Below are 103328 nucleotides of genomic sequence, written 5' to 3'. Positions count from 1 at the left end.
TTGTCCCAAAGGCCAAGCCTGCTCCCAGGGTCTGCACAGTCCTCTTCCCAAATTCTGTCCTCTTGAGGAACAGCCAAGGGTGACTACATTCAGGGAGTGCAAACATAGAATTTGGACAAAAGGTTAGGGTATCCTATTTGTGTACATGAGAGCTGTCAAAGTGCAGGACACAGCTGAAGTGTGAGAGAGAAGGCAGGCTAAGGACTTCAAGGGCCAAAGGGAGAAGGTGGAATTCTGGAGTTCAAGAATTCTAGATTTGAATCGAGCTTCCAGACCATATGAATATATATTTCTCAAGGTATGCCAAAGGTAGGAAAAGAAAATAATTTTTATTTAATAGATTGATTTAAAAAATTATATCTTCAGACATATAGTATGCTGCCGCTGCTGCTGCTAAGTCGCTTCAGTCGTGTCCTACTCTGTGCGACCCATAGACGGCAGCCCTCAGGCTCCCCCATCCCTGGGATTCTCCAGGCAAGAACACTGGAGTGGCTTGCCATTTCCTTCTCCAATGCATGAAAGTGAAAAGTGAAAGTGAAGTCGCTCAGTCGTGTCCGACTCTTAGCGACCCCATGGACTGCAGCCTACGAGGCTCCTCTGTCCATGGGATTTTCCAGGCAAGAGTACTGGAGCGGGGTGCCATTGCCTTCTCCGGACATATAGTATACGTTCCTCCATTTGTATGCTTGTCCTGGATCTTACCAATCTTAGAGGTAGGCCCGTTGCAGAAGAGAGACAGAACCCCTGTGACCTAGAACAAGAAAGAAACAGAACCTGGGCCAGAGGATCCAGCAAGGGTCAGAGATGAGTCCTGAGGATTTAACTCTGTTCCCTATTTCTCTATTTCCTTATTTCAGATCTTGGGGAGTATAGCAGAAAAGGGATACTATAGGGAAGATGGAAGCGATGCTCTGAAACACTGCTGAGATCATTTCATTTCTTAGTTCAAAACTCCCCAGTGAATTTGCAACTCATTCAAAGTAAAATCCGAGGCCCCAAAAACGGCCTCTCTCCCACTCCCAACTTTACTTCCCACCATTTCCTCCCAACTTTACTTCCCACCATTTCCTCCCTTTCTCACTCCACTCCAATCAAACTGGTTTCCTTGCTATCCCTCTCACTCAGCATGCTACAGCCTCAAGGCTTTGTACTTGCAGTTGCTGTTTTCTGGCTCTCTCTGCCCCCAGGGAAATGCATAGCAGACTGCCTCCCCTCAGAAGCCTCCCTCAGTGAACATTACTACCCTTCCCAAACTCACTCTCTGTCTGCTAATCTATTTTTTTTTCCTTTGGTCATAACATTTACCAGTATCTAGCATAGATTTGTTTATTGTCTTCCTACACTAGAATATGGGCCTCCCTTGTAGCTCAGTGGTGAAGAATCCACCTGTAATGCAGAGGACAAGGGTTTGATCCCTGGTTCGGTACCTTCTCCTGGTGAAGGAAATGGCGTCCTACTCCAGCATTCTTGCCTGGGAAATCCCATGGTCAGAGGAACCTGGCAGGCTACAGTTGATGGAGTTGCAAAGAGTTGGACACAACTGAGGGACTAAACAACACTAGAATGGAAGCGCCATGAAAAGAGGAATTTTTTTCTATTTATTCACTGAATGGAACAGTGTCTAGCACATAGTATACATTCAATGAGTGTTTGCGGAATACTGAATAAATACAGGAAATGACTCCTGTGATTTTAATTTTTTCCAGTTAGATCTTCTTTATAGGATATTAAGCTCTTAACATATGGTGTCAAAGTGACTTCTATATAGTTCTCATTCTCAATACATAACTTGCTCATAAATTCTTTTAGGCCAGTAACACATTACGACTTTGTTCACCTGGTCCTCGCAGCCTTAAACACCTTTCAAGCCAAACTTCCACTCAGGGATCCTCTAACATCAGGTCCAAAAGTTACCCGTGTGAAGCCTTCTCTGACCTGAGATAGAGATGTTATTTTCTCCGGGCTCAAAATGCATTTTGTATTTTGTGCACATTAGTCACAGCAATTAATGTGCTCTTTTGCTACATATATTGCACGCATCTGTGCTCAGTCACTAAGTCATTTCAGACTCTTCTGTGAACCCATGGACTGTAGCCAACCAGGCTTCTCTGTTCCTGGAGTTTTCCCGTGCAAGAATACTAGAGTGGGTTGCCATTTCCTTCGCCACAGGATCTTCCCCACCCAGGAATCGAACCTGCATCTGGTCTCCTGCAATTCTTTACCCCTGCGCCACCTAGGAAATCCCCAACATATCTAACTACTTAAATTCAAGTGTATTTTCTTAGGTTCTCTTTAGATTAAAAGAAATCCCTATGTAGCCAGATTTTGAAATGAGAATTTATTTTTCATCAGGAGCTTACTCTGTGTATGCATGTCACATGTCAGTTCGTATGCTGGGTTTACGCACAAGATTTGGTAAAAAGAGAAGCACGTTTTGACAACACCATTGGTAAGGAATGACTACAACTCCCAAGATGCGCCGCAGGGTAAAACCTGTCGATCTCGCTCGATTTTCACCCTTCAGACTAAAAGGCTGTTAAGAGCTGGCGGCAGAACAAGCTGGAACTGTCTTTAAAAACAAACAAAAATAATCTACCAAGAACGAAGAGCGACTGACAATACAGCGCACGGCTCATATCTACCGCGCAGTGTCTGACAATGTGATGTGTGACAACCCACGCGAACGCCCAGAGAATTGCTCCCTCGCTTATTCAGCGCGGAAGACCTCCCGAGAGAGAACGCTAGAAATGCCAGCAGGAGACACTCAAAGATATGGAAACAGTGCTCTTAGATGTGTTAGGAAGGTAGTTCCCCGCCACTTGCCTAAACTTATCTGAAGACTTATGTTCCGAGGTTACCGACGCAGGAAGGACACTGTTTTCAAGAAGCGGAAAGTATGCCAGCCACCAAAAGCTTGACGGTAAAACGCCTGAACGAGAAATAAATTGTCAATGCACTTTTGTACGATGTTATAATCTCCTGGAGATCCACAGAACACTTCCTGAGGAGATGCTTAACTGTAGCAGACTCCTTAGCGAGTTTTAGTGGGTGTCGAGTCCCATTAAAGGGCTAACGTCTTCACAGAAAGAAGTTTACACTATTTTTCTCTCACAGGCTGAAAGGGCGAGCTTCCATTATGGAGTGCGAGCATATTTCCTTCCCTCCTGCTCAGGGTGAGTCCCGTCCAAGGATGCGTACCTCCCAGACTTGCTTAGTTTTTTCCACAGAGCTGGATCCCAAGGCTCCTCACACGCCGGGCGCAGCCCCAACAAACCGCCCGAAGCCGAAACCACAACTCCGCTCTCGCCGCCAGTTCAGAGAAGAGTCTCGCGGGACTAGCGGAGACCCGAAGCTCGCGAGAACCGCCCACCTGGCGAGAGCCCACGCCTGCAGGCGGAGCCGAGAGAGGAGGAAGTCGCACTTAGACCCGCCCACCTCACTCCACTACCCCTCCTCGCGAGAATACTGAGCACGGCCGACCGGGGTAGCGCGTGCAGAAACGGAGGCGTCACACGTTGGACTCGTCGGCCGCCGTAGCCCCTGCTAGGACAGCCCGTGCGAACCTGCTGGAGGAGGAAGAGAAAGGCAGAGAGAATCGGGTTACAAGATGGCGGGTCTTTAGTAGTTACCGCGACGGCGGCGGCGGCGGCGGCGGGAGAGCGAGCGAGCTCTGGGGGGTAAAGGGTGGGGAGGGTGGGTGCGTTCGGGGGTGAAGTGAGAGGTAACTGGGAATCTGGGCGGCAAGGTCTCAGTGGCTCCTGTTGCCCTTTCCCGCGGCTGAACCTGGGAGCCATGGTGAACTCGGGCCTCTCCGGAGCCGCCGCCGCCGCTGCCGCCACCGCCGCTACCGTCTCTCAAGAGTGAGGGGCGTAAAGGAGGTGAGCAAGGAGGCGGCGGCTGGAACAGTGGGGACAGCAGTCACCATGTCGGATACGCGGCGGCGAGTGAAGGTCTATACCCTGAACGAAGACCGGCAATGGGACGACCGAGGCACCGGGCACGTCTCCTCTACCTATGTGGAGGAGCTCAAGGGAATGTCGCTGCTGGTTCGGGCAGAGTCCGACGGTAAGGTTATTGGAACCGTAGGATAGGGGACAATGCCTACGGTTTGGGCACAGCCTGGGGTTTAGGCCCTGAGCCGAGTACTGTTACTGCCAGCCACTTGGAACGGCGCATTGGTTTTGTGTCTTCACTTCAGTAAGGTAAAAACAAACTACTTTGTCGGGGTTTACCCTCAGTCGGACGCGGAGTCTCTGTTCCTCCTCTTGCTAGCCTTATTAAGACACTTGAGCCCTTTCTCTGCAGTCGGGCTTCTTAAAGAAGCGGGGAGAGTGTGGGAGGGAAGGGAGGAAGTAATGAAAAACAATTTAGTGCTCTCCTTCTGACCCTCCCCGCCCCCCTTTATTTTCTTACACATTATATCTCTGGTACAAAAAATTTAGTGAAACTTCACTCTTTTTTAAAAAACTGATTTTATTAACAAGCTCCAGTTGTCACAGTAGACAGGTGCTGGGGAAAACCAAAAGACGCCTTTTTCCTGGAGTTATTGCAGATTGTTGCCACGATACATGCACTTACAAGCACATACATCTTCAGACTGGGATCCCTCCAGGCTATCTTTGTAGAGGGTGCTGTGAACAAGTGAATACTTTACAACTTAAACAAGTTAGGACAGCAGACCAGACTGTAAGCTTGTATTCCTTGATTTATTGTACGAGTCTAATGTGAAGTATTTTTAAATGATAAAATGTACAGCCTTAATGAAAACACCTTCCTCACTGTAATCTGATCGCTGGATTTGAGCAGCTGATAATGTGCAGATAAAAGAATAATAGTCTTCGGTTTATTTTCGACACATCTTGTACTCTTGCACCTTTTTAAAAAAGTAATCATAGACATTTATTTTTACATGAGATGGCCTTTTGTTCTTAAAGAGAAAAGGATAAATGCAGTTCTGTAATCTGTGTGCAAGTATTTAGATCCCTGTTATGGTACTTTGTAATTTGTTTTATTTGTTAAACTGGAAATGCAATAAAAATAACTTTGTTAAAAAGAATTTGGTTTCAGGTGGTCATTTAGACCTTAAAAATTTTCCTTTCAATAAAACTGTAAGTCATCTAGTCTCTGTATATTCTTGGTCTGAATGTTGGTCTTAGATGGAGTTTTTTCCCTTAAGAGTATTATGGGGATAGAATGATATGTTCTAATGCAAAGTCCAGATCTTGAGAGAAAAATATAAACTGGAGTAAATTTGATGACTTCAGATGTCTTGCCGCGGGAAGAAAAAAGTTGTGTTTTTAATGTGTATTCTGATGTTTTATTCAGGGTTTTATAAGTTGAAACTTATAAATATTATTTTTTTAACTTTCAGGATCACTACTCTTGGAATCAAAGATAAATCCAAACACTGCATATCAAAAACAGCAGGCAAGTAGTTGTTTATCTTTAATTTGAAAGACTTCATCTGTGATCAAGGAAGTATTAATCAGACAAAGAATGAGAAAGCTTTCCTGACAAGAAAAAAAAATTTGGTAAACAAAGTTACATACTCTGTGTATTTTCCTTGCAGATTATAAGTTTCAAACTGAAAAGTGAAAGCTTTTGTACTGGCAGTAATTTATTATCTTTAAATTGTTAGTTTTTAGTAGAATACGATGTATTCATTAGTCTTACTTACCCGGTATCTTCTATACACTGTACACTAAGCCTTTTATTCTCAATCACAGTTAAAGGAAATGGCATAAAAGAAAATTCATAGGAGTGCTCTTTAAAGCAAGGAAAGCCTGTTTGTGGTGTGAAAGTAGATCCTTTGACTCAAACTTTTGAAGTAGAACCTCTTAACATCCTGTTCTTTAATTGTTGTATATTTTTAATATAATAACCAATGAATATTTTATGAAAGTGTACACTGCTTATTATGTAATGTTTTCTGTTAATATTTATTGTCTTATCTGGGAAAAGAAAATCTGTGTTGTGTATTAGTGTGCCTAATTATCTAATCTGGAAATGGCAGTAGTGATTCAACCTTTCCTTTATTCTGTGAATGTTTTCTTTTTTATTATGAAAAATTTCAAAATTGAAAAGTATAGAGAATAATATAATGAACGTCTGTGTAACACCTCCAAATTTAACAATGTTAACATTTTACCATATCTGTTTCAAATCTTTTTGTAGTGTTGAACATTGTGGATAGAATTAAAACTCTCTTTGTACCCATTTCATTCTATCCATTCTCCATCCTCCCTGTAGGTAACCACTATTCTGAAATTGATGTGTATTATTTCTGTACATGCTTTTATACCTTTTCTGCATATGTATGTATCCATAAATAATATGTAGTCTTTTGTTTGTTTTAAACTTTGCACAATTGATCTCCTATTCTTACATGTACTCTGCAGCTTTCATTTTTCACTCAGTGCTATTTTGAAGATTTGTTCATGTTAACAATGCAAATCTAGTTGGGCTTTTTTAAAAAACACTGTATGATACATTATATACACCTGTTAGAAATTTGGATTATTACTGATTTTTAGTGTGATGTGTAAAGTGAATATGGCAGAGATTTTTGGAGGAAAAGATAATTTTCCAGTGTATTTTGTGTGTGTGTGTGCAGTGTGTAAAGTGAATATGGCAGAGATTTTTAAAGGAAAAAATAAATAATTTGAAGGAAAAGATCATTATATTTATATCATCAGTGCCTACTCTCTTCAAGATAAGTGAAAATTTTGATGCTCAGAAACAAATACTTTACAGTTGGAGAAATGAAATTATATGTCTATTACACAGTGCATTGTTAGTAAAAGTCTTACTGTTAAAACAATTATTTTGTGTATACAATACATTCTTAATCAGTAATTTGAAATATTTTTAAATTTTTAATATTCAAGTAATAGGTTTTTTTCTGCTTATAAAATACTGTTTGTTTGTGTTTTTTTTTTTTTTTGATAGAGAATCAAACATTTGTTCTGTGTTGAACCCTGAAGATATTTCTTTTAAGTCAGCTAGTCAGATGGTTATTCTCTGTCTGTATACTGACTTACACCAGATAGCCACTTTCAGTTTATTTTTTTGTTTGTTTGCTTGCTTGCTTCATGCGGAAATACATACTAATATTTTGTAATCATTTTCTTTTCCATTTGCATAAATATAAAATTCTCAGGAACTGTTTTCTTAAGTATGACTCCCTACAAATTAGTTATATTATGGAGTCTTTTCAAATTGTATATAAAATCCTTTAGTTGTTTTAACTGGAAAGATCCCCTTATGGTGGAGGTTTGTGTATAAAATAATCCATCATCATTAGTTCAGAATTACGCAATGGTTCTGTGAGTATTTTTAGAAACTTTGGGACATAATTTTGTGTGTCTTGTTACTCTGCTAGAAAACTTAAATAATGCAGGAGAGAGATCTTTACTTAAAAAAAAATTTTTTAATGCCATTAGGGGAGTAGTTTTTGTAATTAATCACACTTAAATAATATACCATTAGGACTTTTTAAAAAATATTTTCCCTCATTGAAAATTTAATAATTTTACTAAATAACATTAAAGTACTAATAATTTAGTACTTTTACTAATAAAGCTTAAGAACTCTTAAGCAGTAAGGATATTCTGAAAAAGCTTTGTTTATAAGAATGAAAAACCTATGTAGATGGGGTCAGTTGTTTAATTATCTTTATATTTGTTTAAATTAACTACTTTTCTAATAGAAATCAAAGAACTATATAAGAGTTATGTTACGTTTGTTTGTTTCACCAGATCTTGTTTCATTCGCCTTTTTACCAAGTTACACAAATTGGGATTTCCAAGCACATTAATATTTTTCTATGTTCATTAGAATTATCTTTTTTTTAATGTTATCATTTGCATATTCAATAAATTAGCCTAGAAAATTGTGTGCTTGCTAAGTTGCTTCAGTCGTGTCCGACTCTTTGCAACCCCGTGGACTGTAGCCTGCCCGGCTTCTCTGTCCATTGGATTCTCCAGGCAAGAATACTGGAGTGGGTTGCTGTGCCCTCCTCCAGGAGATCTTCCCAACCCAGGGATGGAACCCATGTCTCTTAATATCTCCTGCATTGGCAGGCGGGCTCTTTACATCTAGCGCCATGTGGGAAGCCCCTTATTTCCAAAATTTATATGAAATATATTAATCGTTAGTGGGAGTTTTTGGTATTTTTATGTTTTGGGCTATGCTTTGTGGCATGTGGGATCTTAGTTCTCTGTGACCAGGGATCAAACCCATGCTCCCTGTGTTAGAAGTGTAGAATTTTAACCATGAGACTACCAGGGAAGTCCTCCATTAGTGGATTTTTAATTAAAAAAGAAATACTTTCAGTGAGTTAATGAGACATTCATAGTTACAGGATATTTTGCTACATTAAAGTACATTGATTAAATACAGAGAGGAATATTTAGCATTCTTTTAACATTACAGTTCTAAAATGAGCTAAGTACTGAATTATGGGCTCAAAATGAGTTAGAATGAGTTGAGTTTAATGTCAGATGACTCAATAAGAAATCACTGATTCATGTCACTTTCTTTGCTTACTATGGGCAATATTGAAGTAGTTAATGGGAAGAAGATATACTTAACCTTAAGTAGCACATAAACTTGTGAAGTGTTTAAATACATTAGAAGGAAAGACAATGATTATACAGCGTGACACAAAATAGAGTACCTGATACCTGTGTCAAAATTATGTTATTTAGAATCAGTTTCACTTGATCTTGACTAAATCAGAAGCAGACTTACAGGGTGTATACTTTGTATATTGAACATAATTTTGTGTTAATTGGGTTTGGGAGAGATGTATAAAGAAGTCTTTGTCCTGGGTCTTATTGGGAGACAAGACACAACAAGTGAAACAATTACAGAATTATAATACAATAGCTAATAAAATGCTTTAACCCAGTCCTTCTTGAGAGCCCATGAAAGCATTTCACAGATAGGGCAACTAAGGCACAGAAAGTTTTAAGTTTTTTAACTGAGGTTGTATAGCTGGTATGCACCAACACAAAATACTATGAAAAGTAACTTTATTCCAGAGACTTGAGCGGTAGAAAATAAGCGGAAGGAGAGACTGATTTGAGCCAGAATCATTGAGGAAATCTTCACTCCTCCTTGGTGGTGTCTGCTGAAGGAGCTGTGATAGGGAAGGAAATAGTACACCTGACACAAAAGGTATTTATTAAGCCTCTTTGCAGCAGAGGTTTCTTATTTGAGAGCTTGGTTTGCAGAACAAAAGGGATCCATTATAGATTCTTGAGTAGGAGCCTAACGTGAAAGTAATACTCTCTTTAGGAACCCAGTGTGGCAATGTTATGAATATTGAATTGAGGGTAGGGAGGGAAACAGAAGAGCTTTAAGTAGCAAGACCTTTGCAGTAATTAAGATCAAGAAAATGAAAGTCTGTTCAAGTGTAGTAAGTGGAATTAGAAAAGAAAAAACAGAACTTCAGTATATTTTCAAGAAAATGCTGGAAAATTTGAGTAATGATTAAATATGGAAGAGAACTGACTGATTCACATTTTTGTACAGCAGAAATCAACACAACATTATAAAGTAATTATCCTCCAATTAAAATATTTTTACCACACAAATTTTTTTTTTTTTTTAAGGGAATCAAAGGTTACTAGTGTTGAGTTTTGGGAACATGAAAATGATGGTTCTCTCCAGAAACTGGGAAGTTGAGAAGAAAGCAGGTTTACATTTATCATATGGTTATGTGCTTATTTTTTTTTTTTTTTAATGTTTTTTATTTTGAATAGGTAATACATTCATGTTGTTAAAAATAAGAAAGTATCTTTGAAGCCTCTTCGACTCTGGATTCTGTCCATACAGTTTCCTTTACTAGAGGCCACCAGTGTTACCAGTTTCTTGTATATCTTGCTAGGGGTTTTACGCATATGTAAACAAAGAAAGGCAATGCCAAAGAATGCTCAAACTACCGCAGAATTGCACTCATCTCACACTCTAGTAAAGTAATGCTCAAAATTCTCCAAGCCAGGCTTCAGCAATATGTGAACCGTGAACTTCCAGATGTTCAAGCTGGTTTTAGAAAAGGAAGAGGAACCAGAGATCAAATTGCCAACATCCGCTGGATCATAGAAAAAACAGAGTTCCAGAAAAGCATCTATTTCTGCTTTATTGACTATGCCAAAGCCTTTGTCTGTGTAGATCACAATAAACTGTGGAAAATTCTGAAAGAGATGGGAATACCAGACCACCTACCTGCCTCTTGAGAAACCTGTATGCAGGTCAGGAAGCAGCAGTTAGAACTGGACATGGAACAACAGACTGGTTCCAAATAGGAAGTGGAGTACGTAAAGGGTATATATACCCTAACCCTGCTTATATATATGCAGAGTACATCATGAGAAACGCTGAGCTGGAAGAAGCACAAGCTGGAATCAAGATTGCTGGGAGAAATATCAAAAACCTCAGATATGCAGATGACACCACCCTTATGGCAGAAAGTGAAGAGGAACTAAATAGCCTCTTGATGAAAGTGAAAGAGGAGAGTGAAAAAGTTGGCTTAAAGCTCAACATTCAGAAAACTGAGATCATGGCATCTGGTCCCATCACTTCATGGGAAATAGATGGGGAAACAGTGTCAGACTTTATTTTTGGGGGCTCCAAAATCACTGCGAGATCATGGCATCTGGTCCCATCACTTCATGGGAAATAGATGGGGAAACAGTGTCAGACTTTATTTTTTGGGGCTCCAAAATCACTGCAGATGGTGACTGCAGCCATGAAATTAAAGGACGCTTACTCCTTGGAAAAAAAGTCATGATCAACCTAGATAGCATATTGAAAAGCAGAGACATTACTTTGCCAACAAAGGTCCGTCTGGTGAAGGCTATAGTTTTTCCAGTAGTCCTGTATGGATGTGAGAGTTGGACTGTGAAGAAAGCTGAGTGCCGAAGAATTGATGCTTTTGAACTGTGGTGTTGGAGAAGACTCTTGAGAGTCTCGTGGACTGCAAGGAGATCCAACCAGTCAATCCTAAAGGAGATCAGCCCTGGGTGTTCTTTGGAAGGAATGATGCCAAAGCTGAAACTCCAGTACTTTGGCCACCTCATGCGAAGAGTTAACTCATTGGAAAAGACTCTGATGCTGGGAGGGATTGGGGGCAGGAGGAGAAAGGGACGACAGAGGATGAGATGGCTGGGGGGCATCACCGATTTGATGCACATGAGTTTGAGTGAACTCCAGGAGTTGGTGATGGACAGGGAGGCCTGGCCTGCTGCAATTCATGGGGTCGCAAAGAGTCGGACACGACTGAGCGACTGAACTGAACTGAAACAAATATGCATGCAATCATCTACATAAAATTCTCCCTTTTATTGGCATGAGTGGTAGCAAACTGCATTTTGTTCTGTGCCTTATTTTCATTTAAGCTTTGATGTGAGTAAAATGAATAGGTCTGAAAATTGGACACTCTGGGATTAGAGTAAGAGTTTGGTGTAGGAGATTCTGATTTGAGAATCATTGAATGTTATTTTTATCTATAAGAAATTACCTTTGAGAGAGTAGGTATAGAGAAAAGAACAGAGCTTAAGGCTGAGTCTTGTTAAACTGTCAACATTTACTCATTCATCCAATAATACTTGTTTGAGAGCTATTTGTGGTTTGGTTACTATCATTAATTTGGATTTTTAAAGTGCGGTTGAAAGCTCTTGAATTTTCAGCATAGAAATGACATGATGCAAAATAGTAACATCAGTCTGTATAATTGAAGACAAGCAATAAATGGGAGACTGGTTGAGAGAGTGCAGCAGAGTCTAGTAAGCTAGAGAGAATGTTGAATCCAGTTAGGGTAATGGCAGTAGAGATGGAAAGAGGAGGGGTGGTTAGATTTGAGATATATGTGAAGATAGAATTGACAGGGCATACTGCAGGATTAGATGTTTGGTAATCAGGAATAAGGAAGATACAGTGAAGAAGAAAGAATAAGCAATTGGAAAGAATAGAGCATCAGGAAAATATGTTGTCTTCAAACCAAGGGAAAATATAATTGGTAAGGAAAGAAGGGCCAGTCAGGCAGCAAATGCTGTTTCTTATCCTTTAAAGAGAAGGACTGAGAATATTCTACATTTTGGTTAGAAGAATGTCCACTGAAATGAAGGTAGAAATGAAAATAATCTTATTGTATCTATCTGAATTGGCAAAATAATCCAATAAAATTGAGGATGTTGAGGTTTAGCCTAAGAACCATTATGAGGAATGAACTAATGAATATGTGAGAGGGAAAGAGGTTGATAAAATTTTTAATGCTGCATTAAAATAGCTGCATGAATTTGTAATGAGTAGAATCTAGTCTGCACTTTGAAATGTAAATCAAGTGCATAAGTAGAGAACATGAATGATTCGGTACGAAACATGAGGCACAGTGATTGGGTAGTGGTCTGGAATGGAACCAAGGAGGAATCTGGATATCATATGGAAAGGTCTTTATTATTTAGGGTCCTTTTTATTTATTTTATTTCCTTTCTTCACTGGTGGCTCAAAGAAACTGCTGGCAATGCAGGTTCAGTCCCTGGTTTGGGAAGATCCTCTGGAGAAGGAAATGGCAACCTACTCCAGAATTCTTTCCTGGAGAGTTCCGTGGACAGAGGAGCCTGGCAGGCGCAACTCACTGGGGTCAGAGAGAGTCAGACAACTGAGCAACTGACACTTTCACTTCACTTATTTCTTACAATGCCACAGGAGAGACGCTTGGGAAGCAAGTTTATTTTGCCGTCTTTTAGAATTTGTTCACATTTCTTGTGGGGCATAGTGATAGAAACATGGGTTTAGAGTTTCATGGATACTCTTTAACTGTTTTTAATTCCATTATTTCTATCTTTATGATTTTGAACAAATTTTCTCTGAACCTCACTTTTTAAGTGGGGATACTACCTGACTCATGTAATTGTTTTGAATTAATATATGAAAATTGCTTTAGCACAGTACCTGACATAAGCACAGTAAGATAACTGTATTCATGGTCATCTTATAATAATCCTTCTGTAGGCAGCATTTTCCTCTTTTCCAGTAAAAAATGACAATCAAAGAAGTTAAATACTCAGCTGAAGGTCATCGAAATAGTGGACAGGGAAACTGTGGGTGGTGCCGCCAGGTCCTCAATCTAGTTCAGGGTTACTCCCATTATACCAAATATGTCAGATTTTCAGACGATAAGACACTACTACTGCAAGTGGCGGCGTCATGTCTGTCTTGGACTATATGTTATACCATACTGTATGTAATACTATGCATAGCTTTAAAAATCTATCTCAGAAAGCATTTAGGCCAACTATTGTTACAAACTGCAGGGGCTTCCCGGGTGACTCATTGATAAAGAATCCAGCCATTGCAAGGATGCAGGTTCAATCCCTGGGTCAGGAAGATCCCCTGGAGAAGGAAATGGCAACCCATTCCAGTATTTTTGCCTGGAAATCCTGCACAGAGGAGCCAGGCTAAGTCCATGGGGTCACAAAAGAGTCAGACAGGAATTAGTGACTAGACAACAACAGAGAGTTACGTGCTGCATTTTCTGGTTAATCTCACTGATTCCAGGCGTCACGTTGATTTTGAACCTGAAAATTGAATTCGTAAATCTAATCATCTGTTTTCCTTTTTTAGAAAAAATTAGTATTCCTTTGGAAAAACTTGAGCTCTTCCTGTATCAGTTTTGTCAAAGTCATTGGGAGCAAAGATAGGCTTAGTCTGGCAAGCAGTAGGATCTCAAAAATTTTATGAGTAGATTTTATTCATGTTAATGAAGTGGATCATTACCAAGGAAGAGAACTGAAACATAATTCATTGGTTTGTTAGACCCTTTAAAAATGTGTCACAGATTTCTTTGCAAATATATAAAAATTGGAGACCCTTTCCCCAAAAAAGATGTTATGTATCAGGTTTTAGATAAAATTTTAAGGTGTCTGTAGACTCTGGATTAAGAACATTTGATTTAAACAGTAGTTGGCTCAAGAATGTGTTTCTAATACATAAAACTGAAAATAACTATTTCTCATAATAAAACTACATTGTGAAAACCTGTTAGTAGAGGCTAAATTGTCAGGTTTCTCTAGCTCATGTCTTACTCCCATGCTGGGCTTGAACATAATCACCTTTATTTTTTCTTCTTCTTTCTTTTTACACAATCAAACCAAATATAATTTTAAAGCTCATTTTAAATCTGACTTCATAGGGATATAGTGGTGATTAAGTGTTTTAGTTAATAGAGGAAAACTGTGCTTTCCTTGGAGAAGGCAATGGCACCCCATTCCAGTACTCTTGCCTGGAAAATCCCATGGACAGAGGAGCCTGATGCTGCAGTCCCTGGGGTCGCTGTGAGTTGGACACAACTGAGCGGCTTCGCTTTCACTTTTTACTTTGATCATTGGAGAAGGAAATGGCAACCCACTCCAGTGTTCTTGCCTGGAGAATCCCAGGGACTGGGGAGCCTGGTGGGCTGCTGTCTATAGGGTTGCACAGAGTTGGACATGACTAAAGTGACTTAGCAGCAGCAGCATGCTTTCCTTGGTTTAAACCAAGACATTAATAACATCGCAAGGATAACATGTGCCACATACTGATTAGGAAAAAAATGGAAGATCACAACATACAGTGATTGAACACAGACTTTACTATGAAAAATTGGGCTTGACTCAATTTAGGCTTTTTGGTACGTAAGAAACTGGCATTTGACACTTCATTCTGGTATAAATATTCTTGGGCCAGCTCTCTATATATTTTCCTTTACCCAGCAATTTGACCGTTGGAATAAGCAGTTCTAAACAGTCCTTCTTAACGGGTACTTTTTTACCAAGACAGTAAGATACGGAGAAGAAAGGGAAGGAAAGATGGATTTTGTCATCATTTGACTGAATAACAACAACATAGAGATGAAAGGTGTCTACTCTGACAGCATTTTCCTTTTCTCTATTAACCAACTGGTGGTGTACTTAGATCATGTTCTCAAATTTGACTTATCCAAAGAATTACCTGAGATCCTTGTTAAAAATAAGGATTCTTAGACTTACTCCAGACCTGTATCCAGGGGAGAAGCATGGGAATCTATATTTTTTTTTACCACCTCCTGAGGTCAGTCCAAAATCACTGCAGATGGTGACTGCAGCCATGAAATTAAAAGACACTTACTCCTTGGAAGGAAAGTTATGACCAACCTAGATAGCACATTCAAAAGCAGAGACGTTACTTTGCCAACAAAGGTCCATCTAGTGAAGGCTATGGTTTTTCCAGTAGTCATGTATGGATGTGAGAGTTGGACTGTGAAGAAAGCTGATGCTTTTGAACTGTGGTGTTGGAGAAGACTCTTGAGAGTCTCTTGGACTGCAAGGAGATCCAACCAGTCAATCCTAAAGGAGATCAGCCCTGGGTATTCTTTGGAAGGAATGATGCTAAAGCTGACACTCCAGTACTTTGGCCACCTCACGCGAAGAGTTGACTCATTGGAAAAGACTCTGATGCTGGGAGGGATTGGGGGCAGGAGGAGAAGGGGACGACAGAGGATGAGATGGCTGGATGGCATCACCGACTCGATGGACGTGAGTTTGAGTGAACTCCTGAAGTTAGTGATGGACAGGGAGGCCTGGCATGCTGCAATTCATGGGGTCGCAAAGAGTCGGACACGACTGAGCGACTGAACTGAGGTCAGTCCCCTTTGCATTGAAAACAATCCTGAATATAAATCCTGTTTAGTTTCTGGGATTTTGATTGGCTTGTGGATAAAGAGTTTACTGTTAAGGATGGGAAAGAAAAAAGAAAATGGTTAAGAAGAAAGATACTGGGTCATTTTAATTCAGACTTTGTTGCTTACTTGGACTTTTCTCAGAAGATAGGTTGGAACCAAAATGGAAGGGGCATAGAATACCTGGATAAAGAAAGGGTTTTGAATTTCATTCATTCTGCTATACTAGTGATCTCCAAAATGGAATGCACAGTATGAATCATTGGAGAAGAAACCTGTTTATCAAAAATTGAATTTTGCTAATATTTAATGAAGTCACATGGTGAAGAATCAAAAATAAGCACGGTATTCTGAGAGAAGGGGATTCCCTGGTAGCTCAAGAATCCACCTGCAGTGCAGGAGACCTCGGTTCAATTCCTGGGTCAGGAACATCCACTGGAGAAGGGATAGGCTACCGACTCCAGTATTCTTGGGCTTCCCTGGTGGCTCAGCTGGTAGAGAATCTGCCTGCAATGCAGGAAACCTGGGTTCGAGCCCTGGGCCGAGAAGATCTCCTGGAGAAGGGAAAGGCTACCCACTCCAGTATTCTGGCCTGGAGAATGGGGTTGCAGAGTTAGACATGATTGAGCAATTTTCACTTTTCTGAGAGAAGAGTAACATTTCCATGAAGACTGTTCCCTACCTATTATGAGTTGTTACAGCCTGTATATGCAGATAAATATTTAGATATTTTCCAACTAAAATAACATAACCCTAACAAAAATGTGCGTGTGCCTTAAAATGGGTTGAAGACAGTAACGAAAGTGCAAGTGAACAAGATAGTTGTCAAATTGATTTACACTCTCAGTGTAATCTGTCTGTTGGCCAAGTGACAAAGCCAAAACGATTAAAATAGATAGTATAAAAAGTAGTCCCTCCCTCCCAAATTCAGAATTTCTAAAAGGATGGCATTAAATATGAATTTGTATCTCCCGTCATTTATGTATATACTATGCCCTAACTATATTGGCTCTTAAAATTCTTAGTAATAATAATATGGAGCCATTACAGTTGAAACATTTTTAAAATATGCTTATCTTTTTAAGCTTTATATAAGCCTTTTAATTTCTGTTTTAGTATGAAATTAATGTTTTATAAAGTATGTATAACTCTACTAATATTATATTCCTTAAATAATATGTAAGTAATTTGAGGCACACAGTTTTTAAAAGTTTGGAGATCACTATTTCTGCAGCTGCTTATCTGTTGAGCTCTAAGAAGCTCAGGAACTGAGGAAAAAACATGGACCCTCTGCAGGTGCCCTAGTGCTTTAACCAGAATAGCTTTGTTTTTATCATTTTTTTTTTTAATGGAGATTCTTAGTAAAATTTTGATTATAAAAAGAGCTCTCTTGATTTTTAAAAAAGATTTCAGAACCTCTTCTGTACATAATGGGAGCAACTAAAGGTTTTTAAAGAGTGGCTTGCTCAAATAAAGGGGCTTTCCAGGTGGTGCTAACAGTAAAGAAGGCTTGTGCCAGTGCAAGAGACAAAAGAGAAGGGTTCAGTCCCTGGGTCAGGAACATCCTTTGGAGGAGGCATGGCAACCCACTCCAGTATTCTTGCCTGGAGAATCCCATGGGCAGAGGAGCCTGGTGGGCAAAGAGTCGGACATGGCTGAAGCAATTGAGCATACAAGCACGATGGCAAATAATCCCTTCCAAGAAGCATGGCCAATAAGAAGCCAGAACACAGATTTTCAGTGTTCTTTTTACCTGGTTAAACAACAAATAAGTGTTAATCTGAGTCCTAGATTAATTAAAAGATATTTTTTACTTTCTTGTTAGAGCTACCAAAGTACTGAAATGTTTTCATTTTGAAATTTTTGTCTTTATTAATTTGGGGCTCACTTTTAGTTTTATATTTTTTAATATGAGGCTATAATATTTATAAATACTGGTTAACTGAACAATTAATATGTTTTCATAAATTATAGTTTTGATAATTGGAATAAGCTCAAATTGCATTTTTTTGAATTTCAAAGTTTTAGCCATATTAAACTTCCATTATTATGTGTCCTTCAAAAGTCCATTTCATTTAGGTTCTCATAGTGATTTTAGTGTTTATATTTGTGCTTTAATTTAAAACCAAACTTTAGTTTTTAATAAGGGAGTTGACAGTTTTTCCCCAAAAGCATAACCTTTGGGAGAGAGATAATTAAAGACATCTGAATGTGTATACTATACTTTGGCCAAGAGTGCTAGTCAAACGTTTTGATTAAACGTTATCTTGGTAACATGAGCCTGTTAACATGTCTTAATGTTTTTTGTGTCAGAAGATTGCTCACTGACACTTTCAGTGTCAAAGCTATGATTTCTTTGCCAGTATAATACTAAAGTACAAAGGATAACAAAATTCAATTATATGGTGTCAGTTGAGTGCACATTAATTGCACTTATCTGAGGGCATTGCTTTGCTGTTTCCTGTCCGCTTGATTTTTATTTATACTTTGTAGTTATTTCTTCTGGTGTGATGACACAAATCTTTATTTTTAAACAGGATACATTAATTGTTTGGTCAGAAGCTGAAAACTATGATCTGGCACTAAGTTTCCAGGAAAAAGCTGGCTGTGATGAGATCTGGGAAAAAATTTGTCAGGTAAGGTTATTTTAATAATATTTAACTTGCATGCATTCTTGATTTTTTTTTTTTCCATTTTATCTAAAAGAGGTATGTTAAAATGTGGAGAGATAAAACAGAAAACAAGCATATAAGAAGGCTGACTGCCCATGTGGCTGACTCTAGTTTCCAGCACTCCCAGATGTTCAGCTGATACTGTGTGGTCCAGGATCTCCACCATAAACCATACAGTTAGCCACACACGTATGTGCATGATATATCTGGCATAGCACAAGGCCCCCAGGTAAACAAAACCACTCCTAATAGACAGGATATTCAGAGTGCTAGGGGTTACCTCTCAGGAATTAGACAAGGACCAAACCTTTCTTAGGTCTTCCCTGGTGGCTCAGAGGATAAAGCGTCTGCCTGCAATGCAGGAGACCCCCGTTCAATCCCTGGGTTGGGAAGATGCCCTGGAGAAGGAAATGGCAATCCACTCCAATATTCTTGCCTGGAGAATCCCATGGAGAGAGGAGCCTGGCGGGCTGTAGTCCATGGGGTCGCAAAGAGTTGGACACGACTGAGTGACTTCACACACACAAACCTTTCTTGGGGCGAGAGTAGTCCTTTACTGCAAAGATCACCCTTTGGCCCTTGGCTGAGACCCTTACACCAAAATGATCATATTTGCCTTAGCATCTACATTTAGTGTAGCATATATGCGACAGAACAGTAGTATCAGTATGAATATGCCTAACATTTGGAGGAGCCACTCTGGGCTAGGGATAGATTTAAAGAAAAAACTATTATGTCTTATAAAGCCATGGTTTACTTTTTTGCACTATTTTGACTGATCATTTCCCTCCTTCATTTACTATAATTTGTTTTAATACCTTATGGTCGACTCTTAAGAGAACTCTTTAGTATAGAAATTAGCTGATGTTAATAGCTAGTAAGTCCATTTATTCTTCATGTCAGTCATTTTCTATTGACATTACATGCTCCTTAGTACATTTGATCATGAATATCAATATTATCATAAGGCTTATGTACTTAAGGTAGTTGGATCAACAGTAGCAATGTTATACCATGTTTGGTAGTATATATAATCTGAAAAGTAAGAGTCAAAGTGGATACTGGCACATTACTGTTGGGTTGGCCAAGTTACTTCTGGCTTTTCCAGAAGATGTTACAGAAAGAACAAGCTTCTTTGGCCAAACCAGTAGAATCCCACTCAGTCATTAATAGTTAGTCCATCAGTTCATCATATTGTATGGCAGTGTCTCCCAGAGTGGTGTCAGGTCTGTCTGGTTGACCTACAGACTTCCATTCAACTTTTTTGAGTCCCAGGAGCAGTGGTAGACTTGGTAAATATATAGCTTCAGCCTCCAGGCATCTGTTATAATTGAACTAAGAGAATACCATCTCTTACTCTGAGCTTTTTTAAGGCACCCATGTTAATACTTGATTTCTCTCATTATGTTACCTACTTATTCATTACTTTGCCCTCTGTTATCATTTCTCCTCCCTGTCATTGATTTTTACCCAAACTTCCACCTTTGAAAGGAATGTTATGTTTGGCCACTCTGCTGGTCTCCCAAGGTTAATTTTTTACTATACAACTCAGTACTACACTTTTAAGATCTATCCATGTTTCTGAGTATAGATGGTATTCTGTGTGGTATTCTACAGAACCATACATTATGTTTTAGTTCTGGGAGGTCATTCCTAACTTTGAAAGAACAATTTCAATAAAAAACATATTTCCTGGTCATTTCTTAACTCCTTATAATGATAGAATAGAATTCCTCTCTGAAAAAGATTGATAGCTCAAGGAACACTAAGTATCTTAAGGGTAATGGTGAATGATAGAACAGAAAGAATCATTGGGAAGAAAGAAATTATAAAAACCTGGAGCTCAGATAATTGATAATATATGGAGCTCTTAGAAAGCACAGTCAGAATTACATATGGAACTTTTAACCTTAGAAAATGGTAGGGACATTTTCTTTGAAACAGATGAAGGAAGTGACTGAAGACGTAAGTTGTGAGATGGAAAAGAAGAATGTTGGAGGAAGTTGAATACTCAGTGGCCTCTTGGAGAAAAAGATCTCTTTTGTGAAACTTAAAGGAGAAATAGTGTTTGACAGTTGAAAAGGAAAAAAATTTAAAGCAGTAACTATAAGGCACTAATGACTATGATTGGTGTGTGGGAAATACAAATTTTCATTGAGAATCCTATTGATAGTGGACTCGCCATGAACCTTTTCAGCATAAAGTTGACTGACTTTAAGAATGTTAAGGACAGTTTATGTTGTAATAACAAAATCTTGAAATTTCAGTGGCTTATCACAACAAAAGCTTGGTTTTTTTCCCTTAATGCTGTTTGACCAATATTGGAGAGGAAGGAACTTTGCTTAGCAGAGTCACTCGGGGGCCCAAGTTGATAAGAGAATTCATTTCAATATTTCCAAGGTTATTGCAAAGTGGGAAAGAAAAGTGATGAATCAGGGGCACTGGTCTTTAAAATCTCTTTCCAGAAGTTACACATGGCACTTTTGTTCACATTTTATTGGCCAAAGCAAGTCACACAGCTCCGTGTAACTTCATTGAATCAATGAACTCACGTGCCACAAGAGACAGAACCAGAAATAATTGGTGTACAGCACTGTCGTGTGTTAGTAGCTCAGTCATGTCTGACTCTGCAACCCCATGGATTGTAGCCCACCAGGCTCTTCTGTGCATGGGATTCTCCAGGCAAGAATACTGGAGTTGCCATTTCCTTTTCCAGGGGATCTTCCTGACCCAGGGATTGAACCCAGGTCTCCTGCATTGCAAGCAGATGCTTTACCACCTGTGCTACTAGGGAAGCCCAGTGGACAACACTGTTGACATCCAAATAGACACTTGGGTTTGTGTGCAATTGACAGATCAGAGTTACGTTTAGGAGAGAATTGAGGAAGCTTGTAAGGGTTAATACCAGATAACAAAGAAATAAACATGCTATAACCAAAATAATGGTTCCAGAGCTATGCTTTTATTCTTAAACTTATGCAAACCATGTTCATTTGAAGTGTAAGTTAACTCCTCTGGTTTCCTTTTTTTTTGTTCTTTGTAACCTCTGATTCTTCTTCCTTCCCCTCAGGCTTCCATTTCTCTTTTCTCTGGTTTCTGTTAGAGTCTTCTGGGCTTAACCGTTACCCTAATACCAAATATCTATCTTCTGTCATACTTTTCCAGAGTAGTAGGCCCATGGGCTTCCCACGTGGTTCAATTATTAAGAATCTGCTTGCCAACCAGGAGACGCAGGTTCAGTCCCTGGGTCGGGAAGATCCCCTGAAGAAGGAAATGGCAACCCACTCCAATATTGTTGCCTGGAAAATCGCATGGACAGAGGAGCCTGGCAGACTACAGTCCATGGGGTCAAAAAGGACATGACTTAGTAACTAAACAACAACAGTAGCCCCACGGGTTTAGTTGTCAGCTGGATATTCAAACACCTCAAACTCTCATCAGTTGGTTAAAGAAGCCATGATCTTCCTAATGACAAGTTTAAAACTGTAGGGTCATTGCGATTCCTTTTCTCTTTTATAGCTATTCCTCACTTGCCCCAACATCACAATCCAAATTCAGTTGTTCATTTAGCCTTTGTAATAACAACCTATTACCTATATTTTCAAGTTTATCTCATGCAGCTGATGCCAGGTCAACTTTCCCAAGTGCTATACATTCACTTCCCTGAACCATCCAGATGTTTTAGCTTGACTTTCCATGATCTGGTTTCATTCACTCTGCATTTCCAACTTTGCTGTTTGCCATGTGCGTGTCCTATGCTTTCATTTCTCTGGCTCTGTGCCCTTTCCCCTTGCACTTTGAATACCTTTTTCTCCCTCTGAATCTTACCATTTAAGATTTCTTAAAATTTCAAATGCCGTCCGTGGCTTTTATGATCCCAAGACATTTTATCTGAACTGTTCTTATGACCTTGCTTATAGTGTATCTTAAATTTATGTGTCATCCTCCCTAGGCCCAGATATTCTGTTGAAAACTCAGAAGTAAAGAAAATACTGTCATTCCTCTAAAAAAAATACAGATGCATTAGTATATCCGTCTACTTTTTACTCTTAAGTTCTTAGATCTTTTTTCATGTGTTGCTTTGGTGAATTTGGAAATTTGTGGAACTTTGTCTATTTAGGATATTCAAGGTGTTTTAAGGTGGAGAATAGAAGATTATTACACGATTGGATTAGGAATTAGAAAAATTTATGAAAAGTCAAATTCTAAACTTTTTCTTTTAGAGTAATTCATTAGAAAATTTGTTAGCCTTATTTTCTTCAATCATAAAACAGTCAACCTGAATCATATAGCAGTTCTTTATTCATTATAGTGTAATTTTTATCTAGATGTTAGAACCTTTGGAGGCTTTATCACAGATGTTAAATGAATGCCAGTTTTTAAAATAATATTTTTTTATTAGTCTGTTTATCAGTTTCAGACTCAGAGCAAAAACAAATATTTTTTCAAAAATATTTTGAGGAAATCTTATTTTCTTAGTCTTGAATAGACAAGGAGTTGGGTTTTAATTTGGTTTGAACTCAATAGTGTCCTTGTTAAGCCAGCATGGTGGTGCTTTGTTATACATAATAATTTGGGGGACTGAGAGAAGAGTTAATTTCTGCAAAGTTCACTCCACATTATCTGAAATACTCAGGTTATTAGGTATCAGAATTAACCTCAAGTTATAAGTTGGGAAATTTAGAAGTGAAATCATCTGCAGTCAGTAACTGAAGACTCAAATAATTTTAATTCCTTAAAAGGTATGTTTACTTAAATTCAGTGGTGAGTGGTTTGGTTTCCGAAATTTTGAATTCTTTTGTTTTTTAAGGTAACCAGCTGTACCTGTATATTTTTAGGTTCAAGGTAAGGATCCATCAGTGGAAGTCACACAGGACCTTATTGATGAATCAGAAGAAGAACGATTTGAAGAAATGCCTGAAACCAGTCATCTGATTGACCTACCCACATGTGAACTCAATAAACTTGAAGAGATTGCTGACTTAGTTACCTCAGTTCTCTCCTCACCTATCCGTAGGGAAAAGCTGGCTCTGGCCTTGGAAAATGAAGGCTATATTAAAAAACTACTGCAGCTATTCCAAGCTTGTGAGAACCTGGAAAACACTGAAGGCTTACACCATTTGTATGAAATTATTAGAGGAATCTTATTCCTAAATAAGGCAACTCTGTTTGAGGTTATGTTTTCTGATGAGTGTATCATGGATGTCGTGGGATGTCTTGAATATGACCCTGCTTTGGCTCAGCCAAAAAGGCACCGAGAATTCTTGACCAAAACTGCAAAGTTTAAGGAAGTTATACCAATAACAGACTCTGAACTAAGGCAAAAAATACATCAGACTTACAGGGTACAATACATTCAGGACATCATTTTGCCTACACCATCAGTTTTTGAAGAGAATTTTCTTTCTACTCTTACATCTTTTATTTTCTTCAACAAAGTTGAAATAGTCAGCATGTTGCAGGTAAGTAAACTAAAGTGTTCTTCACAATTCTGTTTTCAAATATGTAGTCACCCTAATAGTTAAGCTGGTGTTTGTTCCTTCTTTTTGAAATATTTATTTTGTTTACTTTAAATGTACTATCAAACACAGAAAACAGGGCTTTATCTCATAGTTTTCTGAAGAGTCATTTCTTAATGTGATCTTTTATATTTCTAAATTTCCTGTCGTGCAGCTGGGTTGTGTTTTTTTTTTTTTAACTTTTCATTTTTTGCATTTAAAACATTGTGGTACAGTATATGTGACATAAAATTCAGAATTTTAATAATTTTAAGTGGACAAGTTCATAGCAGTGAGTACATTGACAGTGCTATGCAGCCATCACTACTGTCCATTCCCGAACTTTTTCCATCTTAAACAGAAGCAGCTTATTTTTTAAAATACCTTTTATGCCATTTTGTGAGACCTAATTATTATTGTGGATATGTGAGAGTGTGTGTGCTTAAAGCTTCCCAGATAATTCAAATATGCAGCCAGGACTAAGACTGACTGATTTTATTCTGTTTCCTTGAATTGTATAACGGAAGTTTTGTACCTCTAATGGTGAATGAGTCCTGGGTTTGGCATTTTGGTTTTGTGCATGTGCCCATTTTTACATCATTGCAGAGAAAAAAGTTTGATTTCAGACTTTATAGGAGCAGCTCCTCTTTTCCCCTTAAGGTTTTGTTACCTAAAGTAGTAGACATGCACAATTTAACTTAGAATAATTATGATTTACTAAAAAGCTCTTAAAGTGAAATGGTAAAGAAAAACTGAAATGATCTAAGGAAACTAGTTTAATTATTAATACTTAGAGAAGCAGGGATGTAGGGGGAGATTTCCCAGCTGTATTTATGATAGGCTTTAAGCTGTCATTCAGTAGCTCCCTTAATACATATATCAGAACAGAGTGCTTTTGTAGAATATTAACAAGAATAACAGGGGCTTCCCTGGTGGTCCAGTGGATAAAACTCTGTACTCCCAATGTAAGGGACCCAGATTCATCCCTGGTCGGGGAGCTAGATCCTACAAGTCACAATTAAGAGTGCTTATGCCACAACTAAGACCCAGCACAGCCAAATTAAAAAAAAAATTTTTTTTTCATAATAGAGATCAGGGAAAAAAAATACTAGGAATCAGAAAGCATTCTCCTAGCAGACTGTAGAACTTGAAATTGCTTCTCTAATCCTTTATGGAGTTTTAGCTGTCAGCACACAAATAATGAATCCTATAAGAAGAATTTAAATGGGAAATTGCATTTATCAAAGAACTGGAACTATTTTCCAATGAAAACATTCTGAAAATAGTTTAAAATCTTTAGACAGGAAAGAAGGATTTAATCTGGGAGCAATGCAGGAAAAGAAAAATTTATAAAAGGTGTTAAGTTGCGATAATTGTGTATTTATTCACTAAAATCTAAAGTATTGAGACAGATAAATGATTTGAAGGATAAGTGATGTATACAGTTGAACTCTCTCAGAAGGTGAATGATTCAGACCTCCATACATAAGGTCCAAAGGGAATCAACAGATTAACAAAAGGAACACTTCTGCGTCAGTGAAAGGGGTTATTTATCAATGATGTGTCTTTGAGTAGCACCAAAGGATATTTATTGGGAGACCATATTATATTTTCCATAGTCATACCTAGTGCTTTTCACTCATTTTTTCATATGTGCTCTATCTTGTTTCAGAAAGGCTTTAAGGGATTGATACCTCTTCATGGGGGATTCACAGTAAGAAAAGGAGCAGGTTTATTAGCTAGTGGTAAAGAACCTGCCAGCAAGTGCCGGAGACATAAAAGACCTGAGTTCAATCCCTGAGTCTGAAGATCCCCTGGAGGAGGGCATGGCAGACCACTTTAGTATTGTTGCCTGGAGAATTCAATGGACAGAAGTGTCTGGCAGACCCCAGTTCATGCAGTCACAAAGAGTCAGACACAACTGAAGTGATTTGTATGCAACATACTAGCTATATCCTTAATATGTCATGGTTTGATTTTTATTGCCAACCATGCAGTTACCACTATTACAAATATTTTTAGGTTATGTTCTTTTAATTAATTTAAATTATTAGAGTTCTATTTCATAAAAGTGAATTTTGAAGATTACTAAAGCTTAAAGCATGACTTTGGAGAAGGCAATGGCACCCCACTCCAGTACTCTTGCCTGGAAAAATCCCATGGATGGAGGAGCCTGGTAGGCTGCAGTCCATGGGGTCGCTAAGAGTCGGACACGACTGAGCGACTTCACTTTCACTTTTCATTTTCATGCATTGGAGAAGGAAATGGCAACCCACTCCAGTGTTCTTGCCTGGAGAATCACAGGGACAGGGGAGCCTGGTGGGCTGCCATCTATGGGGTCGCACAGAGTCGGACACTACTGAAGTGACTTAGCGGCAGTAAAGCATGACTTTCAGCAGGTTTTGATGAAAATCTTCTCTAAAGTGAATTTCAATATTCATGTCAATTTTTTCCTTTGTAATTTAATTGTTCATACTTATTCTAGAAAATTTGAAAATACAGATGAGCAAAGAAGAAAATCACTCAGAATGTATTACCAAAAGATAATCACTGTTAGCATTTATAATGTTACCACTATCAGACTTCAGTATTCTTTACTGCCGAATTTGTAACTCCCATTATTCTGATCCACTATGGACTAATAATGAAATCTTCAAATTTGTTTGAATTATGTTTAAATTAAGCATAAATAAATAGACCCTGAACAGGATCTAGAGAGGCACTCAGTTAAGGTAAATAGAGTTTTCATGCATGCTCTTTAGAACATCAAATTTTTGTTTTTCAAATAGTTCTTTAGGGGTTTCTGATTAAATGTAAATGAAGTAGTAATATATGTCTAGCTAATATTGAAAGGTATTGTCAAATTTTGAACCTTATAACATGAATATACTAGAATTTTAAGTTTGTAATGAAACTGCTAGTAGGTTTTCATCTACTTTTATTGTAATTTGTAAAATCAGATAAGTGAGTATAACTTTATACTTTTGTTAATATTTCATAGTAATATTTCTTCTCATGTAGGAAGATGAGAAATTTTTGTCTGAAGTTTTTGCACAATTAACAGATGAGGCCACGGATGATGATAAACGACGTGAATTGGTAAGTTGTTATTGAAATTCACATGCTTAAAGAGCTCTTACTCTTTTGGCATACATAGCTTTTAATATTGAGCTTGTTAATTTAAGAGGAAAATTTTTATAATTGGTATGAAAGTAACAGATGACCCTTGAGCAACATACATTTGAACTATATAAGTCCATCTAGACACAGTTTTTTTGTTTTTTTCAGTAGTAAATACCACAGTACTGCATGGTCCAAGGTTGGATATGGAACAGTAGATATGGAGGGCCTGCTATAAAGTTTCATGCAGGTGTTTGACTTAGTGGAGGGTGGGTTCCCCAACCCCTGTATTGTCAAGAGTCAACTGTATTTAAATTATACTATAAAATGATTATCCTTAAAATTTCTAAAACTTATTTTATATATCTTAGAAGTTTTTAGAGATATTTAATTTCCCCCCCCAGTGAGGGAATATGTGCCTTATAAATTATAAAATCAGACATGTGGATTATATTAGGACAGAACTACAAACTCATATATTTTTGTGGTTGTAGAAACATTATTGAGATGCTTTTTTTTTTTTTAAATAGGTAGGGAGAATCCTGGCAGAAACCAACACAATATTGTAAAGCACTTATCAATTAAAAATAAATAAATTTTAAAAAATGGGAGAATCCTTCTTGAATAAATGAATGATAAATAATTTGGCTCTTAGAGATGCTTTTATTTCAAATGTGTTGATAGTTAGGTTTTTGAGATATAAACCATGCTTAGGGGAAAAAGAATGGTGACTACTGTTTATCAACAGTTTACCATATTTTTAAACTTTGTAGTCAGATGCTAAAGAAATACTGAAAGAGAATTAGAGGTTTCCTGGTGTAAAGGGATAATTTTATAAATGAAAAAAGTAATATGCCATTAATAAAGAACTATACCAAAGATGAATTGGCTGATTTGAAGTCAGGGTACCCTGGCTCCTCATAACCTAAAGAACATAGAAACCATGCTATAATAAATGGTAGCTGGGTTTTCAGGTCTTTGATGTTTAATTCCACACTGGTAGTTCACATTACAGTTTGCCCCAAGGCTTCTTTGAATGTGTGTCAGTTTCTCACTATACTTTCTAACGTTACAGGTTAATTTTTTCAAGGAATTTTGTGCGTTTTCTCAGACATTACAACCTCAAAACAGAGACGCATTTTTCAAAACTCTGGCAAAGTTGGGGATTCTTCCTGCTCTTGAAATCGTAATGGTAATTATATAGCTTCATTTCATGTTTTTGAAATTGAAAATTTGTAATAGTTTTATATTGTGGATGGGAAGTAATTTATTATAGTAATGCATGCTAAATGTTTTAAGTTGTAATTCACTTGGTACTACTGCGGGCAGGAATCCCTCAGAAGAAATGGAGTAGCCATCATGGTCAACAAAAGAGTTCAAAATGCAGTACTTGGATGCAATCTCAAAAACAACAGAATGATCTCTGTTCGTTTCCAAGGCAAACCATTCATTATCACAGTAATCTAAGTCTATGCCCCAACCAGTAAAGCTGAAGAAGCTGAAGTTGATCGGTTCTATGAAGACCTACAAGACCTTTTAGAACTAATACCCAAAAAAGATGTCCTTTTCATTATAGGGGACTGGAATGCAAAAGTAGGAAGTCAGGAAACACCTGGAGTAACAGGCAAATTTGGCCTTGGAGTACCGAATGAAGAAGGGCAAAGACTAATAGAGTTTTGCCAAGAAGATGCACTGGTCATAACAAGCACCCTCCCCCAACAACACAAGAGAAGACTCTACACATGGACATCACCAGATGGTCAACACCGAAATCAGATTGATTATATTCTTTGCAGCCAAAGATAGAGAAGCTCTATACAGTCAGCAAAAACAAGACCAGGAGCTGACTGTGGCTCAGACCATGAACTCCTTATTGCCAAATTCAGACTTAAATTGAAGAAAGTAGGGAAAACCACTACACCATTCAGGTATGACCTAAATCAAATCTCTTATGATTATACAGTGGAAGTGAGAAATAGATTTAAGGGCCTAGATCTGATAGAGTGCCTGATGAACTATGGACTGAGGTTCGTGACATTGTACAGGAGACAGGGCTCAAGACCATCCCCATGGAAAAGAAATGCAAAAAAGCAAAATGGCTGTCTGGGGAGGCCTTACAAATAGCTGTGAAAAGAAGAGAAGTGAAAAGCAAAGGAGAAAAGGAAAGATATAAGCATCTGAATGCAGAGTTCCAAAGAATAGCAAGAAGAGATAAGAAAGCCTTCCTCAGCAATCAGTGCAAAGAAATAGAGGAAAACAACAGAATGGCAAAGACTAGAGATCTCTTCAAGAAAATTAGAGATAGCAAGGGAACATTTGAAATAAAAGCATTTAGTATTTGTAAAAGAAAATGATGAGAGAGGTATGTATTTTGATTCTAGTACCATGTCTAAATCCAAAAATATGTTTGACATAGATCTGGGAGAAAAGAGGGGGTCAACATTCTCCAAGTAATCTGATTCTCCTTTTATCAGGGCATGGACGATTTGCAAGTCAGGTCAGCTGCAACAGATATATTTTCTTATCTAGTAGAGTTTAGTCCATCCATGGTCCGAGAATTTGTAATGCAAGAAGCCCAGCAGAGTGATGACGTAAGTGGTACTGTTTTGGTTCCGTGTGAATTACCTGTAGAATAATGTTTGCAGACTGTTGAGAGAAAAGGGATATAACCGTAATTTTAATCTTTTATAAAGAATAATTGGATTTCTAATCAGTTGTGACTTTGGCAAGCCCAGAATATTATAGCAGTTGATGTGTTTTTTGTTAAAAAAAAAAAAAAACATTCAAACTAGTATTGAGATAGATTTAGTGAATCTAATGAAATGTAACTCTAAACCCTTAGGTCAAGCACTTTTCTAGTATAACTTAGAAGTTGCTCTTGCATGTTCAGATGTGTCTGTTATTTTAGTGGGGATGGACATTTAAATATGAAACCAATGTTGTGTTTTCCACTACAAAAATGCTAAACTTTCCCCTTAAACTATTTTAAAGACAAAATGAACATATGTTCATAATGAAGTACCTTTATGTTAAATATATGTTAGTGTTAAGTAGAAAATAACTAAAATTTAAAAATGTTCCTTCTTAAAGAAGGTCTAGATTCCCAATGCTAATTTGATTCTTTTATGTTTTTGTTACTGTTGAATTAATGTCTGTTTAGATTTTTGCATTCTATTTTTGTTAGATATTTCCAGTTTTTTTTAAGGCAGTTTTTAGAATGAGGACTAATGCTATTGTTCAGGTAGTAGGAAAGAAATAGAAGAAATATTTTGTATTAAGTATATTTTAAAGTTTAAATGATGCTAAATCTGACTAAAGAAATACTCAGTTTGTTAATCAATTTACCATGTCGCTGTTCTTATCATCTTAGTGTCATTTTTACAAAAGGTAACTTAGAAACAAACACATCTTCATCCTCAGTGATGCGTGGGATTATGAGCATTCATCATAAAATCTCTCAAACCTAGTAACTTAGAATTCTTAACTTTTAAATCTTTTATTTATGTTTTCATTAGAAATATTTCCTTGTTTACATTTAACTGATGCATGAGGCATGGGGAAGCAGTTACTCATTTTTAACATTGAAAAATCCCTTTTTAATTTCTCTTTTTCTTGTAGTCACAGTCTCCAGTCTTTGATTTCCCTGAATTTTCTGAGGTCTAACAATTTTCCAATTTAAAATTTCTGTTTACATCAAAATAAGTTAGCCCACAAATGAAGCTAAATTATTTTTTCTTTAATTTCCAGAATTAAGAAGTCTACATGCTGAATTCTATATTAAATTGGTGGTAACATTGAAGAAATAACTTAGCTGTGTATTCAGTGTGCAGTTAATGTTTTGATGCTCTCTCAAAATAAACGCACAACATTCAAACTTTTCTTTCTAGTACTATAGAGCAGATTTGGTTTTAGCAACATGGATTACAGGATTAAAATGTGTTAAGATACAAGGAAATGTTAACATTTTTACTATAGTCATTATATCTATACACAGATTCTGCAGATTCTAATATTTTCTTGATCTTATCAGAAAGTGTCAGTGCAAATCTGTCATGTAACTTTGTCCTGGTTGCCACTTGACTAACAGTGACTGTATAAAGCTGTAGATGATAAAATATATCTCAGCATCTAGAAGTTAAAAAGTTTTTAAGAAACCTTGGAAGCAATGGAATAAAGTATGTTCTTTGTTTCCCAATCAGAAAATAGGGAGGCCAGCCGATTATCTGGATAAAGTTAATTCCATATGTAGATACCCAGAACTTTCCTTCTGTTTCTAATTATTTTCCTCTGTGGCTAATTATTTAAGAATTGAAAAATTCTTAAACCCACTTAAATGTACTTTAAAAACAAAAGTATGTATTTCTAAGAATACTGTGACGTTGGAATGTGATAAAACCATCAGAAGTATTGTTTCTCTAAAACTTGATTTAGAAACTATTATACCAAGGCTTTGAAGCATCTCCCAGAAGCTGTAACTAATCTCACTCATGCTATTTAGATGAAGGATGGCAGACTTTTCTTAAAGGGCCAAAAGGTAAATAGGACTTGGTGGGTCCTTTAGTCTCTGTCGCAGCTACTCAACTCTTTCTCTTCAGTATGAACCATCTATAGATGGTTTGAAAATGAATAGGTGTGGCTGTGTTCCAGTAAATGTTTTATTGTAAAGCTATTTACAAAGTGAACAACCAGTCAGGTAGTTTGGTAGTTTAATGACTCCTGGCTTAGACTCCAGAATATTGCAAGTAAATAGTGGTGGCATTTGGAAGCTGGTTCTGAATTGAAGTTTCTAATTGCAAAGCTTCTCTGATAATATAAAGAGAAGTAAAACTCAGAGGTCATGGTAGTAAAGCAACATTAATGGGATAGGAGTTACTAGGCTTCTCCTAAGACTACAAATTTAAGAGAGTGTTCTCAAGAGTAGATTTTGGTGACTTAGCGCTGGAATAATGTCACTGTGGTTGCTCTTTAATGGCCTATTTTCAGATCAAGTCATAGTGTGACATCCGAAGAAGTAATTTTCCTGTTGTTTGTCTTAAATCTCCATTATTTTGCTGTAAGTTGCTTGATAGTGAGTTTTCTAGTGTGATGAATGCCATTGTTGAAGAAGCAGATTAAGGAAAATTAGATTTGTTTTAACCAGAAAAGAACTATACCATGCAGTTAGAAATGCTGGCTTGAATTTTGAGAGTGGTCTGACTTTAATGACTGCTGAATTTTAGTTCCATTGGAGAAAACAGCATGGAAGAGTTAAAATAAGGCTGCTTACCTAGCTAGTTATTAGCTGTACTGCCATTAGAGGCTTGGTCCTTTAATTTAGCTGTTCCTCCTGTTCATCAAGTTTGTTAAGAAAATGAAGCCTGTTTTACAGACAGTGAAAGTGAAAGTCACTCAGTCGTATCCAACTCTTTGTAACCCTGTGGACTGACTATACAGTCCATGGAATTCTGTAGGCCAGAATACTGGAGTGGGTAGCCTTTCCCTTCTCCAGGGTATCTTCCCAACTCAGGGATGGAACCCAGATCTTCCACATTGCAGGTGGATTCTTCACCAGCTGAGCCACAAGGGAAGCCCGTTTTACAAACGACTAGCTTATAGTGCTGGTAATGCTTTTAGCTCATTGATGAATGTTAAATCATTATATTAGGAATTATTTGTTCATTGTCTCAGCACACTGTTACTTTGAAGTGGGTTTAGTCATGCATTATAGGTAGATTAATTTTAATTGTTTGCTGAGGTGAGTGTACTTCTGGGATAAGACCATTTTGCTATTCCATACTACTCTCCGCAACATAATCTCTAGCCACATGGTTAATGCCAGTTTTTTAGAAGTCAATTTTTACTTAGTTTGCAGAATCCAGTAATTAATACTAATAATAATACCTAACATATATCATAGGGCTCATCTCATTTGTTACCCATCTCCTAGTGTCTTTCATTGTCTGGTGTCACCAGTTGTAGTTTCATATATTTTGTCAGTGTTTTTTTTTGTTGCCGAGATTGAGAATACGTTAGCGAATAAGAATTGCTGGTAAATGACTTTGCTTTCCGTTGCCTATATTGATGATATTGTAAGCTATTGTGTGCTCTGATTTTTGTTTGGTTTTGAGTGGGTTTCTTTTTACTCTAGTATGTTTATAGAACTTTGAAGACATGAGGATTAAAAAGTTTAGATAACTTCATCCATGCTTTTTTTTTTCTTCCTGTATGATTCTGATTTTGTTCTTTCAGCTGGTGTGTTTGTCTTATATCAAAACAAGGTCTCATAGAAACCTGTTTTCTTCCAGGATATCCTTCTTATTAATGTAGTAATTGAACAAATGATCTGTGACACTGATCCTGAGCTAGGAGGTGCTGTTCAGTTAATGGGACTTCTTCGTACTCTAATTGATCCAGAGAACATGTTGGCTACAACTAATGTAAGAAATTACTCTGCAATAGAAACATTTTGGTCTAGTCAGTTTTAGATGATTTTATTTATACTAAGTTATGTATACATACATAAATTATATGTAAATATTTAAATTTTGAAAATTTGTACAATTTTGAAAAGCATTCAAGCATTTGTACACTCAGTATTCGAGTAGCGGTAATACTCCTCTAGCAGTTATTTTTCGGAGAAGGCAATGGCACCCCACTCCAGTACTCTTGCCCGGAAAATCCCATGGACAGAGGAGCCTGGTAGGCTGCAGTCCATGGGGTCACTAAGAGTTGGACATGACTGAGCGACTTCACTTTCTCTTTTCACTTTCATGCATTGGAGAAGGAAATGGCAACCCACTCCAGTGTTCTTGCCTGGAGAATCCCAGGGACGGGGAATCCTGGTGGGCTGCCATCTATGGGGTCACACACAGTCGGACACGACTGAAGTGACTTAGCATAGCATAGCATAGCAGTTATTTTTGCAGCAAAATACAAGATTGTAATCTGCTAAAATCTTGGTAAAATGCTAGCACTTCTATTTTTGTTTCTTGGCCTCTGTATGTTAGCATCTTAAAAATTAAAACAGCAATGTGAATATAATTAACACTACTGAACTATATATAAACTTAAAAATGGGTAAGATGGTAAATTCTATATGTTTATCACAGTAAAAAAGAAACAGTATGTATCAGATTATGTTAATTGCATGGTGAAAGGAGTCATTACCAAAAAAGGACTTAAGGAAATATCACAAAATATTATTAGTGGTTATCTCAAAATGCTTGAATATTTCTCCTTTATAGAATTCCCTCAAATTTAGAGAAAAAGTATGTTTTCAAATCATTACAAGTTTATAGAGCCAATTAGGTAAAAAATAATGGTCAAAAAACCAAAAGGCACTATTTTCCAAATTTCCAAGTAACAAATTCTTAAAACTATTTTAAAAATATCTAAAATCTATACCATTTCTAGTGGCCTGGTAAATAAACTTGGTGTTTGTTCAAATTTGGATACGTTTTGAAATGTGGGCTTTCAGATTTTAAGCGGTTAAGTTGTTCTTGCTGCTGTTAAGTCGCTTCAGTCGTGTCCGACTCTGTGCGACCCCATAGACGGCAGCCCACCAGGCTCCGCCGTCCCTGGAATTCTCCAGGCAAGAACACTGGAGTGGGTTGCCATTTCCTTTTCCAATGGATGAAAGTGAAAAGTGAAAGTGAAGTTGCTCAGTCGTGTCCAACTCTTTGCGACCCCATAGACTGCAGCCTACCAGGCTCCTCCATCCATGGGATTTCCCAGGCAAGAGTACTGGAGTGGGTTGCCGTTGCCTTCTCCGTTGATAGATTTTTCATTGCATTTCAAATCATACTCGTGAAAAAAATTATTTTGAATAATTTCCCCTGGAAAAACCTTTTATAATGCTTTTTTCATTTCATATGTAATATAAATAGGTTTGTCAGTTCTTCAGAAATAAGATTAAGGTGAATATAATTTTGTTGAGTCTTTCACAGTATCCTAAAGTATCTCTTATTTGTGTATGACTTGCACTGTTAATTCTTGAAGATGTTCTATTATAAAGATAATAAAGTTTTTATTTTAATTCTGTATATTTCAGAAAACTGAAAAAAGTGAATTTCTAAATTTCTTCTACAACCATTGTATGCATGTCCTCACAGCACCACTTTTGACCAATACTTCAGAAGACAGACGTGAAAAGGGTAGGGCCTCTTACTTACCTGCTTATGATTTCTGTTTTAAAAGATCAAGATAAGTATTAAAGCTAACAGTCTCTTTACTTGATGCTTTTTATGACAGGGAAATTATTACTTAAAATTTTAACCTACAATTCAAAATCATGGTTTTTGTAGAGAAGTGTGTACAAAATGTGACAGAAAGTATTACACCTTGAGGAAGAGAAATGTGAACACTTAGCAAAAGAAGATTGTTCCCAAAGTTCTTAAGAGTTAATATCAGAGTGAGTAAGTGTAGAAAGTATATTGCATACATTAGAAAATCCAAGGGAACCATCATTTTAGAGTTGGCAATACAGTAAAAAATGCTTTAATTTCAGAACATAAGGATCAGAAGTTTTAAAAGTTGGTTAAAGCAGAGAATAATAATTTTTAAAAATAAACTGAACGTTTACTTTACATGCTGACTGTTACTGATAGTTCGAATAGGGTCAAGTCCTTTTTTGTTTTTGTTTTTTTCTTTTTGTGTGTGTGTGTGTGTGTGTGCATGCGTGTGTGTGTTAGTCACTCAATCATGTCCAGCTCTTTGCTACCCCACAGACTGTAGTCCACCAGGTTTCTCTGTCCATGGAATTCTCCAGACAAGAATACTGGAGTGGATTGCCATTCCCTTCTCCAAAGGAACTTCCCAACCCAGGGATCGAACTCTGGGCTCCTGTATTGCAAGCAGATTCTTTACCAGTTGAGCTCCTGGAAAGTTTTTTTTGTATATGGGTTTTCTTTAATTGTGGTGGCTCAGATGGTAAAGAATCTGCCTGCAATGCAGGAGAACTGGATTCAGTCCCTAGTTTGGGAAGATCCCTTGGAGAAAGGAGTGGCTACCTATTCCAGTATTCTTGCTTGGAGAATTCTGTGGACAGAGGAGCCTGGCAGGCTACAGTCCATGGGGTTGCAAAGAGTTGGACACGACTGAGCAACTAACATTGTCACTTTCACTTTCTTTCTTTTAATTGTATTTCCATATTGCATTCTTACATAAACAGCACCATAATTTATCAGCTATAATTTCTGGTTTCAGTTTATTAAAGTGGAGTAAAAACTGAAACATATTTTTTAAGCAATCTGTAGAATTCTGCTGTGGTTTTAAGTACTTTACCTTTAAGTGTTTAAGTATTCATAATTTTGTGCAACTAAGTTGAGTTCTGCTGTATTTAACTTAGCCATAGGTATTACAGTTCTGTGACATTTAATTAATCTGCAGTATTTAAATTATGTGGTCATGTGCCAAATATAACTAGCTAAAGAACTGACTCTTGGAGAAGTATACAGCTCAACTGGTGAAGTGAGAAATGTTGGGGGGCATAAGCTCAGAAAATGATGGTTTATCTGTTAAATCAGTTAAGAGGAAGTCAATTAAAATGTTTGTTAAACTAATAAAAATTGTACACCCTAGATAATACTATCAGCTCCATTTTTTAATTTATATCTTAGGAAGCATTTATGTATATGCATGACAGATATAAGAATGTTGATGCATTGTTCACTGTAGGAAATGAAAATGTAGTATATTTGTACGGTGGAATACTAATTAGCAGTCAAAATAATTGAATTTTGGTCTGTCAACTGATTAGTTCTCCAAAATATAAAATTGAATGGATAAAAAAAGCATGTCACAATGTTTTCTTTCAGAAAGTTTCCATTTATATAAATTGAATGCATTTTTAGCTTTCATTTTTAAGTAAAACGTTTCCAGCATACAGAAATATTTAGATAATAGCATCACAGATATATATTTCCCATTGGCTTTGTCAGTACTGACTTGTGCTTTTTCAGTTTTTAAAAAATAAATTATACATAGTTTCTTATGCATGCTCATTTTACCCCATCCCCATCCTTCAAGAAATGCTAAATTAGGAGTTTTTCACCCCTGTTTTTTATATTACTGTGACATGTATAATGTGGTGTTATTTTTCACAGTAACTTATTTCTAGCTTTCTGTTACAGACAATGCTCTGGTATGCATTATTATGTTTCCTTACATAAATATGCTCTAAGATGTGAGTCTAGGAATCGAAACTTTTAATATTCTTAATTTGTTTTAATTCAAAGCATAAGTGACTAATTGTTAAAATCTGTGTTATCTTATCAGAATATTTGATACCATCCTTTAATAATTGTTCATCTGCACCCAAGCCTCTAAAAAAATTGCAGATAGAGGTATAATATTTGACTGAAGCTCCTAATTCTTAATGGTTATTTTGCTGGTAAAATGGGGTTATGATCAAAGATGTGCTTTGTATGTTGTAAAGTGCTAAGGAAGTGTGAGGTATTATTACTAAAGTCACTGATTTTAATTTTTTTTATTAGATAATGTAGTTGGATCTAACAAAAGCAGCACGATTTGCCCTGGTAAGTATAAATTCTTATTTTATGAACTAATGCAAATTATAAGTTTTTTCTTATTCAGAATATAATGTACTTACACAAAACTAGGAAAGGTTTGTTTTCACCCAAAAAATCCAAAACTAGGTTTTTAAAAGAAAAAAAATTCAACTCTAATATCAAAGATGGAAAATCCATTTGAAACTTTGTTGGTTTTTTTTCTGTAAATTTAGAGCTTATGTCTTGCATTTTTTTTTTTTTTTTTAGAAGATTGAGTTGAGGATTAGTTCCTTCTTATTTTTTAAATAAGTAAACTAAGGCAAATCAGTTAGGAAGTAGTCTTCATAACAGTCTTTCATACATAGATGTCTCATGAATCTGAGTATAAGCACTGTTATTTCTACTTGGAACATATGTATCAGGTATTGACCTGGTAATATGGAAAATATGCTGTGTGTACCTAAGCGTCCTGTCTTTTCTACAAGGCTCATCAGAGTTCTAGGGAAGCCAGTTTCAAATAAGGAAGCAATTCAGAGATTGAATTATTAGATACATAGTGAGTGATTTCACGTCCTAATTTGGGAAAGTGAAAACAAGACATTTAATTTGTTGAAAAATCTTTTGTAAATAAAATTTGGGAATTGAGAAATTAAAGAGAATTGTTTTTAATGGTAAGAAACTAGTTCAAATATTGGCTGTGGTATTGGCTGTTACACTAATTAGTCTGGAGCAGGTAAAACTCTTTTTAGATTTTTAGTAGAAAAGATCTTTGAGTATCACAATTGTATTTTCTGTACTTGATGGTCATTCTTTTATTAAAAAGAATGGTGAAATTTCTTCCTGATAATATCATGTGATGTTCCACAAAATATTTATGTGAAAAATAAAATAGTTGGACTAGATGATGTCAGTTTTTTCCTATTCTCTAAGGCTTTGATTCCATAATTTCTTCACAGCTTAATGTTTTCTTGCTTAAAATATTTGTAGTAGGTATGGATAATTATCTATATATTCAGTCTTGATATTCAAGAAGCAATTGTAAATCATTCCATGAGTATGTAAACAAAAGACTCTTCAGGAAGAAAAAACTGGAATATTTTAGTAGGCCTTTCATTGATATCATGATTTGATGTTAAAAAGATTATTGTCTTAAAATCTTGATATAATATTTTTCACTTGATATTCAAACCGCCAGAAATGTCCTTTTCTTAAAGATGTCTTTAAAGAAAGCATATTAATTTTTCTTGAGAAATTTGTGTTGCACCACTTTAGGCAAAACGTTTAAGATATTTCCTCTTTACTATGGGGTAGATCCTTTTATAGACCCATTAATGTTAATAATGATAGCACATATTACAAAATCATTACTAAGAAAATCTCAGTGCAATGAAGGTCTTATTATCATGTTTGTAGATTATTATGTAACATACTTAAGTATTTTATATTAGAGCCTTAGAAAGTATTTGGTAGGTAAAACTACTAATACTTCTGGAGAGTCTACCTAATGAAAAATTAAAAATCTGTAGTTTCTTTAATTGATAGAAAAATTAGAAAACAGTTTTACTTTTCTTCTAAAATAAAGGATTTATACTTAGTATTCTCTTTGTCTAGATGTGTTGCAGTGTGTATTTTCATAGAATGATTTTCTTTGCAGATAATTATCAAACAGCACAGCTGCTTGCCTTAATTTTAGAACTACTCACATTTTGTGTGGAACATCACACGTATCACATAAAAAACTATATTATGAACAAGGACTTGCTAAGAAGAGTCTTGGTCTTGATGAATTCAAAGCACACTTTCCTGGCCTTGTGTAAGTAACAGTTTTAATGAACATTCTTGTAAAATGTCTTATGGAACAACATTTTTAATAGTTTTATTTAATATTTATTTAATAGTCTTTTATTTAAAGGACAAGAGAAATAGGTCATAGTGCTTCTCCCACCTACATATTGCTCACATTTAGATTCAGTTGTGATATAATACCATGTGCAATGATGTCACTAACAGAACCTCTCCTGCCATCTTTTACATCTGTTTCATCAAACTGTCATTTAGTAGTGACTCTTATTTTTGAGATATGGGCCTTGATATATATTTGTGTAAGTCAGGTTATTTAAACTTGTAAAATTAAGTTACGGGTAGCCCTTAAGTAGACCTTTTGGACCAATAAAAATCAAACTTTAATGCTGATGTTTGCTCAAATGTGGATTTTTGGCACATTCCTTCTTTTCTTCCTCATAATTTCACCTGTAGATAGAGGTAAAGAAACCTTCTCTTTCAAAATAAGAGCTTTGTGGATTTTTTTCTGAGCATGAAAATCATAGTTAAACATAAAAATCATAGTTAAAATGTAAACATTTAATGTATAGAGAAGAGGTTAATTTCCCTACTACAACCTTAATTTTTAAGGCCTTAATAAAGCCAGTGTTAACTGCCTGCACTACTTCTTTACCATTCCTTTTTCCATACCTGTGCAAATTTACATAAACATTCACACATGTATAGGTTTTCATGTTTTATTTTTATAGAAACATCATGCTAACATACATCTCAGCCCCTTCATGTTACCCTAGCTCACTAGATATCAGTTCAGTTCAGTCACTCAGTTGTGTCCGACTCTTTGCGACCCCACGAATCGCAGCACGCCAGTCCTCCCTGTCCATCACCAACTCCCGGAGTTCACTCAGACTCACGTCCTTAAAGCTCAACATTCAGACAATGAAGATCATGGCATCTGGTCCCATCACTTCATGGGAAATAGATGGGGAAACGGTGGAAACAGTGTCAGACTTTATTTTTGGGGGGCTCCAAAATCACTGCAGATGGTGACTGCAGCCATGAAATTAAAAGACGCTTACTCCTTGGAAGAAAAGTTATGACCAACCTAGATAGCATATTCGGAGAAGGCAATGGCACCCCACTCCAGTACTCATGCCTGGAAAATCCCATGGATGGAGGAGCCTGGTAGGCTGCAGTCCATGCTAAGGGTCGGACACGACTAAGCGACTTCACTTTCACTTTTCACTTTCATGTGTTGAAGAAGGAAATGGCAACCCACTCCAGTGTTCTTGCCTGGAGAATCCCAGGGACAGGGGAGCCTGGTGAGCTGCCGTCTATGGGGTCGCACAGAGTCGGACATGACTGAAGTGACTTAGCAGCAGCAGATAGCATATTGAAAAGCAGAGACATTGGATATGGCGTGAACTAATATTTTTCCTAAACATAGCTGAGTAACAGTTCATAAAGTGGCTCTTCCACAAGTTAGTCTACCATTCTCAGCTACATGGATTACAAGATTGTTTGTGTATTTTGCCATTCCAAATAATAATGTAGTAATTAGCCTAGTACATAAATCTTTACTGGTTTATTTCCAGTGTAGATCCCCAGTATTGGTATTGCCAGGGCAAAAGTTACTATATTTTTAATATATCCTTTTTCAATTTTAATTTAACATAATAGCCTCCAGATTACTTTCTCCAAAGGTTGAGGCACCTGACGTGAAAAATGCATTCATTGAACAGCACTCAATGTGACTGCTTTTTTAAATGTTATCCAGCTGATGATGGAAAATGTATTCTGTTTGTGTTTTAATTTGTATTTTCCTTGATACCATCTTTTCACATTTTAGTGTTTTTGTATTTTATCTGCTCTGAATTGCCTATTATCTTTTTCTTAGAGCTCTTATATATTAGAGATATTGGCAATTTATCACATTTTGGGGAACAAAATGTCCCGTCTCATTTGTCTTTACCTTGACTTGTGGCATTGTTTTCCATATAATTGCTGTAAAATTCTTGATGATGACAAATATGTCTTTATGGGTTTTTTGTCTTGCTTAAAGTCTTCTATGTCCTGCTGCTGCTAAGTCACTTCAGTCGTGTCCAACTCTGTGCAACCCCATAGACGGCAGCCCACCAGGCTTCCCCGTCCCTGGGATTCTCCAGGCAAGAACACTGGAGTGGGTTGCCATTTCCTTCTCCAATGCATGAGAGTGAAAAGTGAAAGTGAAGTCGCTCAGTCGTGTCTGACCCTCAGCGACCCCATGGACTGCAGCCTACCAGGCTCCTCCGTCCATGGGATTTTCCAGGCAAAAGTACTGGAGTGGGGTGCCATTGCCTTCTCCGCTTCTATGTCCTAAGTTTATACAAATATACTCCTTGATTTTCTTCTAATATGTTTGTTTTTTTCTTTTTTTTTTTTTTTTTTTTTGCCACGCCTCTTTAGTATGTGGGATCTTAGTTCCCTGGACAGGCAGGGATAGTCCCCTGTATTGGGAGTGTGGAGTTTTATTTTGTTTTTTAATAATTTGATTTTTTATTTTTTATTTTTTTTTTTTGGCTGTGCTGGGTCTTCACTGTTGCAGGGGCTTTTCTCTAATTGCAGGGAGTGGCAGCTACTCTCTAGTTGCCTTGTTCAGGCTTCTCATTGCAATGGCTTCTCTTATTGTGGAACATGGGCTCTAGGACCCACAGACTTCAGTAGTTGTGACATATGGGCTCAGTAGTTTCAGTTCCGGGGCTGTGGAGCATAGGCTCCATAGTTGTGGCACACAGGCTTAGTTGCTCCAGGGCACATGGAATCTTCCCCATCAGGGATCAAATCAGAGTCTCCTGCACATGTGCTCAGTTGTGTCCAACTCTTTGCAACCCCTGGATGGTAGTCCACCAGGCTTCTCTATTCATGGGGTTTTCCAGGCAAAAATACCTGAATGGGTTGCCATTTCCTTCTCCAGGAAATCTCTCCAATCCAGGGATCGAACCCATGTCTCCTGCCTTGAAGGCAGATCCTTTACCATCTGAGCCACCAGGGAAGCCCAGGAGTATGGAGTCTTAAGCACTAAACCACTAGGGAATTCCCCTAGCTTTTTCTAACACCTTATTAAATAAACTATATTTTCCTTACTGAATTAAAATACTTTTGATACATAATGTTACCGTATACATTTGTCTTATGTCTGAATCATCTGTCCTTTTATTTCACAAGATAAAATGAATGAGAATGTTTATTTTGTCATTATAGTATCTCTGGTATAAAGTTTAATATCTGCTTAGCACCTCTTCTGTTTTCTTTTTCATAATTTTCTTGGTTCTTAGACATTTGTTCTTCCACAGCAACTTAAAAATAACTTTATCCAGTTCATCCTGATTAGAGTTACATTAAACCTTTATATTTTGAAAGAATTGATGTTCTCATGCTAGATTTTCCTGTATGGCTTTCTATAAATAGTCCCTTCTGAAATGACTGCTTATTGGTCCTATTTAAATGGATATATCATAATTGAATGAATATCCAGTATTTAAATGTTTATATTGCATTAACATTTCAGTTATTATAAACATGCTGTTTTAATAGCTTTGTGTGCGTGTTCATTCACCAGCAACATATGAAATTGCCTGTTTCCTCAGGTCTTTGCCAGTACTTCAATCTTTTTAATCCTGAATAAACTAGTTCTTACCCTTCTATAAAAAAGAGGTGATGTTTTAAGTCTAGCACTTCTGTCCACACCTGTTTTAAGTGTTACAGTGATCACACATTCATACCTTATGTGGCCTATTTCTGTTTTATTTTCAGATAATATTTAGAACCTCTTTCGATAGACACAACTTCTTCTTTTAGTAACTTCCATCTGTGAATGAGGGTTTGTAATGAGACTAACTTAGAAAATCAGAAGCTTTGTGTTTTAAAGGATGTGGCTTAGTGGTATCTATAGAATAAATTAAGCTACCTAGGAGAGAGGTTATAAGTTAAAAGATAAACAAACATAAAAATAAGGGATTGAAATCAGTTGTGTTTCATCAAAGTTTTAGTAATATTGCTAAATTTGTTTAGCTTTATTTAACCAGGGAAAAGACTAGTTAAAGGGAAATTTTCATTTCAATATTCTAAAATGTGAAAAGCCAAATTATACTGCTTATTTATTACTCTGTCACTCTTTTACAAATACAGTCTGATCTGCCATAGTACATGTTTACCAAAGGTTAAACAGCTTATTATAATCTAGAGGTAGTGTTGATTCACAGATGATTTTCCCAAGGCAAAGAAAACTGGAATAGCCTTCACCAGAAAAGTAAAGCAACCCCTTAGCTCTCCTGTATACAGTTAACAGGAGCACCTTTGGCTGTATTTTCAGAAAATTTAAAAGAAGCACCTACTTCCAAAGCTTCCCTGACTCCCTTCTCCCCCCTGTCCCACAAAGAGTTAAGGAAGTCTTGGCTTTTGGCAGGTTGCACCATTCTTGTGCCCTTCCTAATGACAGCCCTTGCTGATTCTAAGCTGCCTTCACTGTATTGTCTCATGTCTACCAGCACTGCTCTAAATAGTGCCAGCATTTGTATTGTGTGGGTTTTGTGTATTTTCTAATCTCTCTGCCTTGTAGCTCTCTGCCTACCAGTTGTTGGCATTTTGTTAGCTCCCTACGTAAGTTTTACAAGTTTTGAGTGGTCTTTCCTTAATTCTGTTTTTCTCAAAACCCAATTATTTTTAATGTAGTTTTGCTTTTTACCTTAGATGAACATACACATTTCTTTATGTAGAAATACTGTACAATAATTAACATTAGATTATCCACTTATTCCCTGTATTTTTTTTAATTAGGTGCTCTCCGTTTTATGAGGCGAATAATTGGCCTTAAAGATGAATTTTACAATCGTTACATCACCAAGGGAAATCTTTTTGAGCCAGTTGTAAATGCTCTTCTGGATAATGGAACTCGGTACAATCTATTGAATTCAGCTGTTATTGAGTTATTTGAATTTATAAGAGTGGTAAGTTTATATTAAAAGATTCTTAGTAAAAATATATGTTTAGTGATGTTAATATTTTATATTGTGAAATTCATCATAGTATTTTAAATCATGTTTACTCTATATTCTTCTCAGTTCCTTTTTTGGGGGGAGGGGTGCAGCTAAATGGCTCGGGATATTTAGCATATGTGGATGTTTCACTCTGGCATGCCATTCATATGATCTCTGTGATCTATTGTAAGGGTAGTGATAAAAATGAATAGAAAAGTTGAAAATAATTCCCTTGGTAGACATTAATACAAGATGCATAAAAGGTAGGATGTTATGATGGAATTTTAAGTTGAAGAGACTGTTACGTGAACTATTCCAACTGCCTTATTTTATTGATGAGGGCTTGAGACACCCAAGTGATTAGCTGACCTATTCAAATGCATTCATTTGTTTAGGAGCACAGTCAGGGCTTGAAGATACGGTGCAGCTCAGTCTCGGGCAACGAAAGAATTGTCATAAAAGATCTAGAGAAAGCTCTATGTGAATAGCAGAGATAAGATGAAAACTGAAGAACTGGTACAGTAGATTTACCCTGTCCCACACAGTGAAATGATTCCACTGGCAGACATGGCCACATGATCAGAAAGAACTTGAAAAAAGAAAATCAAAGCTAGAAATTACTTTTGCTTCTTGCAGGTCAAATTTGAACTGATGACACACTATTCTCATGTCAACATTATTTGGCAGACTTTTTCTTAGAGTAGTCATTTGCTATGAGTATAGTTTGCAAAAAGGATGAAGAAGATAGAAGTACTAGCCTTAGAAAAAAGGGAAAATAGTTAATTAGCTCACCAACTTTCTGAACCCAGGTTCACAGTGCACTGTTCTGTGAGTTAGAGATTAATTTTTATATTTTTTCCTTTAAAATTTTTGTTGAGATACAGATCAAATGAAGTGTAGGGTTCATAATGCCATCCCTATTCCTATGATTGAATTTGTTTTTCTGAAAATAATTTTGAGTGGTTGATAAATACACTTTGAATCCCAAGACTTAGCTTTTTTTCCTGCAATATATTTTTTGATTCAGATATTCAGGGGAACTAGTTTAAAGACTTAAAGTCAGATTATGGTTTATTTTTAAAGAAACCGCATGTATACTTTAGTCCTGGATCACAGCCTGTTTTTAATAATGAGCCTGCTTTTCACCATGGCATCTGCATTGATCGCTTAAAATCATTCATTAAGAATTTAGAATTTATTACTGTTGGTCTAGAGAACTGGAAATACACAGGAGGAAGTCAAGTTGTTTTATCAGATATGTGTATGTGATATAGTTGGAGGAATCTGTTTATTTTTTAGTAAGACTTATCTTGCTTTGATAGTTAAGCAAGGAGTCATTAAATAACATTTTTCAGTGTTTTTTGAAAATATAATTTCAAAATCTGCTTTCTAACTAGGTATGCACTCTTGATCAGGCCATCTAGTCTCTCATAGCCTCAATTTTCCCTTTCTGTAAAATAGGGATAATAAAGCCTATTTCATAGAATTGTTATGAGAGTCAAGTGAAATTGTATGTGAAAGTGCTTATTTTAAGTTGTAAAGTACTATTATGTAAATGCAAAAAATAAATAGGTGATATAAAGTAAATACATTTATGTTTCAAATGTTCTATATAGTCTCCCAGAAGGGCTTCAGGGAATTGCTTCTTTTTTTCCCAAGTTTTCTTTGGAATCCTGGCTCATGTATAAAGAAACTAGGACATTTATTTTTGGAAGGTGATTTGAAAAACCTTTTTTTCAATCAGTTTTGGAACTATAAAAGAAATTTTTTTAAGTTTTTCTTCTAGCAAGTATTGTATTATATTTGAAATATAAATTTTGTGCTTATACAGGAAGATATCAAGTCTCTTACTGCACATATAGTTGAAAACTTTTACAAAGCACTTGAATCGATTGAATATGTTCAGACATTCAAAGGATTGAAGACTAAATATGAGCAAGAAAAAGACAGACAAAATCAGAAACTGAACAGGTATTTTTTAAGTATATTACATTTATAACCTATAAAATTATGTCCAAAGCCATATGTAGTTTGATCTTACATATGAAATTTACCCAGGAATTTCCTATCATTAGAAAATACAGGGTTGTTTAGGAGGGTAGGCTGTTCTCCCTGCCCTGAATCCTTTATATAAAAAATTACTGCTCCATATCTTAACTCAAGATAAATTTTTAGGTTAGTATACAAATATCCTTGGAGTGTTCTCTGGTTACATATTCTTTCACAACTGGTTATAAGTTATACTCAGTTAAAATTATTTCATCTCCTCTTGGTTATACGTATTTATTCTCATTTAAACTGGTCAGGAATTTTAAGTCGTTACTCAATACTTGTGATATATTTCTTACAGTGTACCATCTATATTACGTAGTAACAGATTTCGCAGAGATGCAAAGGCGTTGGAAGAGGATGAAGAAATGTGGTTTAATGAAGATGATGAGGAGGAAGGAAAAACAGTTGTTGCACCAGTGGAAAAATCTAAGGCAGAAGATGATTTTCCAGATAGTTATGAAAAATTCATGGAGACTAAAAAAGGTATTAAAGTGTTGAATTTTTGATTCGCTCATTCTCTTATTTAGTATAGAAATTATATAGTTGCTTGTGAGGTTGTGATCACAGTTTATAAAGCATGAAAGGCATGAATTTTATGCTAAATAAAAACCTTTTAAATAAAATTATCACTTTTTTTAAATCTGATGTTTCAAAACATTTCTCATGTTTAAAATATTTTTCTTGAAACTTGCTCTTTTGTGATTGCTCTTCATTTGCTATTTAGAAATTGCATTGTCTGTTTATACTTTGCCTTCTGTGAACAGTTATGGCTTTATGTTTATACTGAAGTCTCCAATAATGATAGAGATCCAAAGAAACTTTCCAGTGCACTCTGTCATTTACAGCTGAGGAAACTAAGCTTAAAGAGAGAAGTACTTTGCTCTTTGAAATTTTTTAATTGTTAGTAAAACTTTCATAAAGATAAAATGTCGAGAGGGAAAGTAATAGTAAAATTTCCTGTCTTTCAAATATGCTTGTCTGTAAAACTAAGATCTTACTAGTGTTTTTCAAAAGAAGCAATCACTTTTAATTCTATGACTTGAGAAATTATCACTGTTAGATAGTACCACACTGCATATATCATTTAAATGTTTCAAAAAAGTTATATCTTGAAGGGCAAAAGCACTTCCTAGGCTTTAGTAAGTTTGTGATTTTGAATGTTAGATTTTTCTTAAGGCATTTCTCATGAGTTAGTGTTTCATTAATTTCTTACTACATTTTCCTTGAAATTCTTCTTACCAGCCTCACTCATTTTCTACTCACTGCTAAGTTCTGTTTACTTCAGCCTGGGGGAGCAAATAACCTGTGAAAATGTCCTAAGAAACAGGTACCTTTTGGTAGCCAAATTCTTTCTTTACTCATTACACCCACTGCCCTGACTACTGTCAAAAGAGGCAGTGAGGCAATACCTGAAGTACTACATAAGAATCATATATAAAAATAGTAGCAGCCAGATGTTAAAAGATAGTAGACACCCTTGTCATAAAGGAAACAGTTATAAAGGAATCTGGAATATTCAGAAAATAAATAAGCATGATCATAATCATTTTCTTTAGGCATTTTTGACTTGTGAGAGAGATTATTAGGTTTTCATGAGTATGGAAGTATAGATTCAGTGAGTGGATGCTTTAGAGAGACAAAAAAAAGAGACAGCAAGTGAGACCTTGGGAGGGTCCTAGTTAGAGCAGTGGAGAATTCCAGGGTAGGGTGGTTAATCAGTTACCTGATTCTTAAGGTCTTTTCTAACCCTGGGATTTCTAAGATGACAGCTAATGAAGACGTATCACTGTACTCATCATGCTCTGCCCTCTTAGTTCTTACAAAAAAGCAAAAGTTTTAAATTATTGTTCTTTTCAGATGCTTTGACTTAGCAATATTTACCAACAAAGATTCAAATATTTATGTTTGCTTTAGCAAAGGAAAGTGAAGATAAGGAAAACCTTCCAAAAAGGACATCTTCTGGTGGCTTCAAATTTACTTTCTCCCACTCCACCAGTGCTGCTAATGGAACAAACAGTACAAGCAGCAAATCTGTAGTGGCTCAGACACCACCAGCAAGTTCTAATGGATCCTCTTCCAAAACTACAAACTTGGCCACATCCGTAACAGCCACCAAGGTATGTGAAACTGCTCTACACACAAACAAACTTTGCTGTTTTCATCTGTAAAATTATTTCATGTTTCCTGAAGAAAAATTGGAATTAAAATAATTTCAAAGAAGAAAAAAAGTTGCACACATTGTCATAAGAAAATGACTGTTAACATCTGACTGTTCTTTAGGTGTGTGGGTTTATCTGACACAGTTGTGGTCTTTGTATAAGCACAGTTTTGTATCCTGCTTTTATTTGTTATAAGAATTTTTCTATGTTATTAAAACATTGTTGATGACTAGAATTTCATTTTATTTAGCTGTATCATAGTATTTGTAAGCATCCCCTCCCCCCACCAGTACTTGGGAGCACATAAGTCGATTCCGATATTTCACTGACTACTGCTGCTGTTGCATTTTAAATTATTTTCTTGGATAAATGAGTAAAAATGTTTTTGAACATATTGTCAAATTCCTCTCCAGAAAGACTATACCAGTTAGTTACCATAAGCATTGTATGAGTGTGCTTGGCTCACTGCCGCTTTGGCAGTGTTATTTTAATGATTTTTAATATTTATTATTCAGTAGCAGAAACAGTATTAATATATATCTCATTCCCCAGTGGTGTCTTTTGTTACTAGTGAAGTTGAATATTAGCCTTTTTGATTTGCTCTTCTGTTAATTGTCTCTTCATAGTCTTGCCTTTTTTTAATTGGTTTGTTATTTTAGTGAGTGAGTCTTTAAGAATATTATTAATAACCTTTTTGTCATTCACAGAGCAAATGTATTTCCCAGTGGTTACCTTTTTTATGTAAAATAGTTTAAATTGTATATAAAATGTTTTTATTTCCTTTACATTATCATTATATGTAAAAATATACTTTTCCGCAAAAAGGAGTGGCTTAAAAATAAAAAGGCATAAATATAGGACAACTTTAGTATAAGGGTAGAAGGACAAGAGAAGGCCATAGTCAAAAACCTAACTGACGTCAAGCTCGTTTTAAACACAAAATACAAGTCTGAGTTTATTTTTTTTTTACAAAAATGTAGAATCTTTCTTAAGTGTTTGTAGCAAGGTGGGTTCTTAACTAAATGTCACAGAAATTGCATTTTCAATGGGATTCTTCTGTTTTGTAAAACACAGTTTATATTAGGGAACAAGAATTTTTAAGTTTTCATTTTTTTGATAGGACAATTTAGTGTATTATTGTGACACTATATTAAGAATATTATATTGTTTGGATTCAGATCTTGACTCTGCCTCTTTTTATCTGTTTAATCTCTCCAGGCTTTAGTTTTCTCATTTTAAATAGGAATAAATCAGTACCTCCTTTATCAGTTTGTTGTGAAGATTAAATTATTTAATAAATGTAAAGAGCTTAGAACACTATTTGGCACAACTCAATATATACTAGCTATTTTTTTTTAAGTCAAAGTAATACATGTACTTGCTTTTAAAAGGCAAATAGTATTAAAATTATTGAGGAAAAAACAGTCCTCTTTTCCTCTCCACAGAAAACGCTTGGCTATCTTCTATTAATACCTGTTTCTTTTATTTCTAAACAGTGTGCTAATACTGCCATATTATTTTACCACTCCTTACCACATCCTCACCCTTATTATTCTCTGTATCACAATTTTTGGTTAAAACAATATTTGATAATCTTATAGCTATAACAATGTAAATATTTTTATTAATTTTTTTCCTGCTGTTTTCTATAGTGTATTTTGCTTTGTAACTTTTTTTAAATAATTGCCACCATTTTTTCATTCGTTGCAACAGTTATGTGCCTCTTACTCATTGTTTCAGTACCTCTCAAGTTAGTTTCCACATAGTCTCTTCCTTGGAGATGTCTCTCTTGAAGACTCCCATCTTGTCCCAGCCTGAATTGGTTGCTATCTAGACTTGCTGCACAGCTGTTGTCTTAAGGCTGCCTCTGCCATCACCCTAATACTTCCTTTGCCTTTCTTTTTTTCTTACATTGACTGTTTCCTGGATCTCAAGTCTCTGTTCTCTTTCTTGATTTTCCATTTCATTTATTGGAGCGTACCCTCTCTGTTTCCTGAGAAAAGGATTCCATGAGAGATAAAGTATAAGACCTGGCATGTAGGAAGATGTCATTATTGTATCCCCATACTTGATTGACAGTTTAACTGAATGTAGAAGGAACCAAATTAGAAATAATTTTCTTCCAAAAATTTGAAGTTATTGCTGCCAAGAAATCCAGAGACATTCTTATTCCTAATTCTTTGTGTGTGAATTTAATTTGTCTTTCTTGGAAGCATTTGGGGTTTTATCCCTGTATCCTGAAACTTAAAAATGAAATACTTTGGGCTTTCTCAATTAAAAGTCATGACCTTTAGTTTTGGGACACTTTATATTCTTTCACTATAACTTTTTGTTTAGATATTGTGCCTTGTTAATTTATCTTATAATTTTTCTCTCCATTTATTCATTTTTTTTAATGGTTCTATTCTTTGCGTTGTCTCCCTGAGTTTTCAGTTTATTATCCTTCCAGATAATTTTTTATTTATGAACAAGCAAAATCAAGTGCAAGCACAAATGCTTATTTTACCCTTATGACACTAATAGCAGATTGCCAAATACATTTGATCTACATTTTTGGGGGGAACAGGTAGAAAAATAGCAATTGTTCTTAGAAAACAAACTAATTGTTCAGTCACTCAAGACTATCACAAAAATTTGATATTGAGCAAGATAGGAGCTCACAGAGTAAAGCAGTAGTTATATTGGCTCTCAACCTTTTTTCAATAAACTGACCACATTTCTAAGTGAAGGCAAATTCTTTATCACCAATGGTCCTTTAACCATTTTACCATCGTTTTTCAGGTGTCCAGAAAATTGATTCAGAGATAGATAAGTTCTTTTTTAGATTGTTTTCCATTATAAGTTATTACAAGATACTGAATATACTCCCTGTGCTATACAGTAGGTCCTTGTTGGCTATCTGTTTTACATATAGTATTGTGTATATGTTAATCCCAAACTCCTCTAATTTATCCTCTCCCTCCTCCCTTTCCCCTTTGGTGATCATAATTTTCTATGTCTGTGAGTCTGTTTCTGTTTTGTAAATAAGTTCATTTGTATCGTTCTTTCTAGATTCCATGTATAAGCAATACCATGTTGGTTTTTCTGATTTCATTTCATATGATAATCTCTAGGTCTATCCATGTTGCTGCAAATGGCATTATTTCATTCTTTTTTATAGCTGATTAATATACCACTGTGTATGTATACCACATTTTCTTTATCCATTCATCCATTGATGGATACTTAGGTTGCTTCCATGTCTTGCCTATTGTAAATTGTACTGCTCTGAACATTGGGGTGCAGTTTGTCAGAATATATGCCCAGGAGTGAGATTACTGTATCATATGGTAACTCTGGTTTTTTAAGGAACCCCTCCGTACTGTTCTCCATAGTGGCTGCACCAATTTACATTACCACCAATACCGTAAGCGGGTTCCTTTTTCTCCACGCCCTCTCTAGCATTTATTATGTGTAGACTTTTTTTGATGATGGCCATTCTGACCAGAGGAGGTAATATCTCATTATAGTTTTGATTTGCATTTCTCTAATAATTAACAGCATTGAGCATCTTTTCATGTGCCTGTTCGCCATCTGTATGTCTTCTTTGGAGAAGTGTCTATTTAGATCTTCTGCCCAATTTTTAATAGGGTGGTTTTTTTTTTATGTTGCCTTGAACAGTTTATTAATTTTGGATTTTAACCCCTTACTGGTCGTACATATCATTTACAAATATTTTCTCCCATTCAATAAGTTGTCTTTTCATCTTTGCTTTGCAAAAGCTTTTAAGTTTAATTAGGTCCCATTTGTCTATTATTGCTTTGTTTTAGGAAACTGATCCAAAAAAATAATGTCATAGAGTAGTCTGCCTTTGTTTTTGTCTAGGAGTTTTATAGTATTTGGCCTTACATTTAGGTCTTTGCTTCCCTGGTGGCTCAGAGGTTAAAGCGTCTGCCTGCATTATGGGAGACCTGGGTTCGATCCCTGGGTCAGGAAGATCCCCTGGAGAAGGAAATGGCAACCCACTCCAGTATTCTTGCCTAGAGGATCCCATGGATGGAGGAGCCTGGTGGGCTATAGTCCATGGGGTCACAAAGAGTAGGACACACCTGAGTGACTTTAGGTCTTTAATCCATTTCGAGTTTATTTTTGTATATGGTATTAGAAAACATTCTGATTTCATTTAAAACATGTTTATGTAAAAGAATTTGTCCCTTTTCACCCTGGCACCTTACCCTACCTGCCCTTCACTGTGTCTGAAGTCCTGAAATGCAGAACATTTCTGGCTCCTCTTATGGTTGTTGTTGGTTGGTGAGCTGGAATCTCCTGGTGGGAGATCTCATGGTGGGGGTGGGCATGCAGTAGGGGAATGAAATATAGAATTGAGGACTCAGTTGTCTGTTTCACTGACTCCACCATTAACTATCTTTATCTTCCCTGCTTTCCCTAGTATTTTAGTACTCTTTCTTTCTACTCTTTTCTGGGGTTAAGATGAATCAGTTTGCTTCCTTCTCATTTCTATCTTCTCCTGAAATACTTCTTTCTTGACTTTGTTCTCCAGTAAAAATGAGTTGTTTTGCCTCTCTGATTTCTTTTTCAAAAATGCCTTGACATCTTTCATCTGCTGTTTTCTCATTTCCTTTTTGGTCTTTGTTGATATATTGTCAAATAAAAAATTTTAAAGAGAGTATAATCCCTGGGAAAGCAATCCAACAAGGAATTTAACTTTGGTGATGTATCCGTACCATGGAATACTAGAATTTAAAAGAATGATATAGAACTTTGTGTACTAACATTGAAAGCTGATATTTATTCAAAAACAACATTTATAGTTGTATATGAAAAGTCTGGAACCTATCAAATTCTTCACAGTATGCATCTGTGGATTTATAGTTCCTTTTACTTCCAATATTTATTTTGTATCTTTATTCTTTCTGTATGCTAAACATGATTTTTAAATGTACAGAGTTTATGGTGTGTATATGTATAGATAATAGAGATAAAATTAAAAAATTGTGTAGCTGAGTGTTTCAGACAAAATATTTATTGATCTTATGCCAAAAATTATTTTTAATTGTTAACCTTTTGGAACTGAAATGTGTGTACCTTGTGATATATAGGATTAAAAGCAGAATTAAAACTTGGCTTTGCTGTCATTCCTGTGACTATCAGACTGGTGCCTTTTGTACTGTAATTATGTCTTCTACCTCTTAACTCCACTCGTCCAACTTGTTTAGCTAGAAACCAAATAACAAATGATGATTATGGCAATAGTAGCTAGTATCAATTAGCAAATAGTAACTACGTACCAAGCACTGTACCAAGGGCTTTATAAGTTAAATTTAGCCATACTGCTTCTTGCTTATCCAAATTAAGATGTGTGTGTTATCAAGCTGAGAAGTAGAAAGATGCTCACTATATAAGTTTTATCTTGTTCACAGACTTTCTGATAACTGTTTCTAGCTGCTCAGAGCTCTTTGTTGATTAATACTGCAGTGCTTCAGTTATATTCTGGTAAAGTGTTAATGCCAGATGCCTGGATTCTTTAGGTATAAAGCTACTTAGGTTTGAAATATGACTTTATTTCTGTTGTATTTGCTTATCCTATAGAGATCTTAAGGGTTTGAACTAGATGTAGTATATAAATTTCATGGGATTGGCTCATATTAATGCATACCTGAGGACATATAATTTTCTGGGTAAAGTATCCAGAGCTTTAATAGTATTTTCAAAGGGGTCCATTACTCATGAAAGGTCCAATGCCTGAAATACCACATCCTTTTCTTTTGGTTAGAGAGAGCTAGCCCTCAATTTTTTAGTCATTAGTTTTTAGAAACCATTTCATGTGTTTATTATGTCAGCCATTTTTAAGTATTTTTCAAAAGCAGAACAAAAACAATGATATGTACTTAGTGATGAAATACATACATGAGGAACAGAGACTAAAAGGAGACTCCTTGTCACTGGCTGGCTATCCTCTCTAGTTTAAGATTAGAGAAGTGAACTAGTTTACTTCCAAGGTCTTTCCAGCTCCAAATGTCATGATTCTTTGTGAGTCCTGCTATTTGGAGATAAGTTATTTTCCACAGTGAAATTTTGCTGGATTATCCTGAGCCAAGTAAAAAAGTTGAGGGTAATTTAAGAATGCCACCAATTGTGCTTACTAAGTGGTCGTAATATCAAGCAGTTCCTTTATCAAACTCAGAAATAATGTTTCAAGTATAATAATGTGATTAGTTTAGAAAAATGATTTTTAGTTACATGTTAAAATTTTTTTTTATTCTTCACTAGGGAAGTTTGGTTGGTTTAGTGGATTATCCAGATGATGAAGAGGAAGAGGAAGAGGAAGAAACATCTCCCAGGAAAAGACCTCGTCTTGGCTCATAAAATATTTACTGGGGCCCCTCAACATGTGGTTGAACAAAAATGCTGCAACTGTTCAATGAGCTGAAAATCTGAATCAGAAAGCTTTCTCACTTGAACTTATAAGTATACAAGGAATAGAAAAAGACACTCAGTATATCAGCTAGGAGAGTTTAGTTCTGTAAAAAAAAACAAAACAGGCTTCCCAGGAACTTGATCGCTTGCTAGTAATCAAGAGACTTGCCCTTCAGGATGTCAAAAAAAAAAAAAAAAAAAAAAAAGTTAGTAACCTGGGAGGTAGCTTCTCAGCAAGGAAACTCTCAGGTTTGGGGATGGTTTAGGGAAGGGATAAAGTTGGTAAGGTATTATTAATGCAGGGTTGCTCCATGGGGGTTTCTGATCTAGAAACAATTATAAAACTTCAGTTGCAAACCCAATAACATTACTTGTATAATGGTGCTGGCCATGTTGTTCTTTTAATCAGTTGCCTCTGACTTTTATGGAAAACATTCAACTATCATTAAAAAATGAAGTTAAGCTGTTGGGACCATTTCTTTGAAGATCTAACAGAAATTCAGCCTTATTGGTAGTTGGAGGGAAATACACCCTGTGTTACAGCACATGTTGAGTTTTCTCCATCAGGAAATTTCAGTGTGTATTTTGATGAAAACAAGCTGGATTAAAATGGACAGTTTTGTTACTATAACTTTAAAATCAGCACTTTTAGAGATAACAGATGCCAAGAATCAGTACAGTAGTATTCCAAAGTGATTTTCTCTAGAAACGGAAGTATATTGAACAGAACGTTTTCAACTGCCTACCAGTACAATCTTTTGTGGAAGATACTTTAAAGTCACTTTCTACTTCGTTAGTAAAGTTTTCTCTGCAGAGCTGCAGGCACGTTTTAAGGTGTAATTTATAAAGACTAACATACAAAGAATAGTGCTGAATTAAGTGGCATTTAATATCTATAGGCCATTTTGGTCCAAGAAGTTACTTCAGTGTCAGTCAGTATGCAGCACCTGAAGCTTTTCCATAAACAAGGGTGTAATATGAAAGCTGCTTTTTTTTTTTTTTAAAGAATAAAAGCACATTCCATGTACGAAAATGAGTTTAAAATAATAAACTGAGGCAAACAGTTAAGAGGTTTTATTTTTAGAACAGCAAGTTAACTAAATATTTTAATGTTAGTTTGCTCATCTGTGATCTGAGATCATGCTGAAGTGAGAAAAACATCCCCCAAACTATAATACATTGGGGGAAAAAAAAAAAGACTAAAATTAGTAATTCCAGCTACAGTCTTCAGATCACCTTTGTAATGTGTTATGGGTCCATTTTTCCTGGAATAGCTTAAACTGAAGCAGTTTCCCCTGTTTTGGAGATTTTGTAGTTAATTTTAATTTTGGCTATTGTTTGGAGGATGGGCTGTTGTGTAGATATGAAGTATAGTTTTTCCATAAAACAGATGTTTATTTTGTATTAAAAATACCACTGTACTTGTTTTACACCATTTGTATACATGTGGTGATATTAATGCTGACCTGTAAAATTCAGGAATTAAAATGTGACCCTGTAATTCTATGGTTGTTGCTTTTGTTTGGTTTGTTGTAAGTATAAGTAAACTCCATTTTGAGTTATGTTCATTTTACAGTATTTTTTAAAAGCCAGTATGTTTTCCATAGATACTTATTAATAGACCACTGTGTCATAACACCAATCTGAATGAAAGAATTCTAAACAAACAAAGGCCAACCTCACAGTAAATATCGCTGATACTAAGAGAAGGTATGCCTTGGGTCCTAAAGTCCTAGCACCGAAGGATCACAGCATGGGGGCAGTAGCTCCTCTTTCATTAAAGGTGCATATAATGGAAACTCCACCTCATAACAGTCAAGTGACTCAGGAGAACTTAAACATCAGTCAAGTTACTACAGGAAAACATTTTCTTTCAAGCAAGTTTTATCAAGCTCCTACCCTCCTCTTAGTTGTTGTTAAATTTCCTCTTAGAATCTAAGATGCCCAGCCTTAAAACATTTCCCTTTCTACTCTTGATTCTTCCTGGTAAAGTAACTGAGTTCCAGTAGGAAGTTTTATCCTTATCTTAGCAAGTTTTTCTTTCTGAAGAACTGCCACAGGTGAAACATGTGAAGCATTATTATCATAGGAACCTTTTCTTATAGCATATTGTGAATATTTTCTTGAATTACAGGAAAACACTTTCCATGGTACAGACGCTCAGCCACAGTGAAATGAGAGCAAGACTTAAAAATATCGCTTGAAAGAATAACTTTAAGATGGCATGTTAGCTGCTGTCCTAAATGACTACCCTCAGGCAGATCAAGATTTTTTATCTTCACTCAGTGAAGCAAGCCAGAGCCCACATTTGTACGCCTGAGGTTCTCTTAAAATAGTTATCTGTAAACATGTATGCAATATAAAACCTATTTTTAATAAAAAGCTTCATGAAATAAATTTCTGTGTTTCAATCACTAGTTTTCCACTTGTCCATGTAAGCGATGAAAATGTGACAAATAGAAAGTAAGGCTGGGTTTTCTCTGCATGTTGAAGGTTGGAACTAAGGTAATTTTGGTATCCCGTTTTGGGTGTTTTTTTGGAGGGGGCCATGCCTTTGGGCGTGTGGGATCTTACTTAGTTCCCTGAATGGGGATGGGACCCACACCCCCTGCATTGGAAGCGTGGAGTCTTTATAGTGGACCACCAGGGAAGTGTTATAATCCCTTTTTAAAAGCTTATAACTATAGATACAAGGAGATAAAATGGAATTATAAATTAAACCTTGGGAGTTGCCTGTAACCAGAAAAGAAGGTGCTTACGGATGACACAAAACACAGTTTCTGAAAGGAAGGTTTCTCCTACTATTTTGTGTTAGCTTTTAACAAATGGACTACACACCACCCCAGGATCACTTCAAACACAGAAGACTACACCCATGGCAGAATTCCCCCTCAAAGAGGCTCAAGCAATTGTTCCTTTATCTGTTTTAATGTTGCTTTTCTAGAAAGAGTAACTGAATATTTTGAACATCCCCCACATCTATTTTTGAAGTCCTATTTGCTCCTGCCTCAATGTAGGGAGCTAAATTCTGCCACAGAGAACCACTATTGCATTACATTGATTACCCTATACCTGTTCACCCACACCTACTCTTAACTCACCCAATCACCACACTGCAACTACACATCTTTTTAAAATGGACATTTTGATCATGAAACTTACCTGCTTTAAAATTTCTGTGACTTCCCACTACCATTATAAAATCTTTAAAACTCTCACATTCCCTATAGGCCTTGCAAGTCAGTACCCCACCTATCTCCAATTCCATATGTTAACCTCTTCTCATTGACTGCAGGATCCTGTTTATAACACTGCACTCTTCCCATCTAACACTGGGCACATGAAAGCAGGGACCCAGTCGATCTACTTGATCACTGTATCCTTAGCATGCAGCACAGTGCTTATTAGCACAAACAAAAATGAATGAATGCACTATCACTTGGCTTTCTATACCTTCTCTCCACAAGAGAATATTATTCAGAAATTTGTATTGAACTGGTCTGTATAAGTAACCCACTGCCCTACACCTGAAGAGTTTAATAAAAGTAATCAGCTTATATTTGCATTTATAAACACAAGTCTCTGAAACTAAACAGGTTCAGTTTAAGGATTAAATTTATTTTTAAGAAATTTTGAACTGCTTGCTAAATTGTTCTTAAATTTACTTATTAATAACTTCTTCTTTAAGTTTCTCTGCAAGCAATCTCCTCTTTAGTAATGTTTGCTTCTCCTCTGCTGTCATTTCTGGTTTCTCTGTCATTTCCTTTAAAAAAAAAAAAAAAAAAAAACGAAAAATATTGGCTACAGCAGAAGATGGGTTCATTTGTCTAAAATTCCTAGCATACTGCCTTGAACAAATAGTAGAGCATTCACAGTGAACTAAAGAAAAAAAAGCCACACATGGGCTGAGTCCCCTACATTTCTTCTTTGTAAAAATCTCTTAGGGAAACCTTTTAGAGGTGGTGGCTAGGGTACTGATGCTGTTCTATGATAAAGTATTTCAAAAGGCTTCGGTAAAACAGACAGCTGACCCTTGAGTGTTCAGAGCAGGGCAAGTAAATCATAAAATTGCTATCATTTCTACCTCACAAAACCCTATCAACCCTTTCACTGCTGAGAAAAGACTGACTTTTCTCAGTGTAGCAGTGCTACACTGTCAGGGAGACTATTATGAATGTGTCTACAAGAGCACATACTCCGAATCCCACCACAAATGTGCAGATTTTCATATACTAGAGCTGGCCGTACCTCCACCTCCCCAGCAGGTTTTCCTTTCTGCTCCGAAGTTTGATTCTGCTTAATCTTCATGTCCTTCCTCATGGACATCAACTTATCTCTCTTCTGTTTTAGATAGTGTTCCCGCTGGCGGAGCTCTTCTGTTCGAAGCGTTGATAAATTCTGGGTCAAATGAGAGCAGGAACTATTTAAATTCAAGACTGCATAATAAGTGGCACAGATACCTACTGACTGATGAAATTAGAAGCTTGAGTCCAAGACCATTATAAAAGTTGGGTGTCTATGGCCATTTACAGTGTTTCTAGTACTTTGTCATTTGCTCATAGTTCTTAAAAAAGAATGTTTTCACTTACCGCTATTGGTCCCTCCATGCTTGCATGTTCGAAGCCAGGAATCTTCAGGCCTTTTTGTGGGAGAGAGGAAGTTTGAGGCAACATTTCCAGCTTTCTTGTCAAAGGTTGCACTGATTGATTAGCAAAATGCACTTTAACTTCTGGTAGTAATTAGAGAGACCAATTAGAATATTATAAGAAATATTAAGTTATGCTAGACTTACCAAAATGAGCTAATGTTAATAATACTTGGGTTTTTTCTCTCATTCATTCACAAGCATTGGTTCAGTGCCTCTGTTGTGCTAGGCACTGGGTGAAAACAAATAATCATGGTCTCAGGCCTCAAGGAGCTTTAACTATGGTTTCTTGTTAGCATTTTGACAAATACCAAGCTCCTGCTGTTTGGTACTATAGCTACAAAAAGATATAATTCTTGTCTCAAGATTAGAACTATTGTAATACAAGATTGCCATATAAGCCAGGTAAAGAATCCACCTGCCAATATAGGAGATGCAGGGTTTGATTCCTGGTTCAGGAAGATCCCCTGGAGAAAGAAATGGCAACCCATTCCAGTATTCCTGCCTGGGAAATATCATGAACAGAGGAGCCTGGCCAGCTACAGTCCATGGGATTGCAAAGAGTCAGAAATGACCTGCCAAATAAAGTGCACTAAAATCCCTTACTAACAGTGTCACTGTCCTTCAAACTTTGGCCTGCAGGCAAAAACTGTTAAGTGACCTTGTATTTGCAGAACAATTAATATAAAGCTACAAGTAGTATCAGTAAGGTGTAAGTACATCCTAAAGATAACTATAAACCTACTAACATATTAAGAAAATGTAAAGATTTTAAAGTAAGTAGAATTTGGAAGCAGATATAACATGAGCACTCAACACCTTCCAATTATCTGGTAACTGTGCCAAGAGACTAGATTAACATTCTAATTGCTTTTCTGAGCCATTTTTTATTATAAGGTGGGGATTTTAAAGACAAAACATTTTCACTATAATACATGGACTATGAAAGACAGCAAGTGAGAGCAAAGACTCACATAAAAATGATGCCAAGAACTAAAGACATGATGGGAGAACATGATATACATGTCTCTAAACGATTAAAAATCTTGCCAGCACAGTATAACCAGAAATAGAACTTTGCATGAGCAAGAAATTTGCCCAAGGACCACTGTTTAGCACGGGGTGAGCAGACTGACTGTAGGGCCAAGGAGGTTAGAGGAAAAGTTCTTCGGGCTCTTGGACTGAAAGGGAAGTTTCCATGAAAGAGATGAGGCTGCCGTTAACACTCCAACCAACCTATACAGAAAGCTACAGGACTATCTATAAGAGAAACGAAGATGAGCTTCATTCAACAAGTTGGTCAAAATATGCAAAGTTAAAATGCCATTCATACGATAATGACTTTAAGCAGAGATGGACTTGAACCACAGAGCTGGGCGCACGGGATGAGGTGGGGTGGATTCCAGGCACATAAGCATTTCTATTTATGTACTTGTTCTGGACAGTTCCTGCCTTCAGTTTGTTGTCATGAACATCTTTTATATTCTAACTTGAACCTAGAGAAAAAAATGCCTGAGGCCAAAATACTTAGCTTGTCTAATTTCTATGAATGGAGACTCGAAAAGCCAGCTAGCTTAAAGGAAAATCACTGGCAACCCTGAATCTACCAAAAAACAGAAGTTACCCATTTCTAGCAGGAACCAAGGAAAGATGTGGGCAATCGGATAAGCAGAAAGCCAAACACCTTTATGATTCCTCCCACGTTAGGCCTTTCTCTTGGGCTCCTATCACTTTGTATGAAGCGATTGCCTGGAATATCAGATATACTCATTTTTTTTAAACAGAACAGTTTTTAAAACTTAAAGTCATTACTTTTAAAATTACCTTCCATTGTTTCTCTGTTAATGTGCATAACTGAGTTACAAATGGTTTGAAATTAAGTTTTCTATAGCTTAATAGTCTGATAAGCAAATATATTCAAATTATGTCAGACATGAGATTTGAACAGTACGTGTACTTGTGTGTGTTAGTCGCTCAGTCATGTCCGACTCTCTGCGACCCCATGGACTGTAGCTCGCCAGGCTCCTCTGTCTATGGAATTCTCCAGGCAAGAGTACTGTAGTGGGTTGCCATTCCTTTCTCCAAGGGATGTTCCTGACCCAGGGATCAAACCCAGGTCTCCCACGTTGCAGAAGATTCTTTACCATCTGAGCCAAATCTAAATTATTAGATTTGCTAAGAATCAAAAAGCAAGATAAATTTATAAAACTGCTTCTGTTTCACATGCCCATTATTTTATCAACTAAGAATACAGTTTCTTAAATTAGTTGATAAACATCAAACCTATCTATCTCAATTATAAAACTTCTGCAAAGTGCAGAAAAATACAAGACTTGAAGTCAGAAGACCAAGGGAAGTCACAGTCTCACTATTTAAGAGCTCAGTTACTTTGGACATAACTAAACTTCCTTGAATTTCTAGTTTAAAAAAATAAAAGTAAGGATCATAATATCTACCTCATGGAGTTACAGGGTTTTTAAACTGAGAAAAGGACATATATCTAAAAAACGTAGAAATCCAAAATAAAAATGAGCTACATACATCATCATATTCAAGTTCTGCTTCAGAATTACCTGTCTTATACAACAAATCAGAATGCATATACTGAAAATGGTTTCCCACATACTTAACAAGATCATCCACTAACATTTCCCACAAGGAGTCTCCTCAATTTTAGTTTCAATGACAGTTTAAGACTAAATTTCTGAACAAACTGGATACCTTTTAGTTACTGTGTTTTAATTCACTAGGAAAATAAATTAATATTATCTTTCCATGTTCAGCTTGTAACTCCCACACATCATCTGATTGTGATAAAGGAAGAAAGTACCAAATGTTACATGACCATATCTTGAATGCTGTAGTCATGGCCTACAGGCTGGGGGCTCCCCCAAGGAATTCTGCTCACTGCTCTGGGTTCCAAGCTTCACTTAGAAATTTTGGGGCTACACCCTCTCTGTCAGCTGAATATCTCCTACAGGCAATCTCTTTAGCTAAATTCACAAAGAGCATTAAACACCAATGGCCACTGAACACTCCCTCACAGGGTTTTTGAAGCTGAAGCATGTATGAGAAAACAACACACTCTTAACAATGTTTAAGTATTCATATTATTCAGAAATTTCACTACACGTCAACCTTACCTGACGCTGGGTGTGCAAAATGTTCACCATCCCCTTGGGAATTATTCATTTTTGCCGTTTCATTGGCCTGCATCGCAGGCTCTTCTGTTTTGGCCTCTGATAACTTCAGGCATCAAGAACACAATTTAGAAAATATTTTAGATTAATTTTGAATCATTCACAACTTAACAGATTCAAACATATTAGTTTCAAAAATTACTGTCTACTAAAAAGAAGATTGAGCACCACAGAATTGATGCTTTAACTTAAAATAATCTAAAAAATACAGTAATAATAATACCAGTACTATGATATGCCTGAAGCAGCCACAAACTGATTTACAGCATACCTACTTTTATTGCACTTCAACTTACTGTCTTTACTACTGTGCTTTTTTGTTGTTTTTTCTTTTTTACAAACTGAAGGTTTGTGGCAATTCTGCATCAACTTACTGTCTTTACTAGATCCTATGTTTTTTTTTCTTTTTTACAAACTGAAGGTTTGTGGCAATTCTGCATCAAGCAAGTCTATAGGCACCATTTTTCCAACAGCATTTGCTCACTATGTCTCTGTGTCACATTTTGGTAATTCTTGCAATATTTTCAACTTTTTCATTATCATATTTATTATCATATCACCAGGGATCAGTGACCTTTGATGTTACTATTGTGCCTGTTTTGGGGCACCACAAATCGCAGCCTTATATATGAGACAGTGAACTTAACAGACGAAAGTTGTGTGTTTTCTGACTGCTCCACTAACCAGTTGTTCCCTTACTTCTCTCCCTCTCCTCAGACCTTCCTATTCCTTGAGACACAAAAATGCTGAAATTAGGCCAATTAATAACCCTACGGCGGCCTCTTAAGTGTTCAAGTGAAAGGAAAAGTCACAGGTCTCTCACTTTAAATCAAAAGCTAGAAATGATTACATTTAGTGAGGACGTGTGTTGAAAGCTAAAACAGATCAAAGGCTACGCCTCTTGCACCAAACAGTTAACCAAGTTGTTAATGCAAAAGGAAAGCTCTTGAGGAAATTAAAACTGCTACTCCAGTGGACACAATTGATAAGAAAGTGAAACAGCCTTACTGCTGATATGGAGAAAGTCTTAGTGGTCTGGATAGAAGAACAAGCCAGCCACAACATTCCTTTAAGCCCAAAGCTTAATCCAGAGCAAGGTTCTATAAAGGCTGAGAGGGGTGAGGAAGTTGCAGAAGAAAAGTGTGAAGCTAGCAGAGGGTGGTTCATGAGATTGAAGAAAAGAAGCTGCCTCTGCAACACACAAGCACAGGGTGAGGAAGCAAGTGCTAATGTAGAAGCTGCGGCAAGCTATCCAGAAGATCTCACGAACAAAACTAATGAAGGTGGCTCAATGGTAAAGAATCTGTCGGCCAATGCAAGGGACACAGGTTCAATCCCCGGATCAGGAAGATGCTCTGGAGAAGGAAATGGCAAACCACTCCAGTATTCTTGCCTGGGAAATCCCATGGACAGAGGAAACTGGTGGGCTACAGTCCAAGGGGTTGCAAAAGAGTTGGACACAACTTAGTGATTACAACAACAACACCATCAGCAGATTTTTAATGTAGATGAAACAGCCTACCACTGGAAGAAGATGCTATCTAGGACTTTCATAGCAAGTGAGGATAAGTCAATGCCCGGTTTAAAAGCTTCAAAGGACATACTGTCTTATTAGAGGCTAATGCATAATAAGGCCCTTAAGTTCAGTTCAGTCGCTCAGTCATGTCCGACTCTTTGCGACCCCATGGACTGCAGCACACCAGGCCTCTCTGTCCATCACCAACTCCGAGAGTTTATCCAAACTCATGTCCATTGAGTCGGTGATGCTATGCAACCATCTCATCCTCTGTCATCCCCTTCTCCTCCTGCCTTCAATCTTTCCCAGCATCAAGGTCTTTTGAAATGAGTCAGCTCTTCGCATCAGGTGGCCAAAGTATTGGAGTTTCAGCTTCAACATCAGTCCTTCCAATGAACACTCAGACCTGATCTCCTTTAGGATGGACTGGTTGGATCTCTTGGCAGTTCAAGGGACTTTCAAGAGTCTTCTCCAACACCACAGGTCAAAAGCATAAATTCTTTGGTGCTCAGCTTTCTTTATAATCCAACTATCACATCCGTACATGACCACTGGTAAAACCATAGCCTTGACTAGATGGACCTTTGTTGACAAAGTAATGTCTCTGCTTTTTAATACGCTGTCTAGGTTGGTCATAACTTTCCTTCCAAGGAGTAAGCATCTTTTAACTTCATGGCTGCAGTCACCATCTGCAGTGATTTTGGAGCCCAAAAAAATAAAGTCTGACACTGTTTCCACTGTTTCCCCATCTATTTGCCATGAGGTGATGGGACCTGATGTCATGATCTTAGTTTTCTGAATGTTGAGCTTTAAGCCAACTTTTTCACTTTCCTCTTTCACTTTCATCAAGAGGCTCTTTAGTTCCTCTTCACTTTCTGCCATAAGGGTGGTGTCATCTGTATATCTGAGGTTATTGATATTTCTCCTGGCAATCTTGATTCCAGCTTGTGCTTCTTCCAGCCCAGCGTTTCTCATGATGTACTCTGCATATAAGTTAAATAAGCAGGGTAACAATATACAGCCTTGACACACTGCTTTTCCTATTTGGAATCAGTTTGTTGTTCCATGTCCAGTTCTAACTGTTGCTTCCTGATCTGCATACAGATTTCTCAAGGCCCTTAAGAACTATGGTAAATCTACTCTCCCTGTGCTTTATCAGTGGAACAACAAAGCTTAGATGATAACACATCTGTTAACAACATGGTTTACTGAATATCTGAAGCCCACTGTTGAGACCTACTCCTCCAAAAAAGAAAAAAAGATGCTATACAAAATATTACTACTCATTGACAGTGCACCTGGACATCCAAGAGCTCTGACGGAGAGGTACAAGATTCAAGTTGTTTTCATGTCTGCTACACAGCTCATGATGCCAACGCTGAAGCTCTAATACTTTGGCCACCTGAGGCAAAGAGCCAACTCTCTGGAAAAAACTCTGATGCTGGGAAAGATTGGAGAGAGGAGGAGAAGGGGATGACACAGGATGAGATGGTTGGATGGCATCACCAACTCAAAGAATGTGAGTTTGAGCAAGCTCTGGGAGGTGGTGAAGGACAGGAAGACCTGGTGTGCTGCAGTCCATGGGGTCACAAAGAGTCAGATACAACTGAGCAACTGAACAACAACAACACACAGCTCATGGATCAAGGAACAATTTCAACTTTCAAGACTTATTCTTTAAGAAATGTATTTCATAAGGCTACAGAGGCCATAGATAGTGATTCCTCTCATGGATCTGAGCAAAGGCAATTGCAAACCTTCTGGAGAGAATTTACCAGTTTAGATGCCATTAACAACCTCTGTGATTCATTGGGAAGAGGTAGAAATAACAACATTAACAGGAGTTTGGAAGAAGTTGATTCTACTCCTCATGGATGACTTAAGAGGGGTTCAGGACTTCAGTGCAGGAAGTAATTGCAGATGTGGATGAAACAGCAGGAGAACCAGAATTAGAATTGGAGCCTGAAGATGTGCCTGAATAGCTATAATTTCATGACAAAATTTAAAAAAAAAAAAAAAAAAAATTTCATGACAAAATTTTAATGCGTCAGGGAGTTGCTTCTTATGTATAAGCCAAGAAAATGGTTGCTTGAGGCAATCTGCTCCCAGGGAAGATGCTGTTGAAATGACAACAAAGGATTCAGAACATTACACAAATTTAGTTGATAAAAATAGCAGCCAGGTTTGAGAAGACTGACTCCAAAACTGAAAGAAGTTCTACTGTGGGTAAAATACAATCAAACAGCACTTCATGCTACAGTGAGATTGTTCATGAAAGGAAGAGTTCAATACTGCAGCAAACTTCACTGTTGTCTTATTTTAAGAAACTGCCACAACCATCGCAACCTTCAGCAGCCATCAGCATAGAGGCAGGACCTTCCACCAGCAAAAAAATTACAACTCACCAAAGGCTCAGATGATGGTCAGCATTTTTTAGCAATAAAATAATTTTTAATAAAGATATGTACATAATTTTTAGACATAATGCCACTGCACAATTAAAAGACTACAGTTTAGTGTAAACTAACTTTAATATGTGCTCAGAAACCAAAATACATTTGTGATTTATTGTATTATTATCTTCACTTTATTGCAGTAGTCTAGAACCAAACTCACATCTCTCAGGTATGCCTACATTTCCCCATTTCTAAAATAAGATGCTGCATTTTAACCAAAGAAATCACTTAAATCTTGGAAAGAACTAAGTAAAATAATTCATTTTTCCATAAAAATACGAAAATCCAATCGCATGTAACTTTTTAGGTAATTCATGGATACCTATGTCATAAGTTTCTATATATGCTGAGTGATGGAAACACAAGGACTGAAATTATTATCAGCTCTACTTTTGTGTGTTTGAAAATTTCCGTTAAAAAAAGTCTAAAAAAAATCATATGACCCTAAAACATATTATTATTCAAGAATTCTGATATAGTTTATTTATAAATCAGAAAGTTAAGACTGTCTTCTTCTTCTTTTTTTTTTTTCTGGCCACATCACGCAGCTTGCAGGATCTTAATTCCCCAACGAGGGATCGAACCTAGGCCCACAGCAGTGAAAGCACTAAGTTCAAATCACTGGCCCACCAGGGAATTCCCAATACTACTGTCTACTGATAACAGTTCTGAATAGTTTCTGTTCTATATTCTTATATTAAAAAATAGTATTATCTATGAATTTCACCTCCACTTACTGAAAGGATAGTTAGTGAAAAAGAAATAAATGCCCAGTAAATCCTAAAAATCTCTCTTCTGCTCTTCATTGGGTACCTTGGAGTAAAATAGGGTTTTTCAAAGACAGTAAACGATACAAGCATGAATCACAGTAATTGAGGAAAAAAAAGGAAAATGACTATCAAGTGACTGAGAATTAGTTTATATTAGTTTTCCCTCTCCAGGGAGATTTGGGAAAATGTGGAAAGAGAGGCAGCTAGAAAAAGGGGGAGGAAAAAATAAATATTAGTTTCCTTCACGTCAACCAGATACATGTTTAATTTTTCCTTAGGAAAAATTAGGCACTTTAGGGAAACCGTTTTTAATGAAAGAACAGTATACCAGGAAATGTGAAACTGAGTCATTCTGCTTCAAGCTGGCAGTGTTAAAGTCTACAGGGGACCCTCAATAGTAACTGCAGCTGCTTTTCAAAACAGCAAAGGAATCAAAGCAAGTGGGGAAGTCAAATATTTTCTTAATCTTCTTTTATTCATAAAATTAATGGGAATTTCTATTAAAAATTCCCCCAAATATGAATAGTATTAAGTTTTTTTAGAGTGAATAATCTCATTCTTTACTGAGAATTTAAAAGGCAGGTCATTGGACAAATTATAAAGTGAATAAAGAAGTATAAATGCTCAGAACCACCAAGAAAATATGAATACTCTGAGGAACTGTGTCATTTCACCTAAGCTTAAACAGAAATCCTAGGTGTGAACTTAAGGGATAACAGCAATGAAATACGTCTATTATATTAGTATGTTTTATAGGCACCTGCTTTTTTCTCTTCCTTTCTTCCTCCTGGTCATACTCCTCTTTTGATTTTCTGAAATACACAAAAATAAAGTAGAAAAGTAAACTTTCTCTTTTGGTCAAAGAACAAATAGTCAACAAGCAACATACTAACTAAAGCGTACAATATATGCAAGGAATTTTGGAAACAAAGACGGAAATAATCAGGCTTCACTTAAAGCAGCTTATAATCAACTGAGAAAGACATACACAGACAAAAACAGCATAATATGGTTAGCTACATAAAACACAGGTTTACTCATATCCTGTGTGAAGGACTCCTGGCTGAACAAAATTCAACAGGTTTGAAATTCTAAACCCAAATCTGAATGGCAAATTCCATGAATATGGACTCTGATCTCTTACTTTAGACAGATCAGTTACATGTCCCCTGACAAGATCCATTTCTCTCCTCATTTTAGTTTTTCCATGGCAGATGAGCTATCACAAAGCTCTCCTGATGCCCTTACACCAAAGCCTTATCAGCTTTGTAAACTGCTCACAAAGGCCATCTGATTTAGGAAAATAGCCAAGTCAGCTCTCTTACATGTCCATAACTAAGTTCCATTGTTTATACAGTAGCACATCCCCACCAAAAGCCTACAGAAAATAAAATCTAGAAGTACAATACTGATCAGGTTTCAAACTACCAATCAACCAACAGAAGCAACCAGTATAAGTCAAAACTACCAGTCTTCTAAACCAACTACCGAATATCCTGAACTCTTCCAATCTGTAAGCTCAAAGCTCTCTGTGTTGTCTCAGGCTCCTATATGCCCTCACCTGGCATGCAGGAAAGGAGGACCTGGCAGGAAAGGCCTAGGTTCACCCACACATTTGCCTCCCTCCCCACACTCACGCAAATCCTCTGAAATGAAGGACTAAATCCTAGAGCTTCTGCCACAAACTCCCACTAGGCCCACCCTCCTAACCACCTCCCTCCTGCTTTGGAACTGTGGACAAATTGGGAAGGTGGGAGGACCACAGGATGCTTAAAGATTGTCACGTATGTGGTTAGAATGGAGAGCCAGGGCCCCTAAAGGCCAAGGTTCCACTCTGCAGGGGACACAGCAGCTGTAGGAATCCTTTTGCCTTAAACCTATACATCCCCATAGACTTAAATATTACATGTTGCAATTGCCCCTCCCTTCTCAAACTCCCATTGAGGTCAGGGGACAACAGGCTTTAGGGGTAAAAAAAAATCCCCTTTACTGGACTGCACATTCCATGCCAGGCATTTGTCTGACAAACACATAATAGATAAGAAAGTGAAAGTCACTCAGTCATGTCCAACTCTTTGCAACCCTATGAACTATACAGTCCATGGAATTCTCCAGGCCAGAATACTGGAGTGGGTAGCCTTTCCCTTCTCTAGGGGATCTTCCAAACCCAGGGATCGAACCCAGGTCTCCCACATTGCAGGCAGATTCTTTACCAGCTGAGCCACAAGGGAAGCCCATAGATAAGAGGTCAGCAAGTAGTCAGCTCTTTGGTCTGTGGAGCCTGGATGTCCAGCCTTCTAACATGAGACACCTGGCCTGAGCCTCCTCTAATACCAAGATCCAGAAGCCATGCAGTCTCCTGCTCACCTCAGGCCACAACAGCCCTTCCAAGCATCAGGCTGCATCTACCGTACCTTGTTTCCATTGATGGCTAGTTTCCTAGGCCCATGATGTGAGTGGAAGAAGACCCTCCCATTTGGGCTGATGTGTCCATTAAGAAATGTAATACATACATGAGTGAGTGAAGTCACTCAGTCGTGTCCAACTCTTTGCGACCCTGTGGACTGTACCCCACCAGGCTCCTCCATCCATGGGATTCTTCAGGCAGGAATACTGGAGTGGGTTGCCATTTCCTTCTCCAGGGGATCTTCCCAACCCAGGGATTGAACCCAGGTCTCCCGCATTGCAAGCAGACGCTTTAACCTCTGAGCCACCAGGGAAACCAATACATACATAGTTATAACAAATAAAATGATAAATCATGTTCATGGTCTTTAGGAAAGAATTTAGATATTTTACTAGTTCACAGTATTTTTGGGGTAAAAAGTTTATGTACAGATCATATTGCAATGTTATTAATGATCCATTCAAATAATTAAAGAGGATACCTAAGAACTTCTTTCAGGATTTTCATCTCTTCCTGTTCAAGGTCACTGACCACATCAGAACCATCTGTTAAGCAGTCAGGTAATACACCTGTTCAAAACCAGAGATCACACAGGAGAATATCAACTCAACTGAAAACATTTTATTTCTCACTATTTTAGTTCATCAAGAAGTATAAAGTAGTTTATTAAGATCTATCACTTAAAAAAAAATGTTTTATGCTTTTATGTTTTATCTTTTTGTTTTTGTTTTTTTGTTTGTTTGGTTTTATCTTTTTAACTATGGTCTTTTTAACTTTTTCTTCTTTTAAGGAATCAGCTCCACAAACAAAACAAAACAAAACAAAACAAAAAACCTCACAACTTTACCTAGAAATGACTCTTGGTAACCATGTATTGTCTGTTTAAAATAATAATAATATATGATAATAGAAATTAATTAATATAATCTATTGTCTTCCATAATCATATACTACACAGGACATACCAATGAAATTAACAAGCTCCTAATAATGAAACTATGCTCTCAGAAGTATTATTTAAAAGGGAAAAGAGTTTACAAAGCAAAATATAAAATACTTTGTTAATTGAAACAGCATGTTTACACCCTTCATTCATACTACAACATATGCTACCAAAAGAGCCCTGCTTACTACATGCAAAAAAGCATGGTGCTAAGCACTTAAGGGGAATATAAAGATGAATAAAACAGTCTCTGCTCCCAGACCTTCTATTCAGATATTAGGCTAATAACTATAAACTAGAGCAGTACCAACTTTAGCCCAAGGCAGAACAATTCATGGCAAGTAATTTTAAGTATTGGTTTAATTTACTTTATTACCTATATCTTCCTGATAAGCAGGTAGATGATAATAAGTGTTCTGCTTTTATCTGTAATTAGTATATTCCCAAAACATTAACAGTATATCCCCTAATTTTTACCTTTCATTTCTTTATCCATATATGATGATGGGATTTTGGATCTGTTCTAAATTAAAGTAGCTTTATTATTTTAATGCCCTTGATGTTGAAGTACATTTTAAATTAAACTTTTCATTTTGAGATAATTGCCGATTCACATGCAGTTGTAAGAAATAATACAGAGAGATGCTGTGCACTCTTTACCCAGTTTCCCTCAGTGAAACATCTTTCAAAACTGTAGTACAGTATCACAACCAGAAAACTGACTTCTATATAACCCACTGATCTTAAGTGCATTTTTGCTTAGTCAAAAGCTACATAATTAGTATTCTCCTACTGATCTAAGGAAAATTTTAAAAACTAAGGAAAGAATAAAACAACAGTGTGCAATACTTCAAAACCATCAAAATATTGCTCTGATTTGCACTTGTCCCAAATTCTTTGATAAGATACAACCAGAATTCCAAGAGCCTTTGAATTTTTCTCACACAAACAGTCTGCAGTTTTGAGTACAATCAACTTTGTTCTAAGGTACTTTCCCCTGGATTTATGTTAAATGAGATACTTAAATACAAGTATTAAAAATTCTGTGGCAGAAACTAAGTATCAGTTTATATTTAAATGTAAGCAAACTGTCCCACCCTGCAGTTTGCAGCAGCATTCCACATCATTCCCCTGGTCCTCCCTTGCTAACAGAAGCCATCTGTGTGCAGCTACCAAGCAGCCAAGTACTTAGAGGCAGGGCCCAACCCCACCCCACAAGAGTGAGTCATGATTTAAGCCAATCACCATGGTCTCATTCCCTCTGCCAGAGGGTTTATAAAGCCATGTGAATCCAATCCTGACCAATAGGACCTGAGAGGAAAATTCCTATGGGGCTTCTATGAACATGTTGTCTTGCTTATAAAAGGAGATGTACAGGAAGAAGCATCGCTTTTCTTCATGAGATATTGTTGAGTGTGCACTCAATGACGCTAGAGTGCAATCATGAAAGAAGATCCTGAGAATGACAGAGTAAAAGTGGAAAAGTGTCAGGGTTCTTGAAAACATCACTGAGCCCCACCAAATGAACCAAGCCTGGACCTGTCTGTCTTCCTTCCCTTCCTCTACTTCTGGTTCTGTGAGATGACAATTTCTTATTGCTTACACCATTTTCTCTGAGGTATTTTGCTAATGGCAACTTGAGGTACCCAGCTGATACAAGCTATGGTTACCTGTTCTCTTTTAATTAAAATCTCCTTGTTTCCAGTTAAATTCTAAAGACTGCAGAGTGCCATTATCAAGTTTCCTATTTCTTTTATCAAAAGGTCCCCTAAAGCAATGTGAAATAACATAAAGTAATTATTCAGATTCTCTATCCTATAGGTCAGAATAAAAAGCATAGTTGCAGGAAAACACAAGAGAAAAGGATCATATGAAGCAAACCATGGGAGAGAAACAAAGAGAAAGAGACTGTTTTCCAAACTTTACACAAAAGCTGCAGTTCAGTGTCATGCATTGTTCAGGGTTAGGGTGGTATTATCTCCACATCATGGGCAACAGTCTTTCCTGCTGTGAAATGCATTTTAGAGAATAGATATGATGGTGGTTGGCTCTAGGGGTATGGTCTTTACTCACTTCAGGCAAATGAGAGGAGAACCCACAACAGTCTAACCCACAACAGACCCTCCAACAATCTAATGTTTGCCACGTAACAACAGAAGCCCTATTGCTGCATATGCCAGACCCTTAAAAGCAAATAGTACAACTAAACTATAGCTCTAATATGCTCAAGAAATAAGCAAAGAAAAGGCCCCCACTGCCAAACCATTAGAGAGTATATAGGCATGATAAGGAATATCTGTGGCAATCTATTAAGCAAAGGAACACACAGGTATTAAGGTCACTAGAGTCCGAAATGGGAAACTTAGGTATGCATCTGGGTTGAAAAAGAGATAGTACAGTAACAAGAAGTATGGTTAGAAACTCTGATGATTTGAATCAAGATGTTAAGTAGAGTTCAAGTACACAGGAAGGGAAGAAAAGCAGGAAGAGCTAGGAAAAAACTGAGTTCAGGTAGAGGATTAAGGAAAGGATAAAGCTAAAGGTGGTCACCAGGACTGTGGGCTGTTTTCTCTTCCACCTTATGGTGGCATAATGCTATCTGCCCACTGTCCTAGTTCTCAGTGCCACCCCAAGACCAGCAGCTTCAGCATCAGCTAGGAACTTGTTAAAAATACAAAGTACTAGGCCCCACTCCAGACCTACTGAGTCAGAAACTGGGACACAGGCATGGGTTTCAACAACCCCTCAACTGCTTCTAATTGCTCACTAAAGCTTTAGAACCACTGTCTTCGATAAGCCAGGAGGGAAAAAGTAACTGTACACTCAACAGTAACTGTAACTGTGACCACGCAAAAATACTGACTTTCATAAACATGATGGCTGAGCAGAAAAACCGAGCTCTCTGAAACCTAAAACGCTAAATCAAATTCTGCTCTGCTTTCTTTGAGATTTCAACCAATCAGTTATCAGGAAGTTTACACTCTAGTATCTCTTAAGTCAGTCTTAGATTTTCAAACTTGAAATAAATTTATACAAAGCAGCAACGTTAAGATCATATTAGTTAAAACTAACACCAAAACAAAATGCACTTAGCACTTAGATTTCTAAAGTCAACCTTTTACCATTTCTCTCTTGAATTATTCGAATGGCTTGCAGCTGCATTTCAGTATTTTTCTCGACCATCATTGCTTTAAAGATAGTAAAATCTTCTGCTGCCAATACAGGTTGCAAAATGGCCTGTGGAAAGAAGTCAGGAAGTTACAGAACTATTTCCCACACACTCAGATCATTTCCACTGCAAAAGATGCATTAATTCAAGAATGCTGCATTATTATTTATGACTAGATGACTCAAAAGGACAATTTTAAGATTTTTTTCTAAAAGCCTTTAAAGTAGGGTTCTCAAGAGGCTGATCTTCCAACCCCTCCCACCCCCACAAGGCTGGGGCACACAATGACACATTTTCCAAATGAGCCAGTGCTGAGCAGCTCTGATAAACAAGGGAATGAGTCTTACTCTTTTAAAGTTACCACTTCAGTATACAAATCTGTTTTTCAGTCAAAATAATGATAACTATTTGGTTTAGATTCTGTCAATCTGAAATTTGGGGCTTCCCTGGTGGCTCATTGGTAAAGAATCCTCCTGCCAATCCAGGAGATGTGGGTTCAGTCCCTGGGTCAGGAAGATCTCCTGGAGGAGGAAATGGCAACCCACTCCAGTATTCTTGCCTGGAAAATCCCATGGACAGAAGAGCCTGGTGGCTACAATCCATGGGGTCACAAAAGAATCGGACACAACTTAGTGACTAAACAACCACCACCTGAAATTTACTGTTTAGTGATAAAGCAGTAAGTACAAATAATCCTTTAATTAATAAAATTGCCAAATTAAATAAGAATAAATGCCAAAATTCACTTCATGGCAAATAGATGGGGAAACAGTGAAAGACTTTCTTTTCTTGGGCTCCAAAATCAATGAAGATGGTGACTGCAACCATGAAATTAAAAGACATTTGCTCCTTGGAAGAAAAGCTGACCGAGACAGCAAATATTAAAAAGCAGAGATATTACTTTACCAACAAAGGTCCGTCTAATCAAAGCTATGGTTTTTCCAGTAGTCGTGTATGGATGTGAGAGTTGGACTACAAAGAAAGCTGAGTGCTGAAGAAATGATGCTTTTGAACTGTGGTGTTAGAGAAGACTCTTGAGAGTCCCTTGGACTGCAAGGAGATCAAACCAATCAATCCTAAAAGAAATCAGTCCTGAATATTCATTGGAAGGACTGATGCTGAAGCTGAAGCTCCAATACTTTGGCCACCTGATGCAAAGAGCTGACAGTGGAAAAGACCCTGATGCTGGGAAAGATTGAAGGCACAAGGAGAAGGGGATGACAGAGTATGAGATGGTCAGATGTCATCACCAACTCAACAGACATGAGTTTGAGCAAGCTCCAGGAGTTGGTAATGCACAGGGAAGCCTGGCATGCTGCAGTCCATGGGGTCGCAAAGAGTCAGACACGACTGAGACACTGAACTGAGCAAAATGCCAAAAAAATGGAGTCTGGAAAATAAGCGTAACGTGGTAGGAATAATGTGAGAACACAACAGTAGTAGTCCTATAGGCAAAAAGTTTCATGGAAGAGACAGAAATTATGTGAAATCTTTTTCTAGATGAAACTGAAGTGTAATAAATTAAGAAACAATAACAGTATCTACCCTGCACTGTGCTATGCTTAGTCACTCAGTCGTGTCCAACTGTTTGCAACCCCATAGGCTGTAGCCTGCCAGGCTCCTCTGTCCATGGGGATTCTCCAGGCAAGAATACTGGAGTGGGTTGTCATGTCCTCCTCATCTACCCTAGAGCACCCAAACTAACACTCCTTTAGCTACAGAGAACTATTATTATATTAAAAAGCAAACAAATTCCCAAGCCAATCAGTAAGAAGAATAAGCTTTGAAATGCATGAAAACCCAGAAGAAAACACTCAGACCTTATTCACCTTACTAAACCTTATTTCAAGCTTTACATGACATTCATGAAAAAGCCGACCACAGGGATCACACAGAGGCAAACAGGGGTGTGCTACTGTTCACCAGGCAGGCAGCAGTGATAATGTCAAAGACAATCGCATCAAAGAGTGCTAAGCAAAGAGGAAGGAGTCCCTCCAGCAGCAACCAGCCCACATTCTAGACAAAAGCAATACAGTCAAACAAAATAAGGTGCAAAAGTAGTGACATTTACAAGGAGTCAACTGTAGGAAAAAAAAGAAAGTTTCTAGTCCTTTAAATTCACATACACTGTTCAAAAGGCCAAGGGCAGGGGACGGCAAACAGGCTTCACTGGTGTTTACCCGACAGTTACAGCCCATAGAGCAGTATTAAAGACAAGTGCAGTATAAAATAGACCAATAATGAGAGACTACTATATAGCACAGGGAATTCTGTGGTGCTCTGTGGTGAGCTCAACAGGAAGGAAATCCAGAAAAAGAGGGGATATATGTATGTACACATTATGGTCGGTTCACTTCACTATACAGCAGAAACTGACACAGCCATGTAAAGTAACTAAACCCCAATTTAAAAAATAATTTTTAAATTTCCTTTAAAAATAAAAAATATTTAAATAAAGACAACTGTAGCCAGCCTCTGTAATAGAGTTAGTATATCTGATCTGCCAGGGCACCTTTGTGGAATATACAACCACATAACATTGTTCTTGGTCTTCTTAGACTTATCAGTAATATCAAGTTCTCTGTCCTCATCACTGACAAACACTTGAAGGGCACTGCTGCTGATGGCCTTGTGTCAGCTAGAGCTATCAGCAAGTCTGCATTTGAGCTGATCCTTAAACATATAACGCAGGGCTTCTCAAAGGGTATTTTTAACCCTTCTAAGAAATGCAGGAAAGAAGGACTGTTAAATGCATGTTCCTGAGCCCTACCCTACACATAATTAATCTAAATTTCTGGACAAAGGGTACCCATGTATCTCCCCAGATAATTCTTATTACATTTAAGTTTGAGAACTATTGATACAATGGGGGAAAAAAATAAGCCCCTGATATCAAAAGCTACTTTGAGTTTAACCATATGTTAGCTGTTTGATTCTGTATACATCATTTAGGCCTCTGGGCATTAGCTTTTTCACCTGAAAATTAGCATAATAATAACAACAATAATGGCAACTCACTCCAGCATTCTTGTCTGGAGAATTCCATGGACAGAGTATCCTGGTGGATTACATTCCATGGGGTCGCAAAGAGTCTGGGCGCAACTGAGCGACTAACACTAACACTTGTCAATTCTAAGACTCAATAATCAGCAAAATAAACCATTATTTCATGTACCAATAAGAAAAGGAAAAAACCCTATCAATTAAATTATAACATGCCATCAATTACAAAATGCATTTTCATTGAAGAGATATTTATGATAGAAAATTTTCATTTTAGAATGAAGGAAATATAGTAACTTTCTGGCTGGGTGTTAGAATTGAGCAGTGCAAGAAAGCATTTTTTTTTTAAACTAAAAAGTCCTATAGTAATTGTTCTGGGCCTTTTGATTAAATATCAAACTGGGCTAAACCTAACTGTACAGCAATTGGGCTATTCTGGTCCAAGGAAATGGATCATCCTTTGCCTAAGAGCTTCCAATAAGGGTAATTAGAGGAACTAAATATAGGAGTTACTCCAAAAAGCTAGCAAGTGGTTTAAAAACAAAAACAACCTTAAGTATCCTGTAAATTAATTGAAATGTCAAACTACTTTGAAAGAAGACTATGAGATAAATGGTATAAATAAATAAATGTGGTGTCATATATATTTGAGAAAAGCACATTGACAAAAATATGAACATTGAGTCTTTCAGAATCTGACTTAAGTGAGTTTTAAAAACCTCCAAACATGTTCATACTTAGCCTGAAGTTACAAGTGATTTCATGCATTTATGCTACTCTATTAATAGAACCACAAGGAGAAACAGATGAATTCACTACTATAGGCGGAAACTTCAATAACAGACAGAATCAGCTGGCAGAAAATCAACAAAGAAATAATTGAACTGAACAGCACTAGATCAACTAGATCAAATTGATATTTTTCCAACAACAGAAAAATACATTCTTTTCAAGTTCACATGGAACATTCACCAAAACAGACAACATTCCAGGCCATAAAACACACCTTAATAAACTTAAAAGAACAGGAGTCATATAGAGGAGACTCTCAGACCCAACAGAATTAAACTAGAAAACAGTAACAGAACAACAGCTAGAAAAACCTAACATACTTGGGAGATTAAGAAACACACTTTAAAAACAGCACATGAAAAAAAAAAAAAGAAAAGAAAAAAAAAAAACAGCACATGATCAAAGAAGTAGTCTTAAGAGAACCTCTAAAAATATTTCTAACTAAATGAAAATACAACTTATCAAAAATGTGTGGGGTGTAGCAAAAGTTAGTGCTTAGAAGGAAATTTAAAGCATTGAAGCATATATTAGGAAAGAAGAAATAACCAACATCAACAATCAAAGCTTCCACCTTAGGAACTAAAAAAAGAGCAAATCAAATCCAAAGAAAGGAAATAACAGAAATTAGAGAACAAATCAATGAAATTGGAAAACAGAAAATCAATAGAGAAAATCAACAAAACTAAAAGCTGATTATTTAAAAAACAAATAGAACTGGGAAACCTCTGGCCAGGTTAAGTTTAAAAAAAACAAGTAGGGGAGGTGTGTAGAATTCCCTGGTTGTCCAGTAGTTCAGACTTTGTGCTTCCATTTCAGGAGGCATTGGTTCAATCCCTGGTCAGGGAGGTTCCAAATGTCAGGATGTGAGACACACAAAAAAAGACATAAATTTAAAAATATCAGAAATGCAAAAGGGGACACTACAGATCCCATGGACACTAAAAAGGTAATAAAGGAATTTTATGAACATCTCTATGACTACAAATTTGATAATCCAGATGAAATGGACCAATTTCTTAAAAAACACAACCTGCTAAAACTCACACAAGAAACAGACAATCTGAATAAGTCTATATCTATTAAAGAAATGGAATCAATAATTAGTAATCTTCCAAAACAAAAAGCACCAGGCCCAGCCGGGGTCAATGATGAATTCTATCAAACACTTAAAGAATTTTATACAATCCTTACAATTCTATACAAATAAAGATAGAACTTCAAAGAAAAGCTATAGATTCCTTTTACTTCTTAAAAGAATAATGATTATTTATTTGCAGAAATTCAATAGCATAGCCTATAGAAATGATGTGAAAGCCTTTCTATTGATTCAAAGGACTAAGGGGGAAAAAAGTATAACTATGAAATCTGGTCGCATCACTTCATGGCAGATAGATGGGGAAACAATGGAAACAGTGAAAGATTTTATTTTCTTGGGCTCCAAAATCACTGCAGATGGTGACTACAGCCATGAAATTAAAAGATGCTTGTTCCTTGGAAGAAAAGCTACGACCAATCGAGACAACATACATTAAAAAGCAGAGACATTCCTTTGCTGACAAAGGTCTGTCTAGTCAAAGCTATGGTTTTTCCAGTAGTCATATATGGATGTGAGAGTGGACCAAGAGAAGGCTAAGCACTGAAGAATTGATGCTTTCAAACAGTGGTGTTGGAGAAGACTCTTGAGAGTCCCTTGGATAGCAAAAGAGATCAAACCAGTCAATTCCAAAGGAAATCAACCCTGAATATTCACTGGAAGGACTGATGCTGAAGCTGAAGCTCCAATACTTTGGCCACCTGATGCTGAGAAAGATTGAAGCCATGAGAAGGGAATGACAGAGGACAAGATGGTTGGATGGCATCACTGACTCAATGGACATGAGTTTGAGCAAGCTCTGGGACATGGTGATGGACAGGGAAGCCTGGTGTGCTGCAGTCCATGGGTCGCGAAGAGTCGGACACAACTGAGCGACTAAACAACAACAACAAAGCAATCAACAATTGGAATTTGAAATAAAAAACACAATACAATTTACATTTGCACTACAAAAAAGTACTTAGGAATAGTTAGGAAAACTTAAGAATAAATGTAACAAAATATGCACAAGATCTATATGAGGAAAACTAAAAAATTCTTATCAAAGAAATCAAAGATCTAAAAAAATGGAGATCTATTCCATGTAATAAATAAGAAGACTCAACATTGTTAACATGTCATTTCTCTCAGATTTTATCTGTAGATTCATGCAACCCCAATCAGAATGTCAGCAATTGTGGATATCAACAAACTGATTTTTAAATGTACATGGAAAGGTAAAAGACCCAGAACAGTCACACAAAATTGATAAACATCAAAGTCAGAGGACTGACACTACATGACTTCAAGATTTACTATAAACTGCAATAATCAAGACAGTATGATATTGGTGAAAGAACAGACAAAGGATTAATGAAACCAAATAGAACCTGAAAATTGATCAACAAAAACACAGTCAACTGATTTTTGACAAAGGAACAAAGGCAATCCAATGAAGAAAGGGTCATGTTTCTAGCAAATGCTGCTAGAACAACTGACATCTACATGGAAAAAAAGGAATCTAAACACTGACCTTACACCTTTCACCAAAATTAACTTAAAATGGATCACCGATTTAAACGTAAAAACAAAACTTTGAAAGATAGCATAGAAAAAAATCGAGCTAACCTTGGCTTTTGGCAATGACTTCTTAAGATAAAATATCAAAACCATAAACAATGAAAGAATCAATACATCAGACTTCACTAAAATAAAAAGACTTCTAATTTGTGAAAGACATTGTTAACAGAATGAAGAGAAAAGCCACAGGAGAATATTTTGTGAAATATTTGCAAAACATACCTGATAAAGATTTGTATCAAAAATATACACAAAAAACTCTTACAACCCAACAATTAGAAAATAAATAACAATTTAAAAATTGGCAGAAGAAAACAATGATATCACTACATATCTATTAGAGTGTCTAAAATCCAAAAACCTGACAATATCATGTGTTACTGAAGACATGGAGCAACAGGAACTTCCATTCATTGCTGGTAAAAATGTAAAATGATATAGCTACTTTAGAAGAGAGTCTGGCAGTTTCTTACAAAATTAAAAGTGAATCTTAACATATGATCTAGCAGTCTTGCTCCTAGGTATTTACCCAAATGAGATGAAAAATTTACATCCACAAAAAAGCCTGAATATGAATAGCTATAGTCACTTTATTCAAAGTTGCCAAAGACTGGAATGCACCAAAATATCCTTCCAAAGGTTATATACCACCTTCAAAATGTGGTACATCCATAAAATGGAATATTATTTAGCAATAAAAAGAAAAAAACTATCAAACAATGAAAAAACTTAAATTCATATTGCTTAGTGAACGAAGTCAGTCTGAAAAAGCTATATACTTTATGATTTCAATTACATAATATCCTGGAAAAAGCCAAACTATATAGACAGTAAAATGAACAGCAGTTGCCAGAGGTTTGGTGCAAAGATGGAAAAGATGAATATATGGAACACATGAGATTTTTAAGGCAGCGAAACTATTTTGTATGATACTGTAATGATGAATATACGACATTATGTATTTGTCAAAATCAACTGTACAACACAAAGAGTGAACCTTAATATAAACTATGGACTTTACTTAATAATCATATATCAATACTGGCTCATCAGCAAATATACCACACTAATGAAAGACTTTAATAAAAAGAGACGATACTCCATTAACTGCTCAACTTTCTGTAAACATAAAACTGCTCTAAAAAAAGTCTATTAAAATCTTATGAGCAATCAGACAAAATATTATTAATTATCCAATGTGTGTTTTTAGAAAATGAAAGTTATACCATACATGTAATCATTTTAGTGATACAAGTTATTGGGGAAAAAAAGAATAATTTTCCCAAATTAACATTAGAAGACAAATGTTTCTGAAAGCATTAATTTCTAATTTACAAAAGTCAAAGTAAATCAAGTGAAAAGCAAAAACAAAAAATACTTTGTCTCTTGCCATATAGTCATCACTGGCTTTTGCTATATATAGAAATCAGTGATGAGCTCTATCCTCACCAAAAAAAATTACAAGCAATGAAAAAAGCCACTTTTGCCTATTTCAGTTGAAAACACCATGAAATTACAAAATCAACTGAACACAACTGAAATATCTCAATATGCATTCTATTATCATATTTTTCTGAACTCTTTAGAAAGGTATCTTAATTTATGAGCATTTTTTGAGAAGCTACACACGTATGACAAGAAAACATGCTCTTAAAAAGTCTGTTGTTGAGACTTCCCTGGCAGGCCAATGGTGAAGACTCTGTGTTTCCACCAGAGAAGGCCCAGGTTTGATCCCTAGTGGAAGAACTAAAATCCCACAAGCTGTATGGAAAAGAAAGAGAAGGAGAGGAGAGTTGAGAGGATGGGAGAGGAAGGATGGAAAGGGTGGAAAGAGGAGGGGAGGAGAAGAGAGGAGAGAAGAGGAGAGGAAGAGAAAGGAAGGAAGGAAAGAAAAAAAAAAAAGGTTGTTGTTTTTTTAAACCAGACATCTTCATCTGATGCACGCCTTACAACTCCTGCTGATTTTAATATACAAGATTGCCAGGACCAGTGGTCTAGGACTAATGGTGACTGAACCAGGTGAAAAGAATTTTGCAAGTCATCTTTAGCAGTACAGTTCAATGAGAGGGGAGCCAGCAACTGTCTATAAAAATAAAAATCAAACCAAACAGACCAAAACAGAAAAAGTACCTCCTAAACTACCCTGGGCAAACAACTGGTTTCTTGAATTCCTTATAGGCACTCTAAATTAGCATAATGGAATCAGCATTCTGATCTTTATTTACAAAGATTAGATTATTGCTGTAAATCCGTAACTAGCAGACTTTGGGCTGTTTTTCTGGTTATTGGAGATGGCCATGTGCTCATTCAGTCATACTGCCCCTAGTATCTGGGGCTAAGTTTGCTCCAGAAGAGAATAAAGCTAACTAGTCCACATGGGGATTGAATACATGACCCTGGCCTAATTAGCACCCTGCTAATCAACCACCAAAATAGCTACCATTAATTACAAGATGCTTCCATTTATAGACCACTTTATATGTGTCAGGTATTGTGCTAAATGTTTTATGAACATTTTTGCTCAAATTTCACAAAAACCTTTCAAAGTAGATACTATCCCTGTTTTACAGATGTTCAAACTGAGAATCAGAATAGACAAGACAGGAAAACTGTAAAACAACTTTGTCCATGATAAATGAAAGTAATCAAAAGATCTAAGCTCAAATCCAAGTCTGTCTGTGTCAGAAGGTTTCCATGCTTATATATAACAAGACTGTACTACGAACCAACTCCAAATCAAAAGGTGTTATGTAACAGAACAAAGCAGAAAGATACGTTACTTTTGATCTGAAACAGTATTTTAAAATTCTGAATGTCTTCATTCACAAGTTATCCTGATGATGAAAACAAAAGATGGATGTGACTACTATTACTATGAACATCTTTTTTCACAAAGTATTTCAGATTCATTCATAATAGCTTAATTAAGAGGTTGACAAATATTAACTAAAGAAGAAAATATTCTGGAAATACAAGAAAAATAAAACAAATACCAATGCCTTAAAAGAAATCTAAATACTAATTAATAATTTTCAATAAATTCCTCAAGGTAAATAGACTTGTGAAAAACTTTAATTCAAGGCAATTAAACTGAATTGAAAATGTAAAAGTGCTCAGCGGGGCAGAATGAGTACTGGTCTGACTAGAGATATCAGGGAAGTTGCACTGCAGCAGGCCATGATGAGAGATGGGTTTCTCTGGGTAAGGAAAGGATGGAGTGGTGAGAAGGTGGAGGCCGAGGATTCCCAGTTAAGGGACCACCACGAGCAAAGCCAGGTGCACCAATGCTTACAAAAACAAGTAGCCAGAATTACTATAGTATGTAATGTATTATAGAATGACAGCAGGAGGTTGAAAATGATAATTTGAGATCACATCCTATATAATCCTATCATCTCACTAAGGAATTATAGTTAATTTGGTAGAAGATGAAAAGCTAAAGTAACTCTTTGAGAAGGCTACTTGGGTAGTAATAATATATCTCTATTCTCAATCTCAGAGCCTGAGCTGATATTCTGGCTTTGTTACTTTACTTGTAGACTGTGCACCAGTTCCTTAATATATATGTGCAATAGTTTTCTCAATTCTAACAAAGTAAAATAAATAGTACCAATTTCTTAAGGACTGTTAGGAAGATTCAATGAAATAATACATGTCAAGTGCTTAAAACAGCAACTACCATGAACTCCCAGTAAATATTAGTTACAAATACACCTAAAACCTACTTCAATTCAGCACTGCAGAACAAATGAGACAATAAAATTAGTTCCAACAGAAGAAAACCCCAGGAACCATGTACTGTGTATCTACTAAGATTAAAAAAGGGGCAACTGCAAAACCATTAGAGACCTATATAAATAAATTTTTTTTTTGCATAAAGCCTGTGATCTATTATAGTTCTGACAGGAAGTTCTTTTTTAATAGCATCAGTTTATTAATGCTTCAAATTATCTTTTTGCAAGGTAGTTATAAAGAAAGAATCCATATGTGTTAAATTGGCTTTTCACTCTTACAGTCTCTAGAATATTATATTTTGACAATCAAACATAGCAAATCTAAGTGGAATCCTGGGCATTTTTGTTAAAATTATATATCAGCAGAAAAACACAAAAACCTGTGATGTACGGGTCTTTGCAAGAGGAGAAGTACATGCTTCTTGAAACTGATCTTCATTAATTCCAATTTCTTTAAGGTAAGTTTCTAACAGCTTTTCAACCTAAAAAAAAAAAAGTTTAACTTTTACAATTTACATTGAAAGATTCCAAATGAGTTTTTATATTGAGTTTAGAAAAGTATAATCAAATGCTTGCTTGCAATTATTAATCTACATAAAATTATATTATATGGCAGTGACAATCTTTTTCACCAAAAAAACCCCAAACAACTAAAAGTGAAAATCTTCGCAGAGAATCAAATGAAATTTTATTTCCTCTACCAGAAATAACTGAAGTCAGGATTATGAAGTTTGATGTGGTATAATCCTTGTGCTACCCAGAGGCATTTCTTAAAATCTCAAGACAACATGGCTAAATTAATAATGAACACTCCCCTGGATATACCAGCAGAAGAACAGGAATAAAATTTAAAGATCAGATGCAAGATCCCTTAAAATAGTTGTCCTAAGTCTATTCCTTACATTTCAGAGTCTTATGGAGGAAATGCACAGAGAAACCCTGGTAGACTGGAATTTTTTAAGGAATTTAAATGGACAAGTCTATTTTTTAAATTCAGAACAGATTGAATTAATATTATTCAAATTATATTTAAAATCAGTTTAAAAATACTCACTAGTTCTTTATATTCCTGATGAATCTCTGTATAAGTCAATTTGCTCTCTTCTTCATCATCAAAAACTAAATTTAAAAGAAAAATATTGCATAGTGTAAAAAAATTTCATTAAATATGAAAGTCAGCTCCACAAATAGAACTTACAAATAGAACACTCATTCTTGTAAACTGGCTCTTCCACTTTAAAATTCTTGGGATTTAAAAAAAAATAATAATTAATTGTAAACAAGTTTTTTCCTGTACCTAAGAGCTACTTCATATGGGAGAGGAACACTAATTTGCCACTTTTAAATCAATAACACAAGGCAACAATTTCTTTACAAACTTTAAATGGAACATTATTGGTAAGTTTCTAAATAATTCCTTTCACAACAGGTTCCAGATTATTTTACCATATTGGAATTTTGCTGATCCAAATTTTACTGAAACTGACTCTTTCTTTATTACATATAGATCAATAATGAAACAAAAATGAATAAAAACAAATGTTTACTCAATGATCATATGTGTGAAAATGTAGATTAGAAAGATACATATTCCTTCAAAAAGCTACAATGTGATCAAGGAAAAGACAAATTCATGAACTGTAAACCATAAGCCACCTTTAAAAAAAATTCCCCCATTCTTTCTAAAATACAAAACTAATGTTTGGTAATTTTCTATTTAAAACTCTTCAGTTCTTTGCCTAGAGAATGAGTATAAAATGCTTAGAATCCCAGACAAAACTCTTCAAGACTGGATCCCAAGTCTCATCTCCCACCACTGCAAAACCCAAATTTTGCCCTGGTAACAGGACACAATTACTTGGAATGGGGACAAATGTAAAAACATAGAAGGTGCTTCAAAGCCCCAGGTCTTTGCTCAAGCCCTTCTTGGATCTCTTTGCCTTTACCCAATACCTCTTCTCCCAACCATTCTTCAAAAGACTGCAAGAGGCACATTCTCCATGATCTGCTGCTGCTGCTAAGTCACTTCAGTCGTGTCCGACTGTGTGACCCCATAGACGGCAGCCCACCAGGCTCTGCCGTCCCTGGGATTCTCCAGGCAAGAACACTAGAGTGGGGTGCCATTGCCTTCTCCGCCATGATCTGCTACCCACTCCCAACTCCCTTGGCTATTTAGATTCTTTCCTCAGAACTATTGGAATACACAACACCATATGTCCACCTTTACATCTGGTCACTTTACATTTAAATTCCATTGCCTTCCCCACCAAATTATAAACTTCTCAAGGACAAAGATTTGTTTTATTAACTTTTCTAACCTCAATTTCTGGCTCAAAGACACTCAATAAATGTTGAAATAAATGCTGATATTTACAAAGTTATACAAAAGTAATTTTTAAATTACCTAAGGTGAAGAATACCACATTGACAAACCAAAGTCAGTGAAATATAAACCCTATTATTTCAAGTGCCACTGAAATGTTACTTCCATTTCTCTTGGCATCTATTCTACATAGCACTGGGAATACTATGCAATATAGCAGCTAATAAACCTGTTTTCAGATAATTTTGAAACCAAATTACTACATTACATGTTTACAAGTCTGAAGATTACTATTTCCCTATAAAATTACACAATCAGGTGTGTTATAACTGGGATGCAGCCACTTTTAAAGTTGGGGGATAGATTTTTTTTTTTTTGCTATTTCAGCATTTAGGTTCAGTGGGATAAGTGGAATCAAAAGGTGACATAATTTCTTTTTTCTCCTAAAGGAGATCAGAACACCACATTCTTCCTCAGTCTCAGAATAGCGTTTTAAATTCTTTAATAGAGCAGAAATAAAAGTTATTTTGAACTTCTTTTAAAAATTACCTGCAAGAACAATACCTAGTAAATACTATTTGAATGTTGCTCATGGCAATGAGAATGTAATGAAAAGATTCAATGGTCAAAGTAAATTTCATCTTTACCAGATTCATGGAAACTTAGGGTTGAAAGGACTCTTAACAGATCATTCATGATAATCAACCATTTGACAGTTGAATTCCTCTCTGAAGTAACTCCATTAAGGTGCTATTAGATTCATTCAAACACTGCTAAGGCCTGGAGAACTCATTATCTTCTGAGACAGGCGAATTTATCCAGGATACTACCTATTATGAAGCACTTCCTTCACAGAAATTTGTTTACCTCTAGCTTGTGCCCACGGACGCTAGCTCTAGCCCATTGAACCTTAAAAAAAAAAAGTCTAATCCCTCCAACATACGACAGACGTTCGAACGATTAATGGATATTACTACCCTTAAGGTCTTGGACAGCTAAACAACCATAACAGCCTGAAATTACTCTTATGACATCGCTTCTGGTTCCTTTTCCATTAATGGGCTCCAAATTATCTCTAAGAACTGAATGCAGAGCTCCAAAGCGTGAACTGATCAGAACCTAGAGGTACTCTTTCCTTACAGGGAACGTTATGCCACGTCTACATACTTCATTTATTGGAAGATATTCTCCATGTTTGGTATAACCGAGAGAGAGAGCTCAAAAAAGGGAATACAGGCCACCGAGATTACCGGCTCTGGGCCTACCAGAGTAATCACATACCCCTCTCCCACCCACTTTTTGGCCAACAGTTGGAATCAGAAGGAACTCAGAAGCGAACTGACATCTCTCCTCCCAAGTCACTGGGGAAGCTGATGAAGGAAGAAACCCACAGTCACCTGCCCAAGGCAGAAAGGTGCAAGATGGAGTAGACCCAACACAGGATTAAAGTCTAATGTTTTTCGAATGCGTGCTTGGGCCCAGGGGGGAGAGGTATGTCGTCCCCCTTTTCATTACCATGGAAAAGACAGGCGCGGTGACAGCAACACATCCTAAAAATCCAGCTCTAAACCTGGTCGACAGGAGGGGAGATCGACGAGATGAGAGGCGGTGTAAGGTTGTTGGTGTGAGAGAGGTGAGCAAGGACTGACGATTCGATATTCGTATTTTACCTTCACATTTCTGTTCCACGAAGTCCAAGATGGGGATGGACCAGTCCGGGCCCCGCAGGAACCCCGCGATGCTCTCCACCACCCATTCCACCTCGTCCTCTTCTTCCGCGGCCATTCCGCCCCCGCGGGGCGCCGCGGAAGCCTAGGCCAGATCCCCGGATCCTAGCAGGCCTTTCGGCCGCAGGGAACCGAGAGGACAGGGGAACGATGTGCCCCAGCAGTCTCCGCAGTCACCAGGCTGAAAGCTACAAACCACTTAACATAAAACGGTCGCTATGGCAACAAGCGGAGCCGCCTCCTGCAGCCGCCCGGAAGTGAAGCCAGCTTCCTCGGAGCCTGCGCAGCTTAGAAAGAGGCATTTGAAGAATGTTTCCGATTGGCTGGGAAGGAGTAGAAGCCGGTCGAAAGATAGCCTTCTGCCCATTGGCCCGGAGCTGCTGGTAGAGCTGACTTGTAGCCATTGGCTGGAAATCCTGGAAGGAATCTCAACGTTCCCACAGGAGAAGTGCGTGGGACCAAGGATTAGAAATGGCGCCTCGAAGGCCCGTCTCACCTGGTCTCTGACTGAAAAGGTTTTTAAAGGCTTCAGTTCACGGTTGTATCCCCACCGCTCACTCCCGACCATTTCCCGACCCGCTGAGCCAGAAACGTTTGTAATTGAAAGGTTTTTTTGAAAATACAAACCCGAGGAAAGTGGCTCTGTAAGATTGGCTGATTTGTCCCAGCGTCAGTTTGCATCCCGTAGCTGCCAGCGAGTCTTTATGGCGTAGATAGAAATAACTAGAATTAAGAATTTTTCAGGAGTAAAATCAAAGTCAATATTCCTTTAAATAAATGTCTAAGTAATCAACCCTTAATGTTAAATAACACACTACTTTTAGTTTGGAGTCCTTTGTGGAATGGGTCTTCAAAGGTCCCTGCCAGAGTACTAGGCACCCCAAAATATTTTCAAACAACTTTTTATGTATTTACATACATGGGATCATATGTACAGTTAGGAAACTTTGTTCAGTTAGTATAGTCATCTGTCAATGTAAACATTAAATTGTCGTTTCTTTACAGCTACATGATATTTTATAAACTAGCGTTTTTAAATTCGTAATTCGTGTATGGCTCAGTGGTTAAGAATCCGCCTGCCAATGCAGGAGACGTGGGTTCAACCCTGGGAAGGGAAGATCCCCTGGAAATGGCAATCCACTCCAGTATTCTTACCTGGGAAATCCCATAGAGGAGCCTGGAGGACTACAGGGTCGCATAAGAGTCACACACAACTTAGATTAAACAATAACAAATATACACACAGTACCGTACTTGGATGCATAGATGTGATTAGTGTGCCGTTTTTCTCTCCATGGTGTGGATGTATGTACTATGCCCTTTTTCCCTTCTATAAACAGCTGAAATGAACATCTTTGTGTCTCTAAGAACTGTTGGTTTTATTGAGTATTCCAAGGGATACAGTCTAGCAGAATTGCTAAGTGAGAGAGTATATATTCCTTGATTTATGTGACCAATCCTCAATTGCTAGGTTAGATTTCATCAGTTTCTTAAATAACAATTCTGTACAACTCTAGTCTCATTATTTACTTTGGATAAATTCCCAAAGGAAAGATTTCTGAACCTATTTTTAAAAGCCTTTTTGAAAAATACCTTTACCAATCTACTAGGTTAAAGATGATACATAATTTTAACTTGAATTTTTAAATTTGAATGTGAGCTTTATTTCATGTTGATTAGTCTTTGGTTTCTTCCTGTGTTATTTTTCATATCTTTTGACCATTTCTTATTGGGATTTATTTTTCTTATTGATTTGAAAGAGCTTTTTATACATTATTACAAGAATTTTAACTCTTTACATGTTGCAGTGACACATTTGTCATTTGTCTTTTAGTTCACTGTGTCTTCTGCCATATAGAAGTTTTATATTTTTTATGTAGACTTTAAATGGTAACCAGTAGGTTATTAATAGTTATTTTCCTTAATGGATAGCCATGTTGCAAATATCACTTACTAGAAATGGGTGTGGTAAATTGTGGTGATTTTTTAATACTGAGAAGAGGTAAAAGGAAAGAAGGACATCATTTTGGGGGAGCCAATATATTGTGACACCAGCGGTGGATTACTATGGTTTATTGCTCTCCTTTTCTGTCTTCTGAAGCAGCTTAAAAGAGAAAGCCCACTTCTATTTTGCCAATTTCCTCCTTTCATGAAGAAGTTACTTGTAAGATTTCTAATGAGCCTGAAGGCCACAAAATTCTGTCCAACTACACTCAGCATTACCTGGCATTAGGGTCTTTATCTTTAGTCTCAAGTGCTTTCAATTTCCACTCAAAGCAGATAATAACTGGAATGTACAAACTCTCCTTTCACTTATTTTCTCAGCATCATTCTTATTTTTTTTTTTAATATTTATTCATTTGTTCTATTTGACTGTGTCAGGTCCCAGTTGGGACACGCAGGCTCCTCTCTCCTGGCTGGCTGGCTTTTCTCTAGTTGTGGCAGGCAGGCTTAGCTGCCCCAAACCATGTGGGATCTTAGTTCCCTGGTCGGGCAGAACCCCAGTCCCCGGCACTGGAGGGTGGATTCTTAGTCACCGAGCCACCAGGGAAGTTTCTTAGTGTCTTTCTTGAATGTGGCCAATGTGAATTCCCTCAGGCCTGCAAGCTTTATCATTTATTTCAAAACATTGTATTAATGCAATTTTCTCCTCAAAATGTAAGGATTTTCTTTTTATTCAGGCCTTGGGACTTTTACAAGCAGGATGCTTATACAGATTTAATGTAATATATTCAATATGCCTATCATGAAATAAACACAAACTCAAAAGAACAGTGCTCATACTCTTAGGGCAATGCAGGTAGATGACCTGAAGTAAGAATGTAAAGGAAAGGTGGTGTGTGTTGTTCATTTTACCATATATCACTTTGTCCAGCCAAGTAGTGTTTTGTAGTTCTGCACAACATAGTCTCTCTTGATAAAAATCACAGCTTCTTATTTTGGCAATTTTGTCTGCTAGATATGAACAAATTTTCATATTGAAGTTGTGTTTTGTAAGGGAAAAAAACAAAATAGGTAATAAGCGTACCCTTCTAAGTATACACATACACACACACACACACACACACATTTACTGTACTTTTACATGGACTTGATAAAAGGTTTAATTAGAGAACACTTGGGACCATGTGTTGGTAAGTTAGTAAATGCTCAATATATGTTAGCTATTATTGTTATATGTAAGTTACATCTTTAACAACTTGCATTCTCTTTGTCTCCACTGAAGAGTCAGTTGTGATCTTTACTGCAGTCTTACTGAAATCTCTTGCTTCTCTCCATCCCTTTGTGGGAACTGAACCTCTACCTTACTAAAGGGTTATAAAGTTCAGTCTTACAGGGAAGGAGAAATATCATATGGCATTCCTTTATAAGTGGACTCTAAAAAGAAATGGTACAAATAAACTTAAAAACAGAAAGAGACTCACAGACTTCAAGAAGGAGCTTAGGAGTGCCTAAGGGAAGGGATAGTTAGGGAATTTGGGATGGACATGTGTACACTGCTGTATTTAAAACAGATAAGCAACAAGGAGCTACTGTAGAACAGAGCTACATGAAGCTCTGTTCAATGTTATGTTGCAACCTGGATGGGAGGAGAGTTTGAGGTAGAATAGATACATGTATATGTATGGCTGAGTCCCTTTGAGTTGACCTGAAACTACCATAACATTGTTAATTGGCTATATAACTCAATACAAAATAAAGTTTAAAATTTGAAAATAGGAATTCTGATGAAAGAAAAAATAGCAGATAAACCAAAGCACAGCATTTATGTTCTCATTTTATCACTAATTAATTGATTATCATTATTAATTTCCTTTAAAAATTAAAAAAAATGATAAAAACTCCCCCCAAAAGTTCAATATTAACAAGATAATTTTTTTTGTTAAGATTGTTTAGTTGCTAAGTTGTATCTGACTCTTTTTAAAAAAAATTTTTAATTGAAGGATAATTGCTTTACAGAATTTTGTTGTGTTCTGTCAAACATCAACATGAATCAGCAGCTTTTCTATATATATAATTTTATTTTACTTATTTTGTTTTTGGCTGTGCTGGGTCTTGGTTGCTGTGCAGGCTTTTTCTCGAGTTACGGAGAGCGGAGGCTACTCTCTAGTTGTGGTACTTGGGCTTCTCACTGGTGGCTTCCTTTGTTGCACAGCATGGGCTCTAGGGCGAGCAGGCTTCAGTAGCTGCAGCATGAGGGCTCAGTAGCTGCAGCATGAGGGCTCAGTAGTTGCGGTTCCCGGGGCCCTAGAGCACAGGCTCAATAGTTGTGGCACACGGGCTTAGTTGCTCAGAGGCATGTGGGATCTTCCCAGACCAGGGATTGAACCCGTATCTCCTGCGTTGCAGGCAGGTTCTTTACCACTGAGCCACCATTCCTTTCTCAGGGACCCTGTGAATAACAACCACTTACATTCGTATAGTACCTCATAGTCTACAAAGGAATTTATGTCTGTTTGACTCAGGACTACCTTAAGAGCTAAGTGAAGATGGTATTAAGATTCGCCCATCTTACGGATGATGTGTATTAGTCTGCTCGGACAGCTGTAGCAAAGTACCACACTCTGGGTGGCTTTGTCAAAGGTTAAGAAATACCCAAAATAAAACCAGTGAATCAGGAAAGTAGTAATTAGTTAAAGTTTTTTGTGCACACATGAAAAAGACAGTTTGCAGAGGCCAAAACATGGACTGAGGCCCAGGAGTATATTGTCATAAAGCAGCTTATGCAGTGAGAAAGCAGTGACTGTTTATTCTTTACAGTGATTGGTTATAATATTAGAATTTTCTTAAACGATAGGAAATTTGTCAGTAATTATCTCATATCAACCTTGGGGAACAGTTCCAGCTTTGCTTATGATTTCCAGAGGTGTAAACAAGAAATGACCCAGGTCAAGTAGGTCTCACACAGCAAGCTAAATTAAGCCTTGTTTATATGAGTAAACTGGTTTTATCTGCTGAGGGAATTTTCAAAGCCAGTCTCCCTTTGTTTTTGATTTTAACAGCTTAAACAACAGCATTTTATTCCCTCATAGATCTGTAGACTGGAAAGCTGACTTGGAGGTGTCAGCAGGGTTGGTTTCTTCTAAGGCCTCTCTCCTTGGTGTCTGGATGCCGCCTTCTCACTGTGTCCACTTGGTCTTCCCTCTGTACTCATTTGTGTCCAGATTTCTTCCTCTCATAAGCACATCAGTTGAAGGGGTTCAGAATGTGGCACTCTGAAATATGCCACTTTGGCATGTTGATTATTTTGAGCTAAAGTCAGCTGAGAAACAGCAGATGCAGAAACAGCTCGCTTCTGTCCTCCATCTGTGTAAAATGGGGCATAAATTTCCCATGAGAAACCCAGCAGGCAGAGACAAGGAGAGCACCCTCATCACTAGGGATGAGGAGTCAATGCTGGAATGCGTCTACATAACAGACTCTACTAAAATGACCCTTGTCTTCCATTAGAAGATTTCTTAACCACCTCCTCCCCATATATTCCAAGTCACTTCTGCACAGTTTGTCAGCCCTAGAAGCCCAAGCCCTGTTTTCTTTGCGTAGTCCCTTCTCCATTTTATCACCCTTTGTTAAAATGATATGTAAGCCCCCAAATCTGTCTGCCCTTGATTTTTTCACTTCTTTTTTGGTGATGCCCCCATGCATATGAAATTTTAAATATTAATAAAATTTTAGCCTCTTCTCCTGTCTGTCTGTCTTTTGTCAGTTTAATTCACCAGCCCCAATAACTAAACCTAAGAGAGTAGAGGAAAAGTTTTTCTCTTTCCTTCAGTTCAGTTCAGTTCAGTCGCTCAGTTGTGTCCGACTCCTTGCGACCCCATGAATCACAGCACGCCAGGCCTTCCTGTCCATCACCAACTCCCGGAGTTCACTCAGACTCAAATCCATCGAGTCAGTGATGTCATCCAGCCATCTCATACTCTGTCGTCCCCTTCTCCTCCTGCTCCCAATCCCTCCCAGCATCAGAGTCTTTTCCAATGAGTCAACTCTTCGCATCAGGTGGCCAAAGGACTGGAGTTTCAGCTTTAGCATCATTCCTTCCAAAGAAATCCCAGGGCTGATCTCCTTCAGAATGGACTGGTTGGATCTCCTTGCAGTCCAAGGGACTCTCAAGAGTCTTCTCCAACACCATACTTCAAAAGCATCAATTCTTCGGCGCTCAGCCTTCTTCACAGTCCAACTCTCACATCCATACATGACCACTGGAAAAACCATAGCCTTAACTAGACATAATCATATTGCACTAGCCCCACCCCCACCCCCTCCCATGACCTCATTTTAACTTAATAACCCCTTGAAAGGCCCTCCAAATGCAGTCAAAGTTTTAGGTACTGTGGGTTAGAAATTCAATGTATGAATCTAGGGGACATGATCCAGCCCATAACAGGTAGAAGAACTGAAACTAAGAGGTCAAGTTTCCTGCCCAGTGTCAGCACAATGTCAGGGCCTGCATTTCCCTGTACTTGATACTTAACAATGTAACTTCCAATATTCCTTTTATAATATAGCACAGAAGTTTTTCCCTGTCTACATGATCCCTTTGAAGGAAACCTATTGTCTTAATTTGGGCTGCTAATAGAATACCACAGACTGGGGGGCTTATAAACAGAAATTTCTTTTTCACAGTTCTGGAGGCTGGGCAATCCAGGATCATAGCATCAGCAGATTTGGTGAGAGCCTAATGCCTGGTTTACAAACCACCATCCTCTTGCTGTGTCCTCACAAGTGGTAGGAGTCAGGGAGCCCAACAGGTCTCTTTATAAAGGCACTAATTCTGTTAATGAAGGCTCTACCCTCATGACCTAATCACCTACCAAAGGCCCCCACTTCCTAATATCACTTTTGGGGTTAGGGTTTCAACATATGAATTTCAGGGGTACACAAACAATTCAGCCTATACCAACCACCTACTTTTGTGTGGCTGTAATACAATTTATTTAAACAATTCCATATTTACCTAGGCTGTTTCTTGCAGTATTTTAAAAACAAATGCACCCTTGTAACTAAATCTTGACACCTAATCTTTATCATTTTGTGAAAATGTGTTCCTAAAAGTGGAATTGCTAAATCATACAGCAAGCAGTTTTTAAAGACCTGTGTACCTAAAGGTTTCGGTTTTAAGAAGAAACATTGTGCATTCTGCAATAATCATGGTTATGCACAGATATCTCTCAGATACTTGGAAGATTGCTAATTTAATTAGGGGAGAACTAGAGAAATGATTGTAAATTCCAAAAGAAGTAAACTTTAGTTATTTATTTGACTGCACCAGGTCCCAGTTGCTGCACGCAGGATCGTCCCTGCATCACGCCGAATCTTCCGTTGCAGCTCACAGACTCTCTAGGTGTGCCACGCCGACTCAGTAGTTGTGGTTTGTGGGCCTAGTTGCTCCAAGGCATGTGGGATCTTAGTTCCCTGACCAGGAATAAAACCCATGTCTTTTGCATTGCAAGGCAGAATCTTAACCTCTGGCCCAGCAGAGAAGTCCAGAGAATTAAACTCTTTAATTTCACAAATATATCTCCAACTCCAATACAATGCTTCACCCTAAGAGATCCACGGTGAATATTTGATGGATATATGAATGGTGACTGGAGTACATAGTACCTCGTATTTGCCTAAAAAGAGTCCATTTTGCTTTTCTGCTTCTGGGGAAGAGAGTAAAGGTGGAACTACTAGCAGAGCAGGGTTTTTTTCTTTAACAAAACATGGTTGCATTCTAGATCAGATGGCTTAAAGTTATTATTAGCAATAGGCTTAAAAATACCAATGCAACACAAGTGTCATTTTCATATATAATTTACAGAACATATAAAACATCACTAATGAACTACCTAATTGCTATTCCAAATGGTATGAATTCAGCTTTCAAGTAAAGAAAGAAAAAAGGTCACTGCTTTAATCCTCCAAATGGCTTTTTTTCCTAGCTATATAAAGACTTTTTAGAAGTTCTAAATTATAGGTTCTTAACAAATATTCACGACTATTTGGTTTATATAGCAGCAAAGGGATGGAGGAGGTTTCCATGGGTTGGCAAATAAATAATTACCTGCCATATCTTCAAATTCTCCAACAAACCCTTAGATTTTTATTGCATTTGCAGATGTAACATCACAAAATTTCCATAGTCATTTCGTTGTCTTTTGTTTTGTGTTCCTCATAATATATAAAGTATTCAACAACTTGATAAAACAACAACAAGGAAATAAAAATGCAATAGCTTCTCAAATTGGACTTAACACATTGATTTGGTATGAAAATGGCATGGTTTAGAATCCTTACTTTACTCATTGAGTGCACGCTATGTGCCAAGCATCATGCTAGACACTAAGAATAAAGAGCTCCAAGTATGGTACATTCTCAATTCCAACTGTATGATGGTTTGCTTATTTTCATTTATCTCTAAATGTTCAGGATCCTTGTGTGAATTATTCCTTCTCTTTGACCTCCCTTTCTTTTGTCATAAGGGTTTGTTTTTCCTTGTTTTATTTGTGTATGTGTAGATAATTTTCATGTTTTACTTTCTTCTCTTCCCTTCTACCTTTTATTACCTACTAAGTTGACTCTTTCATTTGTCTTATATTGTGTTTTCTTATCTATTTTCTATTTTTCTTTTAACTGTTCATTATATTAGTGACTTTGGGGACAATGACTAATTTATAGAACATGTTTTATGTACCTTAGATCTGTCTTTAGGTCTCTGAAAAGCAGCTATAGCCTAAATTAATGGTTTCTAAATTTTTTGATGAGCTACTCCATCAGTAAAATAAAATGTCCAAATGCCACTTAATATTTGAATATATATTTACTAATGACTTATAGACATGTACATATACACACATGAATATAAACAACTGTGTAATATAATTTAAAAGACAAAAGTTGAAAATTGAAATTGACAGAAGATGAGATTAAAAATATCTAAGTTGAAATTCTAATACTTTTTCCCTGAGTGCCAATTCATAATCTTGTGGACCCATTGTGGAGGTCACTACTTTGGGCTTGATAAACTGGATAGTTTGGACTTCTGGCATAGTAAGCAAACCACTGAGGGTCCTATTTGCTTTAAATATAATATCTGGAAAATAAAATATCTGGAAAAAATGATAAAGTTTCAAGATTCACATTTGGAGCCCAGAACATTGAGATCAAGACTCTCAAACAAAAGGATGACAGAAGCCTCTTCCACCTTTACAAGTGGTAGAACTGGATTTACTGACTGGGAACCATCCTGATACGGGAAGCAGTAGGAAATTGGGCTTAATAATGGAGCATTTTTTAAGGATGGGTAGGAAACTTTCTTTTATTTATTCATTTAAATTTTTTATCTTTATTACTGGACTTTCCTGGTGGCTCAGTGGTACAGAACTCACCTGCCAATGCAGGAGATGTAGGTTCAATTCCTGGGTGAGGAAGATCCCCTGGAGAAGGAAATAGCAATCCACTCCAGTATTCTTGCCTGGAAAATCCCACTGACAGAGGAGCCTAGCGAGCTACAGTCCATAGGGTTGCAGAAAAGTTGAACATGACTTAGCGACTAAACAGCAACAACAATCTTTATTACTTCTTCTGTTGGAAAAGTAATGCAGTCAACCCTTCATATCCATGGGTTCTGCATCCTCAAATTCAACTGAACATGGATCGAAAGTACTTGAAAAAAAATTCCAGAAATTTCCAAAGAGCAAAACTTGAATTTGTCACACAATGGCAACTATTTTCATAGCATTTACATTGTAATAGGTAATATGAGTGTTCTGGAGATTATTTAAATAGAGGGATATATATATATGTTATATACAGATACTATGCAATTTTACATAATGGGATTTGAGCATCCATTTTGATATCCACAGGGGTCTGGAACCAATCCCCCATGGATAACAAAGAATGATCGTCTATGTATATTGAAAAAAAGTCAAATGGTATAAAACTACACAATGAAGAAAGAAAGTCTTCTCTTTTTCCTACCACCTAAAATAAAAAACCCACTGTAATTGTGTGGTTATTGGGCTCCCAATTTTTTTTGTTGACATATATTATTTCCTTATTTAACCAAAATGAGGCCAGTCTCATTTATCTAACTTGCTTTCACTTTGTTTTCCAAAGATCTTTCAATACTAATACAAAGAAACTGTTCTTCCAAATGAATGCATAGTATTCTATTATGTAGAGGTATCTTTTTAAAATGAATATTGTATCATGCTCATTCGTAATATGTTGCTTTTATAAACACTGATACATTAAACACAAGTGTACATGTATTTTTGCATTCTTGCCAAATCATTTCATAAAAGAATTAGAATTCTGGGTGTAAGAATATGAAATGGTTTGGGAACAATAAAATTTTCCATCAGTATTAACAAATTGCGTTCCAAAAGGCAGTACAAACTGATACCAAGAGATTGTGTTTACATTTACACACCTTTTCAGCACCAGAAACTGTGTCTTAATGATTTTTTTTTCATCTGAAAGGTAAAAAAAATTTTTCTTGTTTTGATTTACCTGTGAAAGTAATAAAAGAGCCTCTTGATGAAAGTGAAAGAGGAAAGTGTAAAAGCTGGCTCAAAACTCAACATTCAAAAAACATGAATTGTGGTATTTGGTTCCATCACTTCATGGCAAATAGGTGGGAAAAAAGTGGAAACAATGACAGACTTTATTTTCTTGGGCTCCAAAATCACTGCAGATGATGACCACAGCCACGAAACTAGAAGATGTTTGCTCCTGAGAAGAAAAGCTATGACCAACCTAGACAGCATATTAAAAAGCAGAGACATTACTTTGCCGACAAAGGTCGATCTAGTCAAAGTGTTTCCAGTAGTCATGTATGGATGTGAGAGTTGGACCATAAAGAAAGCCAAGTGCCAAAGAATTGATGCTTTTGAACTGTGGTGTTGGAGAAAACTATTGAGAGTCCCTTGGACTGCAAGGACATCCAACCAGTCCATCCTAAAGGAAATCAGTCCTGAATATTCATTGGAAATACTGATGCTGAAGCTGAAACTCCAATACTTTGGCCACCTGTGAAGAACTGACTCATTGGAAAAGATCCTGATTCTGGGAAAGATTGAAGGCAGGAGGAGAAGGGGATGAGAGAGGATGAGATGGTTGGATGGCATCACCAACTCAATAGACATGAGTTTGAGCATGCTCTGGGAGATGAAGGACAGGGAAGCCTGGCATGCTGCGGTCCATGGGGTTGCAAAGAGTCGGACACGATTGAGCGACTGAACTGAATGAAAGTGAAGTGTTAGTCACTCAGTTGTGTCCAACTCTTTGCGACCCGTGGACTGTAGCACACCAGGCTCCTCTGTCCATGAAATTCTCCAGGCAAGAATATTGGAGTGGGTAGCCATTCCCTTCTCCAGGGGATCTCCCCAATCCAGGGATCAAACCCAAGTCTCCCCCATTGCAGGCAAATTCTTTACTGTCTGAGTCACCAGGGAAGCCTAATTCACCTATGTTTAATTGTTAATGAGATTGAGGATGTTTTCATATATTAATTGGCCATTAATATTTGTGAGAGCAATAATTTTTCTTTTTTATCTATTGGATAAATTGCACATGAACACAAAAGAAACACCATGCTTCAGCAGTTACCAACATTTTTGCCAAACCCATCATGTCATTTTATATGGGAGTTCTTTTACCAAAGATTGGAAGGTGTCATGTAGGGCACTTTGACCCAGGCACTCAGCTCTAATTCTTTGGTTAGTTAGAAGGAATATAAACTAAAGGGTACCAGCCAATCCTAGATATGTTGCAGCACTGAAAATGTAGTTGCAGATTGAGGTCACCAGATGGCAGACCACAGGGCAAAAGAAAAAGAAGAAATCTATACCTACCAAGACCCAGCTTCAGGATGGTCCAAGAGGGTTTAGGGAACTTTGTTTCCTATTAGTAGTACAGGGAAGGGGAGATTAGTCAAACACATTGTTTTAAACCATAATAATATATTTAATTATTTGATAGTAATGTCATTTATTGTCTGATGTATTTTATATTTTTTTCAGTTTTTTTCCTAGCAACCCCATGGACTGCAGCCTACCAGGCTCCTCTGTCCATGGGATTTGCCAGGCAAGAGTACTGGAGTGGGTTGCCATTGCCTTCTCCTATGAATATTTAGGCCTCCAAAAATAACTTTTGTTTTTTATTTGTTTATTTGGATACATCAGGTCTTAGGTGCTTCTTAAGGAATCTTCAATCTTGGTCGTGGCCTGGTACTTTCGTAGTGGCATGCAAGATCTTCTCCTTGTGGCATGCAGAATCTTTAGTTGCAGCACTCGAACTCTTGCGATATGTGGTTGGGGTATGTGGGATCTAGTTCCCTAACCAGGGATCGAACCTGGGTCCCTTGCATTGAGAGCATGGAGTCTTAACCACTGTATTACCAGTGAAATCCCCCCAAATAATGTTTTAATTGGTATTGCATCAGAACTACAAGTCAATTTGAAAAAATTAATATCCTTACACTATTGATATCTTTGAATAAGGATTGTAATTTCCCTTCTAAAGATCATGTTCATCACTCATTAAAAATTTTACTTGGGAGCAGATTTATTTTGCGTATATTATAACTGGACTTTGATGATTTCTTGGACATATATTGATTTTTGTAAGGTTAGTGTTTATTCTCTCTATTCTTTTATCAAGAAATAGCCCTGAGTTCTTTCTAATTTTCCTACTATGGAATTACTTAATCTGAAAAACATCATAAAATTCTTATGCTTGCCTTTCTAATATTTATTTCTCTTATTTCTGTTTTATTCTTCATTGCATTAGCTAAAAATGTCATAAAACTCTGAAATATCTAATTTTAAGTAGCATATCTTTAGTATGTATGTGTGTGCTCAGTCATGTCTGACTCTTTGGTACCCAATGGACTGTAGCCCCCAGGCTCCTCTCTCCATGGGGATTTTCCAGGCAAGAACTCTAGAGTGGCTTTCCATTTCGTTCCTCCAGGGGATCTTCCCAACCTAGGGATTGAACCCAGGTCTTCTGTGGCTCCTGCATTGGCAGGTGATTCTTTACAACTGAGCCACCTGGGAAGCCCTTTAGTATGTATAATTGAATTTTTATTTGAAATAGACACTCATCATGTTTATTTTAATTTTATATAGTAATGTATTTTATAAGGATATAAATGGGCTTTGAATTTCAGTGGTGGCCTTTTAGCATCTACTGAGATGATCATATAATTTTTTTAGTTAATTATATGGTTATTTTATTAACGCTTCCTCATATTGTCAGCTTTCTAGTCTAAGACAAATTCTTCTTGGTTTTGTGAGTTAAAGTTTTAGTGTATTTTGAACTAGAATTGCTATCATTTCATTTATTTTGTGTCTAATTCATAAGTTAGATTTGTCTAAAATTTTTTGGCATGTGACATCTTTATTAGGTTATAGTGTTGGAACTATGTTTAGCTTATAAAAGAATTGGATAACATCCAATCAGCTTCTCTGTTTTATGTTCCAGAATAAATATGTAATGATTTTCATCTATTGTATTATTATTATATTTCTAAGGCTGTTCTGAAAGAAATGCTATTTTTAAATTTTAAATGAAAGTAAACAAAGGCGTGTATTAGAGATGTTTTATAATTCAAAACCTTAAAGAACGGTAATAAAAGTTATTTCCCCACTCCAAAATGTTAAAGAAATGCCTGCCAAACCCATTATAAAAGATTATCTGTCTGGGTGTGCTCTGGGTTATACTATTACATAAGGCAGACAGAATCCTTTATTTTTCTCAGCTGTTCTACTCAATCATGGAGAGAAAATTATGCCTAGTGACTCAGCGTCTGAAATGGTATACCAAATCAAAAGTAAGTTGCTGCCTGTATATTTTTCACAATAAGTATTGCATTGTTTAGATGCTCTGTGTGTGTATGTAGTCGCTCAGTCATGTCCAACTCTTTGTGGCCCCGTGGACTGTTGGCTTGCCAAGTTCCTCTGTCCATGGAATTTTCCAGGCAAAAATACTAGAGTGGGTTGCCTTTTCCTACTCCAGGGGATCTTCCCAACCCAAGGATCAAACCCGCCTCTCTTATGTTTCCTGCATTGGCAGGCAGGTTCTTCACCACTAGCGCCTGGGAAACCCAGGTGCTGGTAGATAATACTGTTCCAAGGAAGTGTATTTCTTAGGGGGCAAAAAATGGCAATAAAGAATTTTGGTTCTTGTTTTATCTAGTTGTACATCTTGCCCGTTGAAGTTGCTCATGGCAGGTAGCTATGGAAAACTTCCAGATGAATAATATTGATAAACTTCTGAAAGATCATAGCTTTATTCAACAGAACTTTCTGCCATGTTGGAAATGTTCTATTTCTCTGTCCTGTCTCTGCTGTGACTCTAAGGACTTGAAATGTGGCTAGTGCAAATAAGGAAATAAATTTTTATTTTTACTTATTTTAAATTAAATTTAAATAGCCACTTGTGGCTAATGACTACCAGGTTGAACAGGTCAACTTTTAAGGTAGAAAATTTAATTGGTAGGGTTACATCAAAAAACCCAGGATGTTTTCACCACTAAACATTTCCTTATTATGCATAAGTAAATTTTACTTGCTAGTGTTTTGACAACTGAGAATCAAAATCAGTCTCTGCTCACTTCTCTAAAATTATTTATATTTTCATTTTAAAAACTTGATTTAGTTCTTACCTCCTCCTATCTGATCCACCTTCTTTTGCCACTCTGAGACATGTTCTGTTTTTCCTGTCATTAAACATTTGCTGTTGTTGTGGTTCCCCTTTGTTTACATGCTTTTAGCTCTGCCATTAGGTATCTTTGTAATTTTGTATCCAAACCAACTGCGTTTTTGTCACTTCCTTTAAAAAAGTGATTTGGTTTAAAAATTGAACATGTAATTTCAGATACACCCACTATGGTTCAATGATAATCCCCTGGGACTTTATTATATAAAGCATAATTTTGTACAGAGCCCAGTTTGATAGAAGCTTATCTATAGTGAATCCTAGCCATTGAACCATATTATCATTGAACCATAGTGGGTGTATCTGAAATTACATATTTATTGATTTATTGATTTACACCTTGATCAAATATAAACTCTGTGAAGGCTGGGATATC

General features: G+C 36.8%; 2 protein-coding genes across 6 annotated transcripts; one reads left to right on the top strand and one right to left on the bottom strand.

Annotated features, from left to right (window-relative positions):
• Nucleotides 1–3450: 3450 nt before the first annotated feature.
• Nucleotides 3451–56408, top strand: PPP4R3B (protein phosphatase 4 regulatory subunit 3B). 4 transcript variants are annotated; one of them, XM_044925921.2, is made up of 17 exons: nucleotides 3451–3628; nucleotides 3824–4065; nucleotides 5372–5427; nucleotides 18238–18336; nucleotides 23211–23834; nucleotides 26892–26969; nucleotides 28066–28182; nucleotides 29465–29581; nucleotides 33275–33406; nucleotides 35020–35122; nucleotides 37463–37504; nucleotides 39132–39290; nucleotides 44075–44244; nucleotides 46106–46245; nucleotides 46625–46809; nucleotides 48241–48443; nucleotides 54756–56408. In XM_044925921.2, the coding sequence occupies exons 2-17, from the start codon at nucleotides 3924–3926 to the stop codon at nucleotides 54849–54851; spliced, it is 2463 nt and encodes an 820-aa protein (XP_044781856.1). In that variant the 5' UTR covers nucleotides 3451–3628; nucleotides 3824–3923; the 3' UTR covers nucleotides 54852–56408. The 4 variants fall into 4 exon arrangements, with proteins under 4 accessions (XP_044781856.1, XP_025116835.1, XP_044781857.1 ...); XM_025261050.3 differs by lacking the exon at nucleotides 3451–3628 and having other exon boundaries at nucleotides 3685–4065; nucleotides 46646–46809; XM_025261048.3 differs by lacking the exon at nucleotides 3451–3628 and having other exon boundaries at nucleotides 3686–4065.
• Nucleotides 56409–58499: 2091 nt separating this feature from the next.
• On the bottom strand, nucleotides 58500–88453 carry CFAP36 (cilia and flagella associated protein 36). Of its 2 annotated transcripts, none has more exons than XM_006068877.4 (10): nucleotides 88184–88453; nucleotides 85245–85309; nucleotides 84571–84672; nucleotides 73962–74076; nucleotides 70378–70465; nucleotides 68250–68301; nucleotides 62691–62793; nucleotides 59492–59631; nucleotides 59151–59300; nucleotides 58500–58665 (listed from the first exon to the last, which is right to left on the bottom strand). In XM_006068877.4, exons 1-10 carry the CDS (start codon nucleotides 88296–88298, stop codon nucleotides 58564–58566), a joined length of 1032 nt encoding a protein of 343 aa, XP_006068939.1. In that variant the 5' UTR covers nucleotides 88299–88453; the 3' UTR covers nucleotides 58500–58563. The 2 variants fall into 2 exon arrangements, with proteins under 2 accessions (XP_006068939.1, XP_025116839.1); XM_025261054.3 differs by having other exon boundaries at nucleotides 59492–59541.
• Nucleotides 88454–103328: the final 14875 nt, after the last annotated feature.

Source organism: Bubalus bubalis, chromosome 12 (genome assembly GCF_019923935.1).
Source record: "Bubalus bubalis isolate 160015118507 breed Murrah chromosome 12, NDDB_SH_1, whole genome shotgun sequence".
Taxonomy (NCBI): domain Eukaryota; kingdom Metazoa; phylum Chordata; class Mammalia; order Artiodactyla; family Bovidae; genus Bubalus; species Bubalus bubalis.
This window is presented reverse-complemented; position numbering and strand designations above follow the sequence as displayed.

What these genes read in the sequence shown, in the direction of transcription:
- CFAP36 (XM_006068877.4), bottom strand. Translation starts at nt 88,298, where the DNA reads ATGGCCGCGGAAGAAGAGGACGAGGTGGAATGGGTGGTGGAGAGCATC. An exon ending in ATCAGGAATATAAAGAACTA is followed by an intron (nt 84,673 to 85,244) that starts GTGAGTATTTTT and finishes TTTTTTTTTTAG; the next exon opens with GTTGAAAAGCTGTTAGAAAC. An exon ending in CAAAGACCCGTACATCACAG is followed by an intron (nt 74,077 to 84,570) that starts GTTTTTGTGTTT and finishes TTCTTTCCACAG; the next exon opens with GCCATTTTGCAACCTGTATT.
- PPP4R3B (XM_044925921.2), top strand. Translation starts at nt 3,924, where the DNA reads ATGTCGGATACGCGGCGGCGAGTGAAGGTCTATACCCTGAACGAAGAC. An exon ending in AAATAGTCAGCATGTTGCAG is followed by an intron (nt 23,835 to 26,891) that starts GTAAGTAAACTA and finishes CTTCTCATGTAG; the next exon opens with GAAGATGAGAAATTTTTGTC. An exon ending in ATGATAAACGACGTGAATTG is followed by an intron (nt 26,970 to 28,065) that starts GTAAGTTGTTAT and finishes CTAACGTTACAG; the next exon opens with GTTAATTTTTTCAAGGAATT.